The 144,179-nt window shown below is 37.4% G+C and overlaps 6 protein-coding genes, 4 long non-coding RNA genes and 1 pseudogene across 10 annotated transcripts; 4 read left to right on the forward strand and 7 right to left on the reverse strand.

Annotated features, from left to right (window-relative positions):
• Positions 1-3,309: 3,309 nt before the first annotated feature.
• On the reverse strand, positions 3,310-4,099 carry LOC131004299 (probable purine permease 4). Its single transcript, XM_057930947.1, has 2 exons — positions 3,765-4,099; positions 3,310-3,394 (listed from the first exon to the last, which is right to left on the reverse strand). The coding sequence occupies exons 1-2, from the start codon at positions 4,097-4,099 to the stop codon at positions 3,310-3,312; spliced, it is 420 nt and encodes a 139-aa protein (XP_057786930.1).
• Positions 4,100-5,694: 1,595 nt separating this feature from the next.
• LOC131004290 (uncharacterized) lies at positions 5,695-8,246 on the forward strand. The gene is made up of 2 exons (XM_057930942.1): positions 5,695-6,170; positions 7,491-8,246. The coding sequence occupies exons 1-2, from the start codon at positions 5,952-5,954 to the stop codon at positions 8,022-8,024; spliced, it is 753 nt and encodes a 250-aa protein (XP_057786925.1). The 5' UTR covers positions 5,695-5,951; the 3' UTR covers positions 8,025-8,246.
• Positions 8,247-17,181: 8,935 nt separating this feature from the next.
• LOC131004300 (uncharacterized) lies at positions 17,182-42,134 on the forward strand. The gene is made up of 3 exons (XM_057930948.1): positions 17,182-17,796; positions 17,839-18,831; positions 42,087-42,134. Exons 1-3 carry the CDS (start codon positions 17,182-17,184, stop codon positions 42,132-42,134), a joined length of 1,656 nt encoding a protein of 551 aa, XP_057786931.1.
• Positions 42,135-42,873: 739 nt separating this feature from the next.
• On the reverse strand, positions 42,874-50,343 carry LOC131004288 (lipid phosphate phosphatase 2-like). The gene is made up of 9 exons (XM_057930939.1): positions 50,251-50,343; positions 49,599-49,662; positions 47,055-47,283; positions 46,891-46,978; positions 46,697-46,806; positions 45,493-45,586; positions 45,218-45,406; positions 43,984-44,043; positions 42,874-43,215 (listed from the first exon to the last, which is right to left on the reverse strand). The coding sequence occupies exons 3-9, from the start codon at positions 47,280-47,282 to the stop codon at positions 43,055-43,057; spliced, it is 930 nt and encodes a 309-aa protein (XP_057786922.1). The 5' UTR covers position 47,283; positions 49,599-49,662; positions 50,251-50,343; the 3' UTR covers positions 42,874-43,054.
• A 12,641-nt stretch (positions 50,344-62,984) lies between these two features.
• On the reverse strand, positions 62,985-65,846 carry LOC131004292 (uncharacterized). Its single transcript, XR_009094954.1, has 3 exons — positions 65,620-65,846; positions 63,880-63,958; positions 62,985-63,254 (listed from the first exon to the last, which is right to left on the reverse strand). It is a non-coding gene; the product is annotated as an uncharacterized LOC131004292 (long non-coding RNA).
• Positions 65,847-71,197: 5,351 nt separating this feature from the next.
• LOC131004293 (uncharacterized) lies at positions 71,198-74,416 on the reverse strand. Its single transcript, XR_009094955.1, has 3 exons — positions 73,827-74,416; positions 72,093-72,171; positions 71,198-71,467 (listed from the first exon to the last, which is right to left on the reverse strand). It is a non-coding gene; the product is annotated as an uncharacterized LOC131004293 (long non-coding RNA).
• Positions 74,417-80,180: 5,764 nt separating this feature from the next.
• LOC131004312 (protein PAL OF QUIRKY-like) lies at positions 80,181-84,660 on the reverse strand. The gene is made up of 2 exons (XM_057930963.1): positions 83,567-84,660; positions 80,181-80,987 (listed from the first exon to the last, which is right to left on the reverse strand). Exons 1-2 carry the CDS (start codon positions 84,496-84,498, stop codon positions 80,417-80,419), a joined length of 1,503 nt encoding a protein of 500 aa, XP_057786946.1. The 5' UTR covers positions 84,499-84,660; the 3' UTR covers positions 80,181-80,416.
• Positions 82,549-83,137, reverse strand: LOC131004313 (uncharacterized). The gene is made up of 2 exons (XR_009094962.1): positions 82,883-83,137; positions 82,549-82,852 (listed from the first exon to the last, which is right to left on the reverse strand). It is a non-coding gene; the product is annotated as an uncharacterized LOC131004313 (long non-coding RNA).
• Positions 84,661-122,020: 37,360 nt separating the features above from the next.
• Positions 122,021-122,542, reverse strand: LOC131004294 (uncharacterized). Its single transcript, XR_009094956.1, has 2 exons — positions 122,320-122,542; positions 122,021-122,237 (listed from the first exon to the last, which is right to left on the reverse strand). It is a non-coding gene; the product is annotated as an uncharacterized LOC131004294 (long non-coding RNA).
• Positions 122,543-128,281: 5,739 nt separating this feature from the next.
• On the forward strand, positions 128,282-131,376 carry LOC131004301 (uncharacterized). Its single transcript, XM_057930949.1, has 8 exons — positions 128,282-128,291; positions 128,669-128,802; positions 128,947-129,091; positions 129,157-129,284; positions 129,711-129,782; positions 130,269-130,502; positions 130,595-130,921; positions 130,997-131,376. Exons 2-8 carry the CDS (start codon positions 128,692-128,694, stop codon positions 131,063-131,065), a joined length of 1,086 nt encoding a protein of 361 aa, XP_057786932.1. The 5' UTR covers positions 128,282-128,291; positions 128,669-128,691; the 3' UTR covers positions 131,066-131,376.
• A 2,749-nt stretch (positions 131,377-134,125) lies between these two features.
• Positions 134,126-144,179, forward strand: part of LOC131004303 (protein disulfide isomerase-like 5-2) — a 13,963-nt pseudogene continuing 3,909 nt past the window's right edge.

Below are 144,179 nucleotides of genomic sequence, written 5' to 3' on the forward strand. Positions count from 1 at the left end.
CTGAGATTGGGAGGGAACGGAGTTATGTGGGAAGCCCAGCAACCGCCCCTACCTGGCGTCAGAGTGCCGCGACCTGGTGAAGGCCGACAAACCGGAAAGTCGCTGAGATTCAGAACGAAGGCCTTGTTCAATCCCGAGCGCGCAAGCGGCGGCTGCTCCTTGGAAACTCGAGCCTTGATGTTCTGGCGACGGCGGACGAAGCGAGAGCGGCGACGCTTCGTCGGAGGAGAGAAAGAAGGAGGGAGGGAGAGAGAGAGCGTAGAGAGAGAGAACACGTTAGAGAGAGAGTATTTCTGACTGGCCATTTTTTAATATTTTAAGGGGAAGGGTATTTATGACTTTTTGCTTAAAAACTGGCAATTTTTTAATATTTTTATTTCATAGGCTAGATTTTAATTTTACAATATGAAAGTGGACACTTCTATATATTAACTCTATTATATATATATATATATATATATATATATATATATATATATATATAGGGGAGAGTTCAATGGAGACCACTCCCCTAGATAGAGAATGAAGACCAAATCTGGTTCCTTGATCTAATCTAATCTAATGGTGCTCGTTTGTCCATTTTTAAGATTAATTAATCGCTGATTTTATAGGCTGGAGGGTACGAATGTCATTTAATATTAATTATATCCGTTTAATTCTCTAATTAGCATTAAATCAAATCTGTATAATTATGGAATATTATTGTTTGAGATATGGTAGATACGTGAATCACCCATTCACAAAAAAAACTCTGCATGTTTTTGCTACAGATTCCTTTCTTCAATGCTAGTTTTTCATTGAAATAAAATTTACACTTTTAATATCCGCCATGGATTCTCGAGGAAAGTATGAATGTTCAGTATACTACACCATGTTCATCAGATTCATATGCAATGTTCATTGAAACATTGAACATGTTCAATATACATGTTCAATACACCAAACTATGTTCGTCAGATTCATAAGCAACGTTCAATATACTACACCATGTTCACTTATTCATAAGCAATGTTCATTGAAACAATGAACATGTTCAATATACATGTTCAAAATATTACACCATGTTCGTCAGATTCATAAACAATGAACATGTTCAACATACGGTGAGAGGAAAGCTGACGCAGCTGTCAGAGGCAGCAGCGACTCCTCCTAGACCGTCCGTTGCCGGAGCGGAGAGAGAAGGATGAGGGGAGGCGACGGCGGTGGCGCTCCTTCCTTGGTCGTTCGTTGCCGAAAACGCGAGAGACGGATAAGGAAGAGGCTAACGGTGGCGGCGACGTTCCCTAATTGGCCGTTTGCCATCGGTTACGCGAGAGAGGGATGACGCCGGAGGTGGTTCTCGGCGATGATTTCGCCGGGAAAAGGGGGTGGCATGGCTAGCTTGCTGTGAGAGAGGGAGAGAGGGGCGATGAGTTAGAGAAAAATAGAGAGAGTCGATTAGAGAAGAGAGAGAGTGAGGAGATCAGATAAAGAAAAAAGGAGAAATTTATGGGATTTGTTCAACATACCAAATTCAATGAATTCAATGGAGACTGATTTGTCCTTCTGCGATTAAAATAATGAAAGTAAACAATATTTAATTACATTAAAATTTGTATCAGGAAATTATATGGACCCTTGATTGAGATTAGATGGATGGCCTTGATTTGGTCTTTATTCTTTACTAAGGGAGTGGTCTCCATTGAATGCAACCCTATATATATATATATATATATATATATATATATATATATATATAGGGAAGAGTTCAACAAGAACATAAATATTTGCAAAGTCTAGAGTCATAATCTCGTTCGTTAGATCGATTTTAATCAAGGGCTGAGATTAAAAGCTAATATTAGTATCCCTTAAATTACTCACATCCCTCTCTCCTCTCTCCTCTCTCTCTCTTCCGTCACTTTTTCACTCTCTCCTCTCTCCTCTCTCATTTCTCTCTCTCTCCCTTCCCTTTTTCCCTCTCTCTCTCTCGTCTCTCACACAGAACACACACACACACACACACACACAGAACACACACAAAAGGTTGTAACAGGTATTCTAGGCGCGGGGATCTCCTTCGCCGTGGGGATGGTGTTCCTGATGACGTCGCTGACGGGCGGGGTGTGCACGGCGGCGCTGCTGGCGGTGAACGTGGCCGGAGGGGTGGTGGTGTACGGCGACGAGTTCGGCGGCGTGAAGGCGCCACCTCCTTACTCGGCGCCGCCCAAGTTCAGCCCACAAGTTCATAGCCACCGCCGCCCTCAAGTTCAGAGCCACTGACGCCTTCGAACCCCCTCAAGTTCAGCCACCGCCGCCTTGAACTTCTGAACTTCTGAACTTGTTGAACTTCTGAACAAGTTCTGAACTTCTGAACTTCTGAATTTGTTGAACTTGTCTTGAACTTCTGAACTTCTGAATTTGTTGAACTTCTGAACTTCTGAACTTGTGTTGAACTTGTCATGAACTTAATTATGTATTTTGATTTTAAGAGAGAGAGAGAGAGAGAGAGAGAGAGAGAGAGAGGGGGACGAGAGAGAGAGAGAGAGGAGAGAGGTGAGGGGTGACGTGAGAGGAGAGAGGAGAGAGGAGAGAGAAGAGAGTAAATTAAGGGATATTATGAATCTTACCAATTTTAATTATATTAACTTCTAATCTCAGCCTTTGATCAAGATTGATCTGACGAACCAGATTGCGACTCCATTCTCCATCTAATATTGTGTTTCCGTAGAATGCAACCCTATAATCTCAACCCTATATATAGGGTTGCATTCTACGGAAACACAATATTAGATGGAGAATGGAGTCGCAATCTGGTTCGTCAGATCAATCTTGATCAAAGGCTGAGATTAGAAGTTAATATAATTAAAATTGGTAAGATTCATAATATCCCTTAATTTACTCTCTCCTCTCTCCTCTCTCCTCTCTCCTCTCTCAATCTCCCGTCACCCCTCACCTCTCTCCTCTCTCTCTCTCATATTAATATGAGCAGTAAGGAAGCTGCAACAAATAATTATAGAATGAATTTCACGAAATTTTGACAGATTTAGAGCTTTTAGAGAACTTCTGCACATACCAAAAAATTGAATCACGAAGCACCATAATATAAGTCTTTCGAAAACAAACAACAATTCCAGATTTTACAAAGTAGACCATCAAATTCCAATGACTATAGAGTAGATAAAGTAACTGGCCTCAGCTATGGAACTTAAAAATGATTCAGATAAAGTCTCTCGTCCCCTCTCTCCTCTCTCTCTCTCTCTCTTAAAATCAAAATACATAATTAAGTTCATGAAACTATATCTGAAAGTTCGTAAAACTGTATTTGCAAGTTCATAAAACTATATCTGCAAGTTCAATCATACTCTCCCATCTACCTCTTTCTCTCTCACGATTTTCCCCATTAAACACCAGAAAACTTCAACACCATTCAAGACAAGTTCAACACAAGTTCAGAAGTTCAATACCACAAATTCAAAAGTTCACAGAATTATACGTATAAGTTCAATAAAATTATTTACAAAATCTGCCGCCCCCTTCCTTGGTCGTTGGGGAATGTTAAATGCACGGAGAAGGGGGCGGCGGCCGGAGTTCAGAAGGCGGCGGTGGTGGCTGAACTTGGGGCGTTCGAAGGCGGTGGTGGTGGCTGAACTTGAGGGCGTTCGAAGGCGGCGGCGGCTGAAATTGGTGGCTGAACTTGGGCGGCGGTGGCTGAACTTGAGGGGGTTCGAAGGCGGCGGTGGCTCTGAACTTGAGGGCGGCGGTGGCTCTGAACTTGTGGGCTGAACTTGGGCGGTGCCGAGGAAGGAGGTGGCGCCTTCACGCCGCCGAACTCGTCGCTGTACACCACCACCCCTCCGGCCACGTTCACCGCCAGCAGCGCCGTCGTGCACACCCCGCCCGTCAGCGACGTTGTCAGGAACACCATCCCCGCGGTCCCCAGGAACGACATCTGCCACGCCACAGCGGCCCCCCAAATCGTCCACCAATACGCCGCCGCACCGCGATCGAACCCCGCCGCGCTCTCGAATTCCAAGTCCGTGAACCCGCCGTCCGCTGCCATCCCCGTCGTGGCGAACGCCGTGGCCGAGAGCCCCATCAGCAGCTGCATCTCCACCACCATCGCGTAGCACCGCACCTCGCGGTAGATCACCGGCAGATAGACGGCGAAGGAGATCCCCGCGCCTAGGGTTGAGAAGAATCCGATCAGGTAGCGGCGGCGCGTCAGAGCCGCCGGCCGATCGCCGCGCCACCTTTTGTGTGTGTTCTGTGTGTGTGTGTGTGTGTTCTGTGTGAGAGACGAGAGAGAGAGAGAAAAAGGGACGGAAGAGAGAGAGAGATGAGAGAGGAGAGAGGAGAGAGGAGAGAGGGAAAAAGTGACGGGAGAGAGAGAGAGGAGAGAGGAGAGAGGAGAGAGGGATGTGAGTAATTTAAGGGATACTAATATTAGCTTTTAATCTCAGCCCTTGATTAAAATCGATCTAACGAACGAGATTATGACTCTAGACTTTGCAAATATTTATGTTCTTGTTGAACTCTTCCCGGGCTACAGTGAAAACACTTCTTAAAATATAAATATAAACGTTTTTTAATGTACGAATTTTATCCAACAGGGTTACGAATTCATCCAACATGGTTACGAATTGTGAAAAATAAATTTTTGCTACCTTTGGGATTTGAACCCAGGACCACGAATTCATCCAACAAGGTTACGAATCAACCGTAGATCTTGATGATCTAAGGGCTGAAAATTGTTTATATTTTATATTTTAAGTAGTGTTTTTATTCTAGCCCTCCCCTATATATATATATATATATATATACATATATATATTTATTTAACATATGATTTATGTCCGATACGAACCTAAGGCTTAACACTAACTCATTAATTTCATGCATATTCATGTCGAATTATAGTATAATGTCAAAAATTGCCAATTCTACCGAAAACTCACCCATATCTACAAGAATGCTTATTGTGACGTTGACAATCTCTGTTGTATTAAGAACATAATACCAGTGTACACGAAAGTGGTTCGGTCAAATGATATGAAGGGCCAAATTGGGAGAATTAAAAAACCAGTACTGATTAGCACGTTATAACTAATTTCAAATCACTTATGTTTTATATATTTCAGTTATTCAAGTTAGTGAACATTTCCCCCTCCTTACAACATTGTAAATTTTCAAATATGACCGCCACACCCAAAGTTGATTCTTGATTTTGAACCAAACAATTGAAAAGATAATCATAGAAAATTCAATTTCATTTGTAGTAGGGGATTAAATGAATTGAGATTTTTTCCCTGTTTATTTCTTGATGTCTTTCTCTTTTTGGTGTTGAACAAACTGCCTATAAGTATCCTCTTCGTGACTCTATTAGAATAATAGTACTATTCTCTTCATCACTCTAAATTACTTCTTTAATTTTTTCTAAATATCACAAAATATAATTTATTTTCTTAATTTTAATTACTTTAAAACTTTCCATTACTAAAATAATTTTAGATAATACTATTTGTTCAAATAATATGTAAAGCAAAATGACTTCAATGTAAAATAAAATACATGGAGCATGGCTAAGGGCAAAACAAAATAATTCTACATACATTAATTATATTTACCAGAAAGCATGAAATAATTTATGTGCAAAATGAAAGAAGACATTCTGATGGGACGGAGAGAGATCAAAAAATAAATAAAGTTTCACAAACGATTATATAAATTGATATTTATCTTTGAAATCTAACATCTAGCGTTTACTAACATTGACAAGTAATTTCATACTGATACATTTTTGTCTGCTGTCGCGTAATAATCTAATACTTGTTGATGAGTAATTTGATGTTGATATGCATATAATAATATCCTAGCTATCTCGTGTCAATAGCAGGAATCTCTTGTCTCTCTGTCTTGAGGGATCCAAATTCCAAAAGGAATATACAGAAACACATCTAGTGTAGTGGTTGTGAATGAAAATGATGGGGGAAGAAGATGAGGTGATGAAATTGGGGAAGAAAATAAGATTGATGGAGGAGAAAGAGGTGGCGATAGTAGTGGTGCCCCTAGGGATGGGGGTGCTGCTGGCCTACCATATGTGGCTGATGCTCACCATTAAACGCAATCCCAGAAGAACTGTCATTGGTCTCAACGCCGAGAGCCGCCGCATCTGGGTTTCCTGTATGATGGCTGTCAGTATTCCTCCTCCTCCTCCATTGTTACTTCATTATTTACATCTATTTCTTGGAATTATATTAATGGATATTCTTATTTGGGGTTTACCTTAGATATATAGATAGAAATAATATAGGGTAATTATTGTTTATTAAGATAGATCGCAAGTATGGGATATCCACGCCTTTAATCCGAATACAAAATAATTAATCATATATTCTTATCAATCATGAAAAAGTAAAAGTTTTCTTAGGGACTAAAGTTGGGGGCATTTATCATTAATGATTAGCTCGATAGATAAAAATAGTTGAGATGAATTGGAACTTTAGAGTGTGCAAGGTCCTTCATACTATCTATAGCTTGTGTGCTAACTTAGTTTAATTCGTATCCTATTTCAATAGTAAGATAGGAGAAATCTTAAGAATTAAAATAAAAATACTCAATTATATATATCATCAATTGTGAAAAGTAAACACTCCCTAAATTCTGTCTATAATAGGTATCAAAAGTTCTGTGTGGTCTTCTGTTTGCTTTGAAGTTTCAATAGTTTGCAACTTTGGTTAATTTCTTCGTTTTAAAAAATTGTTACACTCAAAAAAAGGAAAAACACACTCATACTCTAACCTTCTAGGTGACTCGAACCCCTATATATTAACATTTAACCCTTGCTTAAATTTTATCATTCTGGAATGTGTAGCTATTAGTTACATTTCATATCAGTGGTGATTGTTTTCATAATTAAATTTAATTACTCGTCTATGTGAATGTTGGTTTCTTCAGATGCTATTATAAGTTCTCTTACAGAGCCTCATCACTCTATTAATGTTTTCTATATACTATTTATCCCAGTTTGTTAGTAGCTCATTCTTTGTTGCCTTTTGTTTAGATGCATGATTTGATATATTTGTTGCACTTTTCAGATACAGATGCTATGATATAAACTATAAAAGATTTTTTTTGTATTAGAAGAAACAAATATTTTAAGAAAGCGTGTGACATGGCATTAACCATTCTACCATAAGATGAGCACACGCACAAAACTATAATGAGAACCTTAGTGTTTCTATGAGTTACTGTAATATATAAGATATCTTTTTGCTAAACAAAAATAAATAGCCATTTTTGTGCAAGTTCTTATAATATAATCCCTTCTTTTCACATCCCTTCTTGGAGTGAAAAGAAAGAATGATAAAATACACTAAGATTAAAATTGTAAGAGTGACTATATTCTTTTTCATTATGTTTACAATAGCTCACTCTGTTCCTATTTTGTGGTGGATGAAGGAGTGTTTGTTGGAATGTGATGACTGATATATGAGTTGATGAAAAAACAACAGGATCCACTCAAAAACGGCGTGTTGGCCATCCAAACCATTCGCAACAACATCATGGCGTCCACGCTCTTGGCCACAATCGCCATCACTCTCAGCTCCCTAATAAGCGTCTACGTCAGCAACGAATCCGCAGGCCTGCATCAGGAGATCTCCGCCGTCTCCTCCGTCAAGTTCTTCGCCGTGCTCATTTGCTTCCTGGCGGCCTTCCTCTGCAACGTGCTCTCGATAAGGTACTACGCCCACAGCAGCTTCCTGGTCACCGTCCCGACCTTCAGGGACCGCAAGGATGCCATTGAGTACGTCGCAACGAACCTCAACCGGGGCGGCCTCTTCTGGTCGCTCGGCCTGCGGGCCTTCTACTTGTCGTTCCCTCTCTTCGTGTGGGTCTTCGGCCCGATTCCCATGTTCGTGTGCTGTTGTGTCATGTCCTTCATACTCTATTTTCTTGACACCACCACCAGCTTCACCAGGGATTTGTATAGTCATTCTGTGAGTGTTGATGAAGATTTGGAGGCTGCTCTTCTTCAACCTACTTAATTTGGTTGTACATCATTTGTTGCGGAGTTATAGTTTTGGTGGGAAAGTTTGCAAGATTTCATTTCTATCTTTTGATGTATGTAATTACCATTTTCTTTTGTATAATTCTATATATCTTAATATTCCCTCCGTCCACCACAAGTTTGAAACTTTTGGTGGGTATAGGTTTTAATCAAATGAGTGGTGATTTTTATGTAATGGAAAAAGAGCTTCATTACTGTATGAAACGAGTGGTTGAGTGGTGATTTTTTTATGTGATGAAAAAAGAGTCCCACTATTGTATGAAATGAATGGTTCAGATTGAATTAATGGGGAGTTTGTGTAAATAAGGACTATTTGTAAAAATAAAAGATAAGAAAAAGATGTGAGGTCATGTTCTAAAAAAAAATATCATATTTTTTTATGAATATCGAAAATTATAAAAATATCATACTTTTCATAGATGGAGAGTATACCAAACAAGCCAAGCCCATGCGTATGAAGTCCGAGTTGAAGTGATATTTAGGTATGTAACTACCGTTTTTTGTATAGATGGTAAGGCCATCCACAGTGGGGGGGGGGGGGGGGGGCGCACACCGGCCCGGGGCCAGGCACCCCCTCCCCCCCAATGCACTCCACCACCGCGCGGGCCAAGCCCGCCCCTCCGAGCTCAGCGCAGAACAGGAATATGTGTGGCGCGTGTTTCACACGCCTCTTTTTTTGTATATATTTTCGCCATTTTTTTAAAATAAATAAATAAATAATCTTAGAATTAGTGTATTTTCGCCATTCTCCACCATTTTTTATATGTGGGGTGTTGGCTCAGAATTGGTGGGGACCACTTTTAAGAGCCAAAATTGGCTCTCCACTATGGATGCCCTAAGAGACGGACAAAGATAACATGGACTATATGCAAATTCTTAAGATATGCTTAGATTTTTTAGAAATTAATTAATCTTAATATATATAAAAATTAAAAAAATTATAAATAAATTCAATTTAAAGGTTAAAATTGTCAAATAAATTTTGTAAGTAAATTGAATTATAAGGTTAAAATTATAAATTATATTAAGGGTTAATTACCAATTTCCCTCCTATCGATGGCGTTCCGATTGCGTACAGGACCCTATAGTCAGGGTTAAAGCTATGTACTACCTTAACGTGGCAAAATTGCATTAAATTCCCCCCGCTACTTAACGGACGATAACGCCGTCCATTTTTTTAAAAAATTAATATGAAAATTGAATGTTTCTAGGGGACCAAATACCCCCCTGCTCCGCTGGGCCTCCTCCCTCTTCCCTATTCGATGGGCGCACGGACACACACCGCCTTTGTTCCAGCGGAAGTCTCCGATTCTCACCGTCTTCGGCGCAGCGAGGCCTACTTCTCTCATTCCCCCTCACTTCATCTCTTCTTCCCTTCCCCCAAATCAAATACATTTAGGGTTTCTGATTTTAAATTTCGATTTTCTCTTCTTCACACCTTGACGGGTGGTGGATATGATAAAGGTTGAGGTTTTGGACCTGGAAGGGGTTGGGGTGGTGGCCATGGCGGCGGCGGCTTTGGTGGTGGGGATGGGTTTGGCGGTGGAGGATTTGGTAATGGCGGTGGTGGTGGAAGTGGGTAGATTTTGGGGGAGGTAGTGGCGGAGGGTGGGGTAGCGGTGGTGGTGAAGGCTCTGGCATGGGCCAAGGTGGTGTTGGATATGGTTCAGGCGGCGGCGGTTATGGTCGTGTGCCGTGTATCGAGCATGGAAGGGGGAAAAGGCCCGGCGGCGCACGGGGTATTTGGTCCCGTAGAAACGTTTGATTTTCATATTAATTTTAAAAAAAAAAGAAATGGACGGCGTTATCGTCCGTTAAGTGGCGGGGGGAATTTGGTGCGATTTTGCCACGTTGAGGTAGTAAATAGCTTTAACCCTGACTATAGGGTCCTGTACACGATAGGGACGCCATCGATAGGGGGAAATTGGTACTTAACCCTTATATTAACATTCAAGGTGTGTTTGCTTTTATTCCTAGGGATGTCAATCCAGCCCGAAACCCGTGGGCCGACCCGAATAACCCGACAAAATTAGAGGGTTAGGGTTGAAAAATCGCAACCCGATTATAAATCGGGCTAATCAGGCTAGCCCGTTTGGGCTGGCGGGTTGAAGCGGGTCAGCCCATCGGGTTGTTGGGCCAGCCCGTCGGGCTGCTAATTTTTTATTTTAAAAAAATGAATTTTAAAATACTTTAGAGTTTAGGCTTTTAGGGTTTGAGATTTTTTTTAGATGCTTTGTTTATTTAATTTCAAACTATTGTTGAATATTTTATTTTTATTTTGTTAACAAAGTTGAACATTTTATTGTTATTAACTTATTTTACTATATGTTATGTAATCTTGAATATCTTATATTTTTGCATTTCATGCTTTGCTATATAAATTATATCTTTAATATCTATGTATATTTTATACATTATTATTAGATCATTAAGAATAATAAAATACAAATGATAATTATATATTTACGCCTTTAATCTTATTAGCCCGATGGGCTAGCCCGAAAAGACCAACAATGACCATTTTTTTCGTTAGGCAACAACCGAAAAGATCGTTTTTTTCGTTAGGCAACAACCGAAAAAAACGGTCGTTAAATGTCGCCGGAGATTAACGACCGTTTTAATTCGGTCGTTACCTAACGATCAAATTTTCGGTCGTTGGCTCTCCCGGATCGTTGTCTGTGCACGGCTTCTCTACGGTTTTACGACAGACTAAACAGTCGTTAATATTAAATTTCGATCGTTGATATTTAACGATAAAAAAATTTCGACCGTTAGTGGCCGGACGACGAACAAAATAGCGACAATAATTTTTTATCGTTAAATCGGTCATTAAGTATTTAACGACCGATTTTTCGGGTTAACGACAGAATTTTCGGTCGTTACAGCTGCGTTTTCTTGTAGTGATGGTCACATTCTTACGAAAATTATAATTCTCACTAGAACCACACCATATATACATATATATATATATAGACCAAAGTTTTTTTAGGCCCGTAACTTTGGCTGTTTTGCAAATATAGGGCAAATTTTTTCAGGCTTGCAATTATAGGACAAATTTTAAAAAATTCGACATAAGTAGGACAAATTGAGCTTGAAAAATCAATTTGTCCTGCAATTGCAAGCCCGAATATTTTTGTCCTATATTTGCAAAATAAATATAACTTTTACATTTCAAATCAAATATTTACATAAAGTATATAAAATTAAAGCTCGTATTGTGATCTTTAGTTTAATATGCATATTAAATATTTTATAATTAGTCGAATTTTACAATTTTTGTAAGAAATAAACAAAAAAATTTAAAGATAAAAAGGAAATAATATAATTTATAAATAAACCTTCAATTTTATAAGAACTCCAAAATTGCCACTCAAATTGAAATCTTGTTTTTTAGGGGTTATTTTTTAATCTTTTTTTCTTCCCCTATATTTTCTTTTCTTGCGTGGCAAAATATTAAATATTTTGCCACTCAAAATATTTAATATGCATATCAAATTTAATATCACAATAATAGCTTTAATTTGATATATTTTATGCAAATAGTTGATTTGAAATGTAAAAGTTATACTCCCTCCATCCCACGAATCTTGAGTCACTTTTCTTTTTTTGTTGGCCTAAGAATCTTGAGTCATTTCCTTATATGGCAAAAAAAAAAAAAATCCCCCTTTATTCACCTTTTTTCATTTTTTCACATACCACACTTAACACACTAAATACTATTTTCTTAATTTCAGTGCAAAAAAGAATTGACTCAAGATTCGCGGGATGTAGGGAGTATTTATTTAAGATTAAAATTTTAAAAAATTATATCTTCTCTCTTTTTTTTAGGCCCATAACTTTGGTCATTTTGCAAATATAGGACAAAAAATTTCGGGCTTGCAATTGCAGGACAAATTGATTTTTTTGGCTCAATTACGTCCTACTTATGTCGAATTTTTTAGAATTTGTCCTATAATTGAAAGCCCGAAAAACAATTGTCCTATATTTGCAAAACAACCAAAGTTAAGGGCCTAAAAAAACTTTGGGGTCTATATATATATATATATATATATATATATATATATATATAGAGAGAGAGAGAGAGAGAGAGAGAGAGAAGGGATCAATAGAGAAGCTAAATATTCGAGAGAAGCTAATAAGACTTATATTAGAAAGTGACTATATATAGGACATTTACAAGTTACTAGTATCTTATTAGAGTATGTGAGTGATTCACATCATGCGGGCGTAATAAAAATGAAAAAAATTGACCTACATGATGAGGTTCACACAAACTCAAACAACAAGCTCCAGATCATGTTATATTATATAGGATAGAATTAGATTATAATCTCATTTTAAAATATAAACTATAAAATTGTGAATATGATTATATTTTATGTGAAATATAGATGAAGTAAAAGAAATATAATTTTTGCTCTTAGGGATTCGAACCCAAGCCACGAATTCATTCAGCAAAGTAATAAATTCGTCGTAGATCTTAACAATGCAAGGGCCGGAAATGATTCATCGTTTATATTTATATATATATACACACAAAAAGGTGAAAAATAGATTGATGCATGTGTGAAATTAAACTAATAGATATATAATAAAGCAAGGTGGCATAAAAATGGAAATGAAAAACATGGTTGAGAATGATGGGAGAGAAGGTAGAATGGTGTGATGACAGAAGTATAGAGAGCACAAAGGAGTAAGATGCGGAAAGATGATATGCATTTTGATCATCGGTGCTCTCTATCTTCTGTCAACATAAATCAATCACCAATACCTCCTCTTTACCATTCCCATGCACAAAACCATCAATGCAAACACATCTACTTCATACATATATTTAGGAAGAAAAGTTATTGGATATGTGTGGGTGAGAGAGAAATATGATTATATGTTATTGATGAATATGAGAGATGAGTGTGGTATTTATAGGAAGAAAAGTTAGTGTGTGGGGGATATCAAGAAAAAGTAGAATTGCTTTAGGTGTACCAATCCTATTGTCACGAGTTGGACCAGTGAGATATTGCATATATACGCACATGCTATAATATCTCTCTCTATATGATTATATGCAATATATTTTCTTTTCTTTCTCATTAATCGTGCATGTGAATAGTTTTTTTCTGAAAATTATCTTAAAATAAAATAAAATTATATTCATAAATAAATCGACATGTCAAATTCCTCACTCATACGAGGAAAATCTATCGTCCACACTGTTTTGCTCGCATAAATTTGTGCATACCAATATACCATATTAAATGGGTGAAATTTGAAATATTCACGTCAATTAAGTCTATATAAAAAATATAATATTTTAAAAACATTACCTTTCTTTATAATAATAATAATAATAATTTTTATTACAATAATAATTACAATTAATATAATATTTTTGAAACATTACATTTCTCCATATCTGATGAAGACTGAAATATGCACCAGCGCTGTGCTAAACACCCCCGTGGACGTAGGTCTTCTCGACCGAACCACGTAAATCTGGTGTCGTTTACTGCTTTTATTTACCGTATTATTTCTCGTTTCACCAATATCAAATATTACTTTTTATTATAACAATGATTACTTTTAATAAACATAAATAATTACATTATTATTTGATCAAATAATTATTATCGTACGAAAAGTAATTATTGATATGTATAATGTTTTATATTGAATGAAGGTAAATATTTATATTAACATAAGTATACATTTGTGCGACCAAATGTATATCTTATGATTATTAAAAGTAAATACTCCTATTAGGGTTTAGTGTTCATATTTAGGGTTTAGCTTACAGGGTTTAGGGTTTAGTTTACAGAATTTAGGGTTTAGAAAATATAATACTTTATATTAAATGAAGGTAAATACTTATATTTATATAAGTATACATTTGTGCGAACAAATGTATATGTCATACTTATTAAAAGTAATAATTATTATAAACAAATGTAATAATATAGGATTCAGGGTTTCGGGTCTGGGGCACGGGCCGGGTCGAGGCGGACCCGTCGCACTGGAGTGCGACCGTCGCACCAGAGACCGACCCTTTACATAATTAGTGGGATAATCAATGGTGGGATTGAGATTCTCATACATAGGGATGGCAAGAGAGGGTAGGTTGGGGGCGGGTATTGCATTTTCAAACCTATACCCGCTATAGAAATTTATCCTCGAACTCGAACCTCATACTCATTTAAATCAAGATGAAGGGTGGGGCGAAAATTATTCGATGGAAAAAGAATATCCATCAAGTACTCGTAATTTTTCTTTCCTTTTCAAAAAAATTGCAAGAATGTCTTAAACAACATGACATATTAATCCATTCAATTTAATATAAAATCCACAAAAACTTAAAATAAATAATAGTAGTATATAAGCTTAAACTTCAACAATTTAATATATTAAGTATAATATTGAAAAGAAGTTAATGAATATAAGATTATCGGGACGGATTCGGGGCTATGATTCGTACCCCTGAATTCGACCTGACCCGAGTTTTAATATCTAAACTCGGCTCAGAATCTAACTCGAAACTTTTGCCCCTATACCATCCCCATTAGAGACGGATACCCACGGTTACTCGAATCTGCGGGTATAATGGCCATCCCTAGATTCTCACTTTCATTATCTATACTTCATTCAATAATATTTGCTTCGATCTAAGTTTCATTTAGGCGTTATGATTTACACACACACACACAATTTATTTGTAGATCTATATTAATTTATTTGTATATTTATAGTGACTTATTTGTAGATTTATACTACTTTATTCATTAATTTTTAACACGATAAATCAGAATAAATTAATACTATCCATAGAAGAATTTGAATATCTAATGAATCTGAAACGTCATATATTCAAATTTGCATAAATTAATATTATCTATAGAATTTGAATATCTAACGTTTCAAATTTATTCTCATTTCTCACTACATTTGACCATTCTCATTGGATCCTTACTAATGTAAATGTTATAGTGAGAATAAATCTCTGACCAATAATTTCACTAAATATATATAGGGAGAGGTTCAAGAAAGAACCATAAATAAAAGAAGACCGGAGAATCATTTTCAGCCATTCGATCATCAAGATCTATGATGGATGCATCATCTTGTTGGATGAATGCAGATCCTGAGTTCGAATCCTGAAGAGAGCATTTTTTTTAAAATTTTTTAGTGCATTAATTTTAACAGCGAATGCATTAATTTTTACAGTGGATGCATTAGATTTGATGGTTCTCCCGTTCTCACAAATAATGTAGTTCTCTCTAGAACCACACCCTATATATATATATATATATATATATATATATATATATAGGGGATGACCAGAATAAAAACACATTTTTTTTATAAAATAGGAACAATTTTCAACCCTTAGATCATTAAGATCTACGGTTGATTCATCACCTTGTTAGATGAATTCAGGTCCTGAGTTCGAATCCCAAAGGTAGCGAAAAATTTATTTTTCGCAATTCATACAGTTACACAGTCAATTCATACGTGTTCTACATAAAATTCATACATTTTAATTCGTTTATAATTTATACAAAAAATGTGTTTTTATTCTAGCCCACCCTATATATATATATATATATAGGGTCTGGTTCTAGAGAGAACTACATTATTTGTGAGAACGTGAGAACCATCAAATCTAACTGTTAAAATTAATGCACTCAAAAAAATAAAAATAGAAATTGCTCTTTTCAGAATTCGAACCCAGGATCTGCATTCATCCAACAAGATGATGCATCCACCGTAGATCTTGATGATCGAATGATTGAAAATGGTTTTCCGTTCATATATATATATATATATATATATATATATATATATATATATATGGAAAAGTTCTATTGAGAAAGATAAATATTTAAAGAAGTGAGAAACAATCTCATCCATTAATCATGATCCATCAAACGGTCCGGAATTAAGAATAAATTATGTGTCCAAATTTGATGAACATATTAATAATTATGATGAATATGTCAGTAATTTTTTACGAGTGGACGTATTTGTTGAAAAGATGTATTTGTTTAAAATTTCGCACTCCAAGATTCAATCCCCATACGTTCAATAAAATAATTGTTCTGTTCATAAAAAACTATTGACATGTTCAACATTCCCAACTTTCAGAAAAAAATTAATTTTTCCATAGAACTTAACCCTATATATATATATATATATAGGGAGAGGTTCAAATAAGAACCACTAATAAAATAAGAACAAAGAACCATTTTAAGCCATTCGATCATCAAGATCTACGGTGGATGCATCATCTTAGTGGATGGATGCAGGTGCTGGGTTCGAATCCTGAAGGGAGCAAAAAAATTATTTTTTTCGGATGCATTAAATTTAATAGCGGATGCATTAATTTGTATAACAGATGCAGTAATTTTATTGGTTCTTATGTTCTCACGATAATTGTGGTTCTCACTATAACCGCACCCTATATATACATATATATAGGGTTAGGTTCTAGAGAGAATTGCATTATTTGTGAGAACGTGAGAACCATTAAATCTAATGCATCAATTGTAAAAATTAATGCATTCGCTGTTAAAATGAATGCACTCAAAAAAAAAAAAAAAATTGCTCCCTTCAGGATTCGAACCCAGGATCTGCATTCATCCAACAAGAAGATGCATCCACCGTAGATCTTGATGATCGAATATATATATATATATATATATATATATATATATATATATATATATGAGAGGGTTAGAGTATAAACACTTCTTAACATATAAAATACAAACTAGTTAAAATGTATGAATTTTATGTAGAACACGTATGAATTTGCTGTGTAAATGTATGAATTGCGAAAAATAAATTTTTTGCTACCTATTAGATTCGAACTCGGGACCATGAATTCATTCAACAAGGAGATGAATCAACCATAGATCTTGATGATCTAAGGGTTGAAAATTATTCATATTTTATATTCTAAGATATATTTTTATTTTAGCTCACCCCTATAGGGTGCGGTTATAGTGAGAACCACAATTATCGTGAGAACATAAGAACCAATAAAATTACTGCATCTTGAAGGTTAATTTTGGTGATAGACCCGTGGAGAATGAAGTTTTCTCTCTCGTTTCCTTCGAAACCCTAGTCTTTCTTCCTTTCCAATGACGGAAGCCGTTTACTCTGATCGGAGTGGCTTGCGTCTCCCTCCTGTTTCTGCAAACTTTGATCATCATTCTCCGTTGCGGCCCAAGGTGCCGGCGGAATCACATATTGTTCAAAACCCTAACCCTAGTTCTGGGGCTGTGGCGGCTGCGACTGAACAGGGTCTCCCTGGTGCGCCGGCGGGTTCTTCTGGTGCATCAGCGAAAGCTCTGGTAACGGGGGTGGAGGCGTCTGGGGTTGCTCCAGCAGCCAAAACCTCTTATGCTGCGAAAGTTCAATCGAAAACTTTGAAGAAACCCGATGTTGCTGCTTACGGGCTCCGCATTCTTCATCCCAAGAGAGAGGGAGATATTGTTACTCTATCGGTGCCAAAATCTGAATACCAAAAAAAACTTGATGAGTTTCAGTTCGCTCTGATCGGAAGGCTTATCCAACGTAAAGGCGACAGGCCGCGTGCGTTTTCGGATCTCACCCAAGAGCTTCAGACTATTTGGCAATGCTTTGACTGCCAATTTGTGCCCATGGCTAAGGGCTTCTTTGTCGTCAAATTTCCTACGTTAGAAGAGAAAAAGAAAGTGAAGGCGAATTCCTCTATACAATTGTCGGCTGGTCACGTCCGTTTCCGTGAGTGGACTTGATATTTTGATCCGTATAAGGAAGTGTCGTCTCTAGCCCAAATTTGGGTCCGGGTGTACTATCTTCCTGTTGAATTATGGACTCCGGTGATCATTGCGGGTATTGGTCGTGCACTTGGACATCCATTACGTATTGATAATGCTTCGGCTATTGGCCATGTTGGGCACTTTGCGAGGATCCTGGTTGAGATTGACATGGCTTTACCTATTCTTAATTCTATGTACGTCGATGACGGTGATAATTCGTTCTATATTGAGTTTAGCTTTGAATCTATGCCTCTGTTTTGTTCGCGATGTAAACTTACAGGCCACTCAACGGACAAATGCCGGAAACTCGTGAAAGATAAGGATAAGCAGAAGATCGTGGAGGGTTCTAAAGAGCAGGACATGCAAAATGCTGTGACTACCGTTACTAAGGGGGATTTTTTGAAGCCTGCTTGGCAGCCTAAAGATTATTCTCATGAAACCATTTTGGAGAAAACGTCTGGGCCTATCACGGTGCCGGTGAAAGAGAGTGATCTGCCTCTCATTGGTAATCATTTTCAGCTACTTGAAAAGGATGAAGAGGTGGACGAAACTATTATTGCGGATTCAGATTTTATCGTTAGGAAAAAGGATGAGGGAGTGGCTAGTGAGGATACCATTATTCAAAACACTTTGTCTTCGGCTTCTAAGAGATGTACAGCCGTGGATGGAGCGACGGCAGGAAGTGATAAGGAGGTTGATAGCAAGTTGAAGCAGAATTCTAAAACTCCTTTTCATGGGGAAGCCTCGGTGGCCATGGTTTCGGACAACAAGGTTTCTTCTATCTCTGCGGAGGGCAGGCAGATTAGGAGCAGCGAAAAGAAGAGCAGTGTTAAGCCTGCCACTTCTTCGGAGGGAAAGAATGCTGCAACCATGCAGCAAGATATCTCTAACAGTACAATGGTGAACCAGGGAGATTCGGAGGATACGGAGTTTGAGGCTGAAGGGCCCTTGAATTTGAAAGCTCGTCTTAGTAGATTAGAGGAGCAGGTCAGTCAGGGGATGCAAATGTTAGTGGATCAAGCACCGGCAAAACGTGGACGGGGTCGTCCACCGAAGGGTATGGAGAAGCCGCGCTGTGATGCCCCGCTCTTTTAAATACATATTAGATTAAATATGTGCATTAGTTATAAAATTCTTTTAATTATTTATTGTGACTATGTTATTCAGATAATATTATTTCAGCAAAAGTCTGTATAAGAGATACAGAGCTGCGATTTAATATTCAATCATGAATCAAACCAATAATTAAATTATTGGTTTAGCTACACGTTTGAGACCTTGCATTATCAGTTGATTGATTTAATCAGTAGTATTAGAAATTTTAGATTTATAACCGATTTCATAAATCGTGTTATTTAAATCAAATTGCTAGAATTATAATTTGAGATCATATGCATAATAATTTTATTATTTCGCGTTATATGTGTTAAGGTATTAAGTCGCGAATTAATTCCGACTTTCACGTATTAAATCTCAAGATTGAGGATTTAATTTATATAAATACGACGAGTATTTATTAAACGAGAATTGGAGAATTATTACAGGAACTAGGAGAAACTAGATCACGGCAAATCAAAATCCTACTACACGTATGTCTTGATTTTTCATCCAACACATCAATTCCTACACTATTCCCTACACTATTCCACCTTCCTCTCAACGCATCATTACTGCAGAAAATTTTCAAAGCTGCAATATCTTCCATGCAATCCAAAAAAAAAAAGCCCCAATTTCAAGAGCAGACGATCACGCCGAGGCAAAGTTTTCAAAGGTGGCAGAAGAAAATCACGCCAATATCCACAATTTTCAAAAGCTGCAGATTTCCATCGTCTGCAATCCAAAATCTTCAAAGATTCTACAGTAATCTTCTCCTACTCCCTTCAAAAAATTTCAACCATCTTAAATTCCGTTGTCTGCGGAAGCTCCTCTATATAAACTCACAATTGTCAGTTCAATACTCATCACTTTCACTCCCGCAAAAGCAATACTCCATTGTATTGAAAACTCTTAATTTCTTCATTGCAAGAGCTCAAGTGAGCTCCCTTCGCCGGGCCGTTTATTCGTCGACCGGCCACTAGGCTCTGAACCGAGAACGTGTACTCGTTCCTCCATCTTCAGGCTACCAAATCCAACAATCGAAAGGCCGAAGCCTTCTCTGTTTTTCCCTGATCAAAGACCGCAATATCCTTCGGCGGCCAACGTCGAATTCCCGACTTAGCCACCGGCCAACTTACGGCTTTCGTTTCTCACTATCCTTACGACGAAAAAGGATCGAGAAACCACCGTTGTGTAGCCTGATCTACCTCGCACGAGGAAGACTAAGTCGTAGACCTTCGCGGCTAAACACCATAGCGGAACGACGACCAGAAAACCCCCGACGAACAACTTCCATTAGTGCTCACTTGGACAAGGGTAAGTTGACGCCCTTATTTCGATGCATTCCCGTTTCTATTATATTATGGGAAATTTCTGGGGTATAGATGGGAGTGTGGTGAATATTTGTACAATGTTTCATGTTATTTGAACTTCGTTTACTACCCTTTTAAAATTTGAGAAGTCTACTGCCAGTATGTGCTGAAACTGTCGTGAGGCAGATGATTAGGTTAATTATTTCAGTAACCATATGTTGATATTTAGCTCTCAAAGTTTTATTGTATGAATATATATGTGTTAGCTATCTGCATATAAAATTTGAGGTTATTCCGGTAACGTTTGCTATTTTTTCAAAAATCTGGACTTTCAGTTGGCAGAAACTGCCGAATCTGGTAGGCGATGGGAAAATCGCTATATCTCTTAAACTACTTGGATTTTTTCAACCTACTTTTTTTTCAATTAAACTAGACTCAAAGAGGTTTCTATTGATATAAAATTCGACTCCATACGAGTTCGGAGTAAAAGCAGTTTATTAGTTGAAGTTGAATCTATACAGTTTTGTTGAGATGGAAATGATTCAAAATAATTCCTATTAAGGATTTTAAAGTTTTATTGTTGATAAAATATCACTTTTAGATTATAAATGAGCTATTGATGTGTATATATATATATTGGTGATTGGCATTATTAAATGGGGAAAAGGAAAACGTTTTATGTTTATAGAATTATTCTTTATTTATAATAGATAAATAAATGAATAATATAAAATGGAATTTCCTACATCCTCAAAGGTACATGAAATATTTTGATAAAGGAAGAACGATTGTATATGAGTTAGATATAGTCGTTTAAGGAAATATGGGTAGTTAGAGAAATGAGTGAATAGTGAATCACTGCATTTGTTGTTATCTTTTCTATTATTCACTCGAACACATGTTTTCGTGTTATCAAAGGTTCAAATAAACAAAAGCGTCTGAGTAACCTATCGCGCTAAGGAAAGAGAATCATTGTCTTAAGTAGCAAAACACTGCAATCAGGTGGGCATTACTTTTACTATACGTATATAGAGATCCCCTGCGTGTCGTAGGCCTCTTATACGAATGAATGCATGAGATGATCTAACTGTTAATTTCAGTTTCATATATATATCAAATGAGTTTAAATGTTACGTTCAAGCAAGTTATTTCATGACAAAATCTTTGAGTTAAAGTTATTTCAAGTATTGTCTTGCCATAAAATGTTTAAATTTTAGTATGATATCTATCTGCTTTGGCTTTACCAATGATGCAATCGAATTCGGGTCCTGAGCAGTTGATAGCTATCCTGCCAGGGCTAGTGTACACCAGTGACCGTGAGTCATCTAGCGGGTTGGCCGGTCAAGTGACCGTGAGAGGTGGCCACCTCTCCGGCACACAGTTCCAGATATGATAGATTACAAGAGAACTTAGACTGCAGTCGAACTTTAAGAATCACAACTGAATTTAGTAAGCTTGGGCCTTTTTAGCGAAAAACCCCTTGCTGTACTGCTTATGATGGCATGACAATTTAAATCTTTACGAAGCATGTTATATTTCATAGTAGGCATATGTGCCCACTGAGTATTTTTATACTCAGCCCTGCATGTATTTCTAAATGTGCAGGTTGAGCAGCTGATGGAATGGAATGATGTTGAGCGGGTGTTCCTTTGACATTTCAAGAAATGTAACCTTGAGTATACATCTTCATATGTATATCTCACACGTTTTCCGCTGCAAAACACTTTAATTAGAATAACTCTATGTTATGAAGTTGTGACACGTGTTATTGGGTAACCCACCTTAATCAGTTCTCCTTTATGTGTATGTTTTATAAGTATCCAAATGATCATATATGATCCTAGCATTTTATCTATGAGTGACATTTCCATATACTTTAATGTTAAGTAATTGTCCATATCCGTTCCTACTCATTAATTCTCATCCCAAGTCATAATCCCGGCTAAATTTGTCATTAAGGGTTGCGGGCTGTGACAGAATGGTATCAGAGCGGTTCGTTCGCTCTGGCCCTAGAAACCTTATTCTAAAAGAGTCGAGTCTAGTTTGATTCTTTAGACTTACATGGGTTTATATGGCACCGCTCAACACTCCATTGCATCGTGCTCAATCAAGGAAAGAAGGTAACTGTAGTTCAACGTGTTAAAGATGTTATTGTTCTAAGATGTTTTATGAATATGTTTATGTAAAGAGCATGCTATGATGAAATGTTGAATGTTTTGTCTTTCATGGCATATTTTCGCAATCTATGATGTTATGATCAGACGAATAATAGAAAAATTTACATATGTTTTCCCAGAGAACATAGATTGCTATAAGTTGCATGATCACAATTTCAAAAAAAGAACATAGACTACTAGGTTAGTAGGATATCTCTACAATCTAGATTCTTAAGGTGATGATGTAGAAGAATGAAAGAGAACTTAGAGCATTTCAGCTCCCTCAAGAAAACAATGATTCTTTTGAACTACAAAGAGGAATGAAAAGATATGTACGAGGTAAAGGAAAAGCATAGAATGACGATACGCGACGAATTCAAGGTAAACGTTGCATCAAAGGTTGAACCATAGTCTCTATGTTCGAATGTTCAAGTGCGACGGAACATCGAATCGACTTTTGCTACACGATAGATTTTAAGAATAGTGTGTTTTGCCTGTGTACGTATGTCTGTGTGTATATGTCTTAAGAAAGGTTTGGGGTCAATAGGATAGGGAACCTTAAGATAAGTTTAGTTGTCATGATGAGCTTATGTTATGTTATGTATAGTATGTTCATGGCTCTCCAAGTTCGGGACGATGTTTCCCGTGTGACTGGGAGGTGATGATGTTGGACCTGGCCAGTCCACATGATCCAAATCTCAGTAGACGTCTTTTGGGTTGAAAATCCATGTGTTTCAACTTTCGGTTGAAAAGCCAGATGGGTTCATACTCGAGGTCATTTTGTTCGACCTAGTAGTTAATCATTTCATACCCTCTGGTCATTCTTTTGATTCTCTTGAACAATTTCTACAACACCTTGCTTTGATGTTGTGTTGAGTTTGAGCCTTGCAACTCGTGAGTTGTCATAATAAGATCCCCTTGATTGATAAGACTAAGAAGTGTTAGTCTACTGACGTAGTATACTACCCAAATTATGGCTTCGTATAATTGTGTCCCATTGTAATTAGTTGAGATTAGTCTTTGTCCTATAAATGATATCGACCACTCATTATGATAGAAATTCAGAGTTCAAGCTAAGATCGTAATATAGTGTTCGAGTACGAGGACTTAAGTTAATTGGTCTACGATAGTTTTAAGTGATTCTTATTTTTATAGATCTAGATTGTATGATGTTATGTGTGAAGTATATGCCTTGAGATGTGAAAGTTCGATGGAGTTTAGTTTACCCAAAATTGGGAACTTTTGAGTCAATGGTTAAGATGATTAATAGATGATGAAGATGAGTCCATGAGATGTATATGATGATGATTGATGGAGTAAATTGAGTATATGATGTCAATTGATGATTTTGATATGAGTTAGTTTAATAAAATTAGGGATATGTGTATCTATGCTCTAATTTGTAAATTGATGGGTTATATGTGAGATTAATTGGCTAAGATTGATAGATCTATGAATGGATTAAGGTATCATGTGTGTTTATTAAATTTCAAAGAGTTTACCTTAATAAAAATCAGGACTTTTTGCCTATGTGTTATTTAAGTGATTTTGGGTTAAGATATATGTATTTGAGCATGATATTAGTGTATAATTATGTTTGAGTAAGTCTTTTGTTGGCTAAGAATTTTTTTTTTTGACTTAGTTTAGTTTGTATGAGTTTTTGAGTTTTCATATTTTGAGAAGTCGATGATTGATAAAATGAGGTCTAATTGCTTTATGACCATTATGTGAAAGTTTGTCATGTTTTATTAAGAGTTTTATGATGATACATGAAGTTTCATTAGAGTTTAGTTTACATGATAAAAAGGAATCTATATGTGTATAATGATTTATATGATAAATGAGATCATGTTTGAGTATTTGAGTAATTTTGAGCACGAAAATGAGAAGAGAATTTTAATGATGCGTTCGTTGAAATGTTTTACTTAAGATTTGAGGTTATGATGTAAGAAGAGAGTCAAGATTGAGTATGATGAGTATTATAATGTGCTTGAATGTTTTCAAGTGCTATATGTGTTTAAAATGAGCTTTGATTGGTTTTCATTGAAGGGATGTTGGGTTGAGCATTTAAGAGTTTGAGATGAGATTTTGGTGAATTTCGTAGGCCTACTGACCTACTGTGATCGATGGTTTTTAGATGTCTAATAGCTTTGAAAATTTTATAGCAAATCCCTACATGAGTCTTAAGCACACCGGTAAAATTTTAAGTCATTTGGACTTCGTTTACTATTTTTTATAAAATACAAAACCTAAACTGCACATTACTACCGAGAATTTCAGAGAACAGGAGAAAGAGTCATTCATTTCAATAGCTTCCTGTGTGATCTAGATTTCAACATTTTTATGGTATTAACCTTATTGTGTTAGCTAGATATCCACCAAAGTTGAGCCCTAGTTTGACAACGTTTACTAATTTTCAAAAATCCAAGTTTTCGATTGCTCAAAATTGCCGAATATGGTAGACTGTAGTAAAACAGTCATATCTCCTACAATACTTGGAGTTTTTGACTCTACTTTTTTTATATGAAACTAGACTCGAAGACCTTTCTTTTGGTATGAGTCTCGAGTCCAGGAGGTGTCGGAGTCAGAACAGGTTAGATTTTGAAGTTGAGTCAGTATAAAAACAGAGCATGTTTTGATAATGTTTGATTGTGTTTTCTTATGGGCCTTAGGTGATTGTGTTGTCTATGTGTTTGAATGAGATTAGACGAGCCTTATATGAGAGACAAATCGAGACTTGGAACCATGATTTTCTTGAAACCTATCCTTGAACTTAAGGATTTGAGATGAGTGGAGAGTTTATATAGAGTTGAGTAAGGAGATAGAATATGAGATAGAGCATAAGTTTCCTTTCATGTCTCTGATAATCATAAGTTTTTGATGTCGAGTCTAGAATAGTATCTCTAGACTTCTAAGAATGTCAGTAACCCTCAGCTCGCCGTCACACTGCCGCAACAAAGGTACGATAATAGTTTCAAAAATATACATATATGTATTTCAGATGTTATGAAAGTTTTTCAAGAAAATGTGCGCCTTATGTTTACGATGCTATGTGAATGCTTTTTGTCGTGTTTGGGACTACCCGAACCCATAACGACTCAATGAATGTATTTCGTGTTTGGGACAACCCGAGCCCTTAACGAATCAATGTATGTATGTATGTATGGTCGAGTTAGATTCCTTGAATCTTTCCGGCATAAGCAAAGTTTTCATGAAAGGGACATTAAATGTCCATATATGTTAAGGTTTCAAAAGAAACAGAAGTATGTATGTATGAATGAATGAGAAAGTTTTATGTTGTCGTTTTAGGCTAGCTGCCTATACGATTAGAATGATGGGTCCTCTTACAAACCGTTTGAGTACCACCCAAGAATGCTTTGAGAATGTTAATCGTGATAGCACCACTTGATCGATTTAAGTAAAGACTGGTAAGATAGAAATGTTTAACATAGAGATGTTACAACATAGAGGCAATGCCTTAAGACTAAGGATTCATTTGAACTATTTCAATAGCGGTGAGATTAAATTTTTTTTTACATAAGAACTTATGTTGCTTGTGATTATGATGTTAGTCGTGATAGCTTGGCTAGAACAACATAGAATGGACTTTCATGGTATCAATAACTTATGATGAAATACTTATTAGTAAGTGCTTTAAGTTAGAAGTTGACTTAGAGCTTTATAAGAGATAAGAAGTTGACAAGATTGGGGGCGAAGCTCCCATTTGACTGAGTGATTCATTGTGCTGGGTCTGGCCAGCCCATATAACTAAGATCTCGGTGATTGTCAATTAGGATTTTGACCTTGAGTAGGGCGTCATTCCAATGTATAGACTCACACTATGTAGTTGTCACAATAAGATCTTATTAAAGCACAGTAATGACTAGAATGACTTGGTTTGCTGTCAGTTCTCGAAGTACTAGAAGGTGATATTCTCACAAATAGAAAGATACACTAAGCATCAACCTATCTTTTGACCGACAGTCGGTAGAAACAAAGCAACTTCTGGAATCCCAAGTGGAGAACCAGGGCAGATAACTAGTATGATAGAGTTTTCAACAAAATGTCAGGACGTGCTCCAAATGTGGTGGACACTTATGAGAAACGCGTGAAGGAGTTCGCAAACGAATGGCGTCATGAGATATTCAATTCCCCTACCAAGCCAAAGAAATATTACGTAGGAGCAACCAACGAGCAAGACTCTCACCATCGAATCACTGCTACCAAGGGAGAATGGGAAGACTCCGACACAATCTGGATATACACCACCTCAAGATGTGGTGAAGGAAAGAAAATGGAATGAAGAAAACAACAGAAAATTCGAGAATAGAAAAAGAACTTTAGAATAAGACTTAAGATCCAACCCAGCCTCAGAGCCAACAACCTCACACTAGAAGGGTGATTGTTTCGGCTAAAGTGTCAAAAGCTCCATCAATAGGAATGTTCAAAGGAAGCAAGTATTTGTTTTAAACTTCAGAGAACTTGAGCACTATGTCTCATTAGCCCCAAAGTTGAATTACTTGACTTATGACTTAGAACTCGTTGTGGTTGTGCACGTGTTGGAAATTTGGAGATACTATCTCTACGGAGTTAAGTGTGAGGTCCTTATAGCTGACAAGAATTTGAAGTGCTTTTTCGAGCAAAGAGATTTCAATGTAAGACAACAGAGACGATTCGAATTAGTGAAGAATTATGATGGTACCATCAATTGGAAATTAAGATAAGATGTTTCACCACTAAATATGAAGTACTGATTGGTGATTGCCTTATTCGGTTTAGTAATTGTTCACCATCCGGAGACAATATCAAGCTGTGTAGTTGCATCAAGAGTTAAGTGTGAATTGCAAGAAAGGATTATGAAAGCACGAAATGAAAATGGATATTGGTGAGAAAATGTGTCTCGCCTCAAGAATAAGAAAAACGAAAGGATTCACGAAAGTCAGGAATAGTGCACTAATGGTTAGTGGAGGATTGTGGATGTATACACTGAATATTACGTCTCGCAGTTAAGAAAAGTATGTGATTAAGAAAGATGAGATAGTCCAATTAAGCTCAAGGCTTAAGTTATGAAGAGAAATCAGTTTAGTGACTAGATTGTAAGGTTCAAGTGTTACGAGGCAATAATATTGTTCTCGTCATGTAGTGGAACCATCACAGGATGGAAAAGGCTACAAAAGAGATGAATGAAACGAATGACTAGTATCACAAGCTAGAATACCAGGTATGCAAATTTCGGGACGAAATTTATTTTAAGGGGGGTAGTATGTGATGCCCCGCTCTTTTAAATACATATTAGATTAAATATGTGCATTAGTTATAAAATTCTTTTAATTATTTATTGTGACTATGTTATTCAGATAATATTATTTCAGCAAAAGTCTGTATAAGAGATACAGAGCTGCGATTTAATATTCAATCATGAATCAAACCAATAATTAAATTATTGGTTTAGCTACACGTTTGAGACCTTGCATTATCAGTTGATTGATTTAATCAGTAGTATTAGAAATTTTAGATTTATAACCGATTTCATAAATCGTGTTATTTAAATCAAATTGCTAGAATTATAATTTGAGATCATATGCATAATAATTTTATTATTTCGCGTTATATGTGTTAAGGTATTAAGTCGCGAATTAATTCCGACTTTCACGTATTAAATCTCAAGATTGAGGATTTAATTTATATAAATACGACGAGTATTTATTAAACGAGAATTGGAGAATTATTACAGGAACTAGGAGAAACTAGATCACGGCAAATCAAAATCCTACTACACGTATGTCTTGATTTTTCATCCAACACATCAATTCCTACACTATTCCCTACACTATTCCACCTTCCTCTCAACGCATCATTACTGCAGAAAATTTTCAAAGCTGCAATATCTTCCATGCAATCCAAAAAAAAAAGCCCCAATTTCAAGAGCAGATGATCACGCCGAGGCAAAGTTTTCAAAGGCCGCAGAAGAAAATCACGCCAATATCCACAATTTTCAAAAGCTGCAGATTTCCATCGTCTGCAATCCAAAATCTTCAAAGATTCTACAGTAATCTTCTCCTACTCCCTTCAAAAAATTTCAACCATCTTAAATTCCGTTGTCTGCGGAAGCTCCTCTATATAAACTCACAATTGTCAGTTCAATACTCATCACTTTCACTCCCGCAAAAGCAATACTCCATTGTATTGAAAACTCTTAATTTCTTCATTGCAAGAGCTCAAGTGAGCTCCCTTCGCCGGGCCGTTTATTCGCCGACCGGCCACTAGGCTCTGAACCGAGAACGTGTACTCGTTCCTCCATCTTCAGGCTACCAAATCCAACAATCGAAAGGCCGAAGCCTTCTCTGTTTTTCCCTGATCAAAGACCGCAATATCCTTCGGCGGCCAACGTCGAATTCCCGACTTAGCCACCGGCCAACTTACGGCTTTCGTTTCTCACTATCCTTACGACGAAAAAGGATCGAGAAACCACCGTTGTGTAGCCTGATCTACCTCGCACGAGGAAGACTAAGTCGTAGACCTTCGCGGCTAAACACCATAGCGGAACGACGACCAGAAAACCCCCGACGAACAACTTCCATTAGTGCTCACTTGGACAAGGGTAAGTTGACGCCCTTATTTCGATGCATTCCCGTTTCTATTATATTATGGGAAATTTCTGGGGTATAGATGGGAGTGTGGTGAATATTTGTACAAAGTTTCATGTTATTTGAACTTCGTTTACTACCCTTTTAAAATTTGAGAAGTCTACTGCCAGTATCTGCTGAAACTGTCGTGAGGCAGATGATTAGGTTAATTATTTCAGTAACCATATGTTGATATTTAGCTCTCAAATTTTTATTGTATGAAGATATATGTGTTAGGTATCTGCATATAAAATTGGAGGTTATTCCGGTAACGTTAGCTATTTGTTCAAAAATCTGGACTTTCAGTTGGCAGAAACTGCCGAATCTGGTAGGCGATGGGAAAATCGCTATATCTCTTAAACTACTTGGAGTTTTTCAACATACTTTTTTTTCAATTAAACTAGACTCAAAGAGGTTTCTATTGATATAAAATTCGACTCCATACGAGTTCGGAGTAAAAGCAGTTTATTAGTTGAAGTTGAATCTATACAGTTTTGTTGAGATGGAAATGATTCAAAATAATTCCTATTAAGGATTTTAAAGTTTTATTGTTGATAAAATATCACTTTTAGATTATAAATGAGCTATTGATGTGTATATATATATATTGGTGATTGGCATTATTAAATGGGGAAAAGGAAAACGTTTTATGTTTATAGAATTATTCTTTATTTATAATAGATAAATAAATGAATAATATAAAATGGAATTTCCTACATCCTCAAAGGTACATGAAATATTTTGATAAAGGAAGAACGATTGTATATGAGTTAGATATAGTCGTTTAAGGAAATATGGGTAGTTAGAGAAATGAGTGAATAGTGAATCACTGCATTTGTTGTTATCTTTTCTATTATTCACTCGAACACATGTTTTCGTGTTATCAAAGGTTCAAATAAACAAAAGCGTCTGAGTAACCTATCGCGCTAAGGAAAGAGAATCATTGTCTTAAGTAGCAAAACACTGCAATCAGGTGGGCATTACTTTTACTATACGTATATAGAGATCCCCTGCGTGTCGTAGGCCTCTTATACGAATGAATGCATGAGATGATCTAACTGTTAATTTCAGTTTCATATATATATCAAATGAGTTTAAATGTTACGTTCAAGCAAGTTATTTCATGACAAAATCTTTGAGTTAAAGTTATTTCAAGTATTGTCTTGCCATAAAATGTTTAAATTTTAGTATGATATCTATCTGCTTTGGCTTTGCCAATGATGCAATCGAATTCGGGTCCTGAGCAGTTGATAGCTATCCTGCCAGGGCTAGTGTACACCAGTGACCGTGAGTCATCTAGCGGGTTGGCCGGTCAAGTGACCGTGAGAGGTGGCCACCTCTCCGGCACACAGTTCCAGATATGATAGATTACAAGAGAACTTAGACTGCAGTCGAACTTTAAGAATCACAACTGAATTTAGTAAGCTTGAGCCTTTTTAGCGAAAAACCCCTTGCTGTACTGCTTATGATGGCATGACAATTTAAATCTTTACGAAGCATGTTATATTTCATAGTAGGCATATGTGCCCACTGAGTATTTTTATACTCAGCCCTGCATGTATTTCTAAATGTGCAGGTTGAGCAGCTGATGGAATGGAATGATGTTGAGCGGGTGTTCCTTTGACATTTCAAGAAATGTAACCTTGAGTATACATCTTCATATGTATATCTCACACGTTTTCCGCTGCAAAACACTTTAATTAGAATAACTCTATGTTATGAAGTTGTGACACGTGTTATTGGGTAACCCACCTTAATCAGTTCTCCTTTATGTGTATGTTTTATAAGTATCCAAATGATCATATATGATCCTAGCATTTTATCTATGAGTGACATTTCCATATACTTTAATGTTAAGTAATTGTCCATATCCGTTCCCACTCATTAATTCTCATCCCAAGTCATAATCCCGGCTAAATTTGTCATTAAGGGTTGCGGGCTGTGACACGCGCGGACCACTGGCTCCGAAAGATAGCATAAAAAGTCGCCTCAGGAATGCGGCGGAAATGGGTTATTCACCGAGGGATTTTGTTATTGATCATAGCAGGACTGCAAGTATGCGAGTTATGGATAACATTGCCAATAAACGTTGGTCAGATGATATGGAGTTGGACGACTTCCACACCAAAATGGACTTTCCTTATGGCTAGTGATTGTGTGTTTGGTGTTTTTCATGGCTTTTTGCTAAGTTTTCTTTTTTATGCTGTTTAACGAGCTCATTTTTGAGCCTCGGAACCCCTAGTCTGCGTTCTTGTGCTTTCAAGGGCTTTTTCTCTTTTTTATTTCTTTTTATAAAACTTCCATTTAATAAAATTACTGCATCTGCTATACAAATTAATGCATCCGCTATTAAATTTAATGCATCCAAAAAAAATAATTTTTTTGCTCCCTTCAGGATTCGAACCCAGCATCTGCATCCATCCACCAAGATGATGCATCCACCGTAGATCTTGATGATCGAATGACTTAAAATGATTCTCTGTTCTTATTTTATTAGTGGTTCTTATTTGAACCTCTCCCCACCCCTATATATATATATATATATATATATATATATATATATATATATATATATATATATATCAATGGATAATGATATATATTGAAAGAATGAATAATGAAGAATAAATTAATAAATTATACGAATAAGTTAACTAATATAACTCATGAACAGACGTATCTATTTAATATAGTGAAAATTTCATCCGGCTTCAAAATTCGAACCCATATAAAAATACTTGTTCATATAGAACGTTGATTTATTTGCATGCATTCTCCATTCTAGATATATAGGCAGTACTCCATGAAACTTTTCTCTCTCTGTATATATATCATATCTCAATTAATGTAAAGTGATACTAATCTTTCTAAAAAAGATCACGAGTGAAAAGGAAATGTTTTGGTTCTTCAAGATACTTCAATTCTCATGTTAATCGAAAATCAGCTTGAATGTGGTTAGAAATTCAAAAAATAATGGTATTAACGTAGAAGGCCAAATATAAAATCAGATAAAAATGCAATGGAGGTAAAAAATTAAAAAAATCGCATCACAATCGATTTTGTTAAGATATTATACTATGGACGTATGGATTCATTAAACAGCATTTTAAAATGGAAAAAATAAATAAATAGCAAATGGTACGTGATGATAATTAAAGTGTTTTGATATGGTGGTTGAGTTAGTTTTGATTTGCTGAATTGTCAGCTGTATATATACGTACTTTCAGAGTGAAGATCAATTCAGCAAATATATATGTATAATAACCGTTCACAGATTTCAATAATTCATGCCTTCTTCGTTCAGACTACTTTTCGATGTTAAATGATTATTTTTATTTTATTTCGTTTTTTGAACAAAAAGTGTTTCTGCAAATTTAATGCATGCTAATAATATAAGTTGTCTAATTTATCAATATTCATAATTGGTGATCACACGTATATTCATAACTGATGATCACCCCATTGGAGATGCTCTTATGCTCTTGCTAGCTCCACACCAGATGATGCTTATAAGTAAAGTTATGATCTTACGAGTTTTAGATGAGATGTTGCTCATAAGTCGATTCTTATCTTTGAAGCTGTAGATGAGATGATGTCCAAAAATTAGTTGTATTCTTTCAAGCTCTAGATGATGATACTCATAAGTCAAATGTTATATTTCGAGCTACAGGCAAGATGATGCTCAAAAGTCTTGTAAGATTCGGATGAGATGATGTTCACATATAAGATGTGGTCTTAAATTAATTCTTATACAACTAACAAGAAATACGATGTATCAATCCTCCAGTATATCCTATGTCAAATGTACATATATATTTTTTTTTTCTTGTTTTCTAAAATCATCAATTTCACATCAACTTTCTATGAAATTTCATCAAATAAAAACTTATATAAAAAGATAATTTATTCAAGCTCTCAACAAAATATTAACATTAAACTGACGAAAATTGTTGAGATTATTATAGTTTGAACTGTACCACCAATTTAATTTTGATCAAATAAAATTAATTAAAAATTAATTTATATAAAGACCATTTTATATGCTATGACTATAAACAATGTACAATGATAATTACAATATAAAATGATTCCGTGTCAAATTTCGACCGGTTACATGCAAGTTATTATAATATAGGGTTAATTATAAGGAAACCTTAATTATCATAAAAAAAAGTACTTTTGTGTACATATAAAAAAACATATAGTAACCTGCATCGTGGCCACCGCTAATATAACAATCCCGTAAATAAGAGAGTCAATTAAATTTAACTCTAATTAAAATAACCCTTCATTTCACAGAAATTATTTTCATTATCATATATAAGCAAAAATAAGAATTAATACAGTCCTTCATTCTGCAAAAAAGAAGACGTCATTCCAATTCTCAAAACGCAAAAATGTCTTAAGTGATTCCTGCTCGTCCGCATCCCCATTCAAATCGCCTCTCTGGCTGTGTTGTGAAAGAACTCCACAGTCTCCGACAGTTCGATACTCTTATGTCAAATATTTTCCGCTCTTTTTCTATTTTTTGGGGAGATTATCGAAACTATCAAAACAGAGCAATATACAAATACAAAAGAATGAAGATTATTCTTTCCCATGTTTTTTTGTAGCAATTTAACCCTTATCATAAACACCCCTATAACGTTTGGTGCCTTATACTAACGATTCGATCTATTAGATCCCCATGTTCTAATTTGGGTGTAATTAAACCCCTCCATCTAACGGCGACTTGATGCCTTAGACGGATGGGCTTAATTGCACCCAAATTGGAACCGGGGGGGGGGGGGGGGGGGGGTTTAGGAGATGTCGTTTGTATATTTTTTTTATTGCATTGCACCTCCACTCTCTTTGCGTCGCCGAAATTTAAGAGGAGAGAGAGGAGATCGGTGGCGACGACAGACACATGCGCGACTTTAGGCATCATCAAGCCTACTTCTGATTGACTGGGAATGACTATCAACTCGAAAGGTGTGGCGAAGTTGGTGGTCTCCGACGAGGTGCATCGCAAGTTCGCCACCCTTCGCCGCACCTTCGACAAGGTTGTTACTCATAAAAACTCATTTATAGAAAAAACCTTTCATTTCACTTTCTCAAATCAAACAACCCTTCAGTGGTTGAAATTGTTAAGTAAAAAACTAGGGTTATTAGCCTGTAAATACACGAATTTTTTATATTTTCTGAAATTTAACATAACTTTTATTTTTAGCCCACAAATACACGAACTTAGCATTTTTTCTAATTTTTGACATCGACATGAAAAAACTCTATTTATTGTTGAGGTGGAGGCTGGAATACATGACGTGGACTACGAAATATGCACTTGAATAGAGTAATTTGATTCATTATTTTGATTAGAGAGTGAATGACATGGTATACCGACCTTCACGTTAATAGTAAATTAGAATTTTTTCTTGTCGATGTCAAAAATCAGAAAAAATGCTAAGTTCGTGTATTTGTGGGCTATAAATAAAAGTCATGTTAAATTTAAGAAAATATAAAAAGTTCGTGTATTTACAGACTAATAACCCAAAAAACTATTATAATTAGTGGAAATTTTGGTCTAATTTATTTACTCGAAATTCAAAACTCCGCTAATTAATGCTAGAAATCTCATCAAACATTAACTCAGATTAATTGAACTCATTATTATACTAGCTCTATCGCAATTCTCTCTTTTTCTTCAATGCGCCGGGTCGTCATTGTCGTAGTTTCTTAAGCAGAAATCACGCACAACTCCAGACCAAATTCAACCAAGTTGAATATCTTCCGCCACTTTTGTTTGTATCTCTATGTTGATAAGTTTCCAGATCTATTGATTTTGCTTGTGTGCGTGTGTGAATGGTTTGTCTTATGTTTGGTGATATCTCGATGATTCCAAATTATATTTTGTTTGTCTTATGTTTGCTTGTGCGCGCCACCGATCTCCTTCTTCTCCTCTTAAATTTTGGCGACACAAAGAGAATGGAGGTGAAGTGCAATAATAATAATAATAATAATAATAATAAATTACAAACGGCATCAAGTTCCAATTTGGGTGCAATTAAGCCCCTCCGTATAACGGCGTTAGGTCGCCGAGTGGATTAATTGCACCCAAATTAGAACATGGGAGGTCTAATTGATCAAATATTGAGTATGGGGAGCCAGACGCTATATGGGAGTCTATGATAGGGGCCACCTTTTCCCTTTTATTATTATTATTATTATTATTATTATTATTATTATTATTATTATTATTATTATTATTATTATTATTATTATTATTATTATTATTATTATTATTATTATTATTATTTATTATTATTTGCAGAATGCTTTAACGTGAATTAATTCTTGTTTTTATATTACAGATTTGTATGTGAATTTTAGAATATATTTTGTTAGGATGATAGATATTCTAATTGTTAAGATTTTATTATTATTATTATTATTATGGTAATGACATTCACAAATTCTTCTGTACATCCGGAAATATATAGTGCGGCCGATCTGGTTTGGACCGGTTCAATCTGATACGGTTCGATTTCGATATTTTTTTTAACTGCCCTTCTTAGGCCATCTGAAAAGTATCATTTAAATGTCATTTGTAATTTATCATTTATTTTTTATATAAATTATCATTTACTTTTATAAAAAAAATATTATTTTCATATATGTAAGTATCATTTTCTGTTATTAGAGGTGTCATTTGTAATGTACTCTATCATTTATTTTTATACAAAATATTATTTACTTTTTATAAAAAATATCATTTGTTAAGTATCGTTTGTATTTAATAAAAGTGTCATTTATTGTTAGTTAAATAACTTAATTGACATCAATCGAATATTTAAAAAAATAGGTGTGAATCAGATTAGGTTGAACTGATTTAGACAGGGTCCAAATGCGAACGGATGTACATGAGACTGGCTCAATGACATTAGTCTTTAAACATGGGGAGTTTTGTGTATCTAAGAAGATAACTTCCATAATTAAAATTCATGAATTCCTTAATTATATGATTCTATGGGTTACAAATATTTTAAAATACTTAATTACTCTTTTGTTTTTTGTATAATAAATTTGCAACAATTAAAACCCTAAATTTTCCTAAATCTAGATTGTGGGTTTTGAAAAATTAAACCGTCACAATGAGTTTTTAGTTCTGTTACTTATAATTCGATCTAAAAAATCTATATATATTCTTCAGACGTAAAAATTTAATTAAATTTGACTTTTATTCTACAGAAATAGATCTTATACAAGAACATCAGAAACATCGAACATGCATTGAATATGGCAGTAAATGTTGTTGAACGTACAAATAATTTGTTGAACTTTTGGGGGATGAGGGATTCGAACCTTGTTCATGTTCAACACAATTCCATGTTGAACGTTGAATGAACGAACGCTGACCGTTAGATTAGATAAGATCAACGGCTGAGATTAAGACTCTATACTCTGCCTATATTTGTGTTTCTATTGAACTCTCCCCTATATATATATAATACTAGTATGTGCCCGCTCGTGCGATGCACGACCATCATCGAAATTGAACGATAATTTAAATAAATAAATAAAAATGTTAAACATAATATATATATATATATATATATAAGTAAATATAAACATAAATGATCTCAAAAAAATAAATTATTCACAATATAATCTCAATAAAAATATCAATCTGAAAACATTCAAATTTTCAATTATTGAAATAGCAATTAATTGATTTAATTGATAATGTGTATAAATTTATAAATAAATAAATTATGAAATATCAAAAGCAAGTATAGATGATAATGAGTATCATTATGGATCATATAATATTCTAAGATGTACAAAACTATTTATTTACATATAGTATAACTGTAGTTTAATATAGTTTTCGAATGCATATTTATGAGGTCATTTTGTTTATGCTCAAATTTTAAAATAAAGTTACAATGTATACATTTTTTTTTTCAATTGGAAAGTGAAAAAATAAAGGGTTTAACATGAGATATGTGTCGTTCATTTTCCAAAATAAAATGTATACAATTTCAGTAAATTTAAATAAATGTGCTACTAAAAAATTAAACTCTTCAATTTACTTTTATTTTTTATTTTTAAAGAAAATCGATAATGGTTCTCTAATTACTGATTTTCCAATGAGTAATTTTGAAGCTTAAAAATTCAATTTTTAAGATATACTATATATTAGTTATTTATCTACAAATTTATATTAATATAAAGTTGACCTTTAAAAAAATATTTTTAAGCTAAAGATTTCTAAAATGAACAAATATAAGTTTCATCATTGTAATTGCATTAAACTGATATAATAAAAATATAAATAGTAAAATATAAAAAATACTGATCTATAGTAAAAACATAAAAAATAAAATAAAAAAAATATGGAAAAAGGAATGAAAGAACCGTGAATTTTAAAAAATGAGAAATGCGAGAGGAGATGATAGAGGAGAAGAGAGAGGAGAGAGAAAAAAATAATTTGGTGACTTTAAACTATAATAACTTATTGGTTTTAAATTTATTTTTTATAATTTTTACATCAAATTAAAGATATCGTCATTATCTTTAATTTAACATCCATATTGAATATTTTTTTATAAATTAAAGTTGATGAATTTAAAAGAAAATCAAATTGAATAAATATATTTGAATAGTGTTTTCTAAGTAATTAATATATTTTGTTGAATTAGTGTGAAATAAATTAGTAATGCATTGCACGTAAAAAAATGCAGTTTTTAGTGCATGCTCCATTTTTTTAGACGTGGGATTTGTAAGTTGTAATTTAATTTAAGTTAGTTTAATCCATTTTTTGTGTATATATAATATGACATTATTTTTTGAAGGAATCACAAAATCGCCATTCAAATCAATTTCAAATTGATTTGAAATCAATTTCAAATTGAAAACTGCTCTTTTAATATAGTATAGATATATGTGTATATATGATCACAAATATATGTCCAAGTGGCATGGTGCGCTTGGGAATTTCCACATAGAAGGTCGAGATGTGTGGTCGTGGTCTAAAAATGTGGGCAAAAGATGTCCAATCATTTTTGAGAAGTATCTTTATTTCAAACAAAAATTGAACATTTGAGAAAAGTTAAATATGAGACAATCTCAACATCCACTTTAACACCTTTTCCCAAATTGGCCAATGTATATTCGACACCTCCCTATGCTTTTGGTAATCTTTAGAATCTGGATCTGTCAAAAAATGCGTTCAAATGGGCACGAGGTAATGTTAATCTTCATAGGCAATCAATGACATGCTGCACTGCATACAGTATTTTTTTTATAAGTAGTAGTATTACTTAATTAAAATAAAAATATATTATAACATTTTGTTTTTTATCCTTTATTGTAAGATTGAATTTTGATTTAAGATTTATTGGGGATTTATAATGGTTATATAAATTAAGATCCAACTTTTTTTTATTCTTAAATTAAAAGTTATAGTTTACTTTTTAGGTTGAATTGTTTTAATTTTGTAGTTATTATTGATTGATTGTTTAAGCGCATTTAATTAAATAAAATATGAATACATAGACATATAAGGGAAATGACTTTAACTAGTTAGGGTGGTTCCAACAATTGACCTATAAAAACAAATTCAACACTACCACAACAACGCCATGTCAAAAGTTTGCGGATGAAATAGTATTACGATTTATAGTAAATTTCAATTTTGCAAAAAATAAAATTTTAAGAAATATATAACATAACTTTGTATTTATTAAAACCCTAATACTGGATTGAACTAATAAGCGTGAAAATAAATGATAAAAACTAATTATTTATCGTAGTTGGATGGAATAAACCCCAGTAACAAAATTAGACTATACAAAATTAAAATTAAAGAAAGGAATATGAAAAAAATAGAAAACATCGAAAGTGTGGCATATATTGGATGTCAAGTGAAAATTTGAACCCATCAACTTTTATAAACCTATATTTGCAACAATAAACCTTTAAAAGCCACTTTACAGTACACAAACCATGTAATATATACAACATTCTACATCTTTTTTATTAAAATCTTTCATAATAAATACATAGTAAAAAAAAAAAAAATACTCCATCCATCCCACTTCAAATGACCCAAAAAAATTGGACACGAAGATCAAGAAATGTGTGATAAAGATGTAAAGTGGTGGTGAGAACTTTCAAAAAGTAGTGTTATGCCCAATTTAATTTCTAAATTTGGGTTGGGTCATTTGGAGTGGAACAATCCAAAATAGAAATTGGGTCATTTGAAGTGAGACGGATGAAGTATTAATTATTAGAATAAAAATTAATAATTAATTACTCCCTCCGTCCCCCCAAACATCTGTTTAAGAGATGATGACACGAGTTTTAATAAAATTTAGTTGTATATTTGATGAGTGGGGATTGAGTCCCACAAAAAGTAAAGATTGCAAGAATAATAGTGAGTGCAATTATTTCCAAAAGTAGGTTAGGAAGATGTTTTGGGGACGAACCAAAATAGAAAGAGAGGCGGATGTATGAGGGACAAAGGGTGTATTAAAATAAAAAATAAACAAAAAAGACATAAACAAAATGAAAATAAAAGATGAAAAACCAACAAAACAACTTTTTTATAAGGAAAAACTGAATAAAAAGTAAAAGAAAAACCAAATGTTACTAAAATATATAGAAATAACCAAAATTAGAAAGAAAGAGAAAATGAAAATAAAAAAATAGATATATATATATAAAAATAGTTTATTAAAAAAAGAGGAGAGATGAGATTTTTTTAAAAAAAATTCAACTTTAAATGCTTATTACTTTTATATTTTATATATGTTTTTTACATGGCATATATCACATTAAAGATGTTATCATAATCTTGAATTTGATATACATTATAAACATTTTTTTTTTTAAATTAATTACATCCAAAAAAAGAAAAATACACTCACGCTCTAACTCTCTAGGTGACTCGAACCCTCGATCTATTGATTAGAGGAGAAGCGTCTTACCAAGAGACTGCGCTTCATCGTCAAAGTTTATAAATTTAATTAGCCAAAGTTTATAAATTTAATTCGATGGTTGGTTATCATGTTGCGGCAAGATTTTATCAGAAGAGAGAAAAAGAAAAAGAGAAAAAGAGAATGATAAGGGAATAATGATTATCTGTTTTTTTGTAAAATAGAATCAAGAAAGAAAGCAGTAAGAGAGATGCTCAAGTGAATCTGGCCACTAAATGGGGCGGTTGTGGGCCGAAAATATATTTGATTCCTTCCACTCAGCCCATACATTGTTTCAAGGCCCACACCTTCCCTTTCCAGATACAAAAACAAAAATCAAAAGAGAGAAAAATACTCGATTTAGATATCAGTTTGGATAATGAGCTTGTCACGTGTGAAAGAAATGAGCGAACAAACGAATACCAGCCCCAAGAATCTTTTGGATCAGTGTAGACATTAAATACAAGTGTAAATATAAATTTATGTATTTGATAAATATAAATTTATGTATAATTTCAATATTTGTAGATTAAATGCATTTGTGTGTGTTGCTAATCTTTATTCGATCATTCGATTTTTCTCTATACGTTGATCATTAGATGATCTTTAAGTAGTCCTTCAAATTTATTGGAGAAATATGTCTCTGATCTTCTTTAACTTGATATTTGAGCTTTATGACGTTGATGGAGAGGGTATTCGCATTGTTTTCAGATTTAACATTGGGTCTGGCCTTTATAACATTTGTGGAGGGTGTTCGCGTTGTTTCTGGGTCACACGTTGGACATAATTTGAGCTTTGGGTTTGAATTGAGCTACCTTTAGGCTTTATATCATTGTTGTAGAGGGCCTTTGCCTTGTTTATAGGTCAAATGTTGGACTTGATTTGAACTTTGAGTTTGACTTGAGCTAGCTTCGGGGCTTATAACATTGATGCAAATGGCTTTCAGCTTTGTTTTTGGATCCAACGTTGGGCTTAATTTGAACTTTGAGTTTGATTTGGCTTTGGGTTGCTTCCATAAAGAACACCTTGAAGCTCGATGAGATACCTTTAATATTGGACAGAATTTTATTATAGAGAAATTCTCCTCGAGTTTTTCAATTATGATTTAATGTATTTAAAACTGATATATAGACCCTTATTTGTAGTTGTAGGGAGAGACGAGCTTCGGGCCTGAGCTTGCATGATTACGGGCTAGAGTTACCGTAACACGATTTCATTGACTTTTGAAGATTGTTATACTCCCTTCGTCCCATTACAAATGTCCCATCACTTTTGGGCACGAAGATTAAGAAATGTGTAATTAGTAGATAAAGTGAATTGATAGAAATTATTTAAATATTAGGTATAGAGAGAATATGTTGCCAAAAAAAACGAATGAAACATTTGTAATGGGACATCTCATTATGGAAAGTGAAACATTTGTAATGGGATGGATGGAGTATATCAATATCAAAATTTGACTTGCTGCAAAGAAACTGATTTATATCTTTGTGATATGATTGTATCTTTATTAATAACATATTTTATTTATTATTGGGTTAATGAGATTCTGAAATTGCAAAGATATAAAATTAATAAAAACCTTCTTTTTTTTGATAAATTTATGTGCCTACAAATGCCCCATCGAAACTTATTTATGAATGAGTTGTTGTGAAAGTGAACGAGATTCAAAAAATTTGAATTTATTAAATAATTTATACTCATATCAAGGAATTCTTGGAGGTTTCCTTCCTGGTCTCCGGAGTTGTGGCCGTAAAGTGAGAGCTTCCTCCAGTTGATAGCATTATCGCCGAATTCCTGACCTTAGGTTTCCTGTTTGGTGATAAAGCAGAGGATCTCTGAGCCGCCGGAATCCTGACCACCGGATTCCTGACCTTTGGTGGTTGTATTCGTCAGATCTGGGCTCCGATCTACTTTCTCCAAACCCTTTGGCCTTGGTCTTTGAGCTGCCAGGAGTGTGTCGCCACCGTGGGAAAAATCTGAGCCACCTGTGTCCCAAGGACACCTTTTTCCCACTCCTCATCTCTTTGTTCTTCATTCTTTAAGTTTTTTTTTTCTTTTCTCTTTTATTTGCTTCTTTTTCTCGTGTTGCAGGTACATGTTAAGGAAGAAGAAGACGAATCAAGCTCGAAGGATCTGTAGTGCTTGAGCACTTGTGAAGTAGGTTGGACGGTTCGGGAACCAAGTGGTGAACCCCCGGCTAGGCGAAGATACCCAACAAATCATTATGAGCTTAATTTTTGATTTTCTCCTTCAGTTTTCGATTTTCCCCTTAATTCTTGATTTTCTTCCTTGTCAGGGAGAAGAGAGAATCACGAAACATACCTATCTGCCACCATTATCCCACAAAGAGTCGCCACTTCGCGCGCGTCCACAACACCCACCGAGACTAAAGTAAACAGACGACAACATATGAGAGATTACCAATAGGGGTGATCGGAGGACAGAGTTGGAAGAGACAACAAGAGGAGATGAAATATTACATGAAAGAAAGAAGGAAGAGTAAAGAATAAAATGTTGAATAACCCTAATTTTAATCCAATTAACAAAACGACATCGTTTTGATATGTTTAAAACGCCGCCGTTTTGTTTCGCTCTAATAAAACGTTGTCGTTTCATTTCCACGCGGGATAATTTGCTAGACACGTAGGTGCCACGTCATTTTATCAGATCACCAAAAATGTAATCGACATCAAAATTGAACAATTTATTAAGTTGGTGTATTTAATTATAAAATCCTAACTTCGCGTTAAATATGAATTTGTAGCAAAGTTTGCGTATTTTCATGTAATTTTTCCAAAAGAAAATGTAATACATGAAAGCAAATTTCTGAAGCAAAAAGTAGAAGAGCATGAGATCGTTATGTTTTCCAATAAGTAAATAAGGAATAATGAAGGAAATCTATTAATATAAAAGAATCAGAAAATAAATAAAGGGAGCTGAAAGCTAGTTAAATCAGAATAAGTGGAGCAAGGCTGGGCTGAGAAATTAATCCAGCTTCTACACACATATATAGGTAGATATATATACATAGAAAGAGAGGTAAGGTAGTTGGGCATGAATTAAAATCTGGGATTATGAACATCTCTGGCATTCTTATCATCGGGCACCGTCATATCTCTGCGATCCTCATGCCCAAACTCAGTCGTCTCTATTTCTTCAAGATCGCACTGGAGCACTGCACTTTCTTCCATCATTCTGATAAATGCATGTGTTGCCCAACCTGCATGCCCTCAAACTTATTTCAAAATAAAATTGGACCTTCAAATGAAATTTACTTATATCATTCTCATGTTTAATAATTAAAACTTGAACCCAGCTAACAAAAAAAATCATATAATTATTTAATTATATATATATATATATATATATCAATTTTATCTTGATAGTATTAAATTCTTTAGGATATTTGTTGTAATAAAAAGTAACCTTGATCAGTGAAAATTAGAATAACAAATATTTTGTAAATGGAATTTATAGAAAGAAAATTCTAGAAAATAAATGGTGATGAGAAAGTTATAGCATATGAAACAAAGGAAAACAATAGAATATCCTCTCTCTCTTTTTTTTTTTATTCGGGGAAGTTGGGGAGGGGGAACAGTGGGGTTTGAACCCGGAACCTCACTGTTCACACACAGGAGATCGCACCGCTTGATGTCCTTTAGGGACAACAATAGAATATCCTAAAAGCTATATAGTGCACATGTGAGTAATTTGTAAAAGTGAAATATGGAAAGAGAGATCTAGAAAAGTTAATTGAGAATATATATATAGATGAGATAAATGAATCGATTATATTTATCAAATTGATCTCTCCTTATAAGCATCAAATTATATACACACACAAATTAAAATACTTGCCTCCTCCAATATTAATTAAATCCGCCCACCACACTTTTGTTTAACTATAATTGTCAGCTATAATTTATATAAAAATGGCACGAGCTAGCTAGCTAGTCCTTTAACAAAAACAATTTCACATAGTACTCACCATTACTGCAATTGGGGAATGGGAAAAATTGGAGGTAACAAATTGAAGAAACAACGCACCCTACATTAAGCGCATATGGATTAGTAGATGTATATCACATACAATAGGACTTGTAATTTAAGTATAGGTTCAATTGACATTCAATACATGAATTTTGATTATGTAATTGCAACGTATTATATTTAAAAAGTTGTAATAATGTCATCCTATTCAACCTCAATTTTATTTGGTTTGCGAAAAAGTTAACATGGTATAAGAACTTTCACAAAATTTTGGTTCACATGAAATAAAAATTATGCTTCTAAACACGAACTTCTAATTATTCTGTTCACATGATTGTCAATTTCTCTCAAATTAATGCTGATGTGGACTACTGAAATGTCTACATGGCTTAAACAACCGATATACTAAATGATTGGTGTAGTTGGATGTATGTACACTTCAGCTAGTCATGATGATATTGATTTGTTGCTTCAGCTAGCTATTATGACATTAATTTGTCGGAAAGTGACAACTGTATGAAGAATCATAACAGTTGAAAATTTATGTATTTTGAAGCATAATTTTTAATTCACTCTAAATTCAGAATTAATGAAAATTCGTGTATTTAGTCTCTCTAAAAATTTTGGGGGCGTTAATTTTGTGAAATATTAACAAATAGATGGTGACATTATTACAACGTTAATTTGAGAGAGAATTGATGTTAGAATTATAAAACCAATAAAAGTTGGTACATTAAGGGACGTTTACTTCGAAAGATTAGCATAAAAATAGTAAGGTTAATCCCTTGTTTACTTTATTGGATTGAAACTTTGGGATATCCCAGGCTCTTGATTATTTTTATCATTTAAACTAACTAGCAGTTTGATAATCTATTATTTTAGAAAATCTATTAATTCATTACTTTTATTAGATAATATATTGAATGGATATATTTATCTATAAGCCTTATCAATAGCTATAGATATATATCACATAGATTAAGTGTAATATCTAATGAATTAATATATTCTTATAAATATATAATATGTAAAATAAGGTAATTAATCCACAAGTTGTGCCTTAGAATGCCTTAGGCTCTTTTTCTATTAGTATAGATTTTGTTCGATTCTTATCACATCAAAAGAGTGGGATTGGAGTAATCCTATTCTTAAAAATAAAAATACTGGATCATTTATTTTATCAATCATGCAAAGTAAACGTGATCACCTAAGAATATTGATAGATGACTAACCTAAGATGGAGCCAGTGAAAACATCGGTCCAATGATGCCAATAGTCGTCGACACGAGAAATGGCAACAAGCGCAGCAAATAGATAGGGTATGAGCACTATACAAATCTTGGCCGCATGCCCTCTTTTATCAAATACTTTAATCTTCCCAGATAGATACCATGCCAGAAAACCCAACCCTGCGAATGACCCTACATGCATATAAATTCCATCCTTCATTAATAATATTCGCCTATTATTAATTAATTATATATAGCTACTGATTGTTGGTACCAACATGAAGAGTGGCCACTCGGAAAGCTTTTGTATCCCTCTTTTATAAGCTTTCGATCTCCGGTACACATTACGTCTCCGTTGTCAGGATTAAATACCTACACACACATAAACGATGAGTCTTGTCAAAAAAAATGTATATATATAAAAAAGGTATTGGCCTACAAATACTCGAACATTTTCTATTTTCTGATTTTGCACCTCAGTAAATCATCGGTTGGTTTGGTCCGACCAAGAAAGGCATGGGATTTATAGAACATGTATGTCAATTCAGTTGCCATGTGAGTAATATTTTGGGGTAAAAACTCGTCGGATGCAAAATCAAAAAGAATATAAATTTCAGGTATTTATAGACAGATTTTAAAATTAAATGCAAAATCAAACAAAGAAAAAAATTCGAAAATTTACAGGCCAATACCGCATATATATATATATATATATATATATATATATAGGGAGAGGTTCAGGAAAGAACCATAAATAAAAAAAGAACGGAGAACCATTTTCAGCTATTCGATCATCAAGATCTACGGTGGATACATCATCTTGTTGGATGAATGCAGATCCTGGGTTCGAATCCTGAAGGGAGCAATTTTTTTTTTTATTTTTTTGAGTGCATTAATTTTAACAGCGAATACATTAATTTTTACAGTGAATGCATTAGATTTGATGGTTCTCCCATTCTGACAAATAATGTAGTTCTCTCTAGAACAACACCATATATATATATATATATATATATATATATATATATATATATATATAGGGTGTGGTTATAATGAGAACCACACTTATCGTGAGAACATAAGAACCATTAAAATCAATGCTGAATTGAAATTTTATTAAAGAAACCGGAACCTAAAAAAAACCCAAAGAGAAGACCAGGGCCGGGCCTCATTAAAACCTCAAAACGAGGATAAAGAGTACCCGTCTAGATACATTAAAATCAATGCATCTGCTATATAAATTAATGCATTCGCTATTAAATTTAATGCATCCGAAAATAATAAAAATTTTGCTCCCTTCAGGATTCGAACCCAGGATCTGCATTCATCCACCAAGATGATACATCCACCGTAGATCTTGATGATCGAATGGCTTAAAATGGTTCTCCATTCTAATTTTATTTAATGGTTCTTATTTGAACCTCTCCCTATATATATATATATATATATATATATATATATATATATATAAATGATACGTACCGCGAGGCCATCGGGGAAGCAGCGGAAGTAGAAGTTTGGGCGAGGTCGTCCAACAGCATCTTTTATGGAATCAGTTATGACTGCTGTGACCAGAACAGAATAAGCAAGCCCTAACACCATCACAAATCACAATTACTTAGCTAAACATATTCTCTTCTTCTTCTTCTTCGACACACACACACACATTTAATTACCAAGAACAGCATGGTGCAGATCATAAACATCCTTCCTGCGGTGGTAATATATCACAAATACCAAGCATGGCAACATCACAGCGTACACCTATGTATGAAACAATTCATTAATGACGTAGAATGAGAATGAAATAAATGAATTTAAAAGTAAAATGAAAGCGTACAGGGACAGCCCACATAGGCACAGTGTCTGGTATTATGAGAGGGTATTTGAGGTCAGTCATCAAGTCGGAGCTGATGTAGCGATGGAAGGGCTCGATGAGGTTGAGGCCCGCGTCCATGGCCGCCAGAACCAGCAGAATTAGCCAATCCTGCATATGCAGCCTTGCCAGCGTTGCTCCATGCGATCGCACTGTATGCCCCACGAATTGGTTTTCTCGCGCTCTCATCATCCTCACAATATGCAATCATCAAAACAGTTCATTTACTTAACTACTCTACTTCATACATCTTAATTAATGGATCATCATAAATTATCTTGTAAACGGAATAATTAATGTTTTCATTAATTGTTAACGGGGATCCAATAATTAGAATTAAATTAAAATATCATTTTTTTTTTTTGTAAAATTTACGAATCTTTTGCACTGCCCCTATAAGTCAGATGGGATCCTCTGTCCCACAATATTGTGTGTACCACGTGTACCACTCTTCATTTCTTTATTTTATAATTTTTTTTTATAAAAATAAAAATTATTATATTATTATAAACTCCAATTAGTATTTATCATTGAAAAATTAAAATTTAAAAAAGTATATACCCTAACTTTGAATTAATGAACCCAAATAATCTATTATTAATTCAAATAAATATAAAAAAATAATTATAAATCCTAAATGGATGAGTGAACCCTTGTTAATTATCTTTATAATATATAAAAACATAATAAATTAAAATAAAATAAAAAATAATTTATAAGTATAAAAAAATGAAGAGTGGTACACACGGTACACACTATATTTTGGGACAGAGGATCTCATTTGCTATAAAGTACACAAAATCTTGGGTACATCTGAGCGTACTATATAACTGTATAGAGTTCGTAGTTTTTATGGAAAATCTACTCCCTTCACTGCATTATTAATGTGCCAGGTCGTCCCACTAGTAATGTTCGGCCCTTACTTTTTTAATAAAAAGTTAATTATTTAAAATATTATTAATGGTGCACCCAATCCACTTAATACATATTTCACTTAAAGTGATCTTTAAATATTTTTCATCAAATTACTTTATATATTAACTACCATTTTTTTTAATTTCCGTGTGCTAGTAATTGGATATTATTAATTGGACGGACGAAATGGTTTTTATTTGAATATGGTAATCCTAGACTACAAACTCATGTTAAAGTATAATTACAGACTGTGAACACATGAATATTTTTTTTAATTTTTTTGTGAAACATGATTAAAAATGATATATTTATAAAATAGAACTCATAGAAATCAAACCCAAGACCACAAATTTATTTAGTAGAGTGATGAAGCCACTGTAGATCTTCACGATCTATGAGTTGGAAATGATTCTTAATTTATTTTAGTCCCTCCCCTATACATATATAAGGGAAGACTAAAATAAAAACACTTATTAAAATATAAAATATAAACAATTTTCAGCCCTTAGATCATCAAGATCTACGGTTGATTCGTAACCCTATTGGATGAATTCGTGATCGTGAGTTCGAGTCCCAAAGGTAACAAAAATTTATTTTTCACAATTCGTAACCATGTTGGAAGAATTCATACATAAAATTCGTATATTGAAAAACGTTTTTATTTTTATTTTTATTTTAAGAAGTATTTTCACGGTAGCCCTTCCCTATATATATATATATATATATATATATATATATATATATATACTTCGTTCGTCCAAATTCAATAGGTCACATTTTCTTATTTAGACGTCTCATTTTAATAGGTCACTTTTAAAATGGAAAATCAATATATAGCAAACAGTCAAACACCTTTACAAAACTCATTATTTACACTAAATCATTGTGACCTATACATAATTTATATCTCCTTACACTTAAAAAATAATAAATACTCCCTCCGTCCGCCAAAAGTAGACTACTTTGGTTGGGCACGAGATTTAATAAAATTGGTGATGATTTTGATGTAGTGATTTAATAAAATTGGTGATGATTTTGATTTTGGTTGGGCCAAAAGTAGACCACTTTATGGGATGTGTGGCTGAGATTGAATTTATGGTGGGTTTTATTGTAAATAAAGAGTGTTTGTAAGGATAAAAGATTAAAGTGGGTGGTGGGACCATTTCCATAAAAGGAAAGTGGTATACTCTTTGCGGACGCCCAATATAGTAAAAGTGGTCTACTTTTGGCGGATGAAGGGAGTACTTATTTCCCTATTCAATTTTTTGGACAAGTGTACCCTAAAAATAAGTTATTTTCTCTCATACTTTATTACTCCCTCTGTCACACTAAAAATTACTCATTTTTCATTTCGGGTCGTCTCATTAATTAAAGATGACTCATTTTCATAAAAGCCAATATTTAATAATTTAAAAATTGTGTGCCTTATGATTTATCTAATTTATACTTTTTTCTTAATCTTCGTGTCTAATCAGAGGGAGTATTTGGTTTTTAACATGCTTATTGAAGCCCCATGACCTATTGAATTGGGAGTAATAGCACGTATATATTGTAGGATGAAAGTAAGTTGTATTTGAATGGAACACATTCTACCTTATAGTTATTTCGATGTGCGGTCTTGGTTGCCTGTTGAAACGAACACCTACAGTTGCGTGTTCTGCTCCACATTTGATTTGAAGTAGTCAATGATTAGACAACATTCCAAACATTAATGTTGAAATATTTTCGTAAAGTATATCGAAAAGAAAAACATCATAAAAAATATACGTAAGTAATTACTCATCCAATAATATATACGTACGTACAAACATAAAAACATTCTGCTATAAACAATCTTTTTAATCAACCTTTTGGCATTCATAACAACAATCACGAGTCCATTCTATGGATTCTTCCTTCATAAAAATTATGAATTATCAACAAGTCAAGACAATATATGAATTATGTATATTCGAGATCATAAAACTTCATCTCATAACTAGGGACGACTCTAAAGTTTTCGTAATGATACAAAATGTTTGGGAATATTTATATTCGTAAATAAAAAATACAACGAAAACATTCAAATTCTCCATCCACATGCATGCATGTATGTACGCAACGAAACCCTAGCATTCATCAACGAATTCAGATTTCCAGAAATGGTTTCGTCAGATTGAGCAAATTATCATTTAGAAATAGGAATTTGCATTCAACATATTTTGAAATTCTTGATATAGTTGAAGAAATATAGATAAGACCGTACCGTCGTGAAAAGAGAAAACCAAAACCAATAAGAAAATGACGAGGATGAGCCCTCCGCAATTTAAAAGGAAAAAACATACTATTTTGTAATATTTATAATAACAATAGAAACCAACAAAATATCGATGCATAATAACTCACCGATCTTTATCGGCCATTCTTATTGCATGTATTTATGCACAAAATTATATTGATCGTTTTTTAATACAAGGATTTATATATGAGAATCGAATTTGCGTCAAACATTCGAACGCCTCCATTAATCTAGCTGCATGTATTAATTTTAAGAGTTAATGTATTAAAATAGTTATTTTCGTTTTGTATATAAAGAAAAAAGAAAATAGCATAAAGATAAGAAAATAGTACTATTATTTTTTAATTTAAAGCATTGTTTTACCCTTGATTCACGTGAATTGTAGGCAAAATATATATGGTCACTAACGACTAAAAAGAGTTTTTATCAAGAATTATAAGCAAATTAAATAGGGTGGTCCACAACTAAGAAGCATTTAGGCCGTGAATTATTGATAAAATAAGATTAATTCGCTATTAAGAAGCTTTGTGCATGGTTGACGATTATAATATATAATAATAACGGTAAAATTAGAAGAGTGACTACCTCTTTCTTTTTCTTTTTTCTTTTATGTTAATGACTAGTCCCGTCCTAGCCGACTTAACCATTTTTTTTAGCACGGTTAAGAGAATAAGATTATACTGTAAATGAGTATGGGATCATATTTATTATAGTGTAAAGTGATTACATAAAAAGGAAATGTGCCATGGTACGTCAAGTGGGATGATCCCGAAACTGAATATAGGTCAAATCAAACAAGACGAAGGGAGTATTAATTATTTTACAAGTAGAAAATGGCTATTTTATTAGTTTACTTTATAGGTGATGAAAAGGTCACGAGTAATCCGAACCCGAATTTAGTTGATTTATGGCACTTGAACCCGAGATGTTAACTAATGATATTCATGTCTTTGTTTTTTCAGCGCAATGATCATTTTCAATTCACACAAGGAAAAGAATAAATGGAGTACAAAAAAGCACCAAAATGAAAATTTGTTAAGGTATGCATTATCATTTCTAGCATTGTTGCTATTTATTATATAATCATTAATCATTAAACTTTCCAATAACACTGTGCGTGCAATTATGGAGAGCGAGTGGAGAGAAGTGAGGAGGAGGGGGGTAGGTCCGACCCGTTCCGAGCGTATTCCGGTGAGGCATGCATATCGTCCAAACCCTAGAAACCCAAACCTTCTTTTCCGAAGAGGAGCCAATGGCAGCAGCGAAGCAAGAACCCGGAACTTTGATGGTGTTGAGAGTCAGGGGAAAACCAAAGAGAAGTTCACGACGTTCTTCTTCAACAATGTACCGGAAGATTGCAGTATTGATTTCTTGCGGAGAAAGTTCGGATCGGTACTGAATCCGACGGATGTTTTCTGTCCAAAAAAACGGGATCTTCGAGGTAAACCTTTCGGTTTTGTTCGTTTTGAAGGGGTTTTTGATCAGGAGAAGCTCTTAGAAGATCTCAATCAATTGTGGATCGGGAGTTATAAGGTTAGGGTTTACAAGCCTAGGTTTGACAGAGGAAATAAGCCGGCTGGGGAGGTCGACCTCGGCAAATCCGGGGTTATCGGAAGAAATCCTCACGAGGGAAGGAGGATCTCTCGGTTAACAAAATGGTAACGGGGACATCGTTTAAAGACATTCTGAACGGAAAAAAAAGAGAAGAGACACTTGAACAGAAAGCTATCCAATTCCAACCTTCCGAGGAGGAAAAAACGTGGCTGACGGGCGCCTTTACTGGATTTATTAAGTCGGAGTTCCTTTGGGAAGAAGTTGGGGATGAGATTAATTGTGAATGCACTGGAAAACTGCGGGTTACAAGCATGGGAGGGAACATGGTTCTGATTCAAAATGGAGGTGATACGTCGGTTGACATGGCGCTGAATGAGCTGGACGAGTGGCGAGCCTTCTGGTTCGAATGGTGCCGACCTTGGAAATACGTTGATGTTGTTCAACAGCGTATTATTTGGACAAGATGGATTGGGATACCACTCCATGCATGGTGCCCAAGGTTCTTCGAGGTTGTTGCCGCAAACTTTGGTCTCGTGTTGAAAATCGACGAAGATACAAAAAATAAAGTTAAGCTTGACGAGGCCTTAGTTCAGATTTTGACAGGTTTGCTCTCGATCGACAAAGTGGTTGAATGCAGAATCGAAGGGGCTTGTTTTCGCATTAGAATTAAAGAAATCCAAGAGAAATGTCCGGCGAATAAACAAGACAAGCAAGAGTGGGAGGAAACGGAATCCGATTCCCAGTGGTCATGGAACGAAGGGTCCCAGGATCCGGCGGAGGCGATCATCGGAGACGGCGAGGGACAAAGCAATCATGAGAACGACGTTTCAGTTTCCCAAGAAGACGTCGCTTCGGTTCCTGAGCAAGCTTTTGGTTCGAATCTCGGGTCCGAGAATTCACACGCCGAAGAGGCGGCTTTGGGAGGATCGAGGATGATTATGAATTGTGAGGTTTTGGCTGACTCAGCGCAGCAGAAATGTTTTAGTGGGCCAATTGTTAGGCTTGGGAAGTCTCCAAACTCAGGGCTTCTCGACATTCAGGAAAAACAGCAGACTGATGGAAAATACCTTGAAATGGGCCTTGACCTTGGGCAAAACATTTATACTAATTCTTTCCTCCTTCAGGACAAAGCCCATGAACTAGACTTGGATGGAAGAGCGGAAAGTCCTCCCAAGCAAGTCAGCGGAGGTAAGGCTCTCGAAAACAGCAAATGTGATCCTCCACTTAATTCTTCCAAAGACTTTGAAGTTTCGAGGGTCGAGAATGAAGAGGTGGTTTCTACGGATGGAGAAGACAACGGGGAAGGAGTGACAGATAAAGAAACGCAAGTCTCTCAGTCTTCGAACGATGGCGACGAGAACTTCCAAAGGAGGGAGGAAGGAGAGCTCTGTTTTAGAACCCTAACCAGAAAGGGGGAAAATATGAAGAATGAGGAGAAAGGCAAACTTCAAAGAAAAAAAGGGGGCGAGGGGAAGCAAGATGCTACGGCCAAGGATCTGAGAAAAAACAAGAAAAAAACAAAGGGCAAAAGATCGAAAGAATGAAAGCCAGAGATGGGAAAGTTTTATCGCGAATATCAATTCTGAGGAAGAGGGGGATCTGCTTTCGGCTGAAGAGAAGGGAGACACACAAAGCACCTCTACCAATGAAATTGATGAAAGTAGAAGGGAGGGAGCCAGAATCTGGAAATTGGGTAAAGAGCTTGGCCTGACTAGTGAGTTTACGGACGAGGAGATGGCTAACCAAATTGCTAAACAAAGGGAGAAGGATAGAGTGCAGCAGGATCTGGGGGATGATCAAACTGGTTTCCCATGAATCTTATCTCATATAATATTAGAGGTCTGGGAAGCACTGCAAAGCAGAGAGACGTTGGCAAAATTATCAAGAATCAGAAGTTAGACTTTTGTTTTCTGCAGGAAACAAAGATGGAGACGTTCGTGGACAGCTTGTGCATGTCATGGTGGGGTCCTAACAACTTCGATTGGGCATGTAGGAAGGCAGAAGGCAGGTCTGGCGGTATTGCAAGTATCTGGAATAGAGATGTCTTCGAAGCTGCGAGTAAGTGGGACTGCCCAGGTGTTGTGGTTGTGAATGGTACGTGGAAGCAAGGTAACCTGCGCTGTTGCTTTCTTAATGTTTATGCACCCTCGTGTTCAGCCGGAAAACGTGAACTTTGGGAGGTGATTGAAACTTGGTGAATTGAGAAACCAACACCTAAACTAAAAAGCAGTAAACGACACCGGATTTACGTGGTTCGGTCGAGAAGACCTACGTCCACGGGGTGTTTTGGGGTTTTTTCACTATAATCGAGAGAATTACATTTTACAAGAGATGAATGAATAAAAATGAGATCCCCCATAACCTACCCCTAAGTCTCTATTTATAAGCATGTAAATAAGCCCTAGGGCTTCAAGCCCATTTACTAAGATAATTGGGCTTAAGCCCCCTTTAATACATTGACCTTAGTCTGAGTCGCCTATGCTGGCTTGACTACGCCGGAAGCTCTATTATTTCTTTTATTATCCCAAGTCTTCAATTAAACCTGCACTGGTTAGCTTAATAATAATAATACTAATCATAAGCATAAACAGAAATGTTCCCATTATATAGTGCACAGCGCTGGTGCATATTTCAGTCCTCATCAGCTACTCCCCCCTGGTCTGGTTGAACCGGGTATTCTTCGTGTTCAGCCAGCCAAGTATTGTTAAAGCCAGCGCTGTGCTGTTTTCCTTAATCCCTGCAAATCATGAAGACATAAGAGTTTTAATATTATAAGAAAGCAGAGATAAGCATTTTCCCCTTGACTTTGGAATTGTAGTTCCAAATTAGATTTCCTTCTTGTTTATTGAATGTTGACAAAGATAAATAATTTCCATTTCTTTGGGCGCATAAGAAGACCAGCTCTGAGAATACCCCATATTGAATACTTTACATAGATAAGCAATATAAATGCTTTGTGCTGGATGAACCAGAAGACCGCTGCAAGAATACCCGAGTAACATAGGAAGACCCGTGTCGAAGTTGAGAAATATGATACTCTGATTATGTGAGAAAACCCGTCATAAATATTTGTCGAGTCTGAACAATATACCCTGTTGTTGAGCGCATAAAAAATCCAGCGCGTGAGAAGACCAATAGATAACATTGGCACGCCCAAGAGGCGGCTTACTTCTCGCTGAGCAGTGATTAGAATAGATCAAAACAACCCATAAAGCAGAGGCGCAAAATAGTGTAGCCCGTAGAGTAGACCAGAGAAATACCCCAGCCCTATCAGAGCAGAGAAATGCCTAACCCGGTCAGAGCAGAGAAATACCTATCCGATCAGAGAAATTCCCATCAGAGAGAAATACCTATCAGATCAGAGAAATTCCCATCAGAGCAGCTCGGTCAGAGTAGAGAAATACCCCATCCCGGTCAGAGCAGAGAAGTACCCCAGCCCAATCAGAGCAGAGAAATGCATATCAGATCAGAGAAATTCCCATCAGAGCAGCTCGGTCAGAGCAGAGAAATACCCCATCCCGGTCAGAGCAGAGAAGTACCCCAGCCCAATCAGAGCAGAGAAATGCATATCAGATCAGAGAAATTCCCATCAGAGCAGCTCGGTCAGAGCAGAGAAATACCCCATCCCGGTCAGAGCAGAGAAGTACCCCAGCCCGATCAGAGCAGAGAATTGTCCCTCAAGCAGCCCGGTCAGAGCAGAGAAATGCCCTTTCAGGGCAGAGAACTGTCCTTTCAGAGCAGAGAAACGTCCCTCAGAGCAGAGAAACGTCCCTCAGAGCAGAGAACTGCGGCAAAGTATTGAAATCATGCCAGAGCATTGAAATCCCGACAGAGGATTGAAATCCCGACAAAGGATTGAGATCCCGGTAGAGCATTGGAATCACGGACGGTGGTTGAGCATTGGGATCACGGACGGTGGCTGAGCATTGGGATCACGGACGGTGGCTGAGCATTGGGATCACGGACGGTGGCTGAGCATTGGGATCACGGACGATGGCTGAGCATTAGGATCACTGCAGAGCAGTGAAATCACGGTAGGGCAGTGAAATCACGGCAGAGCAGTGAACTCACGGTAGAGCGGTGAAATCACGGCAGAGCAGTGAAATCACAGTAGAGCAGTGAAATCACGGCAGAGCAGTGAAATCACGGCGGAGTATTCCTCAGTTGCTTCCCTCCTTTGTATGCATTCCTTTGCTGCTTCCCTCCTTTGCTGCTTCCCATCCAAGCTTGAGCACTCTGCGCGGAGCATGGAAGACCCGGGGGGTGCAACCAACTTTCGCGGCTTACGATTAAATAGTAACCCCCTGCACGGAGCATGGAAGACCCGGGGGGTGTGACCAGCTTTCGTGGCTTACAGTTAAAGCAACCTCTGCGCGGAGCATGGAAAACCCGGGGGGTGCAACCAACTTTCGCGGCTTATGATTAAGTGCTATCTCTGCGCGGAGCATGGAGGGCCCGGGCGGCACAACCAACTTTCGCGGCTTACGATTGACAGGAACACCCTGCACGGAGCATGGAAAACCCGGGGGGTGTGACCAACTTTCGTGGCTTACGGTTAAAGCAACCTCTGCGCGGAGCATGGAAAACCCGGGGGTGCAACCAACTTTCGCGGCTTATGATTAAGTGCTATCTCTGCGCGGAGCATGGAGGGCCCGGGCGGCACAACCAACTTTCACGGCTTATGATTGACAGGAACACCCTGCACGGAGCATGGAAAACCCGGGGGGTGTGACCAACTTTCGTGGCTTACGGTTAAAGCAACCTCTGCGCGGAGCATGGAAAACCCGGGGGGTGCAACCAACTTTCGCGGCTTATGATTAAGTGCTATCTCTGCGCGGAGCATGGAGGGCCCGGGCGGCACAACCAACTTTCGCGGCTTACGATTGACAGGAACACCCTGCATGGAGCATGGAAAACCCGGGGGGTGTGACCAACTTTCGTGGCTTACGGTTAAAGCAACCTCTGCGCGGAGCATGGAAAACCCGGGGGGTGCAACCAACTTTCGCGGCTTATGATTAAGTGCTATCTCTACGCGGAGCATGGAGGGCCCGGGCGGCACAACCAACTTTCGCGGCTTACGATTGACAGGAACACCCTGCACGGAGCATGGAAAACCCGGGGGGTGTGACCAACTTTCGTGGCTTACGGTTAAAGCAACCTCTGCACGGAGCATGGAAAACCCGGGGGGTGCAACCAACTTTCGCGGCTTATGATTAAGTGCTATCTCTGCGCGGAGCATGGAGGGCCCGGGCGGCACAACCAACTTTCGCGGCTTACGATTGACAGGAACACCCTGCACGGAGCATGGAAAACCCGGGGGGTGTGACCAACTTTCGTGGCTTACGGTTAAAGCAACCTCTGCGCGGAGCATGGAAAACCCGGGGGGTGCAACCAACTTTCGCGGCTTATGATTAAGTGCTATCTCTGCGCGGAGCATGGAGGGCCCGGGCGGCACAACCAACTTTCGCAGCTTACGATTGACAGGAACACCCTGCACGGAGCATGGAAAACCCGGGGGGTGTGACCAACTTTCGTGGCTTACGGTTAAAGCAACCTCTGCGCGGAGCATGGAAAACCCGGGGGGTGCAACCAACTTTCGCGGCTTATGATTAAGTGCTATCTCTGCGCGGAGCATGGAGGGCCCGGGCAGCACAACCAACTTTCGCGGCTTACGAGCGCTTCCCTCTGTTCTGGTGGAGCGTGCTCCCTCTGTTTTTCCCTTTAATTGTTGAGAAGTCATTTTTGAATTTGAAAATTGGGGACTACGGGTATACACCCTACTCCCCCCTCTGGTGACATGTGCAATAATCTGTTATGAACATGTTAAGTGTGTGTGTGTTTGGTGCTCATGCTTGTGATGATTGTGAGAGAGTTAGCATAACTACAGTTCCCAAGTAACATAATTCAAGTTGCAATTCAAGCTCTAGCACATATGCAGAAGGTGTGCAGCTTCGTGTACTTAGTCAATTCATAATCCCGCCCTAGGCACATATGCAGAAGGTGTGCAGCTTCCAAGACATAATTATTATTACATAAACCCCAGCACAGATCATATAAGTCATGGTTTTGCCCAAGTAAAGAAGTAGAATATTTCCCAAATCTCTGTCATGCTTTCATGCTCCCATAAAAATACCCTCAAATCATAATTAGTGATAAAGCATAATACTTCCCCATCATGCTCACATGCTTCCACGAGATAAAGTTCAGCGAAGTACCTGAATTACCACTTACAAGTGGATTAGCTTTTCGTGTTATGGTGATTACCATGTTCAAGTTTTTTCCCAAAGCTGTTTATCATGTGCTGTAAGAACTCTTGAACAAGAATATTAGTAAAATATGAGAGCCCCTTGAGACAGGGCTGCAAAGAGAATTCGAACACTAGATTATATAATCCATTGCTACAACTTGATTCTCCTATTCATATCCCGCTGAATTCATTCAAATTTTCAAATCCCATCAAAGATCATATATTATGCCTGATCGTTAAAGTATAACATGTCCCAATCATGCTCCTCCCATTGATAGAGTTCAGCGAAGTACCTGAATTGCCACTTATTAGTGGGTTACCATGTTTTACATTATGGTATTTACCATAATTGTTCAAATCATTCCCCAAATTTGCTTATCCTGTGCTACAAGAATTATTAAGCACATATATATTAGTAAAATATGAGAGCCCTTAGAGATAGGGCTATAAGCCAATTATTGAGAACACTCAAAATTTTGATCATGTACACCCATAAGAAAACAATCACACATGTCACTTTGAAGTTGTATTTCCCTAATTACTCATCAGAATCGACACTCGCGTGTTTAAATCAACATCAGCCAAGAAATTTGCAGGAGAAACATGATTGATTCACAAAAGATCAACAAAGCCAAAGGAGATGAATAAATCAATAATTGTACATGCATCTTCAGTTTGCATAATCATTTCCCAATTAACTCAAAACCAGACGGAGTTGAGAGAGAGATATAACCCAACTTCACCATTGACAAGCAAGTCGCCATTTTCTTCGCCGAGCTATTCTCCCTATCATCGGCTCGAGGGAATATACCTTATCTTCTTGTTTCACTAATTTATTTTTCTCTTTTGCTATTTTGTCTTGCTCCACTCCACATGACCCTCGCATTAATCAGCAAGTAACTGCAATTAACTATTCGAATATAGAATATATCCTCATAAGAATGAGAAATAAATTACGAATTATCGTCCATTTGGTCCTGTCTAGAATTTAAGTTGAATTCCACCAAGGTAAGATATAGGCAAAAGCAACAATTGTAATTCATTCACCCCAACAATATTCATTTTCACAAGAAGACGATCTTTGAGCCCGTATGTACCCAAATCAAAATTTAGCGCAGTTAATTTAACAAAATTCATGACAGATAACGGATGACTTGTAAGGAACATGCCTTTCACTATAATAACCAACAAATATCTATGAACATCAAAATTCAAGTATGTTTCACCAGTTCATTTAACATGTCAATTTGTCCCCAGATTCCCAATCGGGCGACTAAACTCAGCAATTCCCTTCTTGATAGCATTGACCCCTCAAAACAAAGCATCATCTGCCCCAAAACCAAAGCAAAAATCAGAGCTAAACCTATTCAAAAGCATGACCGATTCATAGAATTACAACAAAGTGAAGACATGTAACTTAGCTTTGCAAAATTGAGCACAGCTGGCTATGCTACCGAGCAGAGCAGCGACAGGGGCGAGGGGCGGCGGCGTTGGCTGCGCTGCCAAGCAGAGCAGTGCCCACCCGCCAGAGCAGAGAAGTTCCTGTTGTGGCAGAGAAGTGCCCGTCCGTCAGAGCAGAGGAGTTCCCGCTGTGGCAGAGAAGTGCCTGCCCGTCAAAGCAGAGAAGTGCCCGTCCGTCAGAGCCGAGGAGTTCCCGCTGTGGCAGAGAAGTGCCTGCCCGTCAGAGCAGAGAAGTGCCCGTCCGTCAGAGCCGAGGAGTTCCCGCTGTGGCAGAGAAGTGCCTGCCCGTCAGAGCCGAGGAGTTCCCGCTGTGACAGAGAAGTGCCTGCCCGTCAGAGTCGAGGAGTTCCCGCTGTGGCAGAGGAGTGACAAGGGCGGGGCTGCGGTGCTGGCTGCGCTGCCGAGCAGAGCAACGACGAGGGCGAGAGGCTGAAATGCTTCTCTGAACCCGGCTTCGATGGATTCCCAGAAAAGAAGGCCGATTGGGAGGTTGAATTTTGACGCCTTCACCGGCGATGGTGATCGGTTGAACCTTAATTAAGATAGTTGAAACACAAGATTAACCCAGATTTGCACAAAACTGCAGAGAAAAACATATAAATTAAGAAGAATGAGGGGTTATTGTTAGTTGAATTGGTGACTTAATGACCGCGCCGGTTGAGCGGGCTGTCTGACTGAGTCGCATCTCCAAGAGAGAGAGAACACCGTGAATGCCCATGAGCCATGAGTCGCAGTGGTTGGCCTCGGCCGGGTGAAACTTGGAATTGAAGGAGACCTGATCTGCGCCTGTGTGAGAGAGAGCGATAATAGAAAACGGACTAGATCCGATCTGGAACCCAGCCCCATTTCTGAGAGAAGGAGGCCGGACCCATGCTTAGCGGCGACCCACGTCGAAAATCTGAGGTAGCAATTGCTACCGGAAATTGTTCGCCGGGAAAGCGGCTCTGTTGTCGGGAATTTTCAGCAGGACGCTGTGAAATAGGCCCTGAACTCGGAAACCCCATCTTTCCCCTTTTTCCTTTCTTCTCGGCGTGGTGAATTTTCGCCGGATCTTGGAGCCACGATGGCGGACTTCTGGGTGTGAGACCGTGCGATGGAGAGAGAAAGTATCGGCCCATGAATTCAGATCGAAGGATAATCTGAGATTTTTCAGTGACTTTTCCCTTATTGGGGAAGAACCCATCGATCCTCCCTTTTGATGAACAGTCACCCAGCTTCGACAAATAGTAACCAGCAGTAACCCAAACCCCAAATCCCCAATTTCCCAAAAATTTCGATGAACAGTGAATCTCCCATTTTTTTGCGATGAACAGTAATCCGATGATTTGCGAACAGTGCCGAACAGTGAATTTGATTTGATTTTTTTGTAAGCTCGTCGGAACTCACGACGTAACTCCGATCCTTTCCCACAGACGGCGCCAGTTGGTGAATTGAGAAACCAACACCTAAACTAAAAAGCAGTAAACGACACCGGATTTACGTGGTTCGGTCGAGAAGACCTACGTCCACGGGGTGTTTTGGGGTTTTTTCACTATAATCGAGAGAATTACATTTTACAAGAGATGAATGAATAAAAATGAGATCCCCCATAACCTACCCCTAAGTCTCTATTTATAAGCATGTAAATAAGCCCTAGGGCTTCAAGCCCATTTACTAAGATAATTGGGCTTAAGCCCCCTTTAATACATTGACCTTAGTCTGAGTCGCCTATGCTGGCTTGACTACGCCGGAAGCTCTATTATTTCTTTTATTATCCCAAGTCTTCAATTAAACCTGCACTGGTTAGCTTAATAATAATAATACTAATCATAAGCATAAACAGAAATGTTCCCATTATATAGTGCACAGCGCTGGTGCATATTTCAGTCCTCATCAAAACTGTTGTTGAACAGAATTCGGATGTTTGTATTTGTATTCTTGGAGATTTCAATGCAATTAGAAGGCCGGATGAAAGGGTGGGAAACGGTTTTTCGGGAGAGACAGCTGATATGAGGAGTTTTGATGGATTCATTAGGAGGGGATGACTTATGGAAATTAGAACCCAAGGGAGGAAGTTTACGTGGTATCAGCCAAATGGAGCGTGCAAAAGCAAGCTCGATAGGTTTTTGGTTAATGAGACTTGGTTGTCAGCTTGGCCATCGACTACCGGACGGGGCCTCCAAAGATCTTTGTCTGATCATTGCCCAATTCTTCTCACAACAAAAGCAGAACAGTGGGGACCGAGGCCGTTTCAGTTCATAAATGCTTGGATTTCACACTCGGATTTCACTCAAGTGGTGAAAAAGGCATGGGAGGAAACTGAAGTGAGAGGGTGGCAATTCTTTATTTTCAAGGAAAAGCTGAAAAAACTGAAAGGGACACTTAAGGAATGGAACAGAATTTCCTTTGGAAACATCGACCACAAAATCCGATCTTTAAAGAACGAGCTTGAGGAATTGGACACGTTCGATGATACTTTTGGGCTTGAGGAATCAGAGGTTATTCGAAGGAATGAAATTAAAGCTCTCATCACCCTCAATATGAAAGACAAAATTAGTTTGCTTCACCAAAAAGCCAAAGGGCGTTGGCTACTTGAGGGAGATCTGAACTCAGGTTTCTATCACAGAGCAATTATGGGACGACGAAAGAAGAATGAAATTGCTGGTCTTAACTTCGACAATAATTGGGTTTCGGGTCCAGAAGCTATTAAAAGAAAAGTCAAGGAATATTTTGAGAGATTTTTCAGAAATAAGACAAGGAAATTGCCAAGCTTTTCTGCTAACTTCTCGGCGAACAGATTGTCAGACGAGGACAGGAGCTGGCTGATCCATCCCTTCGAGGAAGAGGAAGTCAAGGCAGCCATCTGGGAATGTGACAGAGATAAAAGTCCGGGTCCCGACGGCTTCAATTTCACCTTCTGGAAAGCTTCTTGGATGATTATCAATGATGATTTGATGTTGGTGATGAAGGAATTTCACCAAAATGGTAAAATTCCGAGAGGCGGGAACACATCTTTCATTGTACTCATTCCAAAGAAACAGGAAGCAGCTTCTATTGAGGATTTTCGTCCCATCTCTTTGATCAGTAGCCTCTATAAGGTCATTGCGAAGACGCTCGCCGGTAGAGTGAAGGCCGTGATTGGATCGATCATCTCTGATAACCAAAGTGCGTTTATCACTGGACGTTTTATTTTGGATGGAGCTGTAATTTTAAATGAGTTGATCACAGAGGCAAAGAAAAGAAGGTTAGGCAGGATCCTCTTCAAAATTGATTTTGCCAAAGCATATGATTCTATCGAATGGGATTATCTGGATTCCATGATGGACTTGCTGAACTTCGATCCGGTTTGGAGAAAATGGATCATGGGATGTCTTTCTTCAAGCTCGGCAAATGTTTTGGTGAATGGATCCCTGTCACACCCCAATTTTTGAATGAATAAATATAATCGAGGTGTGAATAATTCATAGAAATAAACAAGGAACAACCTTGTTAAAACCCGAATAATAAAATAACGAGTCGGGCTAAGCCCCTTTGGATCACAAGTTTTGTTTCATGTTTCTGACAACCAACATTATTTAGCATAAAACTAGAATTTCAAATTTAAGCTCGACATGAAGTCATCTTAAGTTGAGAAAACAAAAGATGTATAAGAGTAATTGCTACAGCGGAAGTCTAACATAGGAATTTATCGCTAGCCACAGCTCCGTCCCGTCAGCACCGGCCAGCCAACCTGAAAACATTTGAAAGTATTTTTGGGCTAAGTACTAATGTACTTAGTGGGCATGCATTTTCTGAAACATTTTATATTTTAATAAAGACAGTTTATCCAATCATACTTGACATGACTTAGAAGGTTTTAAATTGAAAGAACTTCTAAGCATGTTAAAACATTTTTCATTTGTGCGCACATGTCACACTCCCTTTCTGTTACTCGCTGTGATCCCGGACCTTTTAGCCACCGACGGATCCATTTCTCCCATTGCACTTGCCCTGAGGACGTAACTCAGACAAGTTGAATTGACCTCGGGACGCTACCCAGGCAGGCCTTACATGATACATGCTCCGGAACACATCCAGCCAAGCACCCTTATAACGCCTCTTACATGAATTAGTGCCCGATGGAGATCAACCCACCGAAACAACTAACAAGTGTACACAATTCTCAAATAACGTGTTAGGCCATAAGAGAACCTCGATCGATCCATGAATTGCGAGCCTTAAACAGAGCAGAGTGCACATAAACATTTTATTGGATAAACAGTTTTCATTACATTAAATAAACAATTTGCATTTCATTGAAACATTTAGAGCTTAATAACTCAATCATACTTTGTACATTTGGAAAGTAAGCCCACCTGGATAGGCAAAGCCTGAAGATCATACACATAAAAACCTGTCTTGGGAAAACAGCGCTAATCCCCCTGGTCACAAAGCCTACAAGAAATTCTATCCTTAATAGGTCTCATGAAACTCATCTTAATGTATTTGTGGATGTACTAAACATACTTGATTCATCACGCCGGGTTTTCAAATTTAATAATAAAAATTGAAAACTAAGCTAAGGACACCAACAATATCCTTACTCGATTTTCTTTTAATAATTGAAATTATAATCAAAACCAATTAAATCATGAATGTCTTTATTGCATGATGCAAATGCAAACTTCATGTCATGCTTAATATATAAAAAGTAATCACTTAAAATATGCACATAATAATAATTAATATTAATATGAAATCATTCTTTAAAGAAATAAATAATTAAACTTTATCAGAGTCTAATTAGTAAATTTAAACCAAGTCATTTTTCTTAGTAAAAAATGCAGCCCAATTTATTTAATAAGGCAGTCCACTTTGAATTAAAAAATAAAAGCCCAAGTGAGATAAAAAAATCAAAGCCCCAAACTCGTTACGCACATATACTAAATCTTTCATGAAGCATCCTTTAAAATAAACTTCGATACATAGAAAATAATTCAACAACTTGAGCCCTTAAGGGGTTGTTTTGCAACAGATACCAAATCTGCCTCGGATCTCCAAATAAGGCTCCAAAAGACATTCTGGAAACTAGACATTTCAAGGATCATTCTCCAATTTGAATCGAATGAAAAACAGTTCAAACGAGCAAGATTATGCCCTCTCAAAATGGGTATTTAACAACCCACAAAATATAAAAAATTTCAGATTTCCAGATTACAACCAAGTCAGTGGGCTTTCTTTAAAAAATTCATATCTCCCTTTACAAACTCCACTGGGAACCCCAAGGGTTCAATTCGGAAAACTAGGGAGAGACAAACACTCTCCAGTTGGATTTACTCCAAGGAAAATTAATGGTTTAGAAGATATGAATGTCTAAAAGTTCAGTGCCAAAAGAGTTCAGTTTGGCAGATCAGAACATAAATCGGATGAAAAAACCAACTTTAGGCTTCACCAAAAATTCTAAAACTGAACAAGGTAAGTTCCCAACATGTCAATGAATATTCAGTAGAAGATAGTGCTTGATAATCAAAGATTTAAGTCGGACTTTGAGACCTCAAAGTCGTAGGTTTGTAAAACCTAATGGATGGTACAAGGAATAAGAACTAGATTTCAAGAATTTATACCGGTTGTTTCCCTTACTCAAGAATGGTGAGACCGATGCCAAAAGAAAGATACGGGAGTCTAGAGTGACATACTCAAGTTTCAAAGGTTTTCACCGACTGAAACTTGACTTATGGCCTCCCAAAGATGGTTTACAAAAAATATATATTCCAGATGGGCAGTGATGTTTAAAAATTCATAAATACAACATGAGAGCTCTAAATATTCTTATATTTTACCATAGTATAGAAAACATATTAAACACGATACACAATTAATTTGGGAATTTTTGGTAACCGTTTGGATGGCTGGAATCGCCTTGCAATACACTGCCGGAGCAGTGTGCTTATGGCAGATTCACTGCCTTACCTCATGCACGGTTTTTCACCCAATAAACTCTACCAAAATAATCATCCAAAATCATAAAACATATCCTCACATAATATAGCACACATATGTGTAAAAATCCATGGTCTTAAAGCATTTTCTATTGAGAAAAACCAAAGAAAACTCACCCTCGAAGCACAATCTTCACTCTAACTTTACGCCCTAGGTTTCCCACGCTCTCCCTTACTTTGATACTACTCTTGGAGCTTAAAGGCTTCTATGAATTCCAACTTTGGTTGTGCAGAGAGAAGTAAGGATATAAGGGCATGACTAAAAGCTATTTTTTTTTTTACAAAGCGTAGTGGTATGAAAACAAATTAGTGGTGGTAGGGAAAAAGATTAGTGGTAGGGAAAAGAAAATATAAGTGGTGGTAGGGAAAAAGATTAGTGGTAGGGAAAAGAAAATATTAGTGGTGGTAGGGAAAAAGATTAGTGTGGTGGAGAGGTAGGTGATTGAATAAAATAAAAAGTCTTCCGGGTTGTACTATGAAAACTGTAATAATCGTTCAGTGTTTGCTTAAATAAATAGCTCGTGTAGATGCTAAATGCTTAATATAAATAAATATGCAATGCATATAAATTTAATAACTAAATTTACAAATGTTTTTGTAAATCATTTTTGTTGGAATTAAAATAAATTCATTTTCTTTATATCCGGTGTGAATCATCCTGACTTCTAAGTTCAAAATTACTCTAAATTTAGCTAGGAAAAAGCGGGGTGTTACATCCCTCCCTCCTTATAAAAATTTCGTCCTCAAAATTGCATATCTTGGTAATCTAGTTTGGGATACTAGACTTCACTATCAGTGCGGCTACATAGCTTGATTGTTATCGCATCTTTCTAATTGTGAGAACACCATGTCTATAGTCTCGAGAACTGTTGACAAACGAACTCATTCTAATCTTACTATGCTTATCGTGATCAAAGAAGATCTTATTGGGACAACTATATAGTACGAGTTTATACATTGGAATGACTAAATTGACAATCACCAAGATCATAGTCATGTGGGCTGGCCAGACCCAGCACAACGAATCACTCAGTCAAATGGGAGCTTCGCCCCCAATCATGTCAACTTCTTATCTCTTATAAAGCTCTAAGTCAACTTCTAACTTAAAGCACTTACTTCTAAGTACTTCAATCATAAATCTTTGGTATCATATAAGTCCATTCTATGTCGTTCTAGCGGTGCTATCACGACTAGCATTCGTAAGGCATTATTAGGTGGTTCTCAAACGGTTTGTAAAAGAACTCGTCATTCTAATCATATAGGCAGTGAACCTAAAATGATAACATAAAACTTTCACATTCATTCATACATACATACATACATACATTCATACATTGTAACAACCCGCTCTTTTATTATATTTAAATCCAGGAATACGATAATTATTATTTCATCTTTCGGTAAATCAAACCCAGTAATTATTTATGATTTAAATTCAGCTTATGACACTGGATTATATTCAATTAAGCAGGATTATTATTTTATTACTAAGCCAGTTAACTTCGCGTGAGTAAAACCGCGATGAGAATTATTGAGTAAGCCAACAATTATTCATTTCAGATTCAAAACTGATTTAGCTAAGTCATGTTATTTATTAATCACAATAGAATTATTTTTCTATTTTTATTATTATTTCTTGAGTCGTGAATTTATTCCGATTTATGAAGAATTAAATCTACGGATTTAATTTAGAATTTATTCTAGCTAAGAAAGGAAGCAGATATCGAGTAGTTTCATAAACACGCGATATTAACAAAACCCGGTAGTTGGATTTTATTTAAAAAAAAAATACAATACAATATTACAGATATAGAAATTCCAAGACAAGAATTATTGCTTCTGTTTATACTTCACTTTACAAACCCCTATTTTTCTATCTATCTACCAACACTTAAAAAAAAAAAAAAGGAATAGTGTATGTGTGTGCAAAATCTGCAGCTATTCCTTCAGCATGCTCAGCCATCTGTTCTGGACATTTTTTTGACTCCAGCTCCACGCCTATGTAATACTCTTTTTGACTCCAGCTCCAGCAGCATATTTGCACCATTTTTGACTAGCACAAGTGTGCATTTCACACCCGAACACCTTCATTTGGTTTCAGATTTCAACAAAGCAAATCTCAGTTTTCAACAGCAAATCTTATTTGTTCAGGCGCAGCCGATTTTCACTCACAAAAATTCCACATTCATAAATTCCATTGTCGCAGCAATTCGCCTATAAATTAACTCAAATGAATCAGTTTTAAAACCACAAACTTCAATTGCTAAATTCTAAAGTACAGAGTGTTCGTTTTGAGCAGAGTTATTCTTTCAGCAAGGTTCAGCAAAGGTATTAATTTCAACCTTCCTTCCTGTGTACACACATTACCATCCAAGACATATCAATCATTTTACAGTTCACAGTATTTGTACGCATCAAAGCTTTCACAAGAAATCAGAATTAGAATTTGTATCTCAATAAGAATACAGAAAACCAAGTTTTCATTCCAAAATCAAGTCTTTATACAAAGTTGAGTTTTCTGAAAACTAATTCTAATATACGAACCTATCGAGTGATAAAATGAGAGGGAAGATACGGTGGAAAGTCGAAGCCCTGCTGTCCATGGCGACGGCGGCACCAGGAGAGGCGGCTGACCGGATTCTTGCTGCCAACGGCAGCGGCTGACGGCGGCGCTCCTCCAGCGAGCTGCTGGCCGTCGATCGCAGGCCAGCCAGCGGCGACTCCGGGCGAACAGCAGCAGCTCCAGGCGGCGACAGCTCGACTCCCGGCGAAGCAGCAGCAGCTCCAGCGGCTCCCGTCGACCCAAGCGGTGGCCGTGGTCTTGACGCGGCAGCGGATCTGCTGCAAGGACGACGGAGGCAGCGGCGGCGGCGCACCGCTTTGACAGCGGCGTGCGTCTGCTGTACCTTGTTCCGGCAGTCGTGAGACAGAGAGCGGAGGCGACGGCGATGCGGCGCGCCGGAGGCGGCGCCGCCCTCAGCCGAACAAAGAGAGAGAGCAGAGAGAGTAGGGAGAGAGAGCCGAGAGATAGAGATAGAGAGAGAGAGGCGCATGTTTTGATGTGTGTGTGCTGAGTGTGTTTTATTGTGTGTGTATTTTTAGGTTAGGAATTGGGCCGGGTTGGGCCGATTTTTTTTGAAATGTTGGGCTCCCTCTTGGGCCGATTTTATTAATTGTTTGGGCCGAGACTTGGGCCGATTTTAATAAGTGTTTGGGCCCTCATTTAATTAGCTGATGGGCTTAGATTTAAATGTTTGGGCTCGGCCCTTTACAAATAAAAGCTGATGGGCTTATTTCACTTAAAAGTTTTGGGCCTATTTTAATTTAAATGTTTGGGCTCTTGGTTAATAAAAAAAAACATGATAGACTTAATTTATCTAATTAATTTGGGCTTATATCTATTTAAATTATTTGAGCTCTTAATTATTAATTTAAATTGAGCTTGATTAATTTAATTATATATTGACCTTTAAATTAATTATTTAAATGGAGTTCTTTATTTCAAGTATTTATAAATGGATTATAAAATGAAATATTTTGAGTTAAACTCTCATTTAAAATAATTCTTTTCAAATGACTTATTAATATGGATTATTTGAAAATGATTAAATGATTTTAAAAATAAGAAAGCATGATCTATGATGATATAATTTATCTATGTAATATTATAGGATTTGTTTTTAAATGACGGAATATTTGACTTGATGACATAAATAGAACGAGTTACGATTAATGCGCATGTTGATGTTCGAATAAATAGTTTCGAACCTAAATGATAGTTATGTGATAATGTTTTGAGTTTAAGGTTTTGACGGGATAAGATTAATAATCCGACCTCATAAGACGAGCTTTAATTCCTTAAATAGGATTAGCATCTCATAATTTAATTAAAGGAATATGAGTCATGCATAATCATTTCACGCATCCTCATTTATTGAGATTTTTTTTCGAGAATTAGAATCTTATTTTATTTTCTCAAATTAAAGGTCAAGCACCAGAGTTAGAGCTAAACCGTGAGTCTGCTATTCAGGTAGGCTTTCTACGTATAAACTAAAATTATATATTAGAATTGTTAAGACTTTATGCTTATGAATTTAAATGATATTGTCAATGCCTAAATGCTTTATGTTTTATTATTAATTGCCTATCTGATGTTAATCGAATTCGGATTCTGGATGGGACCGCAAATCCCTTCGGAATTAGTGTACACCTTGTGATCGTGAGTCATCTAGCGGGTTGGCCGATCATAGTGTCCGTAGAGGGAGGCCTCCCTCTCGGCACGAGTTACTGATATGGTGATTAATAATATAAAATACCTGCGCGGGTTATTGATGAAAGAAATGATATTATGTTTGGTAAATACGAGTCTTTAAAGGAAAACCCTCGTATATTACTACAATTGAAAGGCTTGACAATAAAATATTATGCATATATGTAAATTTCGGCAAGTGTCCACTAAGTACTTTTGTACTTAGCCCTGCATGTATTTTTAAATGTGCAGGTTGAGCTGTGATCGAGGATGTAGTGTGCAAGCGGAGCTTTTGTCAATTTAGGACGAGAACCTCAGAGTGGAGTATATGTCTTCATACATATACTCAAGTTATTGTTATTCCGCTGCGAACACTGATTATGTTAAGATATTATGTCATTCGTCAAACAATATGTATTATTTAATAATGTACTAAAACCATTGAGTACCCCGTTTTGGGATAATATTATGTACGGTCCCCTTGTGGCCTTCATTGATATCTAGATATTTCGATTGATTTCTTTATATAAGTCGAGTCATCAAGAAAACGAATATGCCCTTTCTAAATCCCGCTCCTAAATTCCCTCCCTTAGTCGCGATTTTCCCGAATTTGCTATCCTTAGCAAGTGCGGTCGTGACAGAATGGTATCAGAGCATTTCTTTTGCTCTGAGTACTACTCATTCCTTCTAAGTTGAGTCTAGATTAAGTAAGTAAATACACTTTGAACTAGTTGACAAAAGCTTGGCACTACATCTCGTCACGCTCAACGGAGGTTATGGTAAGTACTTTCAAGTTTTAATTAAGTTAATTTCTTGAAATGTATGAAGCATGAATAAGTATGACTATGGTATGAATCACAAGAACTTAGAACTGTTAAGTTATATATGCTCACTCTCACGACATAAAACTTTCACATTCATTCATACATACATACATACATACATTCATACATACATACATACATACATTCTCTTTCTTTGTAACTTTGAGCAATATGGACATTAAATGTCCCTTTCATGAAAACTTTTGCTTATGTCGGAAAGATTCAAGGAATCTAACTCGACCATACATACATTGATTCGTTAAGGGCTCGGGTAGTCCCAAACACGACATTGAGCTTAGTTATATGAGTCAGAGACCCAAAATAACAACATGAAGGATAATTTGCATTCACATAACATCATAAACATAAGGCGCACATTTTCTTGAAAATTTTCATAGCTTTGAATATACATCTATATTTTTGAAACTATTATCGTACCTTAGTTGTGGCAGTGTGACGGCGAGCTGAGGGCTACTGACATTCTTAGAAGTCTAGAGATACTATTCTAGACTCGACATAAAAAACTTATGGTTATCAGAGACATGAAAGAAAACTCATGCTCTGATACCATTCTGTCACACCCCAATTTTTGAATGAATAAATATAATCGAGGTGTGAATAATTCATAGAAATAAACAAGGAACAACCTTGTTAAAACCCGAATAATAAAATAACGAGTCGGGCTAAGCCCCTTTGGATCACAAGTTTTGTTTCATGTTTCTGACAACCAACATTATTTAGCATAAAACTAGAATTTCAAATTTAAGCTCGACATGAAGTCATCTTAAGTTGAGAAAACAAAAGATGTATAAGAGTAATTGCTACAGCGGAAGTCTAACATAGGAATTTATCGCTAGCCACAGCTCCGTCCCGTCAGCACCGGCCAGCCAACCTGAAAACATTTGAAAGTATTTTTGGGCTAAGTACTAATGTACTTAGTGGGCATGCATTTTCTGAAACATTTTATATTTTAATAAAGACAGTTTATCCAATCATACTTGACATGACTTAGAAGGTTTTAAATTGAAAGAACTTCTAAGCATGTTAAAACATTTTTCATTTGTGCGCACATGTCACACTCCCTTTCTGTTACTCGCTGTGATCCCGGACCTTTTAGCCACCGACGGATCCATTTCTCCCATTGCACTTGCCCTGAGGACGTAACTCAGACAAGTTGAATTGACCTCGGGACGCTACCCAGGCAGGCCTTACATGATACATGCTCCAGAACACATCCAGCCAAGCACCCTTATAACGCCTCTTACATGAATTAGTGCCCGATGGAGATCAACCCACCGAAACAACTAACAAGTGTACACAATTCTCAAATAACGTGTTAGGCCATAAGAGAACCTCGATCGATCCATGAATTGCGAGCCTTAAACAGAGCAGAGTGCACATAAACATTTTATTGGATAAACAGTTTTCATTACATTAAATAAACAATTTGCATTTCATTGAAACATTTAGAGCTTAATAACTCAATCATACTTTGTACATTTGGAAAGTAAGCCCACCTGGATAGGCAAAGCCTGAAGATCATACACATAAAAACCTGTCTTGGGAAAACAGCGCTAATCCCCCTGGTCACAAAGCCTACAAGACATTCTATCCTTAATAGGTCTCATGAAACTAATCTTAATGTATTTGTGGATGTACTAAACATACTTGATTCATCACGCCGGGTTTTCAAATTTAATAATAAAAATTGAAAACTAAGCTAAGGACACCAACAATATCCTTACTCGATTTTCTTTTAATAATTGAAATTATAATCAAAACCAATTAAATCATGAATGTCTTTATTGCATGATGCAAATGCAAACTTCATGTCATGCTTAATATATAAAAAGTAATCACTTAAAATATGCACATAATAATAATTAATATTAATATGAAATCATTCTTTAAAGAAATAAATAATTAAACTTTATCAGAGTCTAATTAGTAAATTTAAACCAAGTCATTTTTCTTAGTAAAAAATGCAGCCCAATTTATTTAATAAGGCAGTCCACTTTGAATTAAAAAATAAAAGCCCAATTGAGATAAAAAAAATCAAAGCCCCAAACTCGTTACGCACATATACTAAATCTTTCATGAAGCATCCTTTAAAATAAACTTCGATACATAGAAAATAATTCAACAACTTGAGCCCTTAAGGGGTTGTTTTGCAACAGATACCAAATTTGCCTCGGATCTCCAAATAAGGCTCCAAAAGACATTCTGGAAACTAGACATTTCAAGGATCATTCTCCAATTTGAATCGAATGAAAAACAGTTCAAACGAGCAAGATATGCCCTCTCAAAGATGGGTATTTAACAAACAAAAATATAAAAATTTCAGATTTCCAGATTACAACCAAGTCAGTGGGCGTTCTTTAAAAATTCATATCTCCCTTTACAAAACTCCACTGGGAACCCCAAGGGTCAATTCGGAAACTAGGGAGAGATCATAACACTCTCCAGTTGGATTTACTCCAAGAAAATTCATGGTTTAGAAGATATGACTGTCTAAAGTTCAGTGCACAAAAAGAGTTCAAGTTTGGCAGATTCAGAACATAAATCGGAAAAACCACTTTAGGCTTCACCAAAAATTCTAAAACTGAACAAGTAAGTTCCCAACATGTCATTGAATATTAAGTAGAAAGATATGCTTGATAATCAAAGATTTAAGTCGGACTTTGAGACCTCAAAGTCGTAGGTTTGTAAAACCTACTGGATGGTACAAGGAATAAGAACTAGATTTCAAGAATTTATACCGGTTGTTTCCCTTACTCAAGAATGGTGAGGCCGATGCCAAAAGAAAGATACGGGAGTCTAGAGTGACATACTCAAGTTTCAAAGGTTTTCACCGACTGAAACTTGACTTATGGCCTCCCAAAGATGGTTTACAAAAAATATATATTCCAGATGGGCAGTGATGTTTAAAAATTCATAAATACAACATGAGAGCTCTAAATATTCTTATATTTTACCATAGTATAGAAAACATATTAAACACGATACACAATTAATTTGGGAATTTTTGGTAACCGTTTGGATGGCTGGAATCGCCTTGCAATACACTGCCGGAGCAGTGTGCTTATGGCAGATTCACTGCCTTACCTCATGCACGGTTTTTCACCCAATAAACTCTACCAAAATAATCATCCAAAATCATAAAACATATCCTCACATAATATAGCACACATATGTGTAAAAATCCATGGTCTTAAAGCATTTTCTATTGAGAAAAACCAAAGAAAACTCACCCTCGAAGCACAATCTTCACTCTAACTTTACGCCCTAGGTTTCCCACGCTCTCCCTTACTTTGATACTACTCTTGGAGCTTAAAGGCTTCTATGAATTCCAACTTTGGTTGTGCAGAGAGAAGTAAGGATATAAGGGCATGACTAAAAGCTATTTTTTTTTTACAAAGCGTAGTGGTATGAAAACAAATTAGTGGTGGTAGGGAAAAAGATTAGTGGTAGGGAAAAGAAAATATTAGTGGTGGTAGGGAAAAAGATTAGTGGTAGGGAAAAGAAAATATTAGTGGTGGTAGGGAAAAAGATTAGTGTGGTGGAGAGGTAGGTGATTGAATAAAATAAAAAGTCTTCCGGGTTGTACTATGAAAACTGTAATAATCGTTCAGTGTTTGCTTAAATAAATAGCTCGTGTAGATGCTAAATGCTTAATATAAATAAATATGCAATGCATATAAATTTAATAACTAAATTTACAAATGTTTTTGTAAATCATTTTTGTTGGAATTAAAATAAATTCATTTTCTTTATATCCGGTGTGAATCATCCTGACTTCTAAGTTCAAAATTACTCTAAATTTAGCTAGGAAAAAGCGGGGTGTTACAATCCCCGTCCGGGTAATTTGGTTTGGAGAGAGGATTGAGACAAGAGGATCCGATGTCACCTTTCCTCTTTCTTGTGGCAGCCGAAGGCCTACACTCTTTGATCGAGAGAGCAACATCCAAACAAATTCTGACTCCGGCAATGGTTGGTAAGGAGAATATCCGAATTTCGCACTTGCAATACGCGGATGATACCATCTTCGTGTTAGATCAAAATGAGAGAAATGCAGTGGCTTTGAAGGAGATCTTACATCTGTTCCAGTTCATTTCCGGGCTTGAGGTGAATTTTAAAAAGAGTTGTATTGTTGGGGTCGGGATTGAAGCAGATAAAGTGCAGCGAATGGCGATGGAACTCAAGTGAAAAGTGGGATCCTTACCTTTCAAATACCTTGGTGTGCAGATTGGACGAAGGAGAAAGAGTGTGAAGGAGTGGAATCCCATTGTCGAGAAATTGAAGAAAAAGATCGAGGGATGGAAAACTAGAAAATTATCGTTGGCTGGGCGTATTACCTTGATCAAGGCGGTTCTGCAAGCCCTCCCGGTTTACCAACTTTCATTCTCCATTATCCTAAAATCTGTGGTAAGTCAGCTCAATTCTCTGATGGTGAAATTCTTATGGGGAGGGAATGGGGCCTCTTGTTCTATTGCATGGATCAAATGGAGTGACCTGTGTTCCAATAAATGTGAGGGTGGAGTGGGTTTGAGAAATCTGGAGTGGTTTAATTATGCTCTGGTGATGAAGTGGGTCTGGAGATATCTTGTGGGGGGCGAGGAGCTGTGGGCTAGAGTTGTTAGGTCTATCTACGGAGAAGTGCAATGGGTAGGGATGGCAATCTACCCGCGGGTAGTGGATATCCGCGAAAACCCGAACCCATTAGGGTGGGTTTGGATACCATTTGATATCCACGGATAGTTTTGTGGGTACAATTCACTATCCATTTAGTTCGTGGGTATGGGTTTGGATACTTACTATCCATACCCGCGAAACCCGTTTACCCGCGAAAAATACCCGCCAATTACCCGTCAATTATCCGTCAATTACCCGTCAAATATCCACAAAAAATTCTATAAAATATGGGCTTTAAATACATATTTTGAGATTATGGGCTAGTATTTTATATTTTAAAATAGGCCCAAACAATAAGGCCCAAAGTCTAATACTGAGCTAAATGAAAGAATGGAAGCTTTTGGACTTGTCTTGAAGATGAAGAAGAAGAGTTCAATGAAGAGGGTTCTATTTCTACTGTCGAGCAATTATAAACATTGTTCTTTGTTGGATTTTATATTTTAGTTGATGAATTTGAACATTGTTCTTTGTGAATTTGAATTTAAACATTGTTCTTTGTGGATTTGAACTATGCTATTTGTGCTGATTTTTTTTTCTATTAAATTTGTTGTAAATTTATATTTAAATTCCATTTCGTGGGTATCCAGCGGATAGCGGGTATTCGTCGGATAGTGGGTGACGGATACCCGTCGGATAACGAGTTTCGCGGATACCCGACGGGTAGTGGGTATCCGCGGGTAGCGGGTTTGGATACCATTTGATATCCATGGATAGTTTCGTGGGTAGCAACCACTATCCATTTAGTTCGTGGGTATGGGTATGGATAGTCACTATCCGTACCCGTCGTACCCGATTGCCATCCCTAGCAATGGGGGGAAGAGGGTCTCATTGGGCCGGGTAACAACAACATGAAGGGGGGGTGGTGGCCTAAGGTGGTGGCAGCCGGGGGTGGGCGGGGAAAGGAATGGTTTTTTGGGAATTTGGCGCGTAAGGTGGGAGATGGCCGTGACACAAAATTCTGGAAAGACAGATGGGCGGGCTCCAAACCTCTTTGCTTTGTTTTTCCGAGACTTTTTCAGTTTTGCGTTGATAAAGATAAGTCTATTTTTGAGTCTGGCAGATGGGTGGATGGGAAATGGGAGTGGCAATTCAGATGGAGGAGAGAACCTTTTGACAGAGAGAGGGCGAAGATCGGGGAATTAACAGCTTTTCTTTCTGAGTTTGTTCTTTGTACAGGAAAAGATAACGAATGGTCATGGAAAGCTTCAAAAAATGGTGTGTTCTCTACAAAATCAGCATACCATTCGTTGGCGGCAGCTTGGAACGCCGACTCTTCAACACAGCCTTTTAAGGAGCAGCTTGCAAAAGTTTGGGAGATTCCAGTTCCACAAAAGGCTAGAGTGTTCGCATGGAGATGCTTGAGAAATAGGTTAGCAACTTGTGACAACCTTCTTAAGAGGAAAGTGCTCACGACGGAGGATTTATGGTGTAATGGATGTGTGTCAAAAGAAGAAACGGCCGAACACTTTCTGCTGGAATGCCCGAAAACGGAACAAGTTTGGGATGATATTGTTGCGTGGGCTGGCTTCCCCTCGGCGAGACCGAGGAGTTTGGTTCAACACTTCGAATGGTTTACACATCTTGGCAGAGGAAAGAAGAGTGGGAAGCTGCTCAGAGCTTTGTGGGTCTGTACGGTCTGGGTGTTGTGGAAGAGACGCAATGAAAGCAGATTTGAAGGAAAAACTTGGGCTTATGAGGAGGTGGTGATGGAAATTAAAGGAAGGCTATGGAGTTGGAACGAAGCTTTCAGAATTTGGGCAACGGATGTTAGTTTCTCGTTTTGGTGCTCAAAAAATTTCTTTCTTTCTTCATGTATAACTCTCTAGGTACCCCTGGTACCGGTGGTTTTTATCAAATTCCTTTTTCTTATCAAAAAAAAAAATTAAACTTTCCAATATAGGGCCCAATAACCTGATTCCAAATAATGTGGCTTTTACATAATATGGTAGATAGTGAAAGAGTGTGAAAATGATGACTTCATTTCTGTGACGTCAATGGTAACAAGTTTTTTCATTAATTATATAGCATTTTACATGATGTGGGAACGTTTTATGTGATTCACTTGTTTGTTGGCAATTTCAATAGCGTGAGTATTTTGAAAATGAGATAAATGAGATTCGTGAGGATTGAGCAATTTGTGTAATTAATGAGGTTTGTGAAATTTAATCCTTACAATTTTAATTAAATATATCTATGACTTTATAGTTGTTGTTAATATTTTTTTTTTTTAACTTGTAAATTGACATGTGACATGGAGAAGTTCTTGCTTGATATGATCTTTTGAAAGCTAATTCATGGAACTATTATAACTTGTGGGTTTTGAATGTAAGATTGTCATTTGAAAAATACTACTCCCTCCGTCGCATTTCAAGTGTCCTATTTCTTTTCGGCATGATTATTTAGGAAAAAACTAATTAGATTATAAAGTGGTGTGCTGTAGAGTTGAAAAGGTGATGTGGGCACCAAAAGTTCTCACTTTTTGAGACTAATTTTTTCCACAAGAGAAAACAAGACATTTGAAGTGGGAAACTCAAAAAGAAAAACAAGACACTTGAAGCGGGACATGGGAGTATTTTGGTGTAGCTTTATAGATGTTCATTATGGTGTTGGGAGATGCTGTAAAACAATGGATCTTATTTTGTGAATGTTGGATGATTAGTTGTCATCAATGTTTAAATGGGCATTTTTAGTATGTGTTAGTTTTGTTATTTTATACAATGTATTCATATTTATAAATATAAAAATAGGAGAAAATCAATATAATAGGAAATATTATATTCAAATTTTGGAAAAGCATAGTTGACGATAGTTTTAAACTGTCATCTATGTACCTAAATATGTCAAAAAAATCGCCCAATAATGACGGTTTTGAAGAAAAAGTACAGTATCAGAAAAAGTACAATAACTCACAACACTCTTCTGCTAGGAAAAAGAAAAAGTACAGTATCAGAAATAGTACTACAGATGGTACTAGACCAGGGGGAATACCTAGCAGGAACAAGAATACTCGACTACATGGCGAGAGCAATTAAGAACGAAAATCCCAACCATCTTCCATGAAATATGGCCTCCTTATATAGACTTCAAGCCTCTAATCTTATCTTGTAGCCCAAGTTGACCCTTTCCTGGTCGTAGATGGAAACAGGAGTTCTAGCTTGATGAGGACTCTACTTGGATGATCTTGATCTATTAATCTGATAATTATTCTTCAAGAAATAAGAGTCCAAGTGCTTCATAAATTCGTGGCTATCTGATTTATAACAAGTATATCCATACAACCAATTATACTTCAAATAGGAGATTTGTGCTTATCCTAAAAAATTTGACATATCTGATACTGCCTCTGATACTGTCTACTTAATGACAATACAACATAGAGTATCAATACTCTAACAATCTCCCCCTTTTTCATTTATGTAGACAAAACAAAATACACTCAGCACATGACAAAACGGCAGTACAAACTCAAAATAAAAGAGTATGAACATCAAAGACTCCCTCCTCAAATCAAGAGTGAACAGAGAAACAAACCAACAGTATCAGCATCAATGTCAGCATCTGTAGCAACACTTCGAAGAACACATGGAGATACAACATCAGCGACAAACACAGCAGAGCATGAAACATGAAACGCTTTTGACCAAAAAAAACTCCTTATTTCCAATCTTCTCCCCCTGAATAGATTCAATTGATGAATGTAGCAGTAGCAACGAAAATCCTCCTTTCATCTTGGCTTCTTATCATTATCATGGAAAACTTCACAGTCGGGGAGGCAAACTTCAAAATCAAAAACATCTAAAAAAAAATACCACATGGATTAGTGTCACCAGGATCTAACACCGATAACTTAGGTGACCTGCTCTGATACCAATTGAAATACCAACTAATCCATAAAATATGTGGTGAGTTGTGTTGTAACAATGAATGTGAGTATATATGGAAGATAGAACACAGCGAATGATAACCCAGTTCGGTTAAACAACCTACGTCTGGGGGGCCTCGCCCAGGAAAATTATCCATTATATGAAGTTAAGATGTACAAAAGACTTACACAATAAGACACCCTCTTATTTAGCCTCTACATCTTCCCAAAACCTCATCAACAGCGAATAACTGAAAGCTAGACAACGACTAACTTTCTAGGCATGAACACCGGCGAACACCACCTAATCCCTCGAGAAACAAGAACCAATAATAAATAAGAGTATATGACTCTTTAACAATGTACGCTCAAGTGTATAACTCACAACACTCTTCTGCTAGGAAAAAGAAAAAGTACAATATCAGAAATAGTACTACAGATGGTACTAGACCAGGGGGAATACCTAGCAGGAACAAGAATACTCGACTACATGGCGAGAGCAATTAAGAACGAAAATCCCCAACCATCTTCCATGTAATATGGCCTCCTTATATAGACTTCAAGCCTCCAATCTTATTTTGTAGCCCAATCCTTTCCTGGTCGTAGATGGAAACAGAAGTTCTAGCTTGATGAAGACTCTGCTTAAATGATCTTGATCTATTAATCTGATAATTATTCTTCAAGAAATAAGAGTCCAAGTGCTTCATAAATTCGTGGCCTATCTGATTTATAACAAGTATATCCATACAACAATTATACTTCAAATAGGAGATTTGTGCTTATACTAAAAAATTTGACATATCTGATACCACCTCTGTATCGTCTCTGATACCGTCTACTTAATGACAATACAACATAGAGTATCAATACTCTAACACTTACTTTCAAACATTTACTGAGATTAATTATATATCAACAATTAATAGTATATAACTTTTTTTTCAAATATATTAGTACTATTTAGAATAAATAGATCGTGCTAAATAAGAGATTGCGACTCAGGTAATCTCAGCTAGTTTAGTTAAACGATACAAGTTGGAAAGAAAAGGGAAAGAAGAAAAACCAATTGAAACGAAATAATATTACACGACTTCATTAAATTACATGCATGGACAAAAGTTACCCACTACATTTCATTTTGTAGAATATATAGTATTTATACATAACCCAATACTTGTCAAAAGAAACTCATCTTTTAATAACTAAGTTGAAGCATCCATCCAAGACCCTTTATTTAATTTCCTTTTAATTTTTTTTTTTTTATTGTGGTTCACCATTTTCCATGCATCAAGAGTGTTGCTGATTGCCATCGGGAGAGATCTGAGGTGAGGCCTGAGAGAACATCACGGCCGCCGCCGGAGTCATAGTCTGGTATTGAGGCGGCGGCGGCGCTGCTGATGCATTGGCCATCTGTTGGGCATAATAAGCCTGATCTTGCATATGATGGGAATACTCATATCCATAATTCCCACCAGCAGCCGCGGCCGCCGGCGCCGGGTGCATTTGCGGGACGCCGATGTAATGATGAGCGGGGAGTTGAACCATCTGGTGCATAATGGGTGGCGGCGGCGCCATCTCCGGCTTGGGCGGCGGCAAAGGGCGGCCGGTGGGGGCGTCGTAAGAGGGCTGGGTGGGAGACACCAAGTACATGGGGTAGTGCGGGTCGGCGGTTGCGTGGTGGGGATAGAGAGGGTAGTAGGGTGTGTGGTGGTGGATATAGTGTGTGCTTGTTGGGATGAATTGTTGTTGTTGAGGAGGATCTTGCATCATCTTCGGATCCATTGTACTACCTCGGCTCTGTTGCTGAGATGCATCGGGGTACATCGATACGGATCCACCGGATGTCATGCTGCAATCGCTATAACAAAAAACCAAAAAAAATCCAGAATTAGGCTACATACATTTTATAATTAAAATAGCGTAAGATAGTTGTTCTATTAAGATGGATTTCAATTTCGAGTAAATTAACTCTCTTGATCAATTGTAGTTTGAGTCATATCTAATTGAAACATATGTAGGATTTGAGAATAGTGAACTAATAAATAGCTATACTTGTATTGTAAAGATATAGTTATTAAGATTATAAAAAAAAAAAAAAAAGACATCCGTAGATTAAGTCTAATACACCTGAATTAAAAATGACTTTTTTTATTAAAAAAAGAAGGGTTCATTGCATATAATATCACGAACTTTGCCCAAAATCTATTTTTTCCACGATCTTTAAAAATTTCATTTTTTTTATCAAATACTTTGACATTTATCCAATTTTCCCACGATTTTTTTTTCCCTCAAATCGGAATTGACATGGTGCTGATGTGACTCGCCGGCACACGCCATTCCAATAAATTAAACGATGCGTTTCAGTTTAAACATTAAAACCCCCATTTCTCCAATCAGCGCCACCAATGGACGAAGCACCGGCGCCAGCAATCGGCGCACTGGTTTGGATGGCTGGAAACACGAAGCAATCAACGCCAGCAATCGGCTCCAATGGTTTGGAAGACCTCGACACGAAGACTTCCACATTGGTCTGGAGAACAACCTTTCGACAGAGATGGTTGAAAGGAAAGCAATCGTTTTTTTCTAGCGCCAAAAGCAGTCTTTGATTTCGTTTTGCCCGATAAAAATGAGAAATTAAAAGAATTTAGGGCTTTTTATTATGATTTAATACTATTATATGTGTAATTTAATATTAATATATATTTACGTGTAAAATTAAATCTACGTCACTGCTATGTCATTTTTCCGATTATCGGAAAAAAAAATCGTGGGGAAATTGAACAAATGTCAAAGTATTTGATAAAAAATGAAATTTTTAAAGATCGTGGGGAAAATGGATTTCGGGCAAAGTTCATGATATTATATGCAATTAACCCAAAAAAAATTATGATAAATTTTTATCTTTACATTAGCAAAATGATATTTTGATATATTTACTCTAGAAAATTAATTATAATATAGATAAAAATAGTATATGATAATTTATTAAAATGGATTGGAACTTTAGATATCTTAGGGTACCCTAATCATTTTTCTAATTTGAGCTAATTAACTTGCTTGATTCATATATATGTAATTAGGATCACAGAAATCCTAATGAAGGAAGAAAAAAAAAAAAACCTCAAACGTGTATACACTACAAAAAAATTGAGTTTTTGCAATGAATTTTTTTGTCACAAAAGGGTATATTTTCATCACAAAAAACTATATGTGAGGAAAAATAATTCGTCACAAAGTCGTCACGATAGGGTCCTCACATAAAGTATTATGTGAGGAAAACTTGATTTCCTCACATTAGAGTCTCATGCTTATGTGAGGAAAAATATCCTCACAAATAGTCTTATTTTTTTATCACAAAAACCTCTAATTATAAGGTAAAAATTTCTCACAAATAGTCTTTATTTTCATCACATTCCTAATTATAAAACATATACCATTAATTTTAAAATTTATACCTGCTTGAAATTTTGTAACAAATGCCTCAATTTAACAATGTATATATATATATATATATATATATATATATATATATATACAAGACTATTACAAATCCAATCCGAATGAGAAACCTACTTCACTAATGATCCTACTTTTACAGCTCAGTTTTATATACAAATCAAATATGGTGGTTGGTTCTTTGCATTGCCAAAACAAGTTCTCTCTGCTTGCCATTCTCTCTGCCTCAAACAAATTTGGTTGTTCCTCTGTTTCTCCTGCTGCAACCTTTTTCACTATTGTATCTCCTGCTGCAACCTTTTTCACTTCTAAGGTGAAAAGGGCTATTGGGTAGACTAACTCCTTGAGTGCTAACCAGGGGGCTTAGCCCACTGGCCACCGGGTCCTCACTTAAGTGAAGTGACCCGGGTTCGATCCCTCTTGGGAGCGAATTGGAGATTGGAGATATAAGGTGAATTTGGTGAATGGAGAGATAAGGTGGTTCTTGGAGTGGATGGGGAACTAATTACTAACATCTAACATGACTTTGCCCGATCAAAAAAAAAAAAAAAAAAAAAACAAAAACTCCTTGAGTGCTGCACACCAAGAGTAATGACCATCAACAAATAAGGTAAAAGAATAAATTCTAGTTTTTACTTTTTGCATATGAGGACTTTAACTTTAAGATAAATATAAAAATGACCCCATTTTTTATTTTTGTTTTGAAATATAAGAATTTTATGTGATGATATTAAATTTCCTCACATAAAATGTACAAATATAACAAAATCTGATTTTGTCACAAAAGTTTGTCACAAATACTACTATTTCTTGTAGTGATATATTATCAGTCATGAATTGTAAATGCATCTAATTGGGTAGTGGGTAGAGATCTATGCTACAAATATAATTATATATGAATGAAAAGTTTCCTTAGAATTATTATCCTAAGATTGTTAGATCACAGTTTGATGTGAAAAGTTAGAATCTAAGTTTTGTTACCTAGCAACAGAATCGGGCGAGGGCAAGCTGTAGGCAGTAGCATGCTTCGAATCCGGCGATGGCAGATTGTGAACATCGACCAGCTTCCTCTGCACCGGCTGCAGCGGCAACGGGGGCTTCCGCAGCCCTGTTGGCGCCACCGTGCCATGATCCGACTTCTCCGATTTCTCATCATCTCCTCCGCCGCCGGATCTGACTGCGGCAACCGGCGGCGGAGCAGCAATGCTCATGTGTGACGACAGCTGCTCATCCAACCCAACCATCATATACTCCTCTGCCCTAACCTTGATGGGCGGCAGATTCGCCATCGAAGGCGACGACGAGCTCGACCCCGACGACGAGCTCGTCTCCACCACCGGCGGCGACTCCACCGCCTGCTCCTTGCCGCCGCGATCAACAGCCAGCAGCGTGTCGATGGCGGCGGCGGAGTCGGAGAGGCCCCGGGGGAGGAGCAGGCCGGAGCCGTTGAGAGCGTCGACGAACCAAGTCTCGGACTTGGAGTCGTCGAGCAGCGAACCCATGGAGGCGGCGGTCTCGGGCACGGAGGGGAAGAGGAAGAGGCGGAGGCGGGAGGGCGGCTTGAGGGAGGTGCGGTCGTATTCCTCGATCATGTTGTCGAGGTCGTCGTCGGTGGCGAGGGAGATGAGGGAGTCGAGGTCCTCGGAGGGGAGCTGGTACTTGAGGGAGAAGCGGCGGCCGTTGAGGAGGGTTTGGGAGAGGCGGGAGCGGAGGTCGGCGAGTGAGCAGTGGCGGTCGAGCACCACGATGCGGGTGTCGCCGCCCACGTAGCAGAGGGATTTGTCGTGGGGGCGGGGGATGATGTGGCCGCCGTAGCTGCACATGAGGCGGAGCTTCGGGTGCTCGTGATCCCATGCGTCGTGGCGGGAGCGGGGGGACGAGTTGGCCGACGACGGCGGCGGTGGTGGATCCATGGAGAATGGGTCGATCCTTGATTAGTGGCGGATATATGTATTTACATAATAACATCAAGTGGTGGTGAGACAACATTTACTTGCAATTTGGAGTACCAATTACCGTTTTTTTTACTAATTGTTGACTCATGGATTTTTGTGCTTTAATCAATAACCAATGCTAGATCGGAAATGTTGTTATTTTCTTTAAATCACGCAAAGGCGAATGACTTCATCACTATATATTTATATATTTATATACATATGGTGGGGCTGCAGTAAAAAAAATAATTACGAATCAGCAAAAATGTATGAATTTTATGTATGAATTCACGGATATGAATTGCAGAAAATAACTTTTTTTGCTACCTTTAAGATTCGAACTCAGAATCATAAATTCATCCAACAAGGTGATGAATCAACCGAATATCTTAATGATCTAAGAGATAAAAATGATTAATATTTTATATTTTAAGAGGTATATATATATATATATATATATATATATATATATATATATAGGGTGCGGTTATTGTGAGAACCACACTTATCGTGAGAACATAAGAACCATTAAAATCAATGCATCTACTATATAAATTAATGCATTCGCTATTAAATTTAATGCATCCGAAAATAATAAAATTTTCGCTCCCTTCAGGATTCGAACTCAGGATCTGCATTCATCCACCAAGATGATGCATCCACCGTAGATCTTGATGATCGAATGGTTTAAAATGGTTCTCTGTTCTAATTTTATTTAGTGGTTCTTATTTGAACCTCTCCCTATATATATATATATATATATATATATATATATATATATATATATAGGGGGCCGCTCCAATGAGACCCCCTAATTTTAGTGAGATCTAGGGCACGATCTGGTGCGTTTATTTCATCAATCCTATGGCTGATATTGTATTTGGAGGGTGATTTTTTGTAATACCCCGTTTCCTCGAGCTAAGTTTAGAATAATTTTGAACTCAGATTTAAGATGATTCACGCCGGATTGAGAAAAAGAATTTATTTTTAATTCCAACAAAAATGATTTACAAAAACATTTGTAAATTTAGTTATTGAATTTATATGCATTGCATATTTATTTAATTTAGCATTCAAGTATTTTCACGAGCTTTTAATTAGCAAACCCTGAAGAATTATTACAGTTTTCATAGTACAACTTGGAAGACTTTTTATTTTATTTTATCCCACACCCACCTACTACCCACCTACTACCCACCTACTCCCTTCTTTTGCAACTCAACTTTTAGCCATACTTCTGTTAAGTCAGGCTGTCTTGTCTCCCAACACTGCACTATAACTTAAAGAAATATCCTAAGTAAAAACTCCTCCTCAATCTTGCTTGAACGATTCTGATCCTTTAAACACCAGAAGTAATCAGCCAAGCCAGGCAGAACCAGCAACACAGCCGATCATCTCCTCAAGGTTTTATTTTAAACCTCTTGTATTGTTAATACCATCAAAGTATGTTCTTACCCTTCACAGCACCCAAATCATTTCAGATTTTCAACAGCATAAAAAAAACCCATGAGATTCTGTTAAAGATTATACCTTTAATTCATTTGCATAAATTTTCTTCGAGTATTATTCAAAGACAAGCAAGGAAATTTCATATAGTATTTTCAGATTATGCACATAAGAGAATGGACAAATGACATTCATGTATTCATACTTTTACATCAGAGCATGTTTGTTTTTAAAAGAAGAGAAGAAAGAAGAGTCTTGAGTTTTGTTGGTGTGTCGAGTCGGGTAGACGAGTGTGGTGGCTGTGTGAATTGAGTCGGGAGGTGGACGGAGGCATGGCACGGCAGCGGCGCTGCTGTCGCCCGGCCACGGTGAGAGAGAGGGAGCTAGGGCTCGGGCGCCGCTCTTCGCGGTGGGATGTCGGGCCTGTTTCAGCCGAGAGAAGGGAGAACCGAGGGGCAGTGGTTGTCGCCGTTGCTCCGGCGAGCTCCAGCGGCCGTGAGAGCAGTCGAGAGGGAGACGAGCAGCGAGGAGGAGAGAGAACAAGGGGGGGTACAGAGAGCTTGAGGGCTGGGAATCGGCGATGGTGGCAGCGTATGGCTGCTGCTATCGGCCGGAGTTGAGAGAGGGCAGGCGGCGGTCAGCGGTGGCTCCGAGCTGCTGTCTGGCCAGAGCGCGTAGAGAGAGAGAGAGTGAAGCCGAGGGTGCATGTCTTCTGCTGGCTGGGTCAGAACTTGGCGGCGGCGGTCTGGCAGCCGCTGTTCGTCGGAGAGAGATGAGGGAGGCTGGGCTTGGCGGCGGTGGTGCCGCTGCTGCCCAGCCAGTGACGGACGGAGGGGAGTGGACAGAGAGGGAGTTTCAGAGGGCGTTCGGCGGCGGCAGTGAGCTTCGTCTGCTACTGTTGTTCGCCGGAGATGGGCCTCGACGGCCGTGAATTCGGGAGAGAGAAGAGATGCGGTGGGGTTTGGCGTGAACCGTGAGAGGGAGAGAGGGGCGTGCAGTCGAAAATTGAAAGAGAGGAATGACTGAAGTGTGTGTGAGGCGTGATTGATGAGGAAGGGGGAGAAAAGGGTGTTGGGCTAGGGTTGAGCTTTGAATGGTGGGCCGAGTCAGTTGGGCTAGGGCTTGACTTGGGCCGATTTTTTTTATTTTATTTCTTGGGCCGAGTTTTGTTTATATTTCAGTTGGGCCAATGTTTTTATTTAATGCTTTGGGCCTTTAATTTATTCATTGGGCTGTGCAGCTTCTCCATTTAATTGGACTGCACTATTTTAATTAATTAGACTTATGAAGTTTGATTAATTATTTTAATTTGCATAATAATATCATATTATTATTATGTGCATATTTTAAGTTATTACTTATTATATGCTAAGCATGACATGAAATTGCATTATATTTTGCAATAAAAGTATTTATGATTTAATTGGTTTTATTTATAATTCCAATTATTAAAGAAAGATGAGTAAGAATATTGTTGGTGTTCTTAACTCAAGAGAAATGTTTTTAATTATTTATTCATTAAATTTTGAAAACCCGGCTAAGTGAATAATAGAATGTTAAGCACTACACCATGACTTAAGTTAGCTTCACGAGACCTATTAAGAATAGAATTTCTTGTAGGCTTTATGAACCAAGGGGATTAGCGCTGCTTTCCCAAGACGAGTTTATGTGATTATGATCTTCAGGCTTTGCCTATCCAGGTGGGCATTACTTTTACTATACGTATATAGAGATCCCCTGCGTGTCGTAGGCCTCTTATACGAATATATGCATGAGATGATTTTAACTGTTAATTTCAGTTTATTATTATGCCCAAATGATAAATGACTCTTATGAAATGAAAATGAAATGTTTATGAAATGAAATGATTGACTGCCAAAAATGTTTATGTTTTTATATGTATCCTATCTGTGTTGGTTCGCCAACTTTAAAGGAAATCCAATTGGGATCCTATGCTAGACAAAGGTCGCTAGCTAGGGTTAACGTGTACACTCATGGAGACCGCGAGTCGCTTGCGACCGGTCTTGGCGTCCGTGGTAAGGAGGCCTCCTTCCCGGCGCATGATAGAAAGGAACAGATATGGATCATATGAAGGAAAATGATCGGCCGATCGACTTTATGAAAATGAAAGAAATGTTTTAGTAAGCGCAGGTCTTTCAAGAAAACCCCTGTGTGTTACTGTTATGGCAGTTCAATTTATATATATGTTATGCATGAATGTATTTTCGGCTATGCCCACTGAGTATTTTTATACTCAGCCCTGCATGTATTTCTAAATGTGCAGGTTGAGCAGCTGATGGAATGGAATGATGTTGAGCGGGTGTTCCTTTGACATTTCAAGAAATGTAACCTTGAGTATACATCTTCATATGTATATCTCACACGTTTTCCGCTGCAAAACACTTTGATTAGGATAGCTCTATGTTATGAAGTTGTTATACGTGTTATTGGGTAAACCACCTTAATCAGTTCTCATTTATGTGTATGTTTTATAAGTATCCAAATAATCATATATGATCCTAGCATTTTATCTATGAGTGACATTTCCATATACTTTAATGTTAAGTAATTGTCCCTATCCGTTCCCACTCATTAATTTTCATCCCAAGTCATAATCCCGGCTAAATAATCATTAAAGGTAGCGGGCTGTGACAGAGTGGTATCAGAGCGGTTCGTTCGCTCTGGCCCTAGAAACCTTATTCTAAAGAGTCGAGTTTAGTTTGATTCTTTATACTTACATGGGTTCATATGGCACCGCTCAACACTCCATTGCATCGTGCTCAATCAAGGAAAGAAGGTAACTGCAGTTTCAACGTTTTAAAGATGTTAATGTTCTAAAATGCTTCATGAATATGTTTATGTGAAGAGCATGTTATGATGAAATGTTGAATGTTTTGCCTTTCATGGCATATTTTCGCAGTCTATGATGTTATGATCAGATGAATGATAGAAAAGTGACATATGTTTTCCCAGAGAACATAGATTGCTATAAGATGCATGATCACAATTTCAAAAGAACATAGACTACTAGATTAGTAGGATATCTCTACAATCTAGATTCTTAAGGTAATGATTTAGAAGAATGAAAGAGAACTTAGAACGTCTCAGCTCCCTTAAGAAAATGATGGTTCTTTTGAACTACAAAGAGGAATGAAAAGATATGTACGAGGTAAAGGAAAAGCACAGAATGAAAATACGAGACGAATTCAAGGTAAACGTTGCATCAAAGGTTGAACCATAGTCTCTACGTTCGAATGTTCAAGTGCGACGGAACATCGAATCGACTTTTGCTACACGATAGATTTTAAGAATAGTGTGTTTTGCCTGTGTACGTATGTCTGTGTGTATATGTCTTAAGAGAGGTTTGGGGTTTGAGATCAATAGGATAAGGAACCTTAAGATAAGTTTAGTTGTCATGATGAACTTATGCTTTGTTATGTATAGTATGTTCATGGCTCTCCAAGTTCGGGACGATGTTTCCCATGTGACTGGGAGGTGATGATGTTGGACCTGGCCAGTCCACATGATCCAAATCTCAGTAGACGTCTTTTGGGTTGAAAACCCATGTGTTTCAACTTTCGGTTGAAAAACCAGATGGGTTCTTACTCGAGGTCATTTTGTTCGACCTAGTAGTTAATCATTTCATACCCTCTGGTCATTCTTTTGATTCTCTTGAACAATTTCTACAACACCTTGCTTTGATGTTGTGTTGAGTTTGAGCCTTGCAACTCGTGAGTTGTCATAATAGATTCCCTTGTTTGATAAGACCAAGAAGTATTAGTCTACCGATGTAGTATACTACCCAAATTATGGCTTCGTATAATTGTGTCTCATTGTAATTAGTTGAGATTATTAGTCTTTGTCCTATAAATGATATCGACCACTCATTATGATAGAAATTCAGAGTTCAAGCTAAGACCGTAATATAGTGTTCGAGTACGAGGACTTAAGTTAATTGGTCTATGATAGTTTTAAGATAGATTCATAAGAAAGTGTTATGCATGTGATAGGTAACAAGAAATGGGTTGATGACCATTTTGGTCTTTGGAAAATAGGATACTCCGTAGATGAGCCCTAGGAATGAGGTAGGAGTAATGAACCGCCGCAAAAGGACGAGGGAACTTATTCTCAAGTAAATCTCATGTATATAAATTGGAATTAGGAATCCAATTGATATGAGGAGAGACCCGAATCTATTCTAGATCGGAAAGTTAAAGTACTAAGGAATAAGTCGATACCTTTAGTAATAGTTCTTTGGAAGCACCATGATCAAGAAGAGGCGACGTGAGAACTCGAGTTTAGCATGAAGGAGAAATACCCAGAATTATTTCCTGTGGTACAAATTTCGGAACGAAATTTCTTTTAAGGGGGATAGTATATCATACCCCGACTTTTAATCCCTGATTAAGGGCTTTATTATTAATAATTAGGGTTCGGCATCCATTAATAATAAAAACTGGTTTGATTTATCTGATGTGATTTGATCGTTATATATGTGTTTTAATGTGCTTAGTTAAAGAAAATTTTTATAAATGTGGTGCATAAGTTTTAATTGGTGAGTTAAGTGTATTTATATAAGCCACATGAATTTTAATTTTAAATTATGCATGAAGTCATGAATTTTATCTAAATTTGATAGTACATGTAACACCCCGTACTTTTCCCTATGTTGTGAGATAGTGTCTTAACACTATTGAGAGTACTGAGATGTCAGAGAGATTGACTGTCCTATTAAGAAAATAGGAATAATGAGTTGGAAATAGAGTCGAGAAAGAAAGAGTAAAAAAAAAAAATCGGTCGGAGAGACGTCTAGTTTGTCTGTGTTTGCCGACTGCTTTGACGTGATATTATGTGAAATTACGTGACTGATTGATTATGTGAGTTTTGTTACGTATGTCATTGTGAGCAAGTTATTATGATTTTTATTTGAGGATATTAGCACTTGAAATTTTAATTAAGTTTCTAAAGCAAGTGCAGTTTATTTTTACCGAGAAATCAAAGAATGCCGGTTAATGAAAATATTTCCAAGCATATATTTTGTTTTAAAATTATTTTTCCTATGAGAGGAATATTATAATTGAGTGATTGCACTAATATTAATGCTATAATTATTTTATGTGGTCACATGAATAATTATGTATTGGTATTTTATTAATTAGTACATTTCCATAGTTTTTGTGATTTATTTTTGATCACCCTTCTCACACTATTACTTTAATTTCCCTACCATGTGACTAAATACCACAATTTGCCAAGTGTAGAGATTATTGAGAGAGTGTAGAGATTAGAGAGATAGTGTAGAGATTAGAGAGAGAGAGATCAAGGCATTAATTGCCAATATTTCCTTAAGATTACAAAATCCTCTTTAAAGATCACAAGATCATTTACAATCTTGCAAAATCCTCTCTCACTACTCACTCATCATTTTCGACCAACACCTCTCTCCCTCTTTCTCTCACTTTCCTCCATTTTCCTCCATTGAAGAGACCTTCGGAGCTTCCAAAAATTTTACAAAACACCTCAATCCACTCTAAAATCTTCCATAAAAACATCCTAGCTACTTATATTCAAGAGAATCATTGAAGAAGGGCTTCAAAGCTAGAGTGAGAAAGTGTGAGTCTTGGTAAGAATTTGGGTAAGTGATCATGTATTCCATAAATCTTGCTTGAATGATGTTGTATGTGAGTATTCTCGAAAGATTGAAGAAAGAAAATCACCCCTCCCTTGTTCTTAAAAATTTCAAAAAAAAAAAAAAATGGGTCTTTACCCTTCAAAAATTTTCTTTCTCTTTCCTTGATTTTGGGGTAAAAAAAATGAGATCTATGTGGTGTTTGTTGATGATTGATGTGTGTTGTGAAAGTATATGCTATGAGATGTGAAAGTCGATTGAGTTTAGTTTACAAAAAAAATTGGGAAATTGTGAGTCGATGATTAAAATGATGAATTGATGATGTAGATGAGTCCATGAGATGTATATGATGATGATTGATAGAGTAAATTGAGTATATGATGTTAATTGATGATTTTGATATGAGTTAGTTTAATAAAATTAGGGATATGTGTATCTATGCTCTAATTTGTAAATTGATGGGTTATATGTGAGATAAATGGGTTAAGATTGATAGATCCATGATTAGATTAAAGATCCATGTGTGTTTATAAAATTTCAAAGAGTTTAGTTTAATAAAAATTAGGACTTTTTGCCTATGTGTTATTTAAGTGAATTTATATATTTAAACACATTATCAATGAAAATCAATTAATTGCTATTTTGAAAATTGTAAATACTAAAATAAAAATTTATATATTTTCAAATTCATGTTTTGTTTATTGAAATTATGTCGTGGATATATATATATATATATATATATATATATATATATATATATATATATATATATATATAAATAACATGTCTTTCAATTTCGATATTGGTCGTGCATCGCACGAGTGGGCGTATACTAGTTGTTGATTATATGTGAAATTGCTTGAGTTTAGATTACTAGGATTTGGGTATTTTTGAATTATGAGATCAATGTTTGGATTAATGATGTCTATATGCTAATTGGACTTTATAAAGGACTATGGCATGATTAAATTGAGAATTTTGAATGAAATGAAAAGTGTTAGTTTGAGGAAGAAGATGACATACATGTGTATCTATATGTGTATAATGAGTTATATGATGAATGAGATCATGTTTGAATAATTGAGTAATTTTGTGCATGAAAATGAAAAGAGAATTTTAATGATGCGTTCATTGAAACGTTTTACTAGAGATTTGAAGTTATGATGTAAGAAGAGAGTCAAGATTTGAGTATGATGAGCATTATAATGTGCTTGAATGTTTGTGAGTGTTATATGTGTTTAACATGAGCTTTGATGAGTTTCCTTGAAGGAATGTTGAATTGAGTATTTTAAGAGTTTGAGATGTGATTTTGGTGAATTTCGTTGGCCCACTGACCTACTGTGATCGACAGTTTTTCAATGTCAAAAAGCTTTGAAAATTTTATACCAAGTCTCTACATGAGTCTTGAGAACATCGGTAAAATTTCAAGTCATTTGGACTTCGTTTACTATTTTTATAAAATACAAAACCGAAACTGCACATTACTACCGAGAGTTTCAGAGAGCAGGGGAAAGAGTCATTCATTTAAGAAGCTTCCTGTGTGATATAGCTTTCCAACATTTTATGGTATTAACCTTATTGTGTTAGCTAGATATCCACAAAATTTGAGCTCCGTTTGACAACATTTACTATTTTTCAAAAATCCAAGTTTTCGATTGCTCAAAACTGCCGAATATGGTAGACTGTAGTAAAACAGTCATATCTCCTACAATACTTGGAGTTTTTGACTCTATTTTTTTTTTATATGAAAATAGACTCGAAGACCTTTCTTTTGGTATGAGTCTCGAGTCCAGGAGGTGTCGAAGTAAGAACAGGATAGATTTTGAAGTTGAGTCAGTGTAAAAACAGAGCATGTTTTGATAATGTTTGATTGTGTTTTCTTATATGCCTTATGTGATTGTGTTGTCTATGTGTTGAATGAGATTGGACGAGCCTTATATGAGAGATAAATCGAGACTTAGTACCATGATTTTCTTGAAACTTATCCTTGAACTTAAGGATTTGAGATGAGTGGAGAGTTTATATAGAGATGAGTAAAGAGATAGAATATGAGATAGAGCATGAGTTAAGGCTTTATGAGTATGGATTTTTAAAAGGATTAAAATGTTTTAAATCAATTCCTTTTTAATGGAGTTTAAAATGTTTATTTAAGTCATTTATAAATGAATAATGAGAAATGCGTAAAGAAGTTCGTAAATGAATCGCGGCATGAGATTTTAAATTTCCCTAGTAAACTAAGGAGATATTATGAAGGAACAAGCAATGAACGAGACTCTCACCACCGAGTCACTACAACAAATTAGAGAAGGAAAAAGTTCACGCACAAACAAGATATGTACACCACCTCAAGATGGAGGTAAAGAAAAAGGAAATGGAAGGAAAGCACTAGAACTAAACTTAAGGTATAACCCAACCCCAAGGCTAGTAGGCTCAAGTTAAGAGAGTGAATGCTTTGGCTAAAGTGCCAGAAGCTACAGCAAGAATAAAGTTGGAACGCCACCACAATAGAAACTTAGAAACCCCCATTAAATAATCATTTGGAAATGAGAAAATGAGTTTACATGGCAGAAGGAGTGCCATTAATCTTTAAGTGAAAGTTACCAAGATGATGAGAAAAGTTTGATATTAGAATTCCCTAGTCAAATCTGAGAAGGTGACTTAGGACGAAGGAAACAATTAAGGTAGTTCACCACTTTACTAAGATGAAGTGGGTGAAAGAATGTTGTTAGGTCCTGAACTGGTCCAACAGATAATTGAGAAAGTCGACCACATCAAGCAAAGAATCAAAGAAACTCAAGATAGACAAAAGTCTTACGCCGATAAACGCCGATCGGAGTTAGAATTCAATGTTGGGGATCGAGTTTTCCTCAAAGTTTCTCCCTCAAAGGGAGTTATACGTTTCAGAAAGAAGGGCAAGTTACGACCCCGTTATATAGGACTTTTTGAGATCCTAGATAAGATAGGCCCTGTAGCCTATAGGTTGGCATTGCCACCCAGTATTGGAGATGTGCACAATGTGTTTCATGTCTCTCAGTTAAGAAAGTATGTGTTTAATCCAAAGCATTTGATTAAGCCAGATAAAGGAGTCCTAGCCAGGACCTAAGTTATGAAGAGAAATCAGTCCAGATACTTGATCGCAAGGTTCAAGTTTTACGAGGCAATAATATTGTTCTCGTCATGTAGTGGAACCATCACAGGATGGAAAAGGCCACAAAAGAGATGAATGAAACGAATGACTACTATCCCCAGCTAGATTATCAAAGTATGTAATTTCGAGGACGAAATTTTTTTTAAGGAGGGAGGGATGTAATACCCCGTTTCCTCGAGCTAAGTTTAGAATAATTTTGAACTCAGATTTAAGATGATTCACGCCGGATTGAGAAAAAGAATTTATTTTTAATTCCAACAAAAATGATTTACAAAAACATTTGTAAATTTAGTTATTGAATTTATATGCATTGCATATTTATTTAATTTAGCATTCAAGTATTTTCACGAGCTTTTAATTAGCAAACCCTGAAGAATTATTACAGTTTTCATAGTACAACTTGGAAGACTTTTTATTTTATTTTATCCCACACCCACATACTACCCACCTACTACCCACCTACTCCCTTCTTTTGCAACTCAACTTTTAGCCATACTTTTGTTAAGTCAGGCTGTCTTGTCTCCCAACACTGCACTATAACTTAAAGAAATATCCTAAGTAAAAACTCCTCCTCATTCTTGCTGGAACGATTCTGATCCTTTAAACACCAGAAGTAATCAGCCAAGCCAGGCAGAACCAGCAACACAGCCGATCATCTCCTCAAGGTTTTATTTTAAACCTCTTGTATTGTTAATACCATCAAAGTATGTTCTTACCCTTCACAGCACCCAAATCATTTCAGATTTTCAACAGCATAAAAAAAACCCATGAGATTCTGTTAAAGATTATACCTTTAATTCATTTGCATAAATTTTCTTCGAGTATTATTCAAAGACAAGCAAGGAAATTTCATATAGTATTTTCAGATTATGCACATAAGAGAATGGACAAATGACATTCATGTATTCATACTTTTACATCAGAGCATGTTAGTTTTTAAAAGAAGAGAAGAAAGAAGAGTCTTGAGTTTTGTTGGTGTGTCGAGTCGGGTAGACGAGTGTGGTGGCTGTGTGAATTGAGTCGGGAGGTGGACGGAGGCACGGCACGGCAGCGGCGCTGCTGTCGCCCGGCCACGGTGAGAGAGAGGGAGCTAGGGCTCGGGCGCCGCTCTTCGCGGTGGGATGTCGGGCCTGTTTCAGCCGAGAGAAGGGAGAACCGAGGGGCAGTGGTTGTCGCCGTTGCTCCGGCGAGCTCCAGCGGCCGTGAGAGCAGTCGAGAGGGAGACGAGCAGCGAGGAGGAGAGAGAACAAGGGGGGGTACAGAGAGCTTGAGGGCTGGGAATCGGCGATGGTGGCAGCGTATGGCTGCTGCTATCGGCCGGAGTTGAGAGAGGGCAGGCGGCGGTCAGCGGTGGCTCCGAGCTGCTGTCTGGCCAGAGCGCGTAGAGAGAGAGAGATAGTGAAGCCGAGGGTGCATGTCTTCTGCTGGCTGGGTCAGAACTTGGCGGCGGCGGTCTGGCAGCCGCTGTTCGTCGGAGAGAGATGAGGGAGGCTGGGCTTGGCGGCGGTGGTGCCGCTGCTGCCCAGCCAAGGACGGACGGAGGGGAGTGGACAGAGAGGGAGTTTCAGAGGGCGTTCGGCGGCGGCAGTGAGCTTCGTCTGCTGCTGTTGTTCGCCGGAGATGGGCCTCGGCGGCCGTGAATTCGGGAGAGAGAAGAGAGGCGGTGGGGTTTGGCGTGAACCGTGAGAGGGAGAGAGGGGCGTGCAGTCGAAAATTGAAAGAGAGGAATGACTGAAGTGTGTGTGAGGCGTGATTGATGAGGAAGGGGGAGAAAAGGGTGTTGGGCTAGGGTTGAGCTTTGAATGGTGGGCCGAGTCAGTTGGGCTAGGGCTTGACTTGGGCCGATTTTTTTTATTTTATTTCTTGGGCCGAGTTTTGTTTATATTTCAGTTGGGCCAATGTTTTTATTTAATGCTTTGGGCCTTTAATTTATTCATTGGGCTGTGCAGCTTCTCCATTTAATTGGACTGCACTATTTTAATTAATTAGACTTATGAAGTTTGATTAATTATTTTAATTTGCATAATAATATCATATTATTATTATGTGCATATTTTAAGTTATTACTTATTATATGCTAAGCATGACATGAAATTGCATTATATTTTGCAATAAAAGTATTTATGATTTAATTGGTTTTATTTATAATTCCAATTATTAAAGAAAGATGAGTAAGAATATTGTTGGTGTTCTTAACTCAAGAGAAATGTTTTTAATTATTTATTCATTAAATTTTGAAAACCCGGCTAAGTGAATAATAGAATGTTAAGCACTACACCATGACTTAAGTTAGCTTCACGAGACCTATTAAGAATAGAATTTCTTGTAGGCTTTATGAACCAAGGGGATTAGCGCTGCTTTCCCAAGACGAGTTTATGTGATTATGATCTTCAGGCTTTGCCTATCCAGGTGGGCATTACTTTTACTATACGTATATAGAGATCCCCTGCGTGTCGTAGGCCTCTTATACGAATATATGCATGAGATGATTTTAACTGTTAATTTCAGTTTATTATTATGCCCAAATGATAAATGACTCTTATGAAATGAAAATGAAATGTTTATGAAATGAAATGATTGACTGCCAAAAATGTTTATGTTTTTATATGTATCCTATCTGTGTTGGTTCGCCAACTTTAAAGGAAATCCAATTGGGATCCTATGCTAGACAAAGGTCGCTAGCTAGGGTTAACGTGTACACTCATGGAGACCGCGAGTCGCTTGCGACCGGTCTTGGCGTCCGTGGTAAGGAGGCCTCCTTCCCGGCGCATGATAGAAAGGAACAGATATGGATCATATGAAGGAAAATGATCGGCCGATCGACTTTATGAAAATGAAAGAAATGTTTTAGTAAGCGCAGGTCTTTCAAGAAAACCCCTGTGTGTTACTGTTATGGCAGTTCAATTTATATATATGTTATGCATGAATGTATTTTCGGCTATGCCCACTGAGTATTTTTATACTCAGCCCTGCATGTATTTCTAAATGTGCAGGTTGAGCAGCTGATGGAATGGAATGATGTTGAGCGGGTGTTCCTTTGACATTTCAAGAAATGTAACCTTGAGTATACATCTTCATATGTATATCTCACACGTTTTCCGCTGCAAAACACTTTGATTAGGATAGCTCTATGTTATGAAGTTGTTATACGTGTTATTGGGTAAACCACCTTAATCAGTTCTCATTTATGTGTATGTTTTATAAGTATCCAAATAATCATATATGATCCTAGCATTTTATCTATGAGTGACATTTCCATATACTTTAATGTTAAGTAATTGTCCCTATCCGTTCCCACTCATTAATTTTCATCCCAAGTCATAATCCCGGCTAAATAATCATTAAAGGTAGCGGGCTGTGACAGAGTGGTATCAGAGCGGTTCGTTCGCTCTGGCCCTAGAAACCTTATTCTAAAGAGTCGAGTTTAGTTTGATTCTTTATACTTACATGGGTTCATATGGCACCGCTCAACACTCCATTGCATCGTGCTCAATCAAGGAAAGAAGGTAACTGCAGTTTCAACGTTTTAAAGATGTTAATGTTCTAAAATGCTTCATGAATATGTTTATGTGAAGAGCATGTTATGATGAAATGTTGAATGTTTTGCCTTTCATGGCATATTTTCGCAGTCTATGATGTTATGATCAGATGAATGATAGAAAAGTGACATATGTTTTCCCAGAGAACATAGATTGCTATAAGATGCATGATCACAATTTCAAAAGAACATAGACTACTAGATTAGTAGGATATCTCTACAATCTAGATTCTTAAGGTAATGATTTAGAAGAATGAAAGAGAACTTAGAACGTCTCAGCTCCCTTAAGAAAATGATGGTTCTTTTGAACTACAAAGAGGAATGAAAAGATATGTACGAGGTAAAGGAAAAGCACAGAATGAAAATACGAGACGAATTCAAGGTAAACGTTGCATCAAAGGTTGAACCATAGTCTCTACGTTCGAATGTTCAAGTGCGACGGAACATCGAATCGACTTTTGCTACACGATAGATTTTAAGAATAGTGTGTTTTGCCTGTGTACGTATGTCTGTGTGTATATGTCTTAAGAGAGGTTTGGGGTTTGAGATCAATAGGATAAGGAACCTTAAGATAAGTTTAGTTGTCATGATGAACTTATGCTTTGTTATGTATAGTATGTTCATGGCTCTCCAAGTTCGGGACGATGTTTCCCATGTGACTGGGAGGTGATGATGTTGGACCTGGCCAGTCCACATGATCCAAATCTCAGTAGACGTCTTTTGGGTTGAAAACCCATGTGTTTCAACTTTCGGTTGAAAAACCAGATGGGTTCTTACTCGAGGTCATTTTGTTCGACCTAGTAGTTAATCATTTCATACCCTCTGGTCATTCTTTTGATTCTCTTGAACAATTTCTACAACACCTTGCTTTGATGTTGTGTTGAGTTTGAGCCTTGCAACTCGTGAGTTGTCATAATAGATTCCCTTGTTTGATAAGACCAAGAAGTATTAGTCTACCGATGTAGTATACTACCCAAATTATGGCTTCGTATAATTGTGTCTCATTGTAATTAGTTGAGATTATTAGTCTTTGTCCTATAAATGATATCGACCACTCATTATGATAGAAATTCAGAGTTCAAGCTAAGACCGTAATATAGTGTTCGAGTACGAGGACTTAAGTTAATTGGTCTATGATAGTTTTAAGATAGATTCATAAGAAAGTGTTATGCATGTGATAGGTAACAAGAAATGGGTTGATGACCATTTTGGTCTTTGGAAAATAGGATACTCCGTAGATGAGCCCTAGGAATGAGGTAGGAGTAATGAACCGCCGCAAAAGGACGAGGGAACTTATTCTCAAGTAAATCTCATGTATATAAATTGGAATTAGGAATCCAATTGATATGAGGAGAGACCCGAATCTATTCTAGATCGGAAAGTTAAAGTACTAAGGAATAAGTCGATACCTTTAGTAATAGTTCTTTGGAAGCACCATGATCAAGAAGAGGCGACGTGAGAACTCGAGTTTAGCATGAAGGAGAAATACCCAGAATTATTTCCTGTGGTACAAATTTCGGAACGAAATTTCTTTTAAGGGGGATAGTATATCATACCCCGACTTTTAATCCCTGATTAAGGGCTTTATTATTAATAATTAGGGTTCGGCATCCATTAATAATAAAAACTGGTTTGATTTATCTGATGTGATTTGATCGTTATATATGTGTTTTAATGTGCTTAGTTAAAGAAAATTTTTATAAATGTGGTGCATAAGTTTTAATTGGTGAGTTAAGTGTATTTATATAAGCCACATGAATTTTAATTTTAAATTATGCATGAAGTCATGAATTTTATCTAAATTTGATAGTACATGTAACACCCCGTACTTTTCCCTATGTTGTGAGATAGTGTCTTAACACTATTGAGAGTACTGAGATGTCAGAGAGATTGACTGTCCTATTAAGAAAATAGGAATAATGAGTTGGAAATAGAGTCGAGAAAGAAAGAGTAAAAAAAAAAAAAAAATCGGTCGGAGAGACGTCTAGTTTGTCTGTGTTTGCCGACTGCTTTGACGTGATATTATGTGAAATTACGTGACTGATTGATTATGTGAGTTTTGTTACGTATGTCATTGTGAGCAAGTTATTATGATTTTTATTTGAGGATATTAGCACTTGAAATTTTAATTAAGTTTCTAAAGCAAGTGCAGTTTATTTTTACCGAGAAATCAAAGAATGCCGGTTAATGAAAATATTTCCAAGCATATATTTTGTTTTAAAATTATTTTTCCTATGAGAGGAATATTATAATTGAGTGATTGCACTAATATTAATGCTATAATTATTTTATGTGGTCACATGAATAATTATGTATTGGTATTTTATTAATTAGTACATTTCCATAGTTTTTGTGATTTATTTTTGATCACCCTTCTCACACTATTACTTTAATTTCCCTACCATGTGACTAAATACCACAATTTGCCAAGTGTAGAGATTATTGAGAGAGTGTAGAGATTAGAGAGATAGTGTAGAGATTAGAGAGAGAGAGATCAAGGCATTAATTGCCAATATTTCCTTAAGATTACAAAATCCTCTTTAAAGATCACAAGATCATTTACAATCTTGCAAAATCCTCTCTCACTACTCACTCATCATTTTCGACCAACACCTCTCTCCCTCTTTCTCTCACTTTCCTCCATTTTCCTCCATTGAAGAGACCTTCGGAGCTTCCAAAAATTTTACAAAACACCTCAATCCACTCTAAAATCTTCCATAAAAACATCCTAGCTACTTATATTCAAGAGAATCATTGAAGAAGGGCTTCAAAGCTAGAGTGAGAAAGTGTGAGTCTTGGTAAGAATTTGGGTAAGTGATCATGTATTCCATAAATCTTGCTTGAATGATGTTGTATGTGAGTATTCTCGAAAGATTGAAGAAAGAAAATCACCCCTCCCTTGTTCTTAAAAATTTCAAAAAAAAAAAAAAATGGGTCTTTACCCTTCAAAAATTTTCTTTCTCTTTCCTTGATTTTGGGGTAAAAAAAATGAGATCTATGTGGTGTTTGTTGATGATTGATGTGTGTTGTGAAAGTATATGCTATGAGATGTGAAAGTCGATTGAGTTTAGTTTACAAAAAAAATTGGGAAATTGTGAGTCGATGATTAAAATGATGAATTGATGATGTAGATGAGTCCATGAGATGTATATGATGATGATTGATAGAGTAAATTGAGTATATGATGTTAATTGATGATTTTGATATGAGTTAGTTTAATAAAATTAGGGATATGTGTATCTATGCTCTAATTTGTAAATTGATGGGTTATATGTGAGATAAATGGGTTAAGATTGATAGATCCATGATTAGATTAAAGATCCATGTGTGTTTATAAAATTTCAAAGAGTTTAGTTTAATAAAAATTAGGACTTTTTGCCTATGTGTTATTTAAGTGAATTTATATATTTAAACACATTATCAATGAAAATCAATTAATTGCTATTTTGAAAATTGTAAATACTAAAATAAAAATTTATATATTTTCAAATTCATGTTTTGTTTATTGAAATTATGTCGTGGATATATATATATATATATATATATATATATATATATAAATAACATGTCTTTCAATTTCGATATTGGTCGTGCATCGCACGAGTGGGCGTATACTAGTTGTTGATTATATGTGAAATTGCTTGAGTTTAGATTACTAGGATTTGGGTATTTTTGAATTATGAGATCAATGTTTGGATTAATGATGTCTATATGCTAATTGGACTTTATAAAGGACTATGACATGATTAAATTGAGAATTTTGAATGAAATGAAAAGTGTTAGTTTGAGGAAGAAGATGACATACATGTGTATCTATATGTGTATAATGAGTTATATGATGAATGAGATCATGTTTGAATAATTGAGTAATTTTGTGCATGAAAATGAAAAGAGAATTTTAATGATGCGTTCATTGAAACGTTTTACTAGAGATTTGAAGTTATGATGTAAGAAGAGAGTCAAGATTTGAGTATGATGAGCATTATAATGTGCTTGAATGTTTGTGAGTGTTATATGTGTTTAACATGAGCTTTGATGAGTTTCCTTGAAGGAATGTTGAATTGAGTATTTTAAGAGTTTGAGATGTGATTTTGGTGAATTTCGTTGGCCCACTGACCTACTGTGATCGACAGTTTTTCAATGTCAAAAAGCTTTGAAAATTTTATACCAAGTCTCTACATGAGTCTTGAGAACATCGGTAAAATTTCAAGTCATTTGGACTTCGTTTACTATTTTTATAAAATACAAAACCGAAACTGCACATTACTACCGAGAGTTTCAGAGAGCAGGGGAAAGAGTCATTCATTTAAGAAGCTTCCTGTGTGATATAGCTTTCCAACATTTTATGGTATTAACCTTATTGTGTTAGCTAGATATCCACAAAATTTGAGCTCCGTTTGACAACATTTACTATTTTTCAAAAATCCAAGTTTTCGATTGCTCAAAACTGCCGAATATGGTAGACTGTAGTAAAACAGTCATATCTCCTACAATACTTGGAGTTTTTGACTCTATTTTTTTTTTATATGAAAATAGACTCGAAGACCTTTCTTTTGGTATGAGTCTCGAGTCCAGGAGGTGTCGAAGTAAGAACAGGATAGATTTTGAAGTTGAGTCAGTGTAAAAACAGAGCATGTTTTGATAATGTTTGATTGTGTTTTCTTATATGCCTTATGTGATTGTGTTGTCTATGTGTTGAATGAGATTGGACGAGCCTTATATGAGAGATAAATCGAGACTTAGTACCATGATTTTCTTGAAACTTATCCTTGAACTTAAGGATTTGAGATGAGTGGAGAGTTTATATAGAGATGAGTAAAGAGATAGAATATGAGATAGAGCATGAGATAAGGCTTTATGAGTATGGATTTTTAAAAGGATTAAAATGTTTTAAATCAATTCCTTTTTAATGGAGTTTAAAATGTTTATTTAAGTCATTTATAAATGAATAATGAAAAATGCGTAAAGAAGTTCGTAAATGAATCGCGGCATGAGATTTTAAATTTCCCTAGTAAACTAAGGAGATATTATGAAGGAACAAGCAATGAACGAGACTCTCACCACCGAGTCACTACAACAAATTAGAGAAGGAAAAAGTTCACGCACAAACAAGATATGTACACCACCTCAAGATGGAGGTAAAGAAAAAGGAAATGGAAGGAAAGCACTAGAACTAAACTTAAGGTATAACCCAACCCCAAGGCTAGTAGGCTCAAGTTAAGAGAGTGAATGCTTTGGCTAAAGTGCCAGAAGCTACAGCAAGAATAAAGTTGGAACGCCACCACAATAGAAACTTAGAAACCCCCATTAAATAATCATTTGGAAATGAGAAAATGAGTTTACATGGCAGAAGGAGTGCCATTAATCTTTAAGTGAAAGTTACCAAGATGATGAGAAAAGTTTGATATTAGAATTCCCTAGTCAAATCTGAGAAGGTGACTTAGGACGAAGGAAACAATTAAGGTAGTTCACCACTTTACTAAGATGAAGTGGGTGAAAGAATGTTGTTAGGTCCTGAACTGGTCCAACAGATAATTGAGAAAGTCGACCACATCAAGCAAAGAATCAAAGAAACTCAAGATAGACAAAAGTCTTACGCCGATAAACGCCGATCGGAGTTAGAATTCAATGTTGGGGATCGAGTTTTCCTCAAAGTTTCTCCCTCAAAGGGAGTTATACGTTTCAGAAAGAAGGGCAAGTTACGACCCCGTTATATAGGACTTTTTGAGATCCTAGATAAGATAGGCCCTGTAGCCTATAGGTTGGCATTGCCACCCAGTATTGGAGATGTGCACAATGTGTTTCATGTCTCTCAGTTAAGAAAGTATGTGTTTAATCCAAAGCATTTGATTAAGCCAGATAAAGGAGTCCTAGCCAGGACCTAAGTTATGAAGAGAAATCAGTCCAGATACTTGATCGCAAGGTTCAAGTTTTACGAGGCAATAATATTGTTCTCGTCATGTAGTGGAACCATCACAGGATGGAAAAGGCCACAAAAGAGATGAATGAAACGAATGACTACTATCCCCAGCTAGATTATCAAAGTATGTAATTTCGAGGACGAAATTTTTTTTAAGGAGGGAGGGATGTAATACCCCGTTTCCTCGAGCTAAGTTTAGAATAATTTTGAACTCAGATTTAAGATGATTCACGCCGGATTGAGAAAAAGAATTTATTTTTAATTCCAACAAAAATGATTTACAAAAACATTTGTAAATTTAGTTATTGAATTTATATGCATTGCATATTTATTTAATTTAGCATTCAAGTATTTTCACGAGCTTTTAATTAGCAAACCCTGAAGAATTATTACAGTTTTCATAGTACAACTTGGAAGACTTTTTATTTTATTTTATCCCACACCCACATACTACCCACCTACTACCCACCTACTCCCTTCTTTTGCAACTCAACTTTTAGCCATACTTTTGTTAAGTCAGGCTGTCTTGTCTCCCAACACTGCACTATAACTTAAAGAAATATCCTAAGTAAAAACTCCTCCTCATTCTTGCTGGAACGATTCTGATCCTTTAAACACCAGAAGTAATCAGCCAAGCCAGGCAGAACCAGCAACACAGCCGATCATCTCCTCAAGGTTTTATTTTAAACCTCTTGTATTGTTAATACCATCAAAGTATGTTCTTACCCTTCACAGCACCCAAATCATTTCAGATTTTCAACAGCATAAAAAAAACCCATGAGATTCTGTTAAAGATTATACCTTTAATTCATTTGCATAAATTTTCTTCGAGTATTATTCAAAGACAAGCAAGGAAATTTCATATAGTATTTTCAGATTATGCACATAAGAGAATGGACAAATGACATTCATGTATTCATACTTTTACATCAGAGCATGTTAGTTTTTAAAAGAAGAGAAGAAAGAAGAGTCTTGAGTTTTGTTGGTGTGTCGAGTCGGGTAGACGAGTGTGGTGGCTGTGTGAATTGAGTCGGGAGGTGGACGGAGGCACGGCACGGCAGCGGCGCTGCTGTCGCCCGGCCACGGTGAGAGAGAGGGAGCTAGGGCTCGGGCGCCGCTCTTCGCGGTGGGATGTCGGGCCTGTTTCAGCCGAGAGAAGGGAGAACCGAGGGGCAGTGGTTGTCGCCGTTGCTCCGGCGAGCTCCAGCGGCCGTGAGAGCAGTCGAGAGGGAGACGAGCAGCGAGGAGGAGAGAGAACAAGGGGGGGTACAGAGAGCTTGAGGGCTGGGAATCGGCGATGGTGGCAGCGTATGGCTGCTGCTATCGGCCGGAGTTGAGAGAGGGCAGGCGGCGGTCAGCGGTGGCTCCGAGCTGCTGTCTGGCCAGAGCGCGTAGAGAGAGAGAGATAGTGAAGCCGAGGGTGCATGTCTTCTGCTGGCTGGGTCAGAACTTGGCGGCGGCGGTCTGGCAGCCGCTGTTCGTCGGAGAGAGATGAGGGAGGCTGGGCTTGGCGGCGGTGGTGCCGCTGCTGCCCAGCCAAGGACGGACGGAGGGGAGTGGACAGAGAGGGAGTTTCAGAGGGCGTTCGGCGGCGGCAGTGAGCTTCGTCTGCTGCTGTTGTTCGCTGGAGATGGGCCTCGGCGGCCGTGAATTCGGGAGAGAGAAGAGAGGCGGTGGGGTTTGGCGTGAACCGTGAGAGGGAGAGAGGGGCGTGGAGTCGAAAATTGAAAGAGAGGAATGACTGAAGTGTGTGTGAGGCGTGATTGATGAGGAAGGGGGAGAAAAGGGTGTTGGGCTAGGGTTGAGCTTTGAATGGTGGGCCGAGTCAGTTGGGCTAGGGCTTGACTTGGGCCGATTTTTTTTATTTTATTTCTTGGGCCGAGTTTTGTTTATATTTCAGTTGGGCCAATGTTTTTATTTAATGCTTTGGGCCTTTAATTTATTCATTGGGCTGTGCAGCTTCTCCATTTAATTGGACTGCACTATTTTAATTAATTAGACTTATGAAGTTTGATTAATTATTTTAATTTGCATAATAATATCATATTATTATTATGTGCATATTTTAAGTTATTACTTATTATATGCTAAGCATGACATGAAATTGCATTATATTTTGCAATAAAAGTATTTATGATTTAATTGGTTTTATTTATAATTCCAATTATTAAAGAAAGATGAGTAAGAATATTGTTGGTGTTCTTAACTCAAGAGAAATGTTTTTAATTATTTATTCATTAAATTTTGAAAACCCGGCTAAGTGAATAATAGAATGTTAAGCACTACACCATGACTTAAGTTAGCTTCACGAGACCTATTAAGAATAGAATTTCTTGTAGGCTTTATGAACCAAGGGGATTAGCGCTGCTTTCCCAAGACGAGTTTATGTGATTATGATCTTCAGGCTTTGCCTATCCAGGTGGGCATTACTTTTACTATACGTATATAGAGATCCCCTGCGTGTCGTAGGCCTCTTATACGAATATATGCATGAGATGATTTTAACTGTTAATTTCAGTTTATTATTATGCCCAAATGATAAATGACTCTTATGAAATGAAATGATTGACTGCCAAAAATGTTTATGTTTTTATATGTATCCTATCTGTGTTGGTTCGCCAACTTTAAAGGAAATCCAATTGGGATCCTATGCTAGACAAAGGTCGCTAGCTAGGGTTAACGTGTACACTCATGGAGACCGCGAGTCGCTTGCGACCGGTCTTGGCGTCCGTGGTAAGGAGGCCTCCTTCCCGGCGCATGATAGAAAGGAACAGATATGGATCATATGAAGGAAAATGATCGGCCGATCGACTTTATGAAAATGAAAGAAATGTTTTAGTAAGCGCAGGTCTTTCAAGAAAACCCCTGTGTGTTACTGTTATGGCAGTTCAATTTATATATATGTTATGCATGAATGTATTTTCGGCTATGCCCACTGAGTATTTTTATACTCAGCCCTGCATGTATTTCTAAATGTGCAGGTTGAGCAGCTGATGGAATGGAATGATGTTGAGCGGGTGTTCCTTTGACATTTCAAGAAATGTAACCTTGAGTATACATCTTCATATGTATATCTCACACGTTTTCCGCTGCAAAACACTTTGATTAGGATAGCTCTATGTTATGAAGTTGTTATACGTGTTATTGGGTAAACCACCTTAATCAGTTCTCATTTATGTGTATGTTTTATAAGTATCCAAATAATCATATATGATCCTAGCATTTTATCTATGAGTGACATTTCCATATACTTTAATGTTAAGTAATTGTCCCTATCCGTTCCCACTCATTAATTTTCATCCCAAGTCATAATCCCGGCTAAATAATCATTAAAGGTAGCGGGCTGTGACATTTTTTTTTTGCAGGGTTCGAATCCTGGAGGAAGCAGAATATTTTAAATTTTGTTATTCATCAGTATATACTACCTTGTTCATCAGTATATATGTCTTATTCATTACCAATTTTTAAAATTTTATTTTTCATCAGTATATACATCTTGTTCGTTAGATATACGTCTTATTCATTAGTATTATATGTCTTATTCATTGTACTCATGTTACACGAAAAATAGAGGATCTCACTAAAGTGCGCCCCTATATAGGGGGCCGCTCCAATATATATATATATATATATATATATATATATATATATATATATAGGGAGTGGATCATGTAGATCCACCCCTTCTTTTTTATCACAATATACATCTAAGAGAAAGCTTTAAGATCAAGAGAGGAAGATTCAAGAGAGATTGAAAAATAAGAGTTCTTGGAGAGATTTTTCAGTTTTGATTTCTTGAGTGACTCTTGTATCTTAGTGTTGTTTTCGTAATCAATAAACGATCGATTGACCCTCCATGGACGTAGATTCGATAGAATCGAACCACGTAATTCTCCGGTGTTCATTTCATATTTCTTCGTTGTTTGTTTGCTCGATTTGTTCTTGTTCGATAGCTGCCGAAGTCAATTTAATTATCACAGTGTATAATTGGCATTTATATAGTGTGGGTAATTTGATGTGGGAGCTTTTTTTGCTATTGAAATAGGCTCATTTGGAATTATGTTTTGGTACAGAACTTTTCTTGCTTTCTTTTTTGGGTTATTTGCGTGTAAATACATGAACTTTCAATATTTTTTAATTTTTCCTACGAATTTTATTTTTCGAATCTAAATATAAGAATTTAGTATTTTTCTGATTTTTTTCATAATTTTTATTTTCCCTAAATTGATGCTAACGTGGTTGTCGGAACTGCTGACGTGAAATGATCGTCATAGTTATAAGTGGTGATTAACGACCTACCTGTTCGCCATTACTCCAGCCGAGCTTGACGCCCTCGGACCACGAACAATACTGTAGGGGAGGGTTTATCGAAGACTAACCCCCAATTAGAGACATAAATTAGAGAGTTGAGAGAATTGACATAGATTAGCAGAGAATGTCAACGAGAATTGATAGAATAATGCGTTTACCCTTTTTTTTGAAGAATTTGTGTTGTTTACGTAAAGAATGTGATGAATTCAATGACTTTATTCTTTTTTAAGGGTTTTTGTTGTTTTACGCAATGGGTGGGGAAGGGTACTTCTTTTAATTTTATTTAATCTTTTGTCAAAAATTTTTTATAGAAATTAAAATATTGATATGTATATAACACTTAAATAATAGGCATATAGACACCTGCTGAAATGGAAATTTTATTGAAAAAAGAAGTTTGGAAAAAACCCTTAAAGTACAGGCGCAAACAAGGAGAAGAGCCTCCAAAAAGAAAGCCCAAGAAAAAGGAAAAAAAACATCAAAACCCTCGCAAAAAGGGAGCAAACAACGAAGCAACAACCAAACAACGTAGGGAAGAGAGCAGAACCAACTCTGGAGAGCAGAGCATCAGAGCCAGAGCAGACTACACCAGAGCAAAAAAGCCAGAGCATCCAAACCTTAGAGCTGCAGAGCCAGAGCAAACATCACCAGAGCAGACATCGCCAAAGCAGCAGAGCCAGAGCACATCGCCAGAGCAGACATCGCCAGAGCAACAAACACCATAGCAGCCAACAGCATAGCAGCCAACACCAGATCGCCAGAGCCAGAGCAGACCAGCAGCAGCTCGGCAGATCCAGAGCAGACCAGCATCAGCTTGGAAAATCCAGAGCAAACCAGATCGGCAGAGCAGAGTAGCGAGCTCAGTTTCTTAAGCCGATGCAAGGCTAAGAAAATATTTGATCGTCCATCATATCTCCCCATCTTTTAGAAACCACAACTGACATAGCTCGACCTGCGTCTGAAGAAAATGAGTGAACCACAAAATTTTGCAAAAGCGCTCCTCCAGACTGAGCATTGTGCACTTTATTCAAGAACTCCACCGGCGTCGGAGAGTCAAGAATGGTGCCTTTATTCATAACCCGCATGCTTGGACCCTCAGCATTCCTGAGCCGACTTTTTATACTGGCAATCGGATTCGGTGGAGCTTGTGGACGTTCCATACCCTTTTTAGGTCGACCCGATCGACGTTAGGATTGTCAACGAGCATTTGCATCCCTTGACTAACCTGCTAATACAACTAGCCAACTCCTCCGGAGCAGAATGTGTGGGCTCAAAGACCAACCGAGAAGCCGAATCATCTGCCATGTCCGTGGACGGAACCACAACAGGCTGTATTATGACCTCACCCTCAGACCCGGCCACTTCCTCCCGTGCTGCCGGGCTTGCGGCCTCGCGATCGTCTGCAGTGATCCCCTCATCCACGGAGCTGTCAGAATCCTCCATAACAGCCGTGTCCACCTTGCTATCTTGAGCATCCGAGCTAGCTTCAATGGGCCGATCTAGTACAGAATTCTGAACCGGTCTCATTAAGGACTCCAGTAAATCTGGTTCCGAAAGCGAGTCATCTCTACACGCTGTCATATTCTCTAACTCCATACCCTCCAGCACCTCAAACCGATTGCTTTTTTCCACAGAATTCTTTCCAACAGGAACATATTGAAGGAACCATATTTTGACATATGATTCACGTGCCCGTGATCCATTTCGGATATCAAACGAATACATACAAAAACCATGTACCTATAGCAAGAGGATTGAATCTTACTTGCAAATCCGACAATGATCGACTCCAGTGTTGATCTTCCAACTTGTTCCCACGGCAAGACTTGACGTTGGATGGCAATGATCTTCAAGTCCTCTCCTTTTCCTAGGGAAACGCACCGCCTCACTTTCTGTGTTCTCACATATTTCTCTCTATTTTATCTCACGTAATGTCACAAGTAATTAGAATTAGGGTTGTACCTATTATTTATACTGGGTATTAAAACCCTAAATAATAAGCCCAAAGGCTTAAGTGAGAAATAGATGGACGGACGCCCCATATGGAGTGAAGCCTTTATTGGGCCAAGCGAGGATCTACTAGCTTGAATAAAGTTTGGCCTCCCAGTGCTCGATTTTCCTATTCAGCCCAGAATAAAATCGAGACACAAGTATTAATTTATTCCACTAGAAAATTAATACTGAATTACCTCTTTATTCTTTAGGTGAGTCGGGGCTAGTATTAGACTTAATTAATCCTCGTGTTTAAGATATCCAATATCCATTAATTAATTAATTACTCTGACGGCCAATTAATTAATTAATTAGTCGTTTAATTATAAACGACATCTCGAGTGCTACCACTTAAACTTATTATCGTATCGGAACTAATTCCACCTGCAGGGTTTAATACGATAAACTTATTAAGTTCCTCGAGAGGATATTATCATCCTATTATTAGCAGGACACAGTTCCTTATTGCAATAAAATCGCATGTCAAATAATAATTGTTATCACCCAAAGTATCGAGTATATTGAGCTTCAAGAGAACTCTCACCCATGATAAATCAAAGCAATAGTCAATCTATTATTCACACCGATTAATCCAACTAAGGTTAAGACTATTTAAGTCGCCGAGATCTTGATTCTTAATTAGTCAGAATACAAGAATTCATCTCATTGTGATCCTGTTCAATACACGAAGGTACTAGCATAAATAAATAGCCAAGATAAACTATTTATCCATTTATGCTACAATCTAAACCAGCAACTCGTCCATAGTTGCCTCGATTGTGAACTCAATTTATATCTCAACTTTTTCCAATTATATGATCTTCTGTGATCTACAACACACCATATAATCTGTAGTATGAGATAAATTGGACTATAATAGGATTATGCAATAACAATATTTCAGATAGAAGAATCACAGTGAACAAAGGAATCAATGTATACAAGCATAAAGTCTTGCTTTCAGTATACAACCCTTCAATTCTCCCACTTATACTAAAACAAACTTTTAGTATACAATGTGACTAAAAACTGATAATATCCTCTAACTATTACAAAATCTCCCACTTATACTAAAGTTTAATTTAGTATAGGGAGGCCACGAACTCCAAGGCCTTCAACATGCTTGTTGAACACCGCACCAGGAAGACTCTTCGTGAAAGGATCAGCCAGATTATCAACTCCCGCAATATGCATCAAAGCTACATCACCATGCTTGACCACAGACCGAATGTAATGATACTTGCCATCAATGTGTTTCATGGATTGATGACATCTTGAATCCTTGCTATTCGCAATAGCAACCTCGTTATCACAATAAATTGTGATGCACTTCGGCAAACTAGGAATCACATCAATCTCAGTTAGAAAGTTCATGAGCCATACAGCCTCTTTAGCAGCTTCACAAGAAGCTACATACTCGGCTTCCATGGTGGATAGTGAATTGCATTTCTGCTTTACACTTCTCCACACAATGGCTCTGCCCCCAAACTTAAACACATAGCCAGTAGTAGACCGCCTCTTGTCCTTATCACCTTGGTAATCGGCGTCCACATACCCTACCAGTGTCAGATTATCAGACTGGTAAAAACTAGCGCATACTCCTTAGTCCGTTTAAGGTACTTGAGTATGTGCTTTACAGCAGTCCAATGAGCTTGACCTGGATTCGCCTGATATCTTGCTGCAATGCCAACGGCAAAACAAATATCAGGCCTGGTACACTGCATTGCATACATGAGACTTCCCACAGCCGAGGCATAGGGAATTATCTTCATGCTCGCTATCTCCTCAGGCGTTGTGGGACACATTGCCTTAGATAGCGGAACACCATGTCTGAAAGGTAGAAAACCTTTCTTGGCATTTTGCATGCTGAACCGCGCCAAAACAGTGTCAATGTAGGATGTTTGAGACAAACTCAACATTCTCTTAGATCGGTCACGACCAATCTTTATTCCGAGAATATATGTTGCCTCTCCCAAATCCTTCATTTGAAACTGTTGGGATAACCACTCCTTAATGCCAGACAATACATTCACATTATCGCTAATGAGAAGTATGTCGTCCACATAGAGTATAAGGAATACCAGACTCCCATCGATACAGACCCTATAAACGCAACTATCGTTGACACACTGCTCAAAACCATAAGTTTTGACCACGTCATCGAAACGTTTGTTCTAGGATCGTGAAGCTTGCTTAAGTCCATAAATGGACTTCTTGAGCTTCCACACTAGATGCTCCTCACCTTCCTTGATGAACCCCTCTGGTTGTAGCATATAGATGTCTCTATCTTCCTCAAGATACCCATTCAAGAATGCGGTCTTGACATCCATTTGCCACACCTCTAGGTTCATATGGGCAGCCATGGCCAAGAGAGCTCGAATAGACTTAAGCATGGCTACTGGCGAAACCGTAACCTTCCCGTCTGGTCCTCTCTTGCGTTTGTATACCCATTTGTAACCAATGGCCACACGACCAACAGGTAGCAAACATTTCTCGTATACATCCATGGCAGTTATGGATTCATATTCAGAAACCATACATGCTTCCCATTCAAGAGCATCTGGATCTGCTAGTGCTTCTGAGTAAGTCCAATGATCTTCTTCGACAAGCCCATCATCAACTGAATCCGTAGATTCATTGACAAACGCATATCGATTGGGCGGTTTGCCCTTTGATGCCCTCTCACTACGACGTGGCACTATTGCAGATTCAGTATCGACAGCTTGTACGTTTTCTGATGAGACTTGGGGTACTACATCTTGCACAATTGGCTGAGTTGGTTGACTTATCATGCCAATGTCTTTGACCTCACCGAGGATGATTTCGCTCCTACTTTTGTGGTTATTTACATAGTCCTCTTCCAAGAATCTTGCGTTAGTTCTAATAACGACTTTCTGATCCTTAGGACAATAAAAATAACCACCTTTCGTTCCTCTAGGATATCCTATGAACAGCTTTACTTCAGTTCTAGGGCTCAACTTATCGGCATCCTTGTTCAGCACGTGTGCTGGACTGCCCCAAACCCGGATGTGGTTAAGAGAAGGCTTGCGCCCTAACCATAGCTCGGACGGGGTCTTTGCAACCGACTTAGAAGGCACTAAGTTAAGAATGTAACCAGTTGTTTCTAAGGCATATCCCCAAAACGAAATAGGTAAAGTAGCGAAACTCATCATCGAACGAACCATTTCTAGAAGAGTCCTATTTCTTCTCTCTGCTACACCATTCTGTTGGGGTGTATCCGGTGTAGTCAACTGAGATGTAATCCCAGATTCTAACAAGTATGCTCTAAACTCGTTACTGAGGTATTCGCCACCGCGGTCAGATCGCAGTGACTTGATACTTTTACCATGTCGCTTCTCTACTTCCGCCTTGAATGTTTGAAACTTGTCAAAACATTCAGACTTGTAGCGCAACAAGTAAATGTATCCATGCCTTGAGTAATCGTCAATGAAAGTGATAAAATACTCGTACCCTCCACGAGCTTGAGTGGACATAGGTCCGCACAAGTCAGAATGAACCAGTTCCAACACTTCTTTGGCCCTATACCCCTTTGCCTTGAAAGGCCGAGTCGTCATCTTTCCCTCTATGCAGGATTCGCAGACTGGGATTGGTTCTACATGGAGAGACTCCAAGATACTATCGGAAACCAGTCTTTGGATCCTCCTTAGATTGATGTGACCCAATCTTAGGTGCCAAAGAAGAGTTTGGTTCTCCTGAGAAGAAGCCTTTCTCTTCTTTTGGTTTGTAGTCAAAGTATAAGCAGATGAAGAATAATCGAATGGACATGAAAAAGTATAAAGAGAATCAGCTGCACTTCTAAATAAAACTTGACCATCTTTGATGAATACTGCACTGTCTTCTAAAATAATAGAATATCCATACTTTCGTAATTGAATAGTCGAAATCAAGTTTTTTCGAAAACCCGGAACATAGAGTACATCTCTCAAAACCAAAACATGTCCATCAATCAATAAATTCACATCTCCAATTGAAACAACATGTAAGCTTGCTTCATTTCCCATGGAGAGTGCCAGCTCGCCTCCACTAAGCTCCCTTGTCCGCAGGAACCCCTGCAAGGTGTAACAAACATGGTCAGTTGCACCCGAGTCAACAACCTATTGATGGGAAGATCTCGAAACTGAATATGTTTCTGTTACAAGAGTAGTAGAAATACCTTGAGCTTTCTTCATCATGGGACAGTCAGACTTCCAATGTCCTACTTATTGACACTTGAAGCATTTCTCTTTCCCTTTTGGCTTGCCAACGCCTCCGGTCGGGCCTAGCTTCTTCTTGCTCCCACCTTTTGCTTGGCTTTTCTTGCCATGGGCCCCTTTCTTCTTCCTACCTTTCGGTGGAAAACTGGGTCCTGTGGCAGTGGCCAAAGCCTGTGGACTCTTTCCCATGACCCCCTCGGCCGCTACCAACTCATTAAGCAGTTCATTTAGAGTGAACTTTTTCTTGCCCATTACGGCATTGAGTCGAAAGTTTTCGTAGGATTTGGGCAGAGTGTGGAGAACCATGTCTACCTTAATAGCATCCTCGATTCCTCCACCGAGCACGTCCAGCTCATTGAAATGATTAATCATATATTCCAAGCACGTGCTCGCGCACGAATGAACCTTCCGTCATCTTTGAAGACATGAGTTTCCTCATGAGTTCAAAACGGACTGATCGGTCCAATTCCCCAAAGAGCTCCTCGAGGTTCCTCATAATTGTAGCCGCAGTCTCCAACGACTGATGTTGCAGCTGCAATGCAGAAGACATAGTGGTCATAATATAAGTTTTCGCCATATTATTTGCCCTATGCCACCGCTTATGGGCCTCCCTTTGCTCTTCGGAAGACCGAGTATGAAGGTTCACGGGAGCAGGAGTAGTAAGCACAAACTTATACTCCTCCGCGTCTAGGACAAATCCCAGATTGCGCTTCCATTCTGAAAAATTCAGACCAGTAAGCGGCTTAGCAGATAAAACATTCAAAAGCGGGGTAACAGTCATATCTGAAACATAAACAAACAAGCGCACATTAGAAAACACGTCATTGCATAAAGATTCGTGGCAATAATATTGTAACCTTTTGATAAAATAATATTATTGAAACCTCCGTTAGTCCAATCGAATTACACGCAAGCCACGTTCGTGTGGACGTTTACGCGCTATTCATTTGACCAGACACCCAGTCTTTGGTCTCATTCCATTACCAACTTATCCTTATGACAAAATGGGACCAATAAACGGACCTTGACTAGACCACGCAATTTCAAGAAGGGACTCCGTTGGGGAGTTGTACTTGAAATAAACGCCTAAGCTATGACCACAGTTTAGTCATTTTTATGACTATCTTTTATTATAACCCCTCCTAGAATAATCCATGAAAAACTAACCCGTGCAAGCCATGTACGTGTGAACGTTTAAACGAGAAGCTCCCACTATTCTCAAGGTTAAAATAATTAATTTTAATCCTTTCCAGAATAACACGCAGAAATTAATACATGCAAGTCACGATAGTGTGAACGTTTACATGCAAAACTCCCACTTATTCACAAGATTAAAATATTTTTAATTTAGAAGTTTAACCGACAAAAGCTGCAAATTAATAACTAGTGCAAGCCACGTTCGTGTGGACGTTTACACCAATTATCAATTTACTTTGTCTTAAACCAACTGTGGAGGTCTATATCAATTTTATTTAAAAAATTGAATTATCCGCTTAGTCTTTTACTTCAAAAGGTTTACAGGTTAAATCACGTTGACACGGAAAACCTAAGCATGCATTTCTAGAACACATGTAATAAAACATGCTCGCTTGAAAATAAAACGTGCTTAGTGAAAATGTGATAGAACCTAGCATGATATTCTATGTGCATTTACATTCACATAAGCAAATAAAATCATGCTCAAAACACTTTAACGGTGATTAAATCTACGACATGCTAAGAACAATAAAAAAAAAAGAAATTCTTCGCGGCTCATTCGTGGAATCCCATTTCTAATCTATTACACTGAATAATAGAAAAGAAATAAATTAACATAAAGAGCCCAAGACTGAGCAAAGGACGCCCAAGCTGAAGAGAGGCGTGGATTAGGAACCAAAACCGGCTGAAAAACCGCCCAGGCCCGGATCTGGCACAGCCCAAAGCAACAGATGAAGCACGGCCCAATAACTGTTGTGCGTGGCCCAAAACCGCAGGCCCAAATTCGTGAACCCTTCTCTGGCCCATCTTGAGACGCGCCGCTGTTAGGGTTTTAAAAAAAAACACAGCACCACAGCGGCGCCACCTCTCCTCCTCGTCCAATCGGTCAACCCTCAGCCGCCGCCCAACCCCGCCTTCAACCACGACCTCTCCCTTCTCCGATGAACCTCCACCGATGGAAGGACGCCGCCGGCAGACGAGGATGCGAGCCTTCTGGTCGCACAGCCTCTGGACAACTTCTTTCCATCGAACTACTTTCTGTCGTCGCGACTCGGACCTCCATGTCGATTCAGAGCGGCGATAATCAATACCGCGGCACAAGCCTTCGACAGGTAAGCTGGTAAGGGGCGTCGGAACGTCCCCAACTGCTCACGCCAAGAGCCATAGCGGCCACAGTATCAGCCGCAAATCGGACGGAGAGCAGCCATGAAAAGTAAGCTAGTGGATAACCAGAGCCCGCAGGTGGCTCGATTCGCACCAGGCACGGCGGCGCCCACCAAAATCCGGTGTCGTCTGGATCAGCATCAGTTCTTGTTCTTTGTTCTTCATGCACAGTACCGTCCGAATTGATTTTCCATATTTACAGATTACAACAGAAAAAAAAAAAACAATTCGAAAAACTAATCTAATCACGGATTTTCTCGTGATTGAAAAACGATTACAACATCAAATCGACAAATCAACAAGCCACGAAGAACAACAGCAGGAAAAATGAAAAAAAACTTAATGGTTTTACTATTCATTTATCCGATAGAGCCGAAATTCTGGAACCACGGCTCTGATACCAATTGAAGGAACCATATTTTGACATATGATTCACGTGCCTGTGATCCATTTCGGATATCAAACGAATACATACAAAAACCATGTCCCTATAGCAAGAGGATTGAATCTTACTTGCAAATCCGGCAATGATCGACTCCAGTGTTGATCTTCCAACTTGTTCCCACGGCAAGACTTGACGTTGGATGGCAACGATCTTCAAGTCCCCTCCTTTTTCTAGGGAAACGTGCCGCCTCACTTTCTGTGTTCTCATAGATTTATCTCTATTTTATCTCACGTAATGTCACAAGTAATTAGAATTAGGGTTGTACCTATTATTTATACTGGGTATTAAAACCCTAAATAATAAGCCCATCATCTAATTAAACTAAAATAAAGCCCAAAGGCTTAAGTGAGAAATAGATGGACGGAAGCCCCATATGGAGTGAAGCCTTTATTGGGCCAAGCGGGGATCTACTAGCTTGAATAAAGTTTGGCCTCCCAGTGCTCGATTTTCCTATTCAGCCCAGAATAAAATCGAGACACAAGTATTAATTTATTCCACTAAAAAATTAATACTGAATTACCTCTTTATTCTTTAGGTGAGTCGGGGCTAGTATTAGACTTAATTAATTCCCGTGTTTAAGATATCCAATAACCATTAATTAATTAATTCCTCTGACGGTCAATTAATTAATTAATTAGTCGCTTAATTATAAACGACATCTCGAGTGCTACCACTTAAACTTATTATCGTATCGGAACTAATTCCACCTGCAGGGTTTAATACGATAAACTTATTAAGTACCTCGAGAGGATATTATCATCCTATTTAGGGCTGGTAATTCGGTGTCGGTTTTTTCGGTTAAAACCGTAACCGAACCGGAAAAACCGGTTATCGGTTAACCGATAATCGGTTTTTACCGGTTCGGTTCGGTTATCGGTTAGTTATATCTCTGTTAACCGGTTAATCGGTTTAACCGGTCGGTTAACCGGTTAAACCGATTAACCGGTTACTTAAATTATTAAATTAATTGTTTTATATTTTATTTTATATCAAATTAGTTAGGGTTCTCGCGTCTCACTTCTCTTCTCAATTCACGCCTGTTCTGCACTTCACGCTTTGCGGGCGGCGCCTCACTTCTTCTTCCGACGTCCGACCGGCGTGTCTTCCCACCGGCACCGGCGCCGCTCTTTCCCCCCTTCCCCCGTGCTCAGCCTGTAGGCGGCAGGACGCAGCCACTCTCCCAGCCCTCTTCTGCTGTTCTGCACTTCACACTTTGCGGCGCCTCCTTTTCTCTTCCGACGTCCGGTGCATCTTCCCACCAGCACCGACGTGTCTTCCCACCGGCACCGGCACCGCTCCCCCCCTGGTCAGCCAGTAGGCGGCAGGACGCAACCGCTCTCCCAGCCCCTTTCTCCCATCCGCCGCTGCATTTGCCATCGCCTACTTTCGCCCGCCATCCCGGCTGCCATCGCTTCCTTCACCATCCCGTCTGTCCAATTTGCCATAGACAGATACCAGTTTGGCAGTTTCGAGAGTGCCTTCAAAAGGTAGAATAAATGTTGCTCCTGCAAATTTTGACCATTATGTAAATCTATTCAATTTCGTATGCTAGTGTGTCTCAACTGCAGTGCAGAAATTCAGCATTCCACTGCTAATATGAATCTTCACTTTGTAGTTATACAGTTTAATATGCGGTTGTGTTGTGTGTGACAATAGGGAAAAGAACTGCAATACTTAATATATGAGATGAAATGAAAAGGAGTTGCTCGAAGGTTGATGCTATTGTGTATTAGTGTTATGACTTATGATAAATCTCAAAATTATGTCTCTATCCAAAAGCATTGCATGGATTTATGCTTGCATGTGCAAAATTGTATTTGTAACAGAAAATGCCTCTCATTGGCTCATTGTTGAGTTGAGCTTTATTGTGTAACAGATTATAGTCACCACTTTATTACTTTAATTTTCATAAGTGAGATTGGATTACCATCCTTCAAACGAAAGAAAATATAAAACTATAAAAATGACTTTTTGCCACCTCTGTTTCACTGCATTTTGTGTCCACTCCAGTTCAGTATTTTATAGCATTGATTTGTGGTTAAATTGTTGGCTTAGGTTGGGAATTTATTTATTAGAATTAAAATTGTTCTTTTTTTTTTACTATAACCTTATAAGTCTTTATAAAATGTTTTGTGTTCTTAATAAGCATAAAACATTAGTTTGGTGGAGTGGATAGGACATCATCCTTTCTTTGAAAGGCTAAGGTTCGAACCCCACTTTCTACAATTCATTAATTTCAAATTTTTTGGGATTAATTTGGTTAACCGATTAACCGGTTAACCGGTTAATTCTGGCCGAAATCGAAATCACCTAATTAATCGATTTGTCCGGTTAACCGAATAACCGGTCGGTTTAACCGACCGGTTATTCGGTTAACCAGACCGTAAACCGGTTCGGTTTTCGGTTACTCCATAGGGCTTAATTCGGTTCCGGTTAACCGGTAAACCGGTTCGGACCGAACCGACCGGTTTACCAGTCCTAATCCTATTATTAGCATGACACGGTTCCTTATTGCAATATAATCGCATGTCAAATAATAATTGCTATCACCCAAAGTATCGAGTATATTGAGCTTCAAGAGAACTCTCACCCATGATAAATCAAAGCAATAGTCAATCTATTATTCACAACCGATTAATGCCAACTAAGGTTAAGTCAATCTATTATTCACACCGATTAATCCAACTAAGGTTAAGACTATTTAAGTCGCCAATAGTCAATCTATTATTCACACCGATTAATCCAACTAAGGTTGATTCTTAATTAGTCAGAATATAAGAATTAATCTATTATTCACACCGATTAATCCAACTAAGGTTGATTCTTAATTAGTCAGAATATAAGAATTCATCTCACTTCTATTATTCACACCGATTAATCCAACTAAGGTTGATTCTTAATTAGTCAGAATATAAGAATTCATCTCACTGTGATCCTGTTCAATACACGAATCCTGTTCAATACACGAAAGGTACTAGCATAAATAAATAGCCAAGACAAACTATTTATCCTTTATGCTACAATCTAAACCAGCAACTCGTCCATAGTTGCCTCGATTGTGAACTCAATTTATATCTCAACTTTTTTCAATTATATGATCTTCTGTGATCTACAACACACCATATAATCTGTAGTATGAGATAAATTGGACTATAATAGGATTATGCAATAACAATATTTCAGATAGAAGAATCACAGTGAACAAAGGAATCAATGTATACAAGCATAAAGTCTTGCTTTTAGTATACAACCCTTCACATATTCACGTCTGGGCGAAGACTTCTCATTATATCCAGCCAAGCAGAACCAGGCACCTCATTCGCGTCTTGTCGGTTCGCAACAGAACGGCTCATATTCTTCTTCCATTGTCGAGATCTATTGCGATGCTTCCTGCCTCGCAAACTATTAACTGTTCTGTCTGCTTAGTCGGAGAAGCAGGCTCTTTGCCCGAAGAAAGTTTCCTGCAGTCATCAGTGACATGGCCAATCGCAGAACAAAGACAACAGAAGTATGGCAAATTCTCATATCCAAACTCAATTTCATAAATATCATCATTACATTTAACATCAAGAAACTCAGGGATATCCAAGGCCACATTCATCTCAACTTACACCCTAGCAAAATAACCAACCGAAGCCCTAGCAGACATGCCATCAACGAGAATAGGAGTGCCAACATGCCTAGCTATACCAGAGAGAACTTTTGGATGCCAAAACTTATGCGGGGGATTAAAGATACGGACCCAAACCTGAGCAGTAGAAGAAACAATCTTGTTCAGATTGAAGTTGGGAGTCCATACCTTAAGGAAAAGAAACCCCACACGAAGACGCCAAGCAGATTTTGCGAAAGCCAAAGCATGATCCTCAGGTGACGAGAACTTCAAAGTGAAATATCCCTTGCTCAGAGGGATAACCTGCCATGGAGACGGCATTTTTCAGAGGCTAGAGAGCTCAGTAAAAAGATCCGCTGCAAATCTCGGCGAATCGCCTTTGCAAAGAAAAACCGTCCCATGAATGGCATGTTGAAAGGATTTGATTTGCCATTGACGGAAAGCCGAGGAGATAGAAAGACACGGCCTGTCGTCCACCATTGCGGGTTTCAGCACCACAAAATCATGAGCCGGGATGTTTGCGGGGCATCCCAAAGATTGTCTAAGAGACTCGGCAAACGACTTCACGGGAGGAGTACCGGACGGATGTAGGACTTCTCACCCCGACCTAACTCCAAAAGCAATCGCTGCTGCTCCGGTTGCTAGGGGTGAGCATCGGTCGGTTCGGCCCACCGACTGACCGATTTTAGTCGGCCGACCGACCGACCGGTCCAGAAAAAATCTGGCCGACCGACCGAAACTCAACATTCAAACCGCCCGAAAACCGAACCGGGCAGTTGTCGGTTTCGGCGGCCGACCGAACCGAACCGGCCGACCCTGTGCAATTTTTTTTTCCACCTAACAATTAATTTTCAGCTATTCACAAAAAATATTTAAACATAAAAACATGATCTAAAATTAAAAATCCAAATCCAACATTCCAAATCCAAGTTCCAAACTTCCAACATTCAAAATCCAACATATAAAGTTACAAAATAAAATAAAATGAAATCCAACATTCAAACTTCCAAGTTCCAACATTCATTTTTCCAATCTTCACTCTAGTCTACACGGCTTGATTTGATTCTTCATTTATGACAACTCCAACTCCAAGGATCTTCAAAGCTACAAAATAAAATGAAATAAGTTACAAGCTAATCATAATAAATAAAATATAAAGAAATTATTCATTTGATATATAACTAACCTTCTTCGTGCTTTCGAATAGACTCCAAATCTTCTTCAACTTTAATAGGATCCTTTCCCATCCTCAACCAATCTTGGGCACAAATGAGGCTCTCCACCATAGTAGGATTCAAAGAACTTCTAAAAGGATCGAGCACCCTTCCCCCGGTGCTAAAAGCGGACTCGGATGCAACCGTAGAAACGGGTACCGACAACACATCTCGGGCAAGCTTAGCAAGAATAGGCAACCTAGGTTCATGACCCTTCCACCAAGTCAACAAATCAAAGTTCTTCACATTAGGCACCTTCTTCTTCTCATTCAAGTACACATCCAAATCATTGGCCACATCGTCTCCTTCAAGCATTATTTGCTTCTCATACTTGTCCACCAATAAATAAGGAGTGTATGCTCTTGTTGTGAAGAAGATTCAACCTCAATAGAATGATCATTTGATGGTTGATACAACGCTTTATATCATCATACAAAGCATACAACTCATCCTTCACACTAGCCGCTAAAGATGTGCCAATTTCATTGCCATATGATTCTTCAAGCATAAACTTCAAGAACTTGAACTTATACCTTGGATCAACAACCAAGGCAAAGAAAATGAACTTGTTCATTTTGGTTGGATCACCCCAATACTTGTCAAACTTTTCCTTCATCTTCAACCCCATTGGTCTTACATCTAAGGCGGACCCTCTTACCCATCCTTTAAACAACACCAACATTTGAGCAATCTCTAAGAAAAACGCATTTGAAGTTACATACAATGACCCCGAGATCTTCACCGTCAACTCATAGAATGTCTTCAACACTTGACACATTTTCTTTCCATTTTTCCAATCAACACAATCAGGCGTATTTCCAAGCTCTACCTTATAAAAAGGATCTCTCACTTCAAACAAATCAAAGGCTTTTTCAAATTTACAAGCATGCTCCAACATAGTATAAGTAGAATTCCACCTAGTAGGAACATCTAGGCATAATCCACTTTTACTTTCAATCTTCTCTTCTTTGACACACTCATTAAACCTTGCAATTCTTTGACAAGAATTGTTAATGTATTTAACTGCTTATCTAATCTTCACAATTGAAGGACCTACTTCTTTAAGTCCACTTTGCACCACAAGATTAAAAATATGAGCCACACACCTCATGTGAATATACTTGCCCCCACCCAAACAAGCATCCCTAGCAACCAACTTACTTTTCAAAGCAGAAAGCAATGTGTCATTTGAAGAAGCATTATCAACTGTCACACAAGAAACTCGAGAAATTCCCCATTCACGCAAGCATGCATCAACTTGTCTACCAAGTATCTCACCCCTATGACTCTCAATTGTGCAAAAGTTAATGATTTTCTTATGCAAAGTCCATTCATCATCAATGTAATGAGCTGTGATGCACATATAATTCAACTTTTGCAATGAAGTCCAAGTATCTGTAGTTAAGCATACACTTTGCTTAGTTGATCTAAAAAACTCCATCATCTTTTCCTTCTCACATGCATATATGTTTCCAACGTCACGTGATATGGTGAAACGTAAAGGAATTTTAAATTTTGCACACAAAGCTCTCACAAATTCCCTAAATCCTTCACCTTCAACAATTGAAAAGGGGAGCTCATCTTTAATTACCATCTCAACCAACTTCGATCTACAAAATTCCTGATCAAATACCCAAGTGTTTAAACTACCCACCACTGGCCCATTATCACACCCCCTCTTGAGGCACCGGATGCAAAGACAATTAAGTTTGTCTCGCATACGAAGTCACACACCCCTTCTTGCATCTTTTACTAGTCATATGAGCTTAAAGAGATGAAGTTCCATTCTTTTTAGAATCACAGAAATTGCTTACAATATATGCAATTTGCTTTCTTGTTTCCCTCATCATCTTCAAATCGGGTGAATTGTTTCCATACATCTGACTCATTCCTATCGATTTTCCTTTTCTTTGAGGTTGTTTGTACCGACTCGGTTGGACTTGGACCACTTGTTGGTGGTGGGGGGGTGGAGGCATGTCACTCGGACTCGATCCATCAACTTGCGACATTATCAAATCTGCCAACAATAACACCAACAATTAACGCCAACAATCAGCCAACTAACTAACTACAGTCTACCAACAATATCAAATATTTTGAAACTTCAAACTTGGCATCGTTTCATTTGAACTAACAACAATCTTCCAACTAAACTATCAAATTTGTTATCATTCTCATTTCTCAACATTCAACAAAAAACTGAACTAAACAGAAAGCAAACTGAATTGAACGGAATTACCGAAACTAACCTGTGCTGTGGACAACGACGGCTGCGGGCTGGGCGCGGCGACGACGACTGCGGGCTGGGGTGGTTCTTCGCGAATCGCGGTCGTGGCGACGGCTTCGAGTTCCAGGCTGCTGTTCGCGCTGCCTCGGACTGGGCTGGGGTTCTGGTTCGCCGGCGCCCGGCGGGTGGTTGTCCGTAAGGGTGAACCGGTTAGGGTTAGGAATGGGGGAGACTAGAGAGTGGCGCTGAGGGCAGAGGGCCTGCAGGTGGGGTGGGGTGCGGCGCAATGGAGAGGAATTAGGTTAGGGAGAATTAGTGGGGGAAAAAAAACCCTAGTAAACTAAATTATGGTCGGTCGGTTCGGTTTTCGACCGGCCAAAATCAAGAAAACCGAACCGGCCGACCAAACCAAAATTTCTAAAAAATTTGGGCTGAACCGACCCCAGGCCGAAAAAACCGATCGAAAACCGATCGGTTCGACCATTTTTTGGTCAGTTTTTTCGGTCGGTTCGGTTTCTGCTCACCCCTACCGATTGCCCCGAACGAAGGACACCACCAGACTGATCGACATCGCAGCAAGAAGAGGATTGATCTCACGAAAACGAGGTAATGACGGAGTTCGCGAACGGCGACAGAGAATTGCCCGCTGACGAAGGAAGCATTGCCATGCTGCTGTTAATCTTGGCTGCGACAGACACAGAATGAGGAGGGAGTGCGTTTGGATCCCTAGTCCCCACCGAGGGCGCAGATGCCACAGGGACCGAGGACGAACTATCAGCGCACACGGACGAAACCCTAGTTGCCGCCATGATAATATCAGAGTCGGGAACTTCCGGGAACAGGGAGCAATCAGGGAGGAATTGAAGCTGATAGACAAAGCGTCGCCGAGAGAGGGATCCGCAAGAAACAGCGGCGGTTGGAGGGAAACCCTAGGTAGAAATTGTACGTTGGTGTGTAACGGAGGAAAATCGGGAGGACGAGAGAGTCGTCATAACGCCGGCCGAAGAAGACCACAGCCGGCCGGCCAGAATCGCCCGCGGAAGGACCGCCTAGGCGGCGGCCAAGAGACTCCCTTGAGAGAGAGAGCGCCGCATCAATTGTTCATTCTTAGGCTGGATGAAATTCCAGGCAATATAGACACCAAATCAGTTTTAATTTGATTGGAATTGTTTGTCCTGAGAAAAATAAGAAAACACTAAATTCGTGTATTTAGATTCAAAAAATAAAGTTCGTGAAAAAAACTAAAAAATGCTGAAAATTTGTGTATTTACACGCTAATAACCCATATTTTTTGCCTTGTGAAAACTGATCAGTTCCTTTTTCTTCTTTACTAAATGGCATTAGCCATATCTACAAATGAATTTCAATGTTGCTAGGGAAATTTGGATTATGTTGTACATCTAGCCTAGAGAGAAAGAGAGGTTTGACACTATAAAAATTCAGTTCATAGATAATAAGCTTCGAAAACTGTTGTCTATACGTTGATAGACAACAATTTATAGGATAAGCGTTGTCTATCAACGAGAATTCAGACGACAAGTCTTAAAATTTATTGTCTAATATGACTATAGACAACGGTTTTGCGATTAAGCCTGAAAGTCATTTGAAAAATTGAAATAATTTGGGTAATTTAGGGTACCCAAATACTAGAGTATCTGATTATCAAATTAGTAGGATACAAACAAATTGCTATTTTTCGGATTCGGGTAACCCATTTTTTGGGGAGGGAAGTAATCTATATATTATATAAAAGATCAGTCTAACGGTAAATTTTTACCGCCAAAATTTCTCTCTCCCACTATCTTCTCCATTTAACCACCCATTATTCTCTCCTAATTTAACTAACTAATTTCAAATTATCCGTCATCACATCTTCTCTCTCTCTCTCTCTCTATTTTAGTCATTTTTTCCTTTTCGATTTTTCAACTTTGTTTCTCTGTTTTCTTCAAAATTCTTTTTGCTTTTAATTTTTCATTTTTCAAAAATTCGTGCACTTTGATTAATAACAAAACTTCAATACACATATCAAATTAAAGATCATATCAATATCAAGATCATGACAATAACTTTAAGATAATAAAGACATTGAAATTTAAAGTTTCAAACTAAATTATTTGTTTTTCTCTCATCTCTCTATTTTACTTATTTTTCTTAAATGATCTATCAATATCAAGATCATGACAATAACTTTAAGATAATAAAGACATTGAAATTTAAAGTTTCAAACTAAATTATTTGTTTCTCTCTCATCTCTCTATTTTACTTATTTTTATTAAATGATCTATTTTCATTTGATAATAATAATATGTAACACTAAATTTATCAAATAATTTTTAATTATTTAATAATTATAATTATCATCACACTTGATATAAAATTGAAAATTTATTTTTTTCAAATTTGAGTTTTTATTGAGTAATTGATGTTGATTATTGTATTTTAATTTTAAAATATATTTAGCATTTGTTTATATTTTGGTAATCTTTAATATTAATATTTATTTATTTATTTATTTAAACATGTCGTTTTATTTTGTACTCGCCGTGCATCGCATGGACGGGCATACTAGTTGTTCTAAAGCCCTAATTCCACTGGATTTCTCATTTTCGTCCACTTTCAACTTTTCGCCCCATCCATCGCCCCACGCCACCCACCGGCATCCACTCCAGCCACCGTCGCCCCACGTCACCCACCGCCGTCCAGCCTCATCCTCCGTCGCCACGCTACCCACACGAAGAGATTGGCGTCCAGTGAGTGGCCGAATCTCTCGCCACCCACCGGAATCTATTCCCGCCGCCGATTCCTTCTCCTCGCCGTCGATACTGTTGATGAATGAGTGAGGCAAAATAAGAAGAAGCCACTGAATTGAATGGTGCCAAGACAAAGCCGTTTCTATACCAGCCGAACAACAGTGGATGTTTGGCGATCTTACTGGTCCCGTGGGTTATTTTTCGATGTTTAATTGTTTGAATGTCGCTCGCTGAAGATTACTCCCCCTTTTTTGTTTTAATTAGGGTTTTATTGATACTATTTCGCTCTCCTGATCGTGTTCGTCTGACAAAAATGGGGGCTAATTTTCTTTTTTCTTTGCTTGCATTATCTTGTTGCGTGCAATCTTCTATTCTATAAAACAGAGTGATAATATTTCAAGTCTCAGAAAAAGGATGCTCATTTTCAGTTGTAGGCCCTGATCTACATTTGCATCAACGTGGTATCACTAGGTTCACAAATAGATCTCTGTGCATCTCCAAAAGTATTTTACCGAATATTCTGTTTCATTTGTTTAATCTTAATCATTTTGCTTGGGTTTTAGTAATTCCATGTAATTTAGTTGTTGGTGTAATTTTATATTTCAACATTTATAGTGTCATTTTTTTATCTTTATAATAGTGTTTTAAGTTTCCTAGAACTGTTATGATCGAAAAAAATAATCCTAGAACTGTTGGTGTATTAGTATTAAATTGGGACCTTTTTCGGAGAAGAAATTGTGTCAAGTGTTAAGTGTTGGCTGCTTATTGTATACTTTTAACATTAAAGATGGATGGATAAGTAAAAGCAGAGGAATGATATTATAATACAAAAACAGCTAATCTTCTTCACAAAAGCACCTAATCTTCTTCAAATTAATCAAAATGCGTATTTGTGCTTGTAGATACATTCTTGATGGTGGGAATTTTTCGTTTTACTAGACTTGTCAAAACAAAATAAACGAAGCTGGTAAGTTTGGATTCTAATGTCCGAGAAGTGTGGAGTCTTAACAGTGTTTAAGGAAAAGGTTATGCGCTTGTGGATGAATATGTTTGCTGATTTTTCCTTGATCTAATTGTTTCAGTGTATCATCATGAAAGGGCTTTTGCCACTTTCAATAGTTCTCTAGTGGTCATGATATTTTGGCATATATATTATAATTAATGGACTGCGTTAAATCTTAAATTAATGTGTTATTACGTCTCATAGTTTTCTTATTTCTGCTGCAAAATTGTATTTTTATGAGCCAGTAATTATCTCGATATTTTTCTTTGTTTGCGGAATTATTAACCTCAGTTATGTTGCTTTTTATGTGATTTCTTGATGCCATTCCTCCCTCAGTGCAGGTTTATTGAGACAATCCCGGGGAATGAGTGGTGAGAGTAGCAAGCCGATTACTCATGTTCTTTTCTGTGGGCCTCATTTTCCTGCTTCCCATAACTATACAATGGAGTATCTGCGAAGCTATCCATTCATAAAGGTGCTTCATGTTCTCAAACATGGTTACTTGCTTATAGCGTTCTTGTGCTTGTCTGTGTATCTCTAGTTACAGTTTGGGGTTTCTTTTGCTTTGCTTCTAGTTTCATTGATGAGTTATTCTCTTTTTTGGGGGGCATTTTGATAGGTTGATGCCGTTCCCATTAAAGAGATCCCAGGTGTTATTGGGAATTATGATATTTGTGTTGTAAAAAGTATGAGGCTAAACTTGGACATCATTGCTAGAGCAAACAAAATGAAGCTTATTATGCAGTTTGGAGTTGGGTTGGAAGGTATATGTTCTTCTTCGTTCCTATATCCTATTGCCTAAGCTTATCACATGTTTTCTTGCATGTAGGTGTGGACATAGATGCTGCTACAAAACATGGAATTAAGGTTGCAAGGATCCCAAGTGATAACACTGGAAACGCCTCTTCATGTGCTGAAATGGCAATTTATCTGATGTTGGGCCTCCTTCGTAAGCAAGTTGGTTATTTCAATCTTGAACTCTTGATTGATTTATATCTATTCATTATTAAGTTGGCAATACATACGTAGAAATTGTCCGGCCACCCGTATGAAACAAGAAAGAAGAAAAGAATCAATATTCTGTCCAGAATTTGGTACTTTAGGGGGGGCGTTTACTTTGAGGATTAACCTCGATAGATAAAAATAGTAAGGCACTAAGGCTATTCCCTTGTTTACTTAGATGTATTGGAACTTTGGGATATCACAAGACCTTTCATACTTTCTATCATTTTAGCTAGTTTAGCTTGATTCATATCCCATTGAAAGGGTGGGATTGGAGAAATCCTAGTCTTGTGGATAAATATATCATCAGCATTATCTGTCATGCAAACTAAACGCCTGCTAGATGTACCTAACTATTTTCTATTGTTTTCAATGTGGCAGCATGAAATGCAGGTTTCCATTAAGGAGAAAAGGCTTGGAGATCCAGCTGGTGACACGTTGATAGGGAAAACGGTGCGTTTTGCTTCCAGAATTGTCAAATAGTTTTACGTTAATGGAAAAATCGAACTCTGGATTCTTGATTTTTATATCTGCCTAGCTCATAGTCTCACCGTTTATCAATATGCACAGTTTGTATTTACAAGTGCTTCCATGGTTTATAATATGAGTGTGAATCCTCACATCTTCATTTTAACTGTCTTTTACAAATCAAGGTGTATGTATAAAGAATGTGGGTGTGAATAGCTTAATCCTTAATATTTGTTGACAGTTTCTGAAAATGCTTGTTTCCTATATCTGTACAGAATTTCAACTTAAAAGTAGAGGCTTGCTGTGTCTCATTAACTCCATTTAAATCATTATTTATTCATCTATTTTCCTCATATCGTTTGAAGTGTTTCAACGATTAGATAAATTTATATAGGCAGCATTTTAAATCTTATCATGTGTTTCAACAATTAGATAAATTTACATTTTTGTTGTTTACTCTGTGATGCATAGGTATTCATTTTGGGATACGGAAACATTGGGATCCACTTAGCAAAGCGGTTGAGACCCTTTGGCGTGAAGATAATTGCAACGAAAAGGAGTTGGAAGTCTCTTTCCGAGAAGTCGTGCAATGAAAATGGTGTCCACGATGAAGTTGTGGATGAGAAGGGCACCCATCAAGACATCCTTAAGTTTGCAAGCCTCGCTGATATAGTAGTATGTTGCTTGGCGATGAATAAGGAAACGGTATCCAAACCCCTTCTCCTCGTCTCGCCCACTTTTTCTCGTCTCATTAAAAATGTTTACTCGTACTTAATGCAGGATATATCCCTTTTCAGGCTGGCATTGTAGACGATACTTTCATATCTTCGATGAGAAAGGTTTGTGATATTCTTTATATCATTTTTGTGGCTTCAAAAGTAGTTTGTCTGAGAGATCGATATCATGTTAGGGTGCAACTCATGATTAATATAGCGCGTGGAGGGCTGGTGATTATGAGGCTGTGCTTCAATCATCTCAAATCTGGTCACTTGGGAGGGCTAGGGACGGATGTTGCTTGGGTCGAGCCGTTTGATCCTGATGATGCCATTCTAAAGTTTCCGAATGTGATCATGACGCCTCATGTTGCTGGAGTCACTGAATACTCTTACAGATCCATGGCCAAGGTATTCATTCACTAACCTAAACCATTTCTCCCATAATGTGCTCGATTCCCATGCCATCTTTGTGTCGAATCCTAGGTTGTCGGAGATGTTGCCCTTCAATTACACTCGGGCGCATCAATGACTGGGCTGGAATTTGTCAACTGACCAGCAACATGTAGTTAGGAGCTTCACTCGTGTTGCAAGTGAGGAAGCAATAAGGATACGCCGCACATGCGATTCCCGAGGTATCGATTGCCCTTTGTCTCCACAACTTCATTCTAGCTTGAAGAACATTAGGTTTTGCCTGATTTCTTGGATTCATTCTGAGCTGATTCAAGAACATCCAACCTACTCAAAATAATTTGCAAAAGGTTCTCAACGAGCCTATATGAAATTAGAGCAATTTTCTGCAGAAAATATAAATGTTTGTAACTTTGTAAGCGGGTCATGGGAAAAACATAGCATGTTTTTTTTTTTTTTTGAGACGGAACTTGCGGAATATATTATTCAAAATCATTCCGTACAATATCCCTAAGCCAACTAGGGAAATCTTGAGTCCACCTCATAGGGTGCTCAATATGCCGTGCAAATTGCATCAAACTATGTGCAACTTTATTTGGTGTTCTATACATATGATAAACGCTAATAACCAAAGTCCCGCTTGCTGCTTCCAGAATCTCGCGGACGTCAGTTGGCAGAAAATCACGATCATCTTCAGGTCCTGCCATAGCTCGAGCCGCCAACATAGAAACGGTAAAAATAGCAATCGGAGCTAGCTCACACTCCTTACTCATAATAATTCCATGAACAACCGCCATAATTTTTGCCACCATAGAAGTCGACTTTGTTTGCATAGAAATTGGCGATGGATTAGCAATGTAGTGTGCAAGTTGTGATTTTTTGTGAAGTGTTTGAACGAAATATTGTCAACTCATCACAACAATATGTTTAAAGACATGATTTTGAAGAATTGTGATCTTGAAAAATGCCACTCAATAAAATTCTAGTACTAGCATCTTGTAGTGTGTAATTATTATTCATCTGATAAAAATAAAAGCACATAAATTTAGTGATATTTAAGGATGTATTAATTTTTGTAAGTAACAAAATTTACTTATACTTTAATATGTTACAAAAGTATGAAAAGAATGCTTGTATGGATGTAATTAAATTTTGTTAAACCTAACAAATTTTGTGTATCCGTCCGGATATATATTTTGTTTTTGCCATTTTGATATTTCACAAAAAATTACTTCATTTTCATTAATAGATACTACCCTGCAATTTATTATCCACAATATATTAATTTATTTACCTAATCCTTTCTTCAGTTACAATATATTCAATCATTTTTATTAAAAATTGATATTAGTCCCTTTTACGATTATTTTCCAGAGATAAATAGAGTATGTCTCCATTAAATAATTTATTGTATTGTCGATTGTACTCTTTTTTTATTCAGACAATTAAATATACTTTTGACATCGCAATTTTTGATAAGAAGAAAAATAATAAATATTCTTGGACTTGGATAATAAAATCATAAAAGCCACAAGATTGATGCAAAAGTCGCCAATTTATTTATTAAAAAAATAGAAAATATAAGAGTTTTATTTGTTTGTGTGTGTTGAAATAGGAAATTTATTAATTTAATACAACAAGTAAAATAAATAATTGAAGAAAAGGTTTTAGCTTCTTCTGTTCGAAGGCAGAACTCTAATTAAACAAGATTTCAACTTTTTCACTTCTCAAATTTCTCAAGAATTTACGGCCCGATACTGTTTGTTGCCTCTTTGTATCGATTCAATTATTTGCGATCAATTGCTCCAAATTCAACCAATTCCATCTAAATAGTGAATTTGAGCTGAGATTCAAGGAGTTTGCAGACGAATAAAGGAGTAGATTTGAAGTGAAAGAGTACACCGAGTTGAATTCCGTTGAAGTGAGCCTCTCCTTGTTGCTCAATTGTAAGTCTGGTTAACTCTAATGCACTAATAATCTGTTGTGTTTTTGAATTATATGTGTTGGGTGCTCCAAGTTAACGTGTTTGTGTTTTTGCCTCTTCGAAGGTTGCGTTTTGGGAATTTCTTTATTTTTTCTCGCTGAAGACTCGAAGTGAAGGTGTTTGTGTTTTTGCCGCTGAGAAAGTGATTTTTACCTCTCAACTGCTGTCGAAGTTCAAAGTGAGATTTTGAATGCCTCCCTTCATTGATTAATAGGTTTGATTTTGTCGCGATCTTATAAAGTTGGCAACTTCAGTAGAATATCTACATTAGATGAAGATCTGGAATAGCAACAACGAGCTTTTGTATCTCAAATATATATCTAGAAATACGAAAGTTATAATGAATGATGCTCTTATTGATGACAAGTTCATTACGTCGTGAAGACTTTGCTGTTTTACTTTGATCGACTCAAATTCTTGGTTGTTGCATAAAAGGCTGTTCAAAATATTGCAATCTATATCCAGAGTTTGCTGAAAGCTTAGCTTTCTTGGTTTTGCCTCTTGCTAGTCCTGCACTTCATTTTGTTCGTTGCAAAGCAGTGGTACTGTTTATTTGATACCTTGTGATCTAACATGTCTACAGATTGGAGGAGCTGTAATGGAAGTCATGAGCAAGTTCTTAATTGCATCGATACTTATGTGGACCGTGCCTATTGCAGTATTATACGGGTTTAACCATAATTTATTCCCTGGTAATCTTCCTCTGACAACTTAATCTCATTGATTTTCTTCACATTCTTGATTTGTAGCTTCTTTTTAGCTTTGCGATTCTGTAAATGTACCTTCTATTTGACATAGGATAGCTTCATTGCTGGTGGTGGTCAGTAATAGATGCATCTACATGATTACATGCAACAGCATTTCTGTATAGATCAACATAAATCTTGTTTCGAGCGAGAAGAATTTTTGCTGATTATTTAGTGATCCGAAAGTGTCGAAAACAGTTTTTATTAGGGGTGAGAAGAAAACTGAAAAAATGAAAATTGAATCGAACCAAACACCCAGTACTCTTATCAGACAAGTGAAAGATATCTCCATAGAGAGATCCCAGACTTCAAATCTGTTAGACCACTTCAATGGTTTCTCCATCCTGTTCTTATATGTTGATTCCTGTTCAAGATTTTGTGGCTGAAAAATCACATTTATCAATCTCCACTACCTCAAAAGTTCACAATTTACCAATTCAATGCCAAAAAGGGTTAATTGCAATTAAATGTGTCATGCGTGTAACAAATGATGTTGCTGCCCACTCATTTCTCATGTATTTGGAGCAGGTTCAGCTAGCTTGTTCTGCGGAGTCCCTGACACTGTGGAGTGGAATCCTTGCAGTGGTCTCCGTAAATGTGGTTATTGTGCTCTACATCATCTCAGCCATGAAAGAGCCCTCCTCGGACAAACACGAGCCGGATCCTAGATTCCTAGCAGACGCGAAGGCTAGCATAAAGCAGCAGCCGGGACCAACTGAAGTCGACTCATCATCAGACCGTGCAAAACAAGAATAGCCGATGTTAACTGAGTACGAGGTAATTTCAGCTCTGGTTTCTGAAAGAACCCTAGACAAACGAGCAGCGAGATTATCAATAGTTTCAACCTGCTTCACTTTCATGATCAGAGTTTGTGTATGAGCCAAGAAGTCTGAGGTTTTGCTCTTAATTTACCTTTGCCCTTGTTTTTTTTTTTTTTTTTTTTCCAGATTTTTCTTGATTATTACTACATTTGGATATAGAATTCAGTTACCACTCAACATTTTTGTAGTTGATATTTATAAAAATTGATGACTTATTGGACTTTCATTCCTTAATTCTAAGTTTTTCTCAGTGGCATCTTGTTCTCTCCCTCTCTCTCCAGTTTCAGTGTTCAACCAAATAATAATAGGAAGAAAAAAAATACTTCAATTCTTGACTTTCCAGAAAAAAGGACTATCAAATTTGTTGGCATTATGTGTTCTTTTATTACTTTAATAGATGAAATACCTTCCAAGATAAAATAAAAATAAAAATAAACTAGCCTTCTGTTCAAGTTTGGTCGATGATGCATCCATAATTATCTTTTGGGTTTGTTGTCAAAAATAATACAATGTTTGTAGTGACTCTTAAAATATTGCAATTTTAATACTCCTGTATTTTTTAACCTTTTGCAATTATAATATAGTATTTAATTATTTTACTAATAAACGAAGTAAGTTTAATGTTGAAATTTTTGGAAATGATGTGATTTGTTACATTTTAAAAATGGTGTGTAAATGTAAAATTCGAGTGATCATTGTGTTATTCCAGCAAATGAAGCATTAGTTAATAGTATTCACGTCACTATAATGCAAGTTCTTATGTATTTTATTTTTAAACTAAAACCACAATGCTTTGTGTTTTTGTTGGCTTTTCCTGATTTCAGTTTGAAAAATAGTGTTTCCTACAGGGGAGTCGGTATCAAATAATTGTGAGGTTGTTTGCTTAACCCTTTTATATGTTCTGCTTTTTAACAAAACCATATTCTATTTCATAAAGTTTCCATTATCACATATATTTAACTCAAACTAATTACTGTATCAAACTTATACGATAATTCTGTTCTCATAGAATTGCACGTGAACTAAACTACTTTACGAGACACGATATTATTATTTTTTTCGCTCTAAAAATCAAGTAAATTCACCACATAGTATTATATATCCACGAATTAATGGATCGAATTATGCATAAACTGAACAAAATTTAGACGCTAATTATAATTCAAATTTATAAATCATAATAATGCCTTTTTCTTCTTCCCCAACGATCCACTCCCCCTTCTCAATTTTCTCACTCCAATCACTTCTTCTATTCTCCTTTTTCTCTCTCTCTCTATCCATCAGCGTGCATGGAAACCATTTCAAATTGGATGGCAGTGTGTTGGAGCTCGACGATTCCAATTTCGACGCCGCAGTTTCCAAATTTGATTATGTTTTCGTCGATTTCTACGCTCCATGGTGTGGTCACTGCAATCGCCTCGCGCCGGAGGTTGGATTTTTTTTTCTAACTTCTCAATTTTGTGAGTGAATCGTTGATGTATTTCATATTATACGTGCATTATTGGCTATTGATTTCTGCACATGCTATGTTCGAGCAGTCCGGTTTCTTTGTGTTCCAACTCCTATACATCGTTTTGATAGACGCGGTTCATGTAGATGATACGAGAGTTGGAGATGAAACTTAGTTTGAGAGTTATTTAGTTTGTGTCGTTTAGCCATTTTGCCTAGGCTGATTATTGTGGGATGTCGAATTGCAGTTGGAGAGAGCAGCTCCCGTTCTAGCTGGATTGAGGCAGCCTATAGTTGTGGCAAAAGTAGATGCTGACAAACACAAAAAGCTTGCCTCTAAGCATGGTGTGGAGTACGTCGCAATGGTTTATTGTTTCTTTTGATCATATATATAGGTGTGTGTGTCTGTGTCTGTGTTTGTGTGTTTATGGGGGTAGTATAGATATCATTATGGGAGAAGTTGATCATTGACATAATAATTGATATAATCCTTAACAGAAGTTTATGGGATCACATGGATGCTGGAGGGGGAAGATTAGATTGAATGTGAGATATGAGCGTCAAGAATTTGCCAATTTGGGATAATTGGAAGAATGATAGTATTTTGTTCTGTTTAATGCAGTGGATATCCAACTCTAAAGATGTTTATGCATGGAGTTCCCACAGAATACTATGGACCGAGGAAAGCTGATTTACTCGTTCAATCTTTGGTAAAAAATTTTGCACCGGATGTTTTCTGTACTCAGTTCTGACTCTAATGTCAGACTTTGCTAAAGCAGCGGGTTCCGATTTCCCTATATTCATTGGCTTTGGCTTGAATGAGTCGGTGATATTGGATTCAGCTGTCAAGTATAAGAAGAAAGCATGGTTTTCTGTTGCTAATGGTTTCTCTGATGAAATCATGACCACATATGGTTTGAATAAGGTTCCTGCTTTGCTTGCAATTTATCCGGCCTATGATGAACAGAGCATCTTTTATGGGCCATTTGAAGGTTAGGCAGATCAGTTGCTTCCACTTAATATTGTGGTTTCTGTTTTACACACTGACTGGCATGCATCATTACATTTATATTTTTCTGTTGTGCAAATGTCATAGGACCACAGCGATCTCAATATCTCATGAACTGCTGTGATCATCTAACTGTTTAAGTCAAGCTGAGATAGTGGCCAAAAAATATGTTTTACAGGTGTGAAATATTTGAATCGAACATGCTTCAGGTATGGTTGTAGCCCTTTTCGGAGTGACCACTTCACGATCCTAGTGGGAAGTTGCTCAACTGAAGGTTATTGGAACTTTGGTGAAAGTTGACTCGTTCAATTAAACTGAGCTCTTTTTGTAGAATCTCGGATATGCTAGTTCAGTAGCTCCTAGTTGTTTGATCTATCATGCTTAGAACAGTCCTTATAGATCCAAGTTAGATCTTTATTTACAGTTATAATAATCTGCAGAAAATGTCAACCTTTCGACCAGTGGTCATTTCACCTAAAAATGTAAGGATGACTTCAGACATCATGGTGAAAATTAGTTTTTATTGATCTGAATGCAGAAAATTCCATTGAAGATTACATAAAAAAGAGTTTGCTCCCACTTGTTTTTCCCATAAGTCAAGGTTCACTGAAGTTGCTGCAAGATGACCGAAGGAAAGTTCTTGTAACTATCATCAAGGACGAGACAGAGGAGAAATTGAAGGGACTATTAGAAGTTCTCAAGGCTGCTGCATCTGCAAATCCTGATTTGGCGTTTGGTTATGTTGGCTTGCAACAGTGGGAGGATTTTGCTCTATCATTTGAAGTGGACATGAAAACTGAGTTTCCGAGGATGGTTGTATGGGATGGTAATGAGAATTATTATCTGGTAGGTAATTCTTTGTTTCCAGTAAGCTACCTTCACTAAAACAACTTTGGCAATATGATAATCTAATATTCTACAATCTAAATAGTTCTATCATACAGGTAAAAAGATGGTGTTCTCCAACATCAAGAATTTTTTTAACTGAATATTTATGCATGTAGTATGTAAACAACATGCTACATTATATCCCACAAACTGTTGCTTTTGTACGATGGTTTTGATATTTCCAGTTCAATGTTGGATAAGGCTTCTCCAACATTGACTATGTTAACTTGTAGACAATTAAATTTGTCGTCGAATTAAATCATGGCCACGTGTAAATTCATTGAATTAAATATTCAATTATATTTTCTATTTTATTAAATGGGATTTTATTCCTAAATTAAATAGATATATGATTAATATTTAATATAATGAATTAATGGGCTTATTGGACACCTAAGGCCCTAAGGCCCATGCATGAAGGCCCAAAGCCCATAAAGCCCACGAAGCCCATCTCTAAAATCTATAAATAGAGGTGTTGGGAGTGCTTCATAAATGACAACGTGAAGGAACGTGAAGATTCGAAGAGCATAAGAATTCTCTCTAGTATCGCAAGTTGAAAGAGGCGAAGAATTGGAGAGTTCAAGTATTCTTCCAAGTATTCAAGTATCTTGAAGAATTCTATCTAGCGTTCAAGTCTTCTTCGAATCTTCAAGTATTTGAGCATTCAAATCTTCAAGTATCATTCGAAATCTTCAAGCGTTCAAGTCTTCTTCGAATCTTCAAGTATTTGAGCATTCAAATCTTCAAGTATTCTTCAAGTATCTTCAAGTGATCAAACCTTCAAATCTTCAAGTGATCAAGGCGTTCTTACAAATTCCAAGAACGATCTTCCTCAAATCAAATCAACCAAGTCCCAAAGCTTCAAGGCGTTCTTACAAATTTCTAAGGACGTTCTTCTCAAATCAAATCAAGTTCAACGTTCAATCCAAAATCACGACTTAAGTCCCTTGGATTGGCGTCATCAAATCAAGTATTTCAATAACCTTCGAGCTTGTTCAAGAATCAAATGGAAGAGAAGAATCAGAGGATTAACTAGATATTGCAACTTGCATAAATCTATCTTCAAATCTATCAAATTATCTTTGTAACGCATTTTGTATTTTATCAAATTGAAATACAAAAAAAATTTGTGTTTACAAATTTTGGCACGCCCAGTGGGACATCTCTACCTCTCATCTCTACTCTTCACCAAAGATCTTGAACTATGTCTACTCAATCAAGTGCAGCTGCTCCAGCTTCATCCAAAGTTTCTTCGGCAAGCGTGGGTATGATCACGCGAAGCAAAGCAAAATTGATGCAAGAGGTGTCCAAGTCGACCTCCCGTCTTCCATCTATCCATGAAGAAGATGACAACTTTGAGAGAAGCTTCACATTCCCCACTGAAAATTATCAACTCCTTGCAAGTGTCATGATGACAAACACTTCCACCATGGAGGAACAACTCTTGAACTTGACAAAGATGGTTGAATCTCTAACCAAGCACATCCAAGAGCAAGATGCCCAGATTGCAAAGCTCAAAGGAGAAAAGGGAGAAAAAGGAGATTCAAGCCACGCCAACAACGATAGGGAAGGCAAAGAAAGCGAAGAAGATGGAGAGAATAACGATGAAGAAATCTCCAAAGACAAGCCAAAGAGTGATGGAAAAAAGCCCTCAGGAAATGACACTCTCTTCTCGTCTGGTGGCCTCATTCCCATCAACCAACTCAAAGAGTTCATCGAAGCAACAATGAAGAATAACTCCGGTGGAAGCTCCAAGTCATCATTGACCTACTCCAAGCCATATACTCGGCGGATCGACGACTTGAGGATGCCTCTTGGTTATCAGCCCCCCAAATTCCAACAATTTGATGGCCAAGGAAATCCGAGACAACATGTGGCTCATTTCATTGAAACATGCAACAACGCTGGTACTTATGGAGATCATTTGGTCAAACAGTTTGTTCGCTCATTGAAAGGTAATGCCTTTGATTGGTACACCGATTTAGAATCAAACTCAATTGGTAGTTGGGAACAACTGGAGCATGAGTTCCTCAACCGCTTCTATAGCACTAGAAGAACTGTCAGCATGGTGGAGCTCACAAGTTCGCGTCAATTCAAAGAAGAGCCAGTCATTGATTACATCAACCGATGGAGAAACCTTTGTCTCAACTGCAAGGACCGATTGTCTGAATCATCTGCCATCGAAATGTGTATTCAAGGGATGCATTGGGGCTTGCAATACATCTTGCGAGGAATCCAGCCAAGAACATTCGAGGAACTAGCCACTAGAGCTCATGATATGGAGTTGAGCATGATGGCAAGCGGGATCGAAGGACCACCAATCCAAGAGTCTAGCAAATTCAAGCCAGAATTCAAGAAAGAAGGAAAACCATATGACAAAGCACCAAAGAAGGAATCTATGGCGATTAAGGCAACTTCGGTGAAATTTCTAAGAAAGAAGCTAATCAAGAAAGCAACCAGAACACTTCACGAGACAATCAGAACTCTTCCCGAGACATGGGGCAAAGAAGATCTACCTTGAAAGAAATGCAGCAAAAGCAATACCCTTTCTTAGACTCTGATGTTTCAGGAATTTTTGATGACCTGCTCAAAGAAAAGCTTATCGAGTTGCCAGAAATGAAGCGACCAAATGAAGCAGGGAGGACAGACGATCCAAGTTACTGCAAATACCATCGTCTGGTTGGGCACCCCATACATGATTGCTTCATCTTCAAAGACAGGGTCATGCGGTTAGCTCGAGAAGGGAAAATATCTCTTGAAGAAGACGCTACTGCTATAAATATGGTCTCCGCCGACTTGAATAACATCATGGAAGGTATTGGAGCTCTGTATGATACATCCAATCAAGTAGATGAAGAACCTGAGCTAAATATGGATGAAGATGATGATGCATTGGCAATCACATTCTCCAATGAAGACTTGCAGCTTGGATCTGAACCTCATAACAAGCCATTGTTCGTGAGTTGTTATACACAGGAGCAGAAAGTCAATCGAATTCTCATCGATGGAGGCTCAGCGGTCAATATTTTGCCACTAAGAACTTTGAAGCAATTGGGAATCCAAGTAGATGAGCTGTCAAACAGTCGATTGATGATCCAAGGTTTCAATCATGAAGGGCAAAGAGCTCTTGGAACTATAAGGTTGCGATTGCTGATGCAGGACATGGATTCAACAGCGTTGCTTCATGTTATCGATGCCAAGACGTCCTATAATATGCTTCTGGGTCGACCATGGCTTCATGAAAATGGTGTTGTTCCTTCTACATTGCACCAATGCTTCAAGTACTATCAAAATGGTGCCATAAGAAAAGTGGTTGGTGATCAAAAGCCGTTTACGGAAGCAGAATCACATTTTGCTGATGCTAAGTTCTATTTGGAAAGAACCAAAGTCTCAATGGTGAAAGATGATACATCACATGACGAGTTGAGATCTTGCCAGGAGAAAAAGAAAGAAGAATCTTTTCTGAAGATGGAAGGATTCACCATGCCTTTAACGAAGATTGATGCCAAGAAGCCAATTCACCAACCATTTGAAGGGTTTGTCCGACCAAAGCAAAGTAGCATCACAGAGCATGAAGATCTCTCAAACAAAGAACTCTCAAAGCACTTTGGTCCGAAGGCATATAAACTCCTCGTGAATGCTGGATACAATCCTCAAGAAAGCTCTATGTCAAGGTCTCATTTGGAAAAGACTGATAACGCAGGCCAAAACTCCAAAGCAGGTTTGGGATATACAGTGCAAAGCCCCATTCGAATTGCCATCAAGAGAGCCACTGCTAACTATGCTAGCACCAAGCAAATCCTGGAATCTTCAAGCAATCAGAGAACCCAAAGGGTTTCTATTTTCAATAGGATGGGTAGAAGAGAAGCTCAACGAGTATCTGTCTTTAAAAGACTTGGCAAAGGCAAATCATGGAAACGAAGCAAGACAAAAGGGAGTGATGAACTGCACATAACAGAGAAATGGAGAAGTTTGATCCCTCCTCGAATGAAAAGATACACCACTTTGATTATGTCATGTGGGAAAAAAATGAAAGCTCAAATGAAGACCACCATCTTCACACGAGATGCCATAGATCAAGAAGATAGAGAAAGTGTGGCTTCCTCTTACTACACTACTAATAGTGCTAGTAATCCAGTTCCTCTTCCTCATACTACTCAAAGTCAAGTGCGTCGTGAAATTGCAAGTCTCGTTAGAAGTGGCGTTATCACAACAAGCGTTGCAGAGAATATAGCCTTCATACGCCAGAGAAATGAAAGCATAAAGAAGTGTTTTGATTGCAAAGATCCTCGCCGAAAAGATGAAGACGATGTCACAGCAAACCATATCACCTCCTGCGAGAAAATGGTCGTTGGAGAAGAGAATTCGCACTTAAGCCCCAAAGAACTGGAAACTCTGGATGAAGAGAGACTAGAAGTCCAGCAAAAATTGGAATACTATCAAGCTCTTCCTTCAAGATCCTTCAACAAAGCAGTGCGAGCGCCCTCTTTTCAAATTGGAGACATGACCCTCGCTGCAAGGAGGCCAATTGTTATCACTCTCAAAGGAAAGTTCTTGAAGTACTACTATCCTTGAAGGGTGGTAGAAGTTGAAGCATGTACATATGTATATAGTTCAAAAAAAAAAAAATGGAAAGCATAAAAAGCAAAAAAAAAAAAAATAGAAAAGCCAAAAAAAAAAAAAAATAGAAAAGCCAAAAAAAAAAAAAATGGAAAGCATAAAAAGCAAAAAAAAAAAAATATAGAAAAGCAGAAAAGCCGAAAAGATGAGTCATATGAGAAACCAGAAATGAAGAAAAGCAACAAAATGGAGTCTATGAAGACAGCTCCTTGACGCACGAGCCTAAACTGCATGTTACTCCTGGCCCGCATGAGTATAAACTGTGCACGGCACCCAATCTCAAACACCCGTTGATCCTATGAACTACGTTTTGACTTGATCCCTTTCAAAAGGGTACGTAGGCAGCTTAGATAATTTCTAAGTTCAGTCATAAGTTGTGTTTGACTCTTTTCAATTTATATCATCAAAGTTATGATTTAAGTTGATTATGTGAAGCCGAATATGTCTCAAATTGGGAAGAAAATCAAGCCATCAAAAGAAGCACAAGCATTTGGAGAAGATGTCAAAATATCCATCACAAACCAAATAAGAATCATCAAGAGAGAAATGATAGAAACTGCGGTTTGCACCAATACTAAGCAAATGGGTCTTGATCCTCCAAAGTTCTCTGAGCAGAGATCAAAAGTGACGCTGAAGTCTTCAAAATTCCGCAGCATTTCCTCATCAACATGTGCAACTTTATGTTTGTCAAAATCTCTTTTGAATTCTGGGATTGCACCTCGGACAATATGAAAGGAGGCACTATCTTGCTTGAAGGACAACGTCATCTCTGTCTTCCACCTCTCTATCATAGCAAGCACTTCCTTGATCAAAGCAATTCGGACGATGGCTTCATTCTCCTTGGCTTAAGCATCAAGAAGAAAATACTCAATCTTCTCGAGCCGTTGTGCAGAATTCTCCCAACTTCGTGAGATGCCAAACATAACAACAACCTCACTCAAACCAGATTCAAACAATCCCAGGTCTGAGCGCACCCAAGACCTGTCAAAGAATTGAGTCATCTGGCATTGAGGTCGGCTATGCATCAACAACTTCACTTCTCTCCAAGCTAAAGTTGAATCCGCTCGTGGAGTTGAAACACATGTTCACCAGACATAATAGAATACCATTGAGTCATCGAGCCTGCTCAGATGCACGCAGATAGAAGATGTAACCAGCAATCTTCAAAGGGTGGACTCACAATGGCCCAGATCCGAGCGCACCCGAAATCTGATTAAAAGCCAATTGAGCCACCTGAAGTGCAAAGTAAACATCACTCAAATAAGGTCTTAGATGTGTTGCTGCCAGATTTTTTAGATGAACTCTCTGAGGATATTGGTCTTTAGACGGGCTGATGGAGATGTCAAGACTGAAAAAAAAAACTTTGCCAATACTCAAAGCATCTCGTTTGGGGCAAAATCTTCCATGAAGTTGGTTAAAGAGACTACGCCAGTCTTGAACATGACCCCCCAAGATTGTTATCGCCAAACTCTCATCGCTATTAACTGCAAGGAAAACATAAGCAATATTCAAAAACTTGGGAATTTAGTTGAAAAAAAAAAAAAAAAAAAAAAAACGAAAATTGGGCTTGACTTATGTTGGACCTAATTATAAGGAAAATGGGCCAAATAATAAAGGCCCATCAGTCATCTCTCTCTCTAAAACTACTCTTCTCTCTCTCTCACCAAAGTCTTCGTGGGCGGCCTCGCTTGGGAGACCCCCAAGGAAGCCATGAAAGACCACTTCGAAAAATACGGCGACA

Source organism: Salvia miltiorrhiza, unplaced genomic scaffold (assembly GCF_028751815.1).
Source record: "Salvia miltiorrhiza cultivar Shanhuang (shh) unplaced genomic scaffold, IMPLAD_Smil_shh original_scaffold_371, whole genome shotgun sequence".
Taxonomy (NCBI): Eukaryota; Viridiplantae; Streptophyta; class Magnoliopsida; order Lamiales; family Lamiaceae; genus Salvia; species Salvia miltiorrhiza.

Excerpts from the sequence above, each read along its gene's own strand:
- LOC131004312 (XM_057930963.1), bottom strand. The coding sequence starts at position 84,498 with ATGGATCCACCACCGCCGCCGTCGTCGGCCAACTCGTCCCCCCGCTCC. Across the intron at positions 80,988-83,566 it reads TCGCCCGATTCTGTTGCTAG|CGATTGCAGCATGACATCCG; the intron begins GTAACAAAACTT and ends TTTTTGTTATAG.
- LOC131004299 (XM_057930947.1), bottom strand. The coding sequence starts at position 4,099 with ATGGTGGTGGAGATGCAGCTGCTGATGGGGCTCTCGGCCACGGCGTTC. Across the intron at positions 3,395-3,764 it reads CCTTCCTCGGCACCGCCCAA|TTTTCTGGTGTTTAATGGGG; the intron begins GTTCAGCCCACA and ends ATGGTGTTGAAG.
- LOC131004290 (XM_057930942.1), top strand. The coding sequence starts at position 5,952 with ATGAAAATGATGGGGGAAGAAGATGAGGTGATGAAATTGGGGAAGAAA. Across the intron at positions 6,171-7,490 it reads GGGTTTCCTGTATGATGGCT|GATCCACTCAAAAACGGCGT; the intron begins GTCAGTATTCCT and ends AAAAAACAACAG.
- LOC131004301 (XM_057930949.1), top strand. The coding sequence starts at position 128,692 with ATGAGTGGTGAGAGTAGCAAGCCGATTACTCATGTTCTTTTCTGTGGG. Across the intron at positions 129,783-130,268 it reads ACACGTTGATAGGGAAAACG|GTATTCATTTTGGGATACGG; the intron begins GTGCGTTTTGCT and ends TGTGATGCATAG. Across the intron at positions 130,922-130,996 it reads CTTACAGATCCATGGCCAAG|GTTGTCGGAGATGTTGCCCT; the intron begins GTATTCATTCAC and ends GTCGAATCCTAG.
- LOC131004300 (XM_057930948.1), top strand. The coding sequence starts at position 17,182 with ATGACGGAAGCCGTTTACTCTGATCGGAGTGGCTTGCGTCTCCCTCCT. Across the intron at positions 17,797-17,838 it reads TACAATTGTCGGCTGGTCAC|GAAGTGTCGTCTCTAGCCCA; the intron begins GTCCGTTTCCGT and ends GATCCGTATAAG. Across the intron at positions 18,832-42,086 it reads TTAGTAGATTAGAGGAGCAG|GTACATGTTAAGGAAGAAGA; the intron begins GTCAGTCAGGGG and ends CTCGTGTTGCAG.
- LOC131004288 (XM_057930939.1), bottom strand. The coding sequence starts at position 47,282 with ATGATGAGAGCGCGAGAAAACCAATTCGTGGGGCATACAGTGCGATCG. Across the intron at positions 45,407-45,492 it reads TCCGAGTGGCCACTCTTCAT|GGTCATTCGCAGGGTTGGGT; the intron begins GTTGGTACCAAC and ends ATATGCATGTAG. Across the intron at positions 44,044-45,217 it reads TTTCACTGGCTCCATCTTAG|GGTGCGTTGTTTCTTCAATT; the intron begins GTTAGTCATCTA and ends CGCTTAATGTAG.